The sequence below is a fragment of the Nelumbo lutea genome, chromosome 5 (genome assembly GCF_056320005.1).
Source record: "Nelumbo lutea isolate HS-2025 chromosome 5, American lotus-T2T, whole genome shotgun sequence".
Taxonomy (NCBI): Eukaryota; Viridiplantae; Streptophyta; class Magnoliopsida; order Proteales; family Nelumbonaceae; genus Nelumbo; species Nelumbo lutea.
This window is the reverse complement of record NC_142688.1, coordinates 32824177-32936288: the sequence shown is the minus strand read 5'-3', so window position 1 is coordinate 32936288 and position 112112 is coordinate 32824177. Positions and strand designations below refer to the sequence as shown.

The 112112-nt window shown below is 37.6% G+C and overlaps 6 protein-coding genes, 1 long non-coding RNA gene and 2 pseudogenes across 14 annotated transcripts; 5 read left to right on the top strand and 4 right to left on the bottom strand.

Moving 5' to 3' along the window:
• Positions 1-12197: 12197 nt before the first annotated feature.
• LOC148851536 (peroxidase 12-like) lies at positions 12198-13903 on the top strand. Its single transcript, XM_088945052.1, has 3 exons — positions 12198-12572; positions 12750-12944; positions 13087-13903. The coding sequence occupies exons 1-3, from the start codon at positions 12270-12272 to the stop codon at positions 13705-13707; spliced, it is 1119 nt and encodes a 372-aa protein (XP_088801178.1). The 5' UTR covers positions 12198-12269; the 3' UTR covers positions 13708-13903.
• A 2614-nt stretch (positions 13904-16517) lies between these two features.
• On the top strand, positions 16518-20180 carry LOC148851535 (peroxidase 12-like). The gene is made up of 3 exons (XM_088946518.1): positions 16518-17288; positions 18393-18587; positions 19390-20180. The coding sequence occupies exons 1-3, from the start codon at positions 17004-17006 to the stop codon at positions 20014-20016; spliced, it is 1107 nt and encodes a 368-aa protein (XP_088802644.1). The 5' UTR covers positions 16518-17003; the 3' UTR covers positions 20017-20180.
• A 1717-nt stretch (positions 20181-21897) lies between these two features.
• LOC148851534 (kunitz trypsin inhibitor 5-like) lies at positions 21898-22836 on the top strand. Its single transcript, XM_088947528.1, has one exon. The coding sequence runs from the start codon at positions 21931-21933 to the stop codon at positions 22648-22650; it is 720 nt and encodes a 239-aa protein (XP_088803654.1). The 5' UTR covers positions 21898-21930; the 3' UTR covers positions 22651-22836.
• A 2340-nt stretch (positions 22837-25176) lies between these two features.
• Positions 25177-26186, top strand: LOC148851533 (kunitz trypsin inhibitor 5-like; annotated as a pseudogene).
• Positions 26187-31022: 4836 nt separating this feature from the next.
• LOC148851532 (uncharacterized) lies at positions 31023-31845 on the bottom strand. Its single transcript, XR_016098646.1, has 2 exons — positions 31682-31845; positions 31023-31593 (listed from the first exon to the last, which is right to left on the bottom strand). It is a non-coding gene; the product is annotated as an uncharacterized LOC148851532 (long non-coding RNA).
• Positions 31846-39265: 7420 nt separating this feature from the next.
• LOC148851531 (crossover junction endonuclease EME1B-like) lies at positions 39266-69450 on the top strand. 6 transcript variants are annotated; one of them, XR_016098767.1, is made up of 13 exons: positions 39266-39681; positions 39912-40067; positions 40375-40445; positions 41598-41783; positions 41865-42018; positions 42138-42247; positions 43195-43370; positions 44433-44496; positions 44575-44693; positions 46176-46265; positions 62820-62962; positions 68298-68412; positions 68900-69355. XR_016098767.1 is itself a non-coding variant. In XM_088942909.1 (12 exons), the coding sequence occupies exons 1-12, from the start codon at positions 39396-39398 to the stop codon at positions 69083-69085; spliced, it is 1695 nt and encodes a 564-aa protein (XP_088799035.1). In that variant the 5' UTR covers positions 39266-39395; the 3' UTR covers positions 69086-69450. The 6 variants fall into 6 exon arrangements, 3 of the variants coding, with proteins under 3 accessions (XP_088799035.1, XP_088799034.1, XP_088799036.1); XR_016098769.1 differs by lacking the exon at positions 68900-69355 and having other exon boundaries at positions 62820-62942; positions 68298-68415; XR_016098768.1 differs by lacking the exon at positions 68900-69355 and having other exon boundaries at positions 62820-62932.
• A 10116-nt stretch (positions 69451-79566) lies between these two features.
• Positions 79567-86497, bottom strand: LOC148851530 (TSL-kinase interacting protein 1-like). 3 transcript variants are annotated; one of them, XM_088942736.1, is made up of 8 exons: positions 86101-86497; positions 82851-82993; positions 82324-82535; positions 81963-82204; positions 81699-81846; positions 81138-81539; positions 80255-80374; positions 79567-80150 (listed from the first exon to the last, which is right to left on the bottom strand). In XM_088942736.1, exons 2-8 carry the CDS (start codon positions 82978-82980, stop codon positions 79995-79997), a joined length of 1410 nt encoding a protein of 469 aa, XP_088798862.1. In that variant the 5' UTR covers positions 82981-82993; positions 86101-86497; the 3' UTR covers positions 79567-79994. The 3 variants fall into 3 exon arrangements, with proteins under 3 accessions (XP_088798862.1, XP_088798863.1, XP_088798861.1); XM_088942737.1 differs by having other exon boundaries at positions 82851-83065; positions 86101-86298; XM_088942735.1 differs by lacking the exon at positions 86101-86497 and adding an exon at positions 85749-85865.
• Positions 86498-97809: 11312 nt separating this feature from the next.
• Positions 97810-101683, bottom strand: LOC148851529 (putative pentatricopeptide repeat-containing protein At5g09950 pseudogene; annotated as a pseudogene).
• Positions 101684-105153: 3470 nt separating this feature from the next.
• Positions 105154-110782, bottom strand: LOC148851528 (light-harvesting complex-like protein OHP2, chloroplastic). Its single transcript, XM_088947631.1, has 2 exons — positions 110094-110782; positions 105154-105459 (listed from the first exon to the last, which is right to left on the bottom strand). Exons 1-2 carry the CDS (start codon positions 110546-110548, stop codon positions 105345-105347), a joined length of 570 nt encoding a protein of 189 aa, XP_088803757.1. The 5' UTR covers positions 110549-110782; the 3' UTR covers positions 105154-105344.
• Between the last annotated feature and the right edge of the window lie 1330 nt (positions 110783-112112).

Here is a 112112-nt window from a genome sequence, read left to right as displayed (position 1 = left end):
TGGTAAAAAATGTGCATACTTAAACTCATGGAAGGGTTAGGATTGAAGAATCTTGAAGACATGAACAAAGCACTATGTGCTAGCCAGAAATGGAGATTAATAAATGACTCTAAGAGTTGGTGGAGCCAAATAATTAAAGCAAAATACTTCACAGGTTTCTCCTAGCTCAAACAAAGCTAAAAGCAAATAGCTCTGCTTGGGGAAGAAGTATGAGTACTATTCACATGGTGGAAGGTAAACATGATAGGTGACCCATGGGCAGAGGGCATTGGTACTCACATGCTGGAAACTAAACAGGAAAATAGGAGCAACAGGAGAGTACTACATTTGAAAGTTTTAGGGCTTATTGAGAGAGGGCAAAGTAACTCAGGTAATTCCCATCTATAACATGTCCACATCCGTCCTCCCAAAAAGCATTAGCATGAAATTAAAGGAAGGGCAAATAAAATTCTGGTGGCATGGGTGAGAAACCAAAAGTAAATCACATGCAGTCTCCTGGTCAAAATTATGTAAACCCAAACACATGGGAGGGATAGGATTGAAGAATCTTGAAGACATGAACAAAGCACTACTTTCTAGCCAGATATGGAGATTAAAAAATGATTCTTTGAGATAGTGGAGCCAAAAAAGTAAAGCAAAACAATTCACAGGTTCCAAGCTCAAACGAAGGCAAAAGCAAATAGCTCTGCTTGGGGAAGAAGGCATTAGTACTAACATGGTGGAAGCTAAACAGGAATATAGAAGCAACAGAAGTAGTGCATTTGAATTTTTCAGAGCTTGTTGTTAATAATGACCAAAACCCAAACCTTCTTTGACACTGAAACAGCCATGGCCATAGTGCAAACAGCAATCAGTAGATGCAGTGATGCATACAAAAAGACAAGCTTATCTGGAAACCTAGTAAATCTGGCAAATTCACACTCAAGTCATCTTAGAAGGATATATTGAAAATGAAATGCCCTCCCAAATTCCAGGTTTTCATGAGGAAACTAAAATGTAATGGACTACCTACTCGAGAGTCGAGAGAAACTCAGAACTGGAGAGTGGAGGCATCATTCAACACAATGAACACAGTTCTTGTATCTTGTGTACTAGTGAAGAAGACACAGGAACATATATTTATGCACTGCCCTTTTTCCTGAGCTATTTGGCTTCATATGGAAATTGGATTCAATCCAGAATATTACAAAACTGATCCAATGAACTGGACTGTAATGAAATGCTAGCATTTGCAGGCACTTGTGATCGTGGAGAAATAGTAAACTCTTTCAGAAAAAAGAATCCCACCATCTTCAAACACTTATGGTTGCTGAGAATGAATATGAATAATGGCAAGCTACAGAACATGGATGGATTATACAACCCTGTCACTCAAGCACTGTAGAATTCTAAATTCCACTTAACCCTACACAATTCAAAATGATAAATACCCCATTCTAAAACACCAATGCCCGTGCATTTGCTGAACAGTCATTTTCCGAGAAATCTATGATGCCTGAAAAACATGATACTGAAATGACTTTAACCAATCAAAGCCCCTATGATTTTATATGAAAATCCACTGGATTGGTTACCACTTTAACGATGCCAGTTGATTAGTTACAAGTTTTTTTTTTTCAGTATCCTTATTAAAACCATCTTTTCCAACGTCATCATGCACATATAAAGAAAGAAATAAATTATTTAGAGACAGCCACTACTGATGCAAACTTTTGGCCACTATAGAATGTGGGTCTTCTTATTTATTTCTTCTCCCTTTCTTTTTTCTTCTCTCTTTTTCTGTTTTTTTTTTTTTCAGACCCTTTACCTTAAAAGGTTTATCCTCCACATGGGCCACATCTCTTTATTGGACTTTATAATAATAAACAGTTTTTTAGAGGAAACTTCATAATAATAATAATAAATAAGAAGGCAACACTGTGGGATTTATGTCATTGAAGAGCCCTCTTCAGGTTTATAATGATTTAAAATTGAAAGAGTAGGTGACTGACTTCTACATACATGCGCATTCCATTTTGAAGCCTGGACAAAGTGTTGGAAGATTATGGACTCAACTTTCTGATAAGTGATTATGTACTCAAACTTACATCATCATTTTAGTAGTGGCTTAGAATAATTGGGCCTTGTTAGACAAATATCAATAATTAGCAGAACACGGAACCCACCAAAAAAATCTGCCTCTTTCCCTGATATTCTGGTAGGTGGTTTAGTTTATTTTTAGACTCCATTTGGAAGGGCTATAAATATAAATATGTAGAGCGCAAAACCTTATATTTTGTATGGATTTGTATTGTACATATTAGTATTCCTTCTAAGTTGAGCCAAAGGCTCCATTTGGAAGAAGTATAAATGTAAATACGTAAAGCGCAAAACCTTATATTTTGTATATTTTTATACTGTACATATTTGTATTTGTACTCCTTCTAAACTGATCCTTAAGTAATATAACAATGACACAAATTATGGTCCAGAGTCCTTTTCGACTCGAACGGTTGGCCCGTTTTAACAAAAAATTTAAAAAAATAAAAAACAGTCAAAACTGTTCGAACGGTTTGAACGATTAACCGCCTAAATCAGCGGTTTGCTGACCAAAATCAATGATTTTTTGAGAAATCCTGACTTTGGAGATGAACAGAACCGGTCACCTGACCGGTTCCTAGTCTTTCTAGCCCGACCATCCGATCTGATTCAATTTTAAAAACCATGGTATAGATCTCTTGCTCAGGTTCACCCATATAACATCACAATCACATATGAAAAACATCTCATCCTCTTATATACACGGCAGGTGTTACTAATAGACGGAGCACGGGGGTAGTGTGTTGTGGATAGAATTTTTGTGGACAGGATACCCAGAGGAGGAATCTGCCCTGATCTAAATTACCATGTGGGCGGCTTTGGGTGTACCCGTTTGTGGGCCAAATATTTTCATGATAAATAACCAAGAGAAACTAGCTAGGCAACTTGTTCGAAAGTTCCAATATTTAACTATTCTTTCCTACTTTATGCTTTCGAGGGTTGATGGGGCATTATCTTATTCGGGCAGAAAATGTGAACTTAATAAATGCGTATAGACAAAGGTAAATAAAAGAGAGAGAAGTCACGGTCTTCTTTGGAATGGTACAATTGAAAAAGAAAAAGGGTAAATCCACCTTATCCAATCTACCTGTTCCCATATTCATTAATAGCAGGGACCAATATTGGGTAGTGAATTTTTTTTTTTTTTTTTGGATAAACAATTATCTGGAATACACGCCTGAATCAGTGGTCATCAGTAGTAACCATTTTATTTAATTCACCCTATCTAGACATGATAATTTGATGGACTAAAAGAATAAACACGGCCAACCCTAAAGATCAGGTAATAGATTATTAAGATTGGGCATAGCCATGTGCATGGATTCACTTTGTATTACCATCACCGTTATCATAAATAATTACTTTGGTCATGGCTAATCTTACCAAACAAATACGGACGGGAGGGGGAAAAAGATAACAATTTTGCCACGTGGAAGGAGTCCACTTTTCTTCCTTTGAAAAAGAAGGTTTTGTATCTGACACACCTAATAAGCTATGAACTGTTTATTAACGCAAAAGGGAAAGATTCGATCCATTATCAATTTAATTAACAAAGAAGTGTCACTACAATCAGCCCTAAGATCAAAGGGAATAAAGTGAGGCGGCCCAATCCAAGATTCAGACCAGCCCACAGATAAAGGCATATTTAGTAACTTTATGGGCTGGGGAATTCCCTGATCTGTGGTAACTGAGACAAAATAGCACGACAATCTGTAATTAGAGTGTGATTGCCCCAAGAAGAAGAAGAGGATGGGTCCAAGAGGAGACTGACAGGGACAAAGCATCACCTTCGATGATAAGATGGTGAAAGTTGAGATCGCGATTAGAGACATATAAGAGTTGATCAAGCAAAGAAGGTGGTGAGGGATAAAATGACCCTCCAATCACGAACTGCCACGTGGTGGTCTAAACCATTTTACGACACCTCGACATTACATTTGTCATGACTTCACTTAAATGCTCATCAACAGATGGGTTCATGCAGTCTGAATGAACTCCAACCGAGTCCCAATCTCTTATCTATATTTATTGGGATCACACATGGAGAATATCTCATCCTCTGTATAGTATTATACATGGAGAGATATTTTCAATTCACGGGAAATAGTGTATTACAGGCAGAACTCTTGTGGGTAGAAAATCACTCCAATCTCTCTGAAGAGCTCCCCAGCAGATTGGTCTACGGGTCTGGAGACCATGTCCGCTACTACTATTCTAAACATTGACCTACCTCTCCGACCTAGGCAGCCCAGGACCTAAGGGCTCATGCCGACCTCAAGTTGACTCTGACCTATACAACACATCCCTCTTCATCCATTCGCACCTCTTAGTGCCCCCAAAATGTGTGCGAACACGACGCCCACCTATACGAAAAGCCCAGTTACTTCCACTTCGCAGGGAACCGGATAAAGGCCACCACAATGTCGTGCGGGTGTGCTCCGTAAGCAACAAACGAATAAGTCTTATCATTCCCAAACATGTTGGCCATACTACAACCGAGCCTCAAACTCTATATAAGGGTGAACCCTCATCGGCCTCATCCTTAGAAGTACGCTCACTCTTTTGCATAGCTCTCTGCTCTAATTTCCTGCTTTTTGGTTTTCATCCATCTCATTAGTTCGGTGTTAACATGACCATTAGAGTCCCCTACCTGGATCATCGATCTTCGAGATGTTATTACCAATAGGGATTCAGCACAAATTGATCTACCTAAAGCATCCAAGGTTCAAAGTGTTAATACATCCGATGCACATGAACTTGTATATCAAGTGATTTTTTTTTTCCCAAAAGTGATTAGGGGTTCAGTCTTAAACCTGTCTACTTTACCCCTGAAAAAAACAAAAAAAAAAAAAAAAACAAACTCTTCCCCTCAACAAGCTCCCAATAGAATATGATGCGTCTACCATAAACATAGTTTTAGAGAAGCAAATTAAGCATGAAAGTCAATGATATTGGAGATTGCATGAATTCTCTAGAAAGAATTAAAATTGAGGATTTGTGGTGCCTTTGTTACTTTTTTGTCTTCCTTGCACCCAAAAAAAGACAAGTTGGCAATGCTCTACTTTCAACCATTGATAACAATGTCATGTCACCCATGTTATATCGAGAGAGCACTTGTCAAAAGAAGCATTCTCTCATTTTCAAAAAAGAGATGAAAATTTCAATGTAGAAATTCAAAACATATCACACTTGGCCCCGACTAATATTGTCTTAAAAAATTTAGTGTGTACTAAGAATTCTTAACCATCTAATTTCCGATTTCTTTTGAAGCTATATAGTTCATATTTTGGACAATGTCTTTAGCCCAATTTGGAAGGAGTATAAATATAAATATGTAGAATGCAAAACTTTGTATTTTGTATTATTTTATATATATTTGTACTCTACATATTTACATTTATACCCCTTCCAAATTAACCTTGTAGTACAACCAGTTTGGACTGTTCCTCAATCTCCATAAATAAGTAACACTAACACGACATACAGCAGTTGAGGAGACTAGCTCCTTCCTTTCTTGCAACATATCTATTTGCAGTTATTATTTACACCCCTATCTGATGCAAAATTATCTCTTTTCGTTTCATTTACATTCATAGAATATGTAAATTTTGCATCTTTCCTCCCACTTTCATTTTTTTTTCTGTTATAAAATGGGGACCATATCAATTTTCTTTCCTCTTAAACGAACAAGATAAAGTACAAGTTTGGAAAAGTAAACCAGAATTTGCACTAGTCAGCCCTTTTGTACTCCCATTAATAAGTGCCATGCAAATGAAATTTGTGTTGCAAACAGAAGGGACCCCTACAAATTAGATAATCAGCAGCTATTCAATTAAAAGTGCAAGTATAAATAATTTATTTGATTAAGTTAACAATTCAAACTATTTACAGCTTTAATTAAATAAATTAACAATGCTTACGCTTCAATCTATTTACAATTCAACCCTGGTTCAACTCTTTCTGGTCCCCATTACACATACGATTTATATTTTAGAACATGAAGGGTTTTTAACTCTGGTTCAACCCATGTATTTGGTATCATTTTTAAAACATTATTTAGGCTCAGTTTAGAAAGAATAACAGTACAGATACTTACAAAATAATATAAAATACAAGGTTTTGCACTCTACAAATTTGTATTTATACTCCTTTCAAATGGAATCTTGGGCTATGTTTGGTTTGAAGGAAAATATAGGAAAAGGAAGGGAGAGGAAGAGAAATATGTACAAACCTTAGTTCAGAACGCAAAAGGCGTAAGCTTCCTTAAGATGAAGGGGTTAGGAGGAGGATGAAGAGGGCGGGGGGTTCTCATTTTTTTAATAAAAATCTTTTATATTAAGAAGAATAGGGGGGATTTTCCTTTCATTTTCTTTTGTTTCCTTTTTTTATTTTTTCTATCTTTTTATATCAGATGTCTATGAGGCGCATACCACTTCTTATGAAAAAAGCGCAAGAGATGTACGCCTTAGAAGTGTTAGCGCCTTGGCATACACCTCAGGGCATTTTGGGAGGCCTCCAAACATACACCTTCCATGCCTTTTAAAACACTGTTTCTACCCTACCTAGTGGGGTATTCTTCCCAAGAAAAAGGGTTTTTCCCTTAAAAAATGCATTTTGATGGCTGAGATGGGTTTTAGATTTCACAACCTACATAGATATGGGTAGCATATTGTTGGAAGGTGATGTGACCATTTTCGGCCACGTACCAATGTTTTGTGATGTAAAATTTTTTGGCAAAGTACCCCGTTATTCGACCCGATGGTGGCATGCCTTAGTGACTAGCTACTTGGTGGCGAACTCCCTGGTGGCGAACTGTCTGTGGGCGAACTGCCTTGGTGGCGAACTGCCTGGGGGCGAACTGCCTTGGTGGCGAACTGCCTGGGGGCGAACTGCCTTGGTGGCGAATTGCCTGGGGGCAAACTGCCTGGGGGCGAACTGCCTTCGTGGCGAACTGCCTGGGGGCGAACTGCTTGGTGGTGAACTCCCTGGTGGCGAACTGCCTGGGGGCGAACTGCCTTGGTGGCGAACTACCTGGGGGCGAACTGCTTGGGGGCGAACTGCCTTGGTGGCGAACTGCCTAGGGGCGAACTGCCTGGGGGCGAACTGCCTGGTGGCGAACTCCCTGGTGGCGAACTGCCTGGGGGCGAACTCCCTGGTGGCGAACTGCCTGGGGACGAACTGCCTGGGGACGAACTGCCTGGGGGCGAACTGCCTGACGAACTCCCTACTAGGCGGTCGATGCCTTAGAGAATGTTGGAGCTCCCTGGTGCGGCGCAATCCGACTGCCCTCAGCATGAGGTGGTCTTCTTTCCTTTGTAGGCTGCGGGAGATGAGGGACCTGCGAGAACTCCATCTTTTCCTCCTCCTTGTAGGTGGCGAGAGTTGAGGGACCTCCGAGAACTCCATCTCTTCCTCCTCCTTGTAGGTGGGGGGAGCTGAGGGACTTCCGAGAACTGCATCTTTTCCTCCTCTTCGTAGGTGGCGAGAGCTGAAGGACCTACGAGAACTGAATCAGAGGTCCCGGGGGTACTTTCCTGGTGGGGGCTCTCCGATGCTTAAGTTAGCACTCTTATTGTAGAGAGCTTTGAAGATAATATGAGAGAGCTAGAGAGTAGGGTTACTTCCCTTTCTTTTTCATCCCCTTCCCCTTTGGGGGGTGAGGTCTTTATATACCGGAGTCCTCGCGGGTTAGGTGGGTGAAAAGCCTCCAAACGGTAAGACTCGTTGCATCCTGTCAGAACTGGGGTACGATGGTGAACTCCTCGGGGTCGTCAGGCTGGCGCTTGTGTCAGGCGGCTAGGTCGGCGCCTGGGCCAGGTTGTCAAAGGGGTGCCTGCGTCAGTCAACGGGTCAGTGTCTAGGCCAGGTCGTCAGGTCGGTGCCTGCGTCAATCAGCGGGTCAGTGTCTAGGCAAGGTCATCAGGTCGGTGCCTGTGTCAGTCGGCGGATCAGTGTCTAGCTCAGGTCGTCAAGCTGGCGCCTATGTCAGTCAGCGGGTCAGTGTCTAGATCAGGTCATCAAGCTGGCGCCTTGGCCGGATCATGCACTAGGCTAGTCTAGGTCGGCCAGGTCGCGTAAGCCGTGCGCAGGTCACGCAGGCGCGCGCCAAGCTGGCCAGATTGGTGCTCGGGTGGGCCACCAACTTCGTAAGTTTGTTGGCTAGGTGTTTTCCTAGTTGTCACGAGGTGCCACATGTCACAATTTTACTGGAGGGCCAAAACAGCCCTCATCAATAGCCCCCCACTCCCGTGCTGATAGTAACTCAGCGAATGGAGTAGATTTCTTTTGGCCCATAAGTCGATGAGCTAGTAAGTGTTGATCCAATTACTAGTATGGCCCAAAGGCTTTGGGAGCGACTCGTAGTCTATTCTTTTTTGACTTTGCCCGTGCCGGAGAGGCGACCGGGTCTTAAGCAGTAATGTGGCCCGTAGGCTTTTGGGAGCAACTCGTAGTCTACTCTTTTTTGACTTTTGCCCGTGCCGGAGAGGTGACCCGGTCTTAAGCAGTAATGTGGCCCGTAGGATTTTGGGAGTGACTCGTAGTCTACTCTTTTTTGACTTTTGCCCGTGCCGGAGAGGCGACCGGGTCTTAAGCAGTAATGTGGCCCGTAGGCTTTTGGGAGCGACTCGTAGTCTACTCTTTTTTGACTTTGCCCGTGCCGGAGAGGCGACCGGGTCTTAAGCAGTAATGTGGCCCGTAGGCTTTTGAGAGCGACTCGAAGTCTACTCTTTTTTGACTTTTGCCCATGCCGGAGAGGCGACCGGGTCTTAAGCAATAATGTGGGCCGTAGGCTTTTGGGAGCGACTCGTAGTCTGCTCTTTTTTTACTTTTGCCCGTGCCGGAGAGGCGACCGGGTCTTAAGCAGTAATGTGGCTCGTAAGCTTTTGGGAATGACTCGTAGTCTACTCTTTTTTGACTTTTGCCCGTGCCGGAGAGGCGACCGTGTCTTAAGCAGTAATGTGGCCCGTAGGCTTTTGGGAGCAACTCGTAGTCTACTCTTTTTTTACTTTTGCCCGTGCCGGAGAGGCGACCGGGTCTTAAGCAGTAATGTGGCCCGTTGGCTTTTGGGAGTGACTCGTAGTCTACTCTTTTTTTACTTTTGCCCGTGCCGAAGAGGCAATCGGGTCTTAAGTAGTGAGGTGGCCCGGAGGCTTGGCCTGCATCAGCTTCGTAATGTTGGTCACCTACTCCTACAAGAAGCTACTAGGGGCTCGACCTTCGGGGGCAACACCACTAACTTTAGGTTGCCAGCTCACACGGGAGCCTTGGAAGGCTCGACCAGTAAGGGCGCCTATGTAGTCAGTTGGCCGCCAACTCCCGCAGAAGCCACGAAGAGCTCATCTTGGTAGGGGGACCTTGCGAAGAGGACTGATGTGGCATTATCTGAATTGAAAGTAAGGTTGGTAGAGCTACTTAGTCCGTTAGCTCCCTGCATAGTCTCTGAGTTCATAAAAAATGTAAACTATAAAGCGATAGCTTCAATTTCTAAAAGGTGAGGACTTTAGTTTTGGCAAGATGAGAACTTAGCTTTTTGTAGCGGGTTCCCATAGACGACGCCAATTGATGTGACCGTTTTCGGCCACGTACCAATGTTTTGTGATGTAAAATTTTTTGGCAAAGTACCTCGTTATTCGACCCGGTGTTGGCGTGCCTTAGGGACGAGTTACTTGGTGGCGAACTCCCTGGTGGCGAACTGCCTGGGGGCAAACTGCCTTGGTGGCGAACTGCCTGGTGGCGAACTCCCTGGTGGCGAACTGCCTGGGGGCGAACTGCCTTGGTGGCGAACTGCCTAGGGGCGAACTGCTTGGGGGCGAACTCCCTGGTGGCGAACTGCCTGGGGGTGAATTGCCTGGTGGCGAACTCCCTGGTGGCGAACTGCCTTGGGGCGAACTGCCTGACGAACTCCCTACTAGGCGGTCGATGCCTTAGAGAATGTTGGAGCTCCCTGGTGCGGCGCAATCCGACTACCCTCAGCATGAGGTGGTCTTCTTTCCTTTGTAGGCTGCGGGAGATGAGGGACCTGTGATAACTTCATCTTTTCCTCCTCTTTGTAGGTGGCAGGAGCTGAGGGACCTCCGAGAATTCCATCTTTTCCTCCTCCTTGTAGGTGGCGGGAGTTGAGGGACCTCCGAGAACTCCATCTCTTCCTCCTCCTTGTAGGTGGGGGGAGCTGAGGGACTTCCGAGAACTACATCTTTTCCTCCTCTTCATAGGCGGCGGGAGCTGAAGGACCTGCGAGAACTGAACCAGAGGTCCCGGGGGTACTTTCCCGGTGGGGGCTCTCCGATGCTTAAGTTAGCACTCTTATTGTAGAGAGCTTTGAAGATAATATGAGAGAGCTAGAGAGTAGGGTTACTTCCCTTTCTTTTTTATCCCCTTCCCCTTTGGGGGGTGAGGTCTTTATATACCGGAGTCCTCGCGGGTTAGGTGGGTGAAAAGCCTCCAAACGGTAAGACTCGTCGCATCCTGTCAGAACCGGGGTATGGTGGTGAACTCCTCGAGGTCGTCAGGCTGGCGCTTGTGTCAGGCGGCCAGGTCGGTGCCTGGGCCGGGTTGTTAGAGGGGTGCCTGCTTCAGTCAGTGGGTCAGTGTCTAAGCCAGGTTGTCAGGTCGGCGCCTGTGTCAGTCGGCGGGTCAGTGTCTAGATCAGGTCGTCAAGCTGGCTCCTGTGTCAGTCGACGGGTCAGTGTCTAGATCAGGTCGTCAAGCTGGCGCCTTGGCCGGATCATGCGTTAGGCTGGTCCAGGTCGGCCAAGTCGCGCAGGCCGCACGCGCGCCGTGCAGTTCGCGCAGGCCACGCGTAGGTCGCACAGGCGCGCAGGCCGCACGCGCGCCGTGCAATTCGCGCAGGCCGCGTGCAGGTCGTGCCAGGCCGGCCAGACTGGTGCCCGGGTGGGCCACCAACTTCGTAAGTTTGTTGGCTGGGTGTTTTCCTAATTGTCACGAGGTGCCACGTGTCACAATTTTACTGGAGGGACAAATCTGCCCTCATCATAAGGCATATATATGAACATATGTACTGGGTGTTGAATGTAATAATATTTTGAATTTTATGTGAAGGATAATTGATATTTTATGTGTTTTTACATGTTTAGTTACAAGGAGGGTAGGGTCAATGAAGGTTATGCATTTTTATGTGCGGGGAGTATTTGGATTTTGAAAATTCAAATTGCCACTGATTTTGAAAAGGGTATATATTGGGTGGTACACGGAGGCGGGTAAATATAGAATTTACAAAAACTCACCCTTTGCCATCCCTAACATTCTATGATATTCAATGAGGTCTTGAGAGTGTCTTTGGTTTGATAGGAGAGAAAAATAGAAAGCATTAATAGCGAATTTTGCAAAACATTTTTACTTTCCCTAAAGTTTCTGTTTCTATCTAATATAGTTTTCTGTCAAACATTCGTTTCTATGCAAGGTTGATAAACCTCGGCTTAAAACATTGTTTCTGCTATTTAAAGAGGTCTTTAAGGTTTCATTTGTTTATTTTTTGTTCCATTTGTTTATTTTTACCATGAAATTATAAGCTCTTAAAATTTCTCTCTCTCTTATACGGGTGGACTGTTTCTTTTTCTTTTTCATTACATAGGAAAATGTTAAATGTATAGTCCCAGACTCCCTGATAGCTTTTTTTTTTTTTTTTTGGTTTTATCTACATTAAAAGATTTACTTCATTTCCACCCTCCCATGTTTCAACTCGGCCAGAGTCCAGAGATTTATTCCCAGTTGGTATGCTGCAACTTGGATTAATGGGCCTACCAAACAGATATTTGGGAAGGGAGCAATCCCCTTGGAGTCTTAGAGACAAGTAGACAGTGGTTTCTTTTGTTCTCCCGAGAACAGCACCGTGTGGTGACCAAACTCCACAGCCAGAGGCTGAAGTTCATTAGTAATGGATTATGCAGTTAATGTTAATCGTGAGCTGATTTACCACAAATCACAAATCGCTTTCCGGCTTTTTATCTATTTCTCTGGATGATAGATAATACCAACGACACGAGAAATTGCTTTTTTGGTAGGTGTTGAGCAAGATACAATGAATGGGAAATGTTAATTCGCCACGTGGCTACTTTTGCTCGTCATATGCGGCACAAATCTCTATGCTCTTTTACGCCGACGGTCTTCACTGTCCAGATAATAAATCCAGTTATTTTAGTTCAGAGGCGTTTCTGTCTGTTTGCCTATAAATGAGCTCTCACTCTTCTGTGTCTGGCACACTCTCAGCCAGAGCAGCAGCCATGGCCATCTGTTCATCCTCTTGCTTCGTCTCCTTGCTGTTGATCTCGTCTCTCTTGTTGGGTTCTTATAGCTTAGTCTCTGAAGCACAGGAGACTCCGCCCTTGGTGAAGGGACTCTCTTGGACTTTCTACAAATCGAGCTGCCCCAAGCTGGAAAGCATTATCAGAAGCGAGCTCAAGAAGGTCTTCAAGAAGGACATTGGCCAAGCTGCAGGCTTGCTCCGCCTTCACTTCCATGACTGCTTTGTTCAGGTAACATGCCAACTGCGAACAAATCGCCATTAATACCGAATTTCCATCTATTCAGTCGCTCTTCTTCTTCATCTGCGCATGTTAATTGTTTACAGAGAAGAACCCAGATGGAGAAATAACTATAATTTTTCTTCTTCTCGCTCTAATGGCTGATTAATTAACTTTACTATCTTACAGGGATGCGATGGTTCGGTGTTGCTCGACGGTTCAGCCAGTGGCCCGAGCGAGAAGGACGCACCACCCAACTTAAGTCTACGCGCCGAGGCTTTTGAGATCATCAACAAGCTCCGCACCCTGGTCCACGAGAAGTGCGGACGCATCGTCTCCTGTGCCGACATCACCGCTATTGCTGCCCGTGACGCTGTTTTCCTGGTACAGCAAAGCAAAGCCCCTCTCATCTCTCTGGCTGACTGGCTCATCTTTTTCCTCTATTCTTCCCGCTACCTTGCACACCCCCCCCCTCTCCCTCTCTCTCCTCTCAGCCATGCTAAACTAACTTGTTCTCTATTTGCAGTCTGGGGGTCCAGATTACAAAGTTCCATTAGGCAGGCGCGACGGGCTCAGCTTCGCTACAAGGGACGAAACGCTGGCTAACCTTCCAGCTCCCAGTAGCAATACCAGCGTCATTCTAACGTCATTGGCCACCAAGAACCTCAACGCCACCGACGTCGTCGCGCTCTCCGGCGGCCACACCATCGGTATTGGCCACTGCACATCGTTCACCGATCGCTTGTATCCCAGCCAAGACTCCACCATGAACAAGTTCTTCGCCAATCAACTCAAGCTCACTTGTCCTACGGCCACGACGGACAACACGACCGATTTGGACATCCGAACTCCGAATGTGTTCGACAACAAGTACTACGTGGATCTCATGAACCGGCAGGGGCTGTTCACCTCCGACCAGGATTTGTACACCGACTCGAGGACTCGATCCATCGTTACTAGCTTTGCACTGAACCAGACCCTGTTCTTCGAGAAATTTGTGTACGCGATGCTTAAAATGGGTCAACTGACTGTGTTGACGGGGACCCAAGGAGAGATCCGTGCCAATTGTTCGGCTCGCAACTCCGCTAGCACGTATCTATCATCTATCACCGACGAGGAACAAGGCGGGAGGAGCGCAGCGTTCTGAGCTTCTTTGTTTCTTGTGTGTTGATCCCGCGAGGTTGACGTACTGATGCTACATGTTTCGCTTGTAGTCTGTTGGTTATGGCTCAAGTTTTAATGAATAGAGCAATAAAAGGAAATTAACAGAGTATGGACTATATCCCTCCGAGACCCAAGCAATTGGAACTTGGAAGAGAGAGTCCGGACTCTTCAACCACCCACTTCGGAGTTGGTATGGCTTTTCTAGCAAGTTCTATAATTGGAGCAAATTACATGTCCCGAGTTAATGAGCTTGGGCTCCACTGGATTGACGAGTTAATGAGTTCTGGACAATGATCAGCCCACCTAGAGCCCTAGACTCATCTACTTGTCTTATTAGGCATTGATGTGGGAAAGGGAAATATTCAACCCATTTCGGGGTTGTCCTCGGTTTTCCCTTTGCCTTTAATAATGGCAAGTGGAGAAGTGTTGTGAATTGGATACCAATCCGCTTCTAATACTGCATATTGCTAACTAAGTATGCAACTGGGGCGAGATCGTATTGGGCTTTTGTCAAATTTGAATGGGCCAGGCCTGAAGTCCCAAGCCCAAACCAGTATAAAATGCTATTTCCGGCAACCCGAGTTGCATCTTCAAGCTCTAGAGAAGTCCCAAGCCCATTTGACATTTTGAACCAGGCCATTAATTAATTCACGCAAAATATAGGTTAGATGTTGGTTCAAGATGTCCTCAACCAATTTCTAACACACTTCAAGCTCTAGAGAAGACAGATACTCTGCCATTGAGAAGCGAAGAGGCCCCTAACGGATAACAAAATTGCGTCTAGACTCTTAGATGAGATTGCTTAACATATTAAATCATCCTTTTCCAATTTCCACCATATGAACCTAGTTGAGGCTTGTCAACATGTCAATAGATTAGATTTGATCTGATCCAATCCAAATCTAATAGTGACGGACAATTTTAGAATTTATCCAAGTGTCAATTGTATCGGATTTGGATTAGGTCCAATCCAATCCGGTGAATACTTTGGACCATTTTGGACCGGTTTGATTTAATGTATGAATTGTCTAATATGTTCAAATTGGTTTTAATTTTAATTGATTCCAATTCAAACCTAGTCCATTGACACCTATAAGACATTGGTTTGACCTAAGCCAATTCCATATAAATCTATTAGAGATGAATCAGATCCAATCCAATCCAATAAATACTTTGGGCCATTGATCCAATTCAATGTCTTATTGGTTCGTCCAATTCATTCAAATTGATTTTGATTTGGAACGGTCCAATCCAAAACCGATTCATTGACATCTCTAACTCCCCCTTTCTTCCCATCGTGCATGCGACAGTCAACGTGAGAAGGAAATCAGTACAAAATGGAAACAGCATTCACCCCAAGTTCCCCAAAGGTTGTTTTGTCCAAAAACAAATAAATAAGTAAATTACGGAATTACCCACTTAAAGGATAATAAATATATTATTTTTAGCTAGGGCCTAGGCCAAGAAATGCTTCACAATAAACATGCTAATCCAGCAATTAATTCCATCCAAATTCCAAATTCGTGGAGTCCATCTCTTTGGTTTGGTGAGACTTGAGAGAATAACCCATTCATCGTTGTTCCACGGATTGCCGAATCAACTTCTTATTCAAATTGTATTTTTTCTTTTTCTGTTCATATGATAATTATTTATTAATTATGACTCAAGAGTGATGCCATATATCCGATTTGTTTTAGACTACCCCTTGGCATATCCAAAACATACTTCACTACTTATGTATTAAAAAGAACATATCACTAAGTTTTTTGATTTAAGCATTGGAAACCATGAGAATGGAGCATTTTGCATATTTACAATAGTTGGGTAAGTTAGGTTGGAGTTGGCCAAGCTGTGGGGATCTAAGACGACACACAAGGGAGAGCTTGCTAATCGTCTCAAACAGTACACTACCAAGAGCATCAATACCTCAACCGTTAAAACGGCTTATCGTGTCGCACGCCTCGGAATTACTCAAATAGGTAATAACCCCCGTGGAGATCTCGCAACCGACACATTATCCTACCTCACAAAGCGGAAACGGCTCCGCAAATAGCTTAGGCCTGTTACAAGAGGGCTCTAACCCCTTTGTACCTATAAAAGGCACTCACTTCTACCTGAAAATGTACACACAAGCAAACATTCTCAAGTTCTCGTAGAACTCTCAAACACTTTTTGACTTAAGCATCGAAGTGCCCTCCTCGGAAAAAAGACATCCGGACACTCTAGTTCTCTTCTTCTTACAACATACATCAGCTCGGCTGTAAACATCCATACACAAGGGAACTTCTAGATTGCACGACATCAATTATTATTATTATTGTTGTTATTATTTAGACACCACATGTAGGATACACATGGATTAGCCTGAATCCCTTAATGTAAAAACATGGGATTTGATCAATGTTCTTAATGTACGGTTGGATGAGATCGGCTTCCATCAGAGCAAAAATATACCCACACTGTTCTAGCAACCTTTTCCCAACCTTGCATTAAACATATCTCCTCATGAATAATTATATAAGTACCAAAATATTCTCAATATAAAGCAGTAAAAGTTGCTCGAATGAGCGAAGCCGAATTGGAAAAATCCCGGCCCATGCAAAGTGGAAACACTCCCCCTAAAGAGGGTTTTAACTTTTATGATATAAAACTGTTGTATTTGATGAATTCAACAAAATAGTATTTTGGTATGATAAAAATCATAAAATCGAAATACCTATGGCGATTGTGTGGTGGTAAAATGGCTATCCTCATATGCTAGGTTTGATTTAAAGTCAAAGGAAGGGAAAGGTAGGGATCCTCATCTCTCTCCCATCGTTTCTCAGCCTTTAGAGTTTTGACTGGGTAAAAGGAATCCAACGCCCAAGGCTCCACCCTCCCGCGTCGTAACCGCTCCAAAGGTTCAGCAGGTTGAAAATATAAAACTCCACCAACTGCAGAAACGTCATACTCTACGGGAGCGTGTGACGACCACATTACCGATGGAATTCTTGATGGTTAATATTCACACTTCACAGTTCACAAACTATGCTAATAGAAAAATCACCCTTCACCGACACAGTGACGGACGACTTTGAACTTTCAAAAGTCTGAATTCTGAAAGATGCAAAAATATCAAATACATCGGTATCCTTCCGGTGCACGCTAGCCCCAGCTGCCATGAAATTTAATTCAAAGGTACAGAGTACAGTCTGCTGCCTATAAATACGGCTGTCTCTTCCTTCATTCCTGGTTGGACAAACTCTATCTCTCTCTCTCTCTCAAAACATCAAAGCAACCATGGCTGCAGCTTCTCTGCATTCTTTTTTGGTCTCGGCGATCCTGATCTCGTCTCTTTTGCTGGGTTCTTATTGTTGGGCGTCTCAGGCGCATAATTATGGTTATGGGCATGAACAAGTACATCCAACGGTTCCCTTGGTGAAGGGACTCTCCTGGAGTTTCTATAAATCGAGCTGTCCCAACTTGGAAACCGTCATCAGAAACCATCTCAAGAATATCTTCGAGGATGATATTGGACAGGCTGCAGGCTTGCTTCGTCTTCACTTCCATGACTGTTTTGTTCAGGTTAGTTTTCTAACATGCGCCTTAGGCCTTTCTTTCTTTTGTTTTTTTGTTTATTTTATTTATTTATTGAGAGAGCCGGGGAGGGATATTTGGTGAAGACACTAACTAAAATTAGCGAACAAAATAAGGATCTGTTTGGTTGGTGGTTAGCATTGGAATTAGAATTGGAATCATCTATTCTCAATGCCTATTAATTTGCTTCAGATAGGAATCGGAATTAGATTCCCATTGTTGCTATTTAATTTAATCAAATTGCAATTAAAATTGGCCAATTTTTTCAATTTTGTCTCTATTCACAATGATAATGACAATAAGAAGAAGAAGAAAGAAGATGAATTCCAAGCTCTATTCAAAAATGGGGGATGATCATCTAGTGACCCGTCTTATCTCATTGAAAACGGGTATAAAAAATTACACGTGATGTGCCTATATCAAATTAAATCAACCGTGCTGTCTCCCTATCAAATTGATCCATTGAGCTTATATTTTGTTTGTTTTTTTTTTCCTTTTCCCGTCCCTAACGCCTAATATTACCAAAAAAACATTATTTACGACCTCTCAATATTATCGAAAAAGCATTATCTATCACCACTTGCAAAACAATTCAACCACACTCCAGTGAAGCCAACATGTCACTATTTGAAATAAAAATCCCTTCCCATATGGTTGTGATGAGATCGGATCTTCCGAGTTTATATGTTATCATTCATAAGAGAGAGATTCTCAATGTACAATTGTAGTGTCTTATGTGATAAGCCCAATTTCCGTAAATGTGGGATTGAATCGAAATCCCTCTGAAACGAATTCGGATAAGGTTTCAACGACCGATCATAACAGCCGGTCGTGCATTGAGAACGTCAAGAAGAGATCCACAGTTCCCAGGATTGTTGTGACCAGTTGTTGTTCTGTCAGAACCAGCTAGAGGACTTATTTACCACCCTTTATATTTCGACTGTTAGGTTATGTTTGATTTGAAGGAAAATATGGAAAGATAGAGAAACTTTTACAAATCTTAAGTTTTTCTATGTTTCTTTTCTTTTCCCTACCTTTTCTTTCAAATCAAACATAACCTTAGGTGCTAATCCTTGGAAATTTAACGTTTAGGGATGTGATGGTTCGGTGTTGCTGGACGGTTCAGCCAGTGGTCCGAGCGAACAGCAGGCCCCACCCAACTTGAGCCTGCGGGCCCGGGCATTTCAGATCATCAACGAACTCCGTAAGCTCGTTCACAAGGAGTGTGGTCGCATCGTCTCCTGTGCCGATATCACCGCTCTTGCTGCCCGTGATTCCGTTTACCTGGTAACTACCCTCTCTCTCTCTCTATTAAGGGTGCAATTTGGGTGATGGGTACCCTCAACCCAACCGTATTAATTCAGCCTAAAATTTTACATGCATTGGATTTACATTTTTTTGTCCTCGGGCTGGGTTTGGGCCTAGTCCTAGGTAATCCATACATTATAAAGGTGTAAGGTGGGACGAGTCGGGCTAGCATGACACGACGCATAAGCAATTCATGCAAAGTGTGGGCTGTGCCATATTGGCCCACAGGCTATTACGGGCTGTGTTGTTCTTCCCAGTCAAGAGTTTGAGGGTTGGCCTAATATGGCCCATAGCCCAGGCCCATGCATGTCATGTCATGTTCTGCCGTGGATTGGGCTAGCCCATGCATTTAGAACCTTAGGCTTAATAAGACCCATGCATGATTATGTCATATCGGCCCATGGACCTAAAACCTCAAGTCCAGCATGATCCGCATGATCGTAACAGACAGTAAACCTGATTTATACATCTACATAAGTTCAATGACCAACCAAATCTATCTCGAACTGAACCCAAATGTATCAAATTACAATGTAAAATATGAACTGGCTTAGATTAGAAAATTCAGACTTGATCTCAAACTCAATTCAGACTTAAGCCTTAGGGTTGGACTTCTATTGACCATAAATCCGGACCAACCGACCTTACTTTAACACCTACTCTTGATGACCTAAGTCAGTGACATCATGAAATCACACCAACGGCTCTGATCACGTCCATTCACTTATATTGAAATTACCGTAATGCCCTTGTCTAATAGATTTTTTTTTAAGGATCGCAGTCTGGGGGCCCCGATTACAAAGTACCCTTGGGTAGGCGTGACGGACTCAATTTTGCCACAACCAACGCAACACTGGATAACCTTCCACCTCCCTCCAGCAATGCCAGCTCCCTTCTAGAAAACCTAGCCACCAAGAACCTCGACGCCACCGACGTCGTCGCACTCTCCGGCGGCCACACCATCGGTATCGGCCACTGCTCATCGTTCACCCCTCGCCTGTACCCTACCCAAGATTCCACCATGGATGAGACCTTCGCCGACCGCCTGAAGGGCATTTGTCCCACCAACGAGACCGTGAACACAACTGAACTGGACATTCGAACTCCGAACCTGTTCGACAACAAGTACTACGTCGATCTCATAAACCGGCAAGGGCTGTTCACGTCGGACCAGGACTTGTACACCGACTCCAGGACTCGGCCCATCGTCACCAGCTTCGCAGAGGACCAGAGCCTGTTCTTTGAGAAGTTCGTGAACGCCATGACTAAGATGGGGCAGCTGAGCGTGTTGACAGGGACGCAAGGAGAGATTCGTGCGAATTGCTCGGTGCGCAACTCTGATAACACCAAATTTTCATCCCTGATCGAGGATGTGGTAGAAGAAGATTACCATAGCGCAGAGCTATAAGGATCGATCGATGCTTCATATTGTATTATATATGAACTGATGAATTCGTGGGAGGAGACATGGAAGTTGTTGTGTAGTTTCTCGGTATTGGTCTTGACTGATCTAGTTTTATCTTGTATGTGTTGAATAATTAAAAAAAAAAAAAAAAAACCGTTTATATTTCACAGCTTCTATATTGATTTTGGTCAGTTAAGTTCTTTTCGTTTGGGTGAAAAGATTTCTGAGACCTGGTTTCATGTGTTTCTGACTTTCTGTTAGTGCATCCGTGTTGAGGAAAACCCCTTTCAATCGTGTACAGTGTACTGGATCAAACCATTTCATAACATATTGGAGCCCAACCCAATTACAGTCCAAACAAAGCCCAAGTCCATTACGTCTAATTCTTGTGTTAAGAGCCCATTTGGGAGGGATTTTGCGTTGGAATGGAAGTGATTCAACCACCAACCCATGTTCCAGAGAACCCACCTGGACAGGCCGTGTTTCTGATGTCCAGAACAGATTTTCACCGAATACAACTTCTGGTGCTCCCGTGTGGGGCCCAACTCGAAATGCCAGTAGTGACGCTCTGCAAGCCCTCGCATGTAGGGGTGTCAGTGGGCCGGTTTTGGGTTGGATGGATGGATTAATAAGGCATTTAATTTAGGCTGAACAGATCAATATGATATATTGGATTGGACTTGATTCATATATAATGAATTTATATTGGATTGAGCCAATATCTCATCCAAGAAAATAACTTAGGTGTCAGTTACAACCAATCTAAATTAACAGAGAATTTGAACAGATTGGACAGTTTCTGGATTGGTCCAAAATATTTATTGAACTGGATTAGACCAGATCCATTTGTAATGGACTCACATTGGATTGTATCTGGTCTATGTCTCATTTATTGGAATGGAATCAAAGGAAATGTCAAGGATTAGCATGTGCTATTTGGATCTCAATCTGACAGCATTACAGGCCAACCTATCAATCCTTTTGATGCTTTCACACCTACAGAGAGAACCATAACAAGTAAAGAACCGGTTAGGTATAATTCGAAGAGCTGGATTATTTTAGTATATATATATATATTATTTTATGTCATTTTTACAAACAACCAATGAACCAATGGATAAAGAAAGAGAGAGTTGTTTGTTTATAGTCTAGCCATGTGGCATCACTATCTCCTTTACTAGATTCCCACTCCAATCCCTTCTATTCTCTCCATCACTTTCCCATAAAAGATGCATTATTTTCATATCATTAATAATTTAATATTTTTATAAAGTTAATAACAAATTTGTGTAATAAAAATATATATTATAATTTGATGGATTATTAAATTTAATGAATAAATAACATTTTTTACCTTTAAAAAAATATCTGAATGTTTTCTAAATTATACAAATTTAAAAAATTACATATTCCAATAAATAAATATTTCAAACAACAAAATGTTAAAAATATCTAAATGATTATATAAAAAAAATATTTAATATTATGTAAAAATTTAAAACTAATAAAAATTAAATAACAAAAATATTAAATATTCTAGATATTTAAATAAATAAATATTTTAAATAATGAAATATTTAACATAAATAAATTTTAAATATTTAAAATAACAAATTTATGTAATAAATTTAATGTGAGCTTAGAAAATGCGGACTAATCACTTCTCAGACTTTTCCATCTCTAGTTCTATAGGGAGAGACATAATGAAGAGTCTTATTTTAACGGGGATAACAAGTGCTCTCTTTGCAATTAATAAATTTGTTTATCAATCTACGCATCCATGGCACTTGTCTTATAAATTGGTTTATTTTAGTAGAGCTTATAAAAAAATAATCATTTTATTAAAAACAAAAAACACAATTATAGTAGAGATTAGACTATCCCAGTGAGTTACCCAACAATATCTTCACTCTGGCTATGGGGATTACGTTCTTGATTTCATCTCTCTTGATTGTGCTATCATCAGTTATCCAATCTGATGCCAAAGCATCATCTCATGAGTCTCATCACCAATCGGTGTTGGATACAAAAGGCAATGAGATCCAAGCAGGACAATCCTACTACATTGTCTCAACCATCCGAGGTGGTGGAGGTGGTGTGTCACTCGATAGAAGAGAGAGGTCTCGCTCATCGGTTGTGAGGCAACATGGTTCCGAAATGCACTTTGGCACGCCTGTATCATTCTCTCCAGCATTAGCTTCAATGGAAGGAAGAATTGTCTCACTTCCCAAAGAGCGAACCATTGGGAGGATGCTTCTCGAAGTGGGAATCCCGTCATCATCTGGGGCAAAAACTATCCTTGAGTCGACAGATGTGAACATTAGATTCTCGGAGATGCCTGTAGTTTGGCAAGTTCAAGAATCACAGGGATCATCTTCGCCAAGCACGAGAAGGTACGTTACAATTGGCGGACAACCAGGACACCCTGGTTCCTCAACTGTGAGAAACTGGTTCAAGATCGAGCGGATTAGCAACAATAGCCCAGAGTACCGCATTGCATATTGCCCTAGCGTGTGCAAGTCATGTGAGGTTGTGTGTGGGAATGTGGGCATATCATCAGAGAGTGGGAAAAGATGGCTTTCCATGTCTAAGCATAGAGAGTGCCCATTTGTGTTTGTCAAGGCTAGGCAAAGCTAAGTGCATTGCATGGAAAATGATGAATTCAATAAGGGGTTATATCCTCTCTAAAATGCACTATGATTCATAGCAACACACAATTTTGTTTGCTTTTGTGTTTTTTTGGGATATTTTCTTTTCAAAAATTGATCAAGTATTTTTGAAAAATAAGGAATGAATGAACGAGAGACTCTTCTTTGACTTTTATTTATTTATTTCTATTTTATTATTTTGTTCATTGCAATGCAATATTGGTAACTTAATTTGGACCTACTAAAAAAAAGAAACCTGTGGGACATGGTTTTATTGAATAATTAACTAGAGGGACAAACCGCTTTTTTTGTGGTATGAGTATGAATCATATGTCTTACCCTTATATGTAGTCAAAACTTGTTGCATAACTAAGGGTCTAGTTTAGCTCATATTTGTGAATTCTTCAATGGACTCAAACCTCAATCTTCTCCACCCCTCCCTCCTCCCCCTCATATTGGAGGTCTAGTTTAAACAATTCAAACCTAATTTATATGAGGAAATTTGTCTTTTTTCTCCTCTTTTTAAATTTTAGATTTTATTCTATTTCATGTCATTTTTACAAATAACCAATAGATAAAGAAACAAAGAGTTGCTTTTTTAATGTCTATCCATGTTTTATCATTATCCCCTTTACTAGAGTCCCACTCCAATTCCCTTCTATTCTATTCTCTACTTTCTTGTAAAAAAAAAGACATTGTTTTAATAAATTGTTTCTCCAAAAAAATACACCCATTACTCTCTGTAAATTATATTTAATCTGTATTTATCCTCCCTCCCACTTTCATATTAATACCTATATAAAGAAAGTTTGAATTAAAAAATATAAGAATTTTTCAAATGTTATAACAAAACTATGTAAATAACCTTAAAATATTTATTAAAAACATAAAACATAATTATAATAGATTTAATAATATGTGGTTTATTAATATTTTTATATTTATATGAAATTCATAACGAAATTGTGTAATAACAATATAAATTATAATTTTATGGATTATTAAATTTAGTAAATAAATAATATTTAAAACATTTAAAAAATTATTGAAATGTTATTTAAATAATAAAAATAAAAAACAAATATATAAATAACTAAATATTTTGAATAAATTTGTTAAAAGTAGCTAAAAGATTATATAACAATATATTTAATATTATGTAACAACTTTAAAATAAATAAAATTTAAATAACAAACATTTTAAATATTTTAAATATTTAAATAACGAAATATTAAACATAAATAAATTTTATATAATTAAAATAACGAAATCATGTCATAAATTTAAAAATATAAAAGTAATTATAATAGATTTCATAATATTCGAAGCAATAATCAGTTTATACTTTACAAAATTAATACCAATATATTAATAATTTTACAACAATTAATTTTATAAATACTAATTATTTATATTTTATGGATTATTCGATTCGCTAAATAATTCATATTTTAAAATTTCAGTGATCAAGATATTTAAATAAATAAATAAATAACTTTTAATGATTTTAAATGTCAAGAAACTTAATAACTAAATCATATTTTAAATAAGAAAAAAATACAATAAATAATTTAAAGGTATTGAAGCTTCCAAATAACAAAAAAAAAAGTAATAATTTTCAAAACATATATTTTTGTTAAATATTAAAAAATATAATAATAATTAAAATTGTTATTATACTAATAATAAAATAATTACTTCACTTATGTCAATTAATAATTCTAGAAAATAATTTTCAGAAAATTGAATATTTATTAATAATAGTTTTAAAATCTTTATCTATATCTATTATATATTTATATATACAAAAATTAATATTTGTTATATTTTCAACAACTATATATTGTATTTGTTTGAAAAATATATTTACAATATGTATGTATAAATCTATTTTCATTTTATTATATAACAGTAAATTTTCAATAATTATTAGAGATTAAACTACTCTCATTTAGCTTTTTGAAATTTAATTTATTGTACTCATTGGATTTATTATATTTTTGTTATAAATTTATTTTCAGTAATTATGTAATTTCATTATAATTTATTGATTAATATTTGTTAGAAATTAAAGTATTATGGAGATTACACTATTTATTGATAAATTTAAAATATTTTTAGTATTTATTGTATATTTGTTATTATTTTATGTATTGTATTTTTATTAGTTATGTATTGTATTTTTATTAGTTATGTATTGTATTTTCAGTAATTATTTGTTGTATTTTCATTATAAATTTATTTTCAGTAATTATTTATTTTTGCTATAAGTTCCCAATAATTATTGGAGAATAAACTACCATTATTTAATAGAGATTAGACTATTAATTAGCTTAAATAAATTATTATTATTATATTTGTATTATAAAAATTATTATAAATAGTGTATAAAAAATACTTTTTAATTATCTAAAAGTTTAAAATATAAAAAAAAATTATCTACTCTTATGTGTTTCTATTGTTTCAATTTCACTTAACAAAGAATTCATATTGACTACATCCTACTAAATGATAATGCCACTTGTTTTGTGGTACATGAATATCTCATATATCAGAATTGGATAAATTCAACCAAAGCTAAAATAAAAGCATGTGTGTTATATAATTGAGATTTTAGTATCACTTAACACTTTCTCCTATAAAAATTCCATTGCTTAGGAGGGAATTCAACGAATTGTTGTGACAAAAGAAAACAGCCTAGCTATAAAAGAGAGGGTTCCTCTCTTCCTCTCTCAAATCTCAATAACTCTCAGATAACCTCCTAATAGCCCAGTGAGGTACCAAACAATATCTTCACTCCGGCTATTGGGACTACGTTCTTGATTTCATCTCTCTTGATTGTGCTATCATCAATTATCCAAAATGAGGCCATAGCATCATCTCATGAGTCTCATCACCAATCAGTGTTGGATACAGATGGCAATGAGATCAAAGCATGACAACCCTACTACATTGTCTCAGCCATCCGAGGTGGTGGAGGCAGTGTGTCACTCGATAGAAGAGAGAGGTCTCACTCATCAGTTGTGAGGCAACATGGTTCTGAAATGCACTTTGGCACGCCTGTATCGTTCTCTCCAGCATCAGCTTCAATGGAAAGAAGAATTGTCTCACTCCCCAAATAGCGAGCCATTGGGAGGATGCTTCTCGGAGTGGGTATCCCATCATCATCTAGGGCAAGAACTATCCTCGAGTCAATAGATGTGAACATCAAATTCTCGGATATTCCTGTAGTTTGGTAGGTTCAAGAATCACAAGGATCATCTTTGTCAAGCACGAGAAGGTACGTTACAATTGGTGGACAACAGGGACACCCTGATTCCTCAACTATGAGAAATTGGTTCAAGATCGAACAGATTAGCAACAATAGCCCAGAGTACCACATTGCACATTGCCCTAGTGTGTGCGAGTCATGTGAGGTTGTGTGTGGGAATGTGGGCATATCATCAAAGAGTGGGAAAAGATGGCTTTCCATGTCTGATCATAGAGAGTTTCCATTTGTGTTTGTCAAGGCCCAACAAAACTAACTGCATGGCATGAAAAATGATGAATTCAATAAGGGGCTACATCATCTCTAAATTGCACTATGATTCATAGCAACACACAAATTTTGTTTGCTTTTGTGTTTTTTTGGGATTTTTTTTTTCAAAAATTGATCAAGTATTTATAAAAAATAAGGAATGAATGAATGAGAGACTCTTCTTTGACTTTTATTTATTTATTTCTATTTTATTATTTTGTTCATTGCAATGCAATATTGGTAGATTAATTTGGACCTGCTAAAAAAAAAGAAACCTGTGGGACATGGTTTTATTGATTAATTAACTAGAGGGACAAACCAAGGTCTAGTTTAGCTCATATTTGTGAATTCTTCATGGACTAAAACCTCAATCTCCCGCCCCCCACCCAAAAATAAAAGCCTAAATCCAAGTTGAAACTTAAAATTGTTAAAATTAGTTCATCAATATGTGGAGACATGGAGTTAGGATATGTTGTAACAAGGTAAATGTGTTTTTGCACACTGAGAGCATGACAACCCAGCGATACATTGGAAACATTTCCCCATGAATGCAAAACATCTATATCTATATATTAAAACGGAATGCAGCAAGTTGGCACTTTCTTGTGCTTTGGTTATTTTGGCCAAGACACTTTACTATGCTCTCCTCTTGATAATGTTTTACCCTAATTCAATGGTTATGAGAGTTGTTGTATGCCATTCGGTGTTGGGTTAGTATAATGTAGACTTGTTTGGGAATTAACATCAAATAATATTAGTTATTGAATAATAATAATAATAATAATAATAATAATAATAATAATAATAATAATAATAATAATAATAATAATATGATTAGATATATAAATTTGGATTAAAAATTTTAAATAGTGTAAATAATAAAATAGCTTAATACTTAATTAATTTAAAACTTATAAAAATTAAATGTATAATTAATTAATATAAATATATTAATAATTAAGTTAGTTAACATTTCATCTACAACTTAAGCAAATTAAAATTATAATTAAGTATCATAAAACTCAATTCAACTTTAAAATGTTAGTAATTCAAAATTAATTATTAATGATAAAAAATCCATTTAAATACCACTATAATAATTAATGTATATGTTTAAAGAAATAGATGAAAAAACTCATATCTTTCCATTCATTTGGTCATCCCTGAACAATTTACAATTCTACATGGGAACCTACATACTGATGAGGGACACATGAATTTGTCAATTCCCTAATTATTAAGGAAATGGTAATTAATGGCCTCATAGTAGGAATTTGTCAATTCCCTATCTATCTATCTATCTATTTACACACACACACACACACATACACATACATTAAAACAAAGCGGTCAAGAAATTTTCTCCTTTTTTTGAATTTATTATTTTTTTATTCCATGTCATTTTTGAAACAACCAATGAGATGCATTTTCCCAATAACCTAAATAATCACTTCTTATAAACTATCTCCCCCACTTTCTCCAAAATTATCTCTAATTCCTATTTATCTTCTAAGTTATCTCTAATTCCTATTTATCTTCAAAATTATCTCTAATTTAATAGAGAGTTTCTCTCCTAAATTATCTCTAATTCCTATTTATCCTCTCCCCTACTTTTTTTTTTATCTATGTCTATCTAAAGAAAGTTTGGATAAAAAAAAATTAAGAATTATTTAAATATTATAATAAAATTATATAATAACTTTAAAATATTTATTAAAAACACAAAAAATAATTTTATATTTTTACAAAGTATATCACGAAATTATGTACTAACAATTTAAATTATGTTGTTCTGGATTATCAACTTAAATGTTTTTAAAATATTTAATAGTATGTAATAGCTTTAAATAAATAAAATGCAAATAACAAAAATAAATAAATATTTAATTAACTAAATATTTATCATAACTAGATTTTAAATAGTTAAATAACGAATTTATGTAATAAATTAAAAAATCTTCAAAATAAAAAAATAATTATAACATAATATTGAAATTAATAATAATTTGATATATTACAAAATTATGTAATAATAGTATGAATTATGATTTTATGGATAATTAAATTCAATAAATAATTAATATTTCAAAATTTAAATATTTTACATATTATTTAAGTATTTAAATAACTAAATATTTTAAATAGAAAAATATTTAACATAACTAGATTTTAAATAGTTAAAATAAAGAAATCATGTAATAAATTAAAAAAAAAAACCTGAAAAGTATAAAAATAATTATAACATAATTTTGAAATTAATAATAATTTAATATTTTTACATAATTTTGTAAATAACTAATTTCTCTCATATCAAATAATAATACGAGAAAATAACTTTCAAAAAAATTAATAGTTATTAATAATAATTTTAAAGTCTTAATCTGTATTGATTATATAATTGTATATACTAAAATTAATATTATGGTATTTCAGTAATTATTTATTATTTTTTTGTGATAAATGTGTTTTCAATGATTATGTATAAATTTATTCTGTTTTGTTATTTAATAGAAAATTTTCAATAATTCTTGGAGTTTAAACTATTATTATTGAAATTTTGAAATTTAATATATTGTACTTATTGTATTTTATTAGAGGTTAAACTATTATTTGAGATTATACTATTTATTGAATAAGTTAATATATTTTTAGTACCTATTGTATTTTTTCATTATCATTATATTTTCAATAATTGTTTATTTTCATTATAAATTTTCAATAATTATTGGAGATTAAACTATTGTTATTTATCAGAGATGAGACTATTCATTTAGCTGAAATTATGTGTTCATTAGTTGGCTCGGTTCAGTCGTATGCTTTTTAGCCAACCAAATTGACTTAGTCTGGTTGGGGTGTTGGTCAATTGAAACCGACTAACCTTTTGTGAAAATTGACCAACTCAAGTTGTATCGGCTTGGGTCGATTTTTTGGTTTAGTCAGTCGATTCAAAAGATTTAAACTTAAAAATTATAGTGCAATTATTAAAAAATAAATTTAAAAATTAGATTTATGATATAAAAAAATTTAGACTAAGAAATATGGGAAATTTCTCACTTTTCCCTATTAGAAATTATATTTAAAATATAAAGTATTATATATCCATGGTTAGGTCACTCGATTTTGATCAGTTTACAAATGGTCAAAGTGAAACTGAACTAACTTGGTCGAATTGGGAAATTTTTAATCAAAGCCGACCTAAAATACTAGAAAACTGACCAACTTAGGTCAAGTTAATCGGGTTGGTCAGTTTCATCAATTTGATGAATAAGCCTAACTGAAATTAATTATTGTTATTTTTATATTATAAAAAATTTATTAAAAGTAGTATATAAAATATGAATAATTATTAATTATTCAAAGTTTTGAAAATATAAAACAATTGTATACTCTTATGTGGTTCTATTATGGTCATTTACTATAACACACCTTATAGTTTGACATATTTACTTAAACCTACCTTATAGTTTTCATTTTACTAAAACTTCCCATATATTTTACAAATTATTTACTTAATCATCATTTCATTAAGGAGTGTTTGTTTTGTCATTAGGCCCATGATTTTTTATTTCAAAAATACCCTTAACACTTTTTTTTTGCACAAAAAACAAAATTGACCAAATATAGCCAATAGAATGATTGTCTGTGTTTTATTAAGGGCAAAATTGATATTCTTATTTTTATTTTTATTTTCTTTTGATTAAATTTATTTAAATGAACATTAGGGTCAACATTGTCATTTTCCAATATCATCTAATGAAAGATTGATTAAATCCATCACAAATTATAAGTGATGTTTTAGTAAAATACTAACTATAGAGTACACTTTAGTAAATCCATGAAACTATAAGAATTATTTTAGTAAATTACCCTTTCTATCATTTAGCTTTCGTTTAATAAATCCCGTGCATGGCACGGGTCCCCGCTAGTTAGAGTTTATAAGCTGACTTTCTAACTTGAATTAAGAAATCAAACAACACGATTTGACAGCAAGAGTGACACTTTATTTGGAATTGAAATTTATTTATTCCTTTTTCAAGTGGTACGTTGGCCATTTGTTTGAATTATTATTCCTCTTTTGGAATCATCTTAATCTATTTAGACCATTCACTAGGACTATTGTTATCATCTCAACTAATCAACCAAATAACTCCTATCCTATTACCTAACATCTCTGGTTTGCAAACCATATCCTATTCTCATCCACATGTGTCCTTATTGAAAAAAATGCTCTACCATAGCCCCATTCTATCACAGGCAAATGGTTTGGGTGGCTAGCGTTTAAATTGGGTACGACCCATTTGGTGACGACTGAAGTGATTCCATGGAGCATTATTTGGGATAGAAATTTCAATCTGATTCGTTGACTTAATTTGTTTCAAAGACAATATCTATATATGAACCCCTTCAAGTTGAAAGCGATGCTCAAGGGTTTATAGGTCACCCAACAAGGAGTTTGCAAAATCAGTTCAGTACTTACTCAAACCAGACTGGATTTACATTTAAGAATGCTTCAGTGAATCAAACATACTGAGTTGTACACTGATGGACAAACAGAGAGAGATTGCTCATATGTACAGGGTAGCTAGAGAATTACTCATGAGTTGTATATGGTCCAACAAGTTTGTGTGTGGTTGTGAATAATGTTCTTAATTATGAAACCACATGTTCTTTAAGATTAAAATGGCAGAAAGAAAAAAAAAATGAGAGAAAACAGATTTCATTTCTACTTACTCTAAGGAAATAAAATTCTCAATATTAACTGATATTTCACAAAATTAAATGTTCATCACAATCATCACAACAGATGCTTAATTACTTATAGAAATTCCTCAGAATTAAATGGAAAGAATCTCGGCTTCCATTAGAGCTTCCCACTAGGAACAAGACACACACTCTCTCTATCACCACATTGGATGATTCTTTAGAGCAAATCCTCTCCAGAAAGATATATATTCAAGTGTGAATTCTGTAAAGAATAAATAGAAGTGAATTTCCGTAATGTGTCACACAAACCAATCACACACGTTGTTGCAGTAAATTAATTACAGGTAACCTGTATAAACTTTCTGTCGGAAAGCCACTAATTTTCTATCACCATTCCTCCATACACTAATCTCTATATATCTTATTAATTAGATCTCTCTGATTACTATCATCTCCTCACACAGTTCTTCTTAGAAAGGGGGGAAGGCTTTAATTACTTGTTGGATTACTTGATGAGAGAAGGAGAAACAATTAGTTATGAATGGGTGGGTTCTTTCGAGCTGGGGTGTAATCCATTACCACCAAGTCTGCAGCTCCTTCCAAATACTCTTCATTGGCCATATATTCATCGCTCTGAGTCTTTCCTGTACCCACCGCCGGACGAGGAGTATGGCCGACGTCACTACTACCACCCTTCGGCATACTTCTAGCTGCATCAACCAACCAAAACCGATTAACTCAGAACGGAATTGAACTAAGTTTGACGGATAATCTGAACTCATAGAGACTAGTTATTACCTCCTACGACTGTGATAGAGATGAAGAAGAAGAAGAAGAAGAGAAGGAGGATAACAAGCAGAAGAGCACTACGTTTGCATGGCACCACAGGCGTCATATCTCTTGAGGGAGAGTGCTGTGGAGACTAGAGGAGGTTTGTTAGAGGACTAGTCGATCCTGTTGTCTATGAGCTCACGGTCATACCTTCTTATATAGATAGAGCGAGAAGTAGGTAGATGGATTTGTGGTGCGACATTTATCTTGTAGCAATTTTACGTGATTACACTACTTGTGTCAAGATTTGTTGAAATGCTTAGTCATAACTTCCTCTCACGTAGGAGGAGCGCTCAGTGTTGGCTGCATAGAGAGAGAGAGAGATCTGGAAGTAGCTACTCTGTTGTGGGGTTGGCACGCAGTGAGTAGATGACTTTGCCACTTGTCACGATTACTGAGGTGGGCTCCTGTAGGTCCCACTTATTAGTTCATTTCTCCCATTGGATCAGCACATCAGATCTCTTAAAACATGATCAATCTGCCAATCGCCTGTTTGTTGTGTGAAAATGTATTAGGTGAGAGAAATTCAACCCCTTTGGAACAAACCATAGAATATTAGTTGGGTCCTCCAGGGTAATCCTGTAAGAATCGGGTTAGCTACATGAAAGAGTGGTGTAATTGCTCATGGTGGTTTTTTGGGTTGACGGATCGGTTCAAGAACTGCTCCACCCAACAAAAAAAAAATCCGCGAATAAACCGAGCCAAGTTGGGCCGTGGGCATGGCCCAAGAGTTAGAATGATGTCGTGGAAGGAAACAACGAGTTAAGAAGGGACCGTGATGGCCGACAGCGATGGGGCCAGGACTCTGGGCCGCAAAAGGCGATGGGGCCAGGACTCTGGGCCGCAAAAGGCGATGGACGACTCTGCTACGTGAAGCCACGTGGGACACGTTATGTGCTGCACCAAATTCTTAGGCCCACGGGCCCATCTTGTCCCTCAATGAGTGTATAAACTAAACTCGTCATTTCGTACAAAGTAAGACTTTTTAAGATTTAATTATCTGTCCTGTAGAGGGAGTTAAGGACAAAAATATAAATGTAAATGAAGACAAAAGGCGATGCCTCTTTTAAAGACAATGAAACCATGTTGGGGTGTGGGTAGTGTCTGAAATAAAGCCCAACTTGCTCAGATGGACAAGGGACCCAACCAAGTTGGTCCAATGGTCCTGGGCCTCAATTTCTAGCTTTTCCCTTCTTTGGGTGGTTCAGCCCTTTGTTTATCTACCTTACATTTCCAGAACACCCACATTATGATGTAAATTGTATGGATTTTTAATGGACCTGATTTCGGACTGTCGTGTCGATTATCGCATCAAAGCCGACACATGTCCACCTTTATTCACATGACACCGGCGTGAACTTGTATTTGATTGCATGATCAATCACATGATGATGATAATGATGATGATGATGATTTAGACTATTAAGAGAAGGCTTGGATGATGATGATATAATAGAGATTAGGAATAATATAGGGTGATTTGAGGTCTTAATCTCCCACTTGTGTTTTTGTTTCTTCTCTGTGAGGGGAGAGCACAAGTCTATGTATCACTGTCTGCTCCCCTAAATTAAGGACCCCGACATGGGATAGATAAAGAAGCAACATCTCACATGTATATGTTGGAAATCTGCACAGCCTGCTAGAGACAGAAATGCTCTTTCCCCCCTCAGTCCTTTCTCACATATGAATCTTGGTAATGGAATGACCACCCATCTGCACATTTGCAGTCTACAGATGGTGACAAACTCCATTAATGCAATCCCTAACGCGTAGCAAATGGGTTCACCAGGTTGATTGAATCACAGTTGAATAATTGAAAAGCCTGGTTAAAGAGGGACTCAGGGAAGGAAATACCCTGTCCAGATTCTCCACCATCCACCAGAGGTAATTGCATTATACATGGGATAGTTTACTATAGCCTATAGGAGTGAAGTTGATTTGTCCTGGTTGGGGAAGGGGGGGAGATTCAATATTCACTATCCTTGTCCTACTCTTCTCACCTTACCACGTGTCTAATGTACCAGATATTGGGACCCACCATTAAATGGATTCAACCTTGGAAATTGCCTATACCAGAAATAACTGTACATGTTTTCTTCTGTTCACTTGAATGTTGAATATGAACTGATTTATTGATCAAATGGTTGAAATTTATCAGGTATTGCTGATTTTGGTTATACTCTCATGTTGAATCAATCCAATTGTGCTTTACATTGTATTTTGTTTAGAATCAATTATTTATTGAGTTTGGTCTGTAATCAAATACCACTTTTTTTTATGCAAACTGAGTACCTAATTTACATAGGAAATTTTGAAGAGTTTTTTTTTTTTTTTTAACATGTCAAACACACCATAATTTTCCATTTAAACTCAAAACACACTAGATTGAATGGTCCTTGATCATATGATCTATTGGGTGTGTTTGGGAACCACATGAAAAGAGAAAAAAAGGCGTTTTTTTAACATTGAAATGGGTGTCAAAACAGACTATATAAAGAAAGCTTATGGGCTTAAACATGGGATTAGCTGTGAAGAAAGTAAAGTTACTTAAGTGCCTGTTCATTGCTTCATGTGTTTTCAGAGGCAACCAAAGCGTTCAATTTCATTTTTGAATTCTAGCTTTAACATTGAATCCATTCTTTTCTTTTCCCATGATTGCAATTTTGCTTTTCCAAAAATTATGCCCAAAAGCTTTCTCCTTTTATGTATGTTATAATTTGAAAACCTTGTGTATGCTATTTAATTATTTATTATCTAGTAATATTTATTTTATTATTCATTAAAATATTTTATAACTCATTATTTTAATTAATTAATTATGGAATACATATTGTTAATTATTGATTATTAATTTATATAATTAATTAATGTTTATTTTTAAAAAATATATTAATAATTATTTAAGAAATATTACTTATCATCATCATCATCATCATTATATAGAGGTAAATTGTTTAATTGATTTGTTAAAAGTAAAACAATGTATCTCACATGTAGGATTAAAATAGTTAATTGTCACTTGTTAGAACTAAACATTCAAATTTCATAACATTCTTTTCATCATTTAGACTTCAGACTTGTAGAATTTCCACTTGGTTAAGTCTTTCCATGGCCATGGCCGTAATGTTAAGGTAGGATTGGAAAACCATAATTTTGTTGGTGGAGCCCTTGTGACACCTACTCTAAGTTGGGATTCTTGGAGGATGTCTATAAAGTGTGAATTAGAGGCTAAAATTGTCATTTATGCTAAAATAAGCATTTGTGTGGTAAGTTGTTCACCAAACATCCACACCCTAATAAGTACTTTAAATACCCAATAAGTGGTTTGGCAAATGAGTCACCAAACAATATTAAGTGGTTCAAAATTTCAAATAAGAACTTTACAACAAGTTCTTATTTCTCAAAGCACTTAATCACCAAACATAGCCTTAAGCCGAGTTTAAGAGTGCTTATTCTAATAAGCACTTATGAGAGTTCAGTGATAAAACACTTATTTTAAACACAAGTAGTACAAATATTTTTAAAATGGTGTGGTGGGCCAAGATAGGCCAGAAAGGAAATAAGCATTTAACAATATGCCCAAAATTTAGGCCAAGTTTGAGAGTGCTTAAAAATATGTGCTTGTTTGAATAAGCACTTATTTTAGGCCAGAACCACACCATTAAGCACTTATTGGTGTTTGGGAAATAAGCCCAAAATAAGTACTTATTAGATATGCCCAAAATTCCAGTTTTTTTAAGTGTTTATACAATAAGCACCGATTCAATTTTTTTCTCCCATGATTGTCCCTGGTTAATTTTTAGAATACCACTTATACCCTTTCAATGTCAAAAACGTTGGGCACGCAAATGCAACTAATATAACCCATCTATCATTGGTAACCAGCTCCCACATCCGATACCACCCCTTTTCATTCAAAGTTCTAGAACTCCATCCAGATTTTTTTTTTTTTTTTTTTGGCTTCTTCGGTATAAATTTAGAGCATTTCCCACCACATCCTTTTCATTCTACCCTATATGTTATTTGAGTATCGACGAGACCTAGTCCAACTTCGTGTCCATCCAACTTCCAAGCACCCTTCTTTCTGTTTTACTCTTCTTCTATTGCATGTTTTAGTTGTTGGTGACCTCGTTTATGGATTGGTTCTTGGGGATGAATTCTGATCAATCTTCGACACAATGCCCTCAGTGTCGATAAGAATTCTTCTATTACCAATATATGGAATGCTTACAGGAGGCTTGCGATGGTATAAACCAAGTAGAGAGAGTGTGCCCACCACCCAATGGTAGAGAGAGAGACCACCACCCACATGAATCTAACTTAAAATGAGATCAGAATGGGACAAAGTGTGCCCTCCATTGCTATTTCTTGTTGAATTGTATAAAAGGATAAAAATGGAATTCTCTTATGCTTCTTAAATAACTATACATGTCTGTTTTTTTTTTTGATAATCCACAACGTGTCTAAGGTAGCGTTTGATAAATCTAAAATCTGAAAAGTTAAAAAATATTGTCTAAAATCTGAAAAGAAGCATAGGTGATTTTTTTACTTTTTAAAGGTTCTGAATCCATAAGTTTGTTTGTTTTGGATCAACCCTTTACCATATGAAATTCATTTATTTTACTATTTTACCCCTATAATATACTATTTGGAAATGTTGACTTCAATTGGCATTATCTCATGAAAAAATCATTTTCAACTTCAAAATAATATTGAAACAATACAAATAATAAATAATAAATTAATAATTAAAAATTACTAATTAATAAATAAAATGATTAAAATTAAAAATAATAATTAATGACTATAAAAATATTAAAATAGTTAATAATTAATAATTTACACAAATAAAAATTAAAATAAATTTTAAAAATTAATGGAATAATTAAAAATTACTAGTTAATAACAACAATTAATGTTTAATAAAAATACTAAAATAATTAATAATTAGTAAAACAATTTATAATTAATTAATATTATTATTAATCACCCTCTTGAGAGAGAACCACCGCCGCTGCAAGTCGTAGAGGCGGTGGCGGGAAGACAAGAGAGAGAGAGAGAGAGAGAGAGAGAGAGAGAGAATGGGGTATGGGTATTTTTTTAGTTTAAGCCACGTTTAAAACATGTCTAAGCGCGCTAAGTGACAGGCCTAAGTCTTAAAATTCAAATATAAAAAAAAATCAGATCATATTTCAAATGCAATACCAAATAAGCATTGCATCTGAAAAACATATATTTCAGACTTCATATGTCTGAAAAGTGTTATGAAACGCCACCTAAGTAGACGTCTATAAATCACAAAACTTAATGAGTTGTAATTGAAATTGCATGGAGTATTTATTTGGACAAATTTAACTACTCTATACACTTGGAGTTACATGTTGATTTGTAGATGAATTACAAATTACTTGGAATCTCTAAGAAGTGGCAATAGATCTTTAAGGCTTTTGGACTTTTTCTTAACTTAAATAAAAACCCCTCTTGAAATACTATTTTTCGTTCCATTATATTATCTCTCATTAAGTCTCATATTTAAGGTTAACTTCCATTATCTCTCGTTGAATCATATGTTTAATGTATTTTTTGTTTCTTGTCATTAAATTTCACTAATTAAATTCATGAATAACAATTTTAATAGTATAAAAACTTATGTATTCAATCAACTTGAAAAAAAGGGTTTTAGGTATCATCATAAAAATAATTTATATGAATAATATAAATGGAATATAAAATTTAAAATTGCCTTAGCAATGAAACCATTATCATGTTTGTTAAATGATGGAAATGGAATACAAAATTTATGAAAAAATAAAATTAATGTCTATTCCATCACCTTACCAAACAAATCAAATGATTCTATTGTTTGATTAGCTAGGTCACCATGTTGTTGGCCAAGTCAATGATTTTTTATGAATAAACAATTTGGTGGAAAATGAACCTAAAATCCTGGTTAAGTAACTATTCAAATAGTCTGATCAATCTCTTAGAAAGTAATGGTTCAAATAGCACAATGATTAAATTGAAAATACTGATATATGCTATAGAGTAAGAAAAATTGATACAAGTCTTTAAGTTGAAAGGCAATAAATCACCAATGTGTATAGAATTATTGTTGTTATTATCATTTGAATTGCCACGTGCAAAGCATATGCACATTTACCTGTGTGTGTATTTATATATATATATATATATAAATAATATAAGCTTGAAAATTTGTCCAAGCTAAATGTGATCACCCCTAGAGAAGAGTTGGGGAAAGAAGGGAAATGTGGAAAGCTTATACAACAAGGTAGGGGAGGCAAGGAAACCTATACAATAATTTGGATTTTGTCTTCACAAAATTTGTTCTCACGTTGTCATTCCAATGCACAATTGTTGTAAGGACGGTGTGAGAGCAAATTTTGTGAGGATAAAATTCGGATCTCCATATACAAGATTTGTATTGGTTACCTTACCTTTCTCTTCCTTTCACTACCTTTTCTTTTAAGCCAAACACAGCGTTACAAGATAACCTATGGAAACATACCATTGCTGATTTTTAGTGTCTTGTTAAGTTGTTAATCATGAGACGACCAAGAGGAATATGGGTGGTGTTTAGAGAGAGACTGAGAGTCAATTGGATTGGATCTGGTCTAATCCGATCTAGTTCAATGTGAGTCCATTATAAATGGACCAGGTCCAATCCAATCCAATGAATATTTTGGACCAGTCCAATTTATCCAAATTTATTTTAATTTAGATTAATTCTAACCTAAACCTGGTCCACTGACACCTATATTCTTATCTTCTATCAATGGACTAAATATTGACTCAATATAATCAAATCCAATATAAATTCATTATGGATGGACCAGGTCCAATCCAATCCAATAAATACTTTGGATCATTATGTCTGGGCTGGTCCAATTCAGTATGTCTTATTGATCTGTCCAATCTGCCCAAATTGATTTTTGTTTGGATGGGGTCCATTTTTATTGGCATTCTAGGGAATAGGTAACCAGCAACTAGTTGTGCAAGTTAGGTAGGCTGGGTAATGTTTAAGCTCAACCTAGGCCCAACCCTAAGAATTGGGCCTATGGCCAGAGCCCGACCAAGGCCTGAGGTCAAGCTTGAATTGTTCAATCCGGGCTTGGTCTAAATCGAAATTTGATACACTCGGGTTCGGCTCAAGCCTAGGCCGGACTTGGGTTCATCAATCACCCCACTTTAAAATTTAATATAAATGTTATCTCTGTCTCTCTCCCCTATATAATATTATTTATCAAAAGAAATATGCATATATGTATTTGTATATGCATTACTGTATGTACATGGGTGAACCAGGCTCAGGCTAGGATAAAGTAGGATTGGGCTTGGGCTATCTAAGGGCTAGGCCCGGGCCCGGCCCGCAAAATAGAAAAGGCCCAACTTTTGGGCCCAAGCCCACACGAGATCCTAAAGTTCAATCCCAATCCGTTGAAAATTGCAGGCTGGGTCGGTTCGGGATTTGGTTGGACCCGCCCGCATCGCTACCAGCAGTTTTGGTGGTGTTTTGTGGCAAAAGCGTGTCCCGGCTCCTGAGCTTCTATCGTAGAGCCCAGGTCGTTCCCCGCGCGGAACCCAAGTTCAAAGAGAAAGCCTTGGAGAGAGAAAGGGCGGGACTGTACTGTAGAGTAGTCTCTCTCTCTCTGGTTCTGGAGAAATGGCTCACCAGCCCATCCCAGTGGAAATTTCCGACGAGGATAACGAGCCTATCTCTCCTGTACGATTCCTCAACAAGAAACAGAGAAGAGACAATAATGCAAGCTTGCCCACCGTTCTCGTTATCGACGACGATCCCACCCCTCATAAACCAAATCATACTGCCACACCCTCGTTTGTCCCCGAAACCCCAATGTCCAATCCTGGCAACTCCGAGGTTTCCATCGTCAAGTTCACTGCTGGTCTCTCCGATCCCAAAACCAGGTTCTCGGATGAGAAGTTTTCTGGTAGGTGTTCGGTCTGAATGCATCGGTATCTTTTATTTAATTCACTGTAATTTGGGTGATTATCGTTTGTTGTTTGTGTTCTTCGATGTTCTGTAGGTTTATTTGTTCTTTTAGCTTTGACTTGAAGTGACTGGATGAGCATGAAATGTTCTTCATCATTTTTGCTACCCGTGACGGGTTGAGAAAGTTGATAATTGGGAGTGGTTTGGCTTTGTTTATACTTTTGGCAGGAATTAGCGGTTTGATATATTTGGAGTCCGATAGCGAGTCCGGAAGTGGCTGTGAGAGAGAAAGTTTGAAAGAGAGTGAAATCATGGATATACGTTTTGATGTAGCAAGGCGTCCAGAAATGAACTCCACATTCTTGGAACCTCCATGTTCCCTTGGTAATTATATTTTACTATTTTTCTCCCACATAATATTAACTGTTTGTTCCTTTTATTTGGATGATAGGGCGGGCATCTAGGGATATTGGGTGTTGGAGATTAATAACTCTTGTTACTAGACATTTTTTTTTTAATTAAGATTAAAAGTTATATTTTCAATGTTACACCTGAATTATTTTAAGTTTTAACTATGTAGCAAACTAACACTTTTCGTTGTAAGGTTTATAAATTTGGAAAAAAGAATTGCCTTTTGCAGTAAGATATATTCGTTCATCATTTTTATGGAAGTAACAAACTATGCTACCAGGGAATGCCAATTTAGTACAAGTTAATGGGGAAAATCCACGCAACTATGATCTTGAAGGTACTGTTTGTCAGGTAGTTTGTTATATCTCTCTAGTAAATTTGGTGTTAGATGAGTTGTCAACATTACTTACTCAAACGATCAAACACTTTTCATTTGCATGTACTTTAAAGTATGGTATCTCTCCTTAATTTATGCCTTATGAATGTATATGTTGAGCTTACATGTGTCTCATTGATGCGATTAGATCACAGAGTAAAGGGTATCTTATTGTATTTCTTTAGTTATCAAACATCATTTACATATTGAGAAATAGGCATTTGATTCTACTGTTTAAGAATTTTAAAAGCATCAATATGTTCAGGACATTTAAACACTGTAATTCTTAAGAACTTAATACAGGATTCTTTGAAGAATATAGATGCTTCCTCTCAAATTTATAAACATAATTGCCAATAAAAAATGGAACATGGATTCAATGGAAATTATCAATGACCTTGAATGGTTTTTCTTCTAATTGTTATCAAGCTTAGATGAGTGATTTGTGATTGAATTTTTACTCCATACAGTGGATCACATTAAACTTTTCCTTGTCATGCAATTTATTAGGAAAAAAAAAGGTCTGGAATGTGGAAGTCTGACTTGTTTGCAGATGCAAATAAGTGGATCTCAGATGATTCAGAAAACTAAGACGTGGGGGTGTCTTAATACTGAAATAGAGTGCAAGTATTCCTGAATCATCAACATCCATTTGACTAGAAATTGAGTACTCTCTCTTGAATGGTTATCAACACGCCAATTCCATTTGTAATTTCTATGATTTTTTGTGTGAAAAAAAACGATAGCTGCACATATCATATTCTTTTATGGTGACTTATGGTATTCTATTTATTTTCCTTTTTCTCCTTACTTGTTATCTGTCTTGAAGTTCCATTACCTAAGGGTAAATATATTTTCAGTATAAGTATGTAGATGAACAACTTTTCAAACTCAGGAATTTAAATTTAATACTTTTGCTCATTCTCCAATGGGCATTGAGCTTGTACGTCACACTTTTCCTGTATGAGTATGGCAGGACTGAAAGTTGAACTCTTCTTGAAAATCTTGACATTTTGTCCTTCTATTGCTTTATTGCATCTGAATGAAATGAATGGTGTATATCTCAGGAAATGGAATCACCCCCTTCAACCCTGCAAATGATAATGACTTCAAAACATTCCATGTAGGTAGATGTTGATCATAACAAGGAAAATGGTTTGCCAGAACAAGCACTTAATGCAACAAAGCAGAAAAAGAGAAACTGTGGAACTAATACAGAGAAAAAAAATCAAAAGGAAGAAGCAATGGCCAAGAAAAGGCAAATGAAAGAAGAAAGGAATCGCTTAATTGAAGAAAGGAAACTAAAGAGGGAGGTCAGTTCCTTCGGTATAGCTTTGTTTTGGGACTATTAGTTTATGTAAGATGCATTGACCTAATTAAGATTCCATATTCAGCAAGAGAAGTTGCAAAAAGAAGCTCTAAAAGCTGAAGCAGCACAAAGGAAAAAAATGGAAAAAGAAAAGCAGAAGTGGGAGAAAGGGAAGCTTGCGGTAAAATCTATTGTAGCCAAAATTGACGCTAAAGTAGTTGAACTGGGGTCTGTTGGAGGTATGCCACATATTTTCCTATTTGTTATTCTTCTTAGAAACAGATAGTTCATCTGAATATATGCATGCCATTTGTCCACAAATCTAGTATTGTTTACATGTATTACTTTCTTCATTCAGGACATCTCCTTACTAGGTTATCTGAAAAAGGTCTCACTTTCCATATAACCAAGAACCCAATTGAAAGATCAATTTTATGGATAATGGATGTTCCTGAACAAATTGCAGAGGTAACATAAAGCTTAAATTTTATTAGCAGGGTGATAATGGGTTTCCAGGCCTTTCTCTTCTGTTTAGTTTCTAAACCTGATTGTCTGAATTATTAGTGTATCCTTGATATTCTGTAGATATGTATTTTTAAGGGCAGGAATAACAGAAACTGGTTGTTATAGATTCAGTATGCAGCAATTAATTTGGTTGGCAGTTTCTGTAAATAGGGCTATGTGGTAATTGGGTTTGGGGTCAACTTTGGTTGACTTGGATCTTATTTGATCAGGTGATTGTGAACTAAATGCTATTGCTTTTTAGTTCAGGTGAGTGGCTGACATGGTTGACTTTTGTATAGTCATCAATTCAATTCTGGAGAAGAATATTTGCTTGGCACTTAATGCCAATATCCACATGTCATAATGTGAAAACACAGTTTATCCTGGTGTCAATTGAGAGTATGATAGTGCAATGATTCAATCAAGAATTCAAGGAGCCTAGATCTTATGATTTACTTTTGTGGGTGGGTGGGAGGAGTCCAACATGCTCTTAAGCAACAATTACATTGACAAAGTTGACTGAAAAAAGGATCTAAAATAGTTCAAAAAATTTGCAAGATATTCTGAACCTTAGATACACATTGACATTCCAGAGTTTTGACTTTTGAAAGTTTAAGAAATGGCTTATGAATGTGCCTCTTGTGCATGACATGAAATCAGGATTCTCTTGCTCATGTTTTTGATTGAGTGTCTTGTATCACCTGGATTAATATATTGTCTCAGAATGACTTCCAGTAAGTGTTTCTGGATTGCAAATGCTACTGGACTTTTCTTCTGTTGAGTTTGATCCTATTTATGTGTTTCCTGTTTTGCTTGGAAACCTCATTGAAGTTCTGATGCATCTCGGGCTCAAATTATATTATTTGGAACATTCTTTTGCAGGAGATGTTAATTTTGTTAATTTGTTGCAGCTTTCATCCAAGGGATCAAAAGTTCCATACGTTTTACTTGTTTATGAGGCTGAAGAATTCTGTAATATGGTCATCAATCAATCCTTCCTGGATCATGTTTCTAGAGTTCAAAATCTTTACCCATCTTACACAGTCTGCTACCTCACAAACAAGTTAATGGCCTATATCAATAAGAGGTATAACCATTGGAGAGGTACCCCTCAGGAGTTAAAACATCTTTATATTTTTATTTTTGTAATGTTTGCTGTTATTTAATTTGCACCACTCTAAGTGCTTGTGTGCTTTATCCAACATGATATCATCATGGCCTTGGATGATCTACTCTCTCATAAATAATTGAAAGACAGATAGGTTGTGTAAGCTCTGTATTTGACCCAATTAATAAAATTCTCTTTCTCTCTCTCCCCCCCCCCCCCTTTTGTAATGTTTGCTGTTATTTTATTTGCGTTGCTGTAAATACTTCTGTGCTTTAATGTAACATGATATCATGACAACCTTGGATGATAGGGAGGGAGGAAGGGAGAGAATATTACTAATTGGAGGGATGATGTGACAGATCAAAACTGTCCATGGGGTAGGGGACTGACCCTTATTGGTAAGGTGTTATCCTCTAGTTGACATCAATCCATACACTACCTTTCCCTTTGTGGCTTTTACAACAAATATTATCTGTTCATAGTTTTAATCTTCTAATACAAGTGCTACCCAAGAAGAGGGCTTATTGTGGACATATTACTGCTACTTTGGGCTGAAATTTGCCTCATGAATAGAGTTGTCTTGACAAACATGTGGTCCATTTTTGGCTTCTAACTGAATTGTCATATATGATATAAATTAAGCAATGTAGTTCATGCATATATGTGTTAATGGTGTTTATGATTTCAATGGGTGGCCTGCTTCATACACGTCCTTATGTTAATGTGTTTAGAGCTGGAAAACATGATATTGGACCATTCAATTTATTATTGAGAAGCTCTAGCCCTAACTTGGATCAAATTGAGAATGCATGTATCAACTTCAATGATAGTGTTCCATCATGCATTATTTTTATCTTTATTTTTGTGTTGAATAACTTGACAGTTTATATATATATATATATCTGTTTGTAAACTTGTCTGAACATTTTTAGATTCTAGTTTGTTTATCTTATGTATGTTGGTCTGCATTTAATTTGGTTTGGTAATAAACTATACCACTGCTGCAATAATTAGAACCCTGGAGTTTTGACATTGACTTAGGGAACAGAGCCAATACAAGAATCCTTCAAATGATAGTTGCTGGAAACGCCCACCAGTTGAAGAGGTTGAATGTCCAAAAATTTTGAAGATTTCAACTTTCCATCTTTTTTGTAGATTTATCTGAAATATGTCTATTTTCCAGGTGCTGTCAAAATTAACTACACACTTTGATAGGGTACATTCCAGGCAATGCATAGATGAAGCTGAGATAGCTGAACATGTTGTTGGTTTGACATGTAGCCTTGCCAATTGCCAATTTAGGTGTGTACTTAGATTTTCTGACCTTGTATCTTAAATAGGAGCTATTCTTGTCAATGATCTTTTCTAATTATCATTGCCTTTTGTGAAAGCTTGTTTTCTGTGTTTCAATTTCTTGTCTCTTTTACAAGAAAATCTTGTGAAGAGTTACCATTATTCTGTCTCATCATTTACTGTCATATGCTGAAATTTTGAAGCATTACTAATGCATAAATATCATAATTAAATAAACTCCCTTACTGTCATTGTTTTGATTCTTTAAAGAGTAGCACCTCTTTCATTTTCATTAGAATAGGAAAACCAATTATAGAAATTAGAATGTGTATTAATTGAATGGTTCTTTCTCCAAAACCAATTATCTTAAGATTACCATTCCATGCACTTCTTTCCCTTCTTTTCTGGGATTTAATTGTTTCATTTACTTAACATTCGTGAACAAGCGGAATGATATTTTGTTTGTAACTTGACATGCTAGCATTTAATTCAAGTTTTGAACTTAAAAAATTAATGTGAACACTACTAAGAACTGACCAATTGGGTGAACCTTATTAGGCCTTGGTGTGATTGTGATACATGTAGACAAGGTGGGCATGTAAATGTTACACTTGGAAGCAAGGATTACTTTGGAAGAGGGAAACAAGGATTAAATTTTGTAATCATGAGGATGGACAAGTATGATTTATATGTTTGTAAAATAACATTGATATCGAAATTAGTAATATTCACATATTGTTCATTCAAGTATTTATTATCTAAAAATATACAATTTTTTGATATTATCTCTCTAATGTAGGATCATCTAAAAATATACCAAGAACAGAAATTGCAGAATTGCTGCTATCATACCTGCACTTAAAGAACACATAATGATTCATATACTAATTCTGAATACAACTAAACTATGATGACAAATAAAGTACTAGGCTGGACCCACAAACAACCTGTAAAATGACCTACTATCTAAAATACAAAAATACCTATTTTCCAAAAAAAAAGTCCAGTTTTAAGTTTCTCGTTCCTGCATCACTCTATTTCCTCTCTTTCTGAAAGACATAACTACTAACACAAGCACATAGGTTCAGCCTAATTATATCCACATGTTGAGAGCAAGTAGCACAGACTAGTGCCAAAGGAAGAAAATCCCAAACATCTCACCTTGTGAGGAACTACTCGACAACAAAAACAGTTATATAATAACTTGGCTAGTTCTTTGTCAGGGTAACTCAAAGTCCAGTACCACCTTGAAGAGTGAAGAAGCAAGGAATTAGACCAGATTGACAGAGCTGTAGTAGAATAGCTGGTTGTAATAGGCTTATCTTTTAATGAACCCAAACCACTATGACTTACCAGAAATGAAAATGAATTTCATATAAACTATTCTGTGAAATTATTTCTGTGTTTTGCTTTCTGGTTTGCTTTTGTGTATTGCATCTGTGATGATAAACTTTTTGAATTGAATTTTTTCCATCTGATGTTTAATTTCAGAAAGAAGTTGACACGCCTATCAGTAAATGCTAATGGAGCCCTTATCCCCAAGGATTTCATTGATAGGAACTTAATAAAAAATAATGTGTGGTGAGTTATTCTTTTCATACTGATAATGAGATTGCCTATGAAAAAAGTACTTGGTTTCAATATCAATAAAAAAGTACTTAGTTTCAAAGTTTTATTGTATTAAAATGTCAAAATTTCATGTATTCATTGTGAGCTATTTATTTCATACCAGTCATAAGATTATCTATGACAGTGCTGCTTGGTTTTATATGCTCTATTCTGTTAATTGCTTTTCTTGTTAATGTCAAACCTAATAACTTTATCAATCACGTGTACTTCTCTTCTTTGATAACTGAATGTTCAGAAAATTCATATTCATCCACTACCACTTATATTGTTGTTGTTATTGTAGTTATTTATTGGTTCATCCTGTCAAATATTATGTATAATGTTTACATTGTGATGTGGTGCTGGCAAAAAACTCCAAAATTCAGGCAACTAGTTTGCTTTATGGTAACTAATTTGGTGCAGTTTTCTGTAAAATTACCTCAAAGAAGATAGAGCATCCCTAATTTGAATTAAAGCAATAGCCCCCTTAAAATCTTGATTAATCCATGCATTGAGACGTAAGAAACTGCTACCCTGGTACTTTGCATTTTTTAGCTAATCCCATACAGTTAGGACAATGCTTTGTTGAGTTGATTCGAGGTTATACTTCACATGTTTCTCCTACTTATATTGAAACAGCATGATACTGTCATTGCTGTAGCCTCCTACTTATATTGGAATGGCATGATACTGTCATTGCTGTAGCCTCCTACTTATATTGGAATGACATGATACTGGCATTGCTATAGCCACACCGCACACTGCATATGTAATTCTGAACTACATGTTTGTTGATAGCATGGTACTTTTGGTTGTTTTTCTTTTTCCCCTCTTGAACACTAAACAATTTGAATACATGGTTTTCCTAAATTGGCAAGTGCTTACTTCTGGGCTGCAGGGCCTGTAAAATAATCTGGGACAATATAACTTGCCACATCTCCCATAATTTAAGTTCAGACTCACCAATAAATTGGATCTGCCGTGAAGATGAAGTAGGCAAATTATTGTCTTGCAACATGTATAATTGCTTGTTATTCTATACATCTGGATAGAGAAACAGGACTCTTTGCTCAAGGGTAGTCTATTGTGCTTATTATTCATGTAGGCAATCTTTGTAGCAAATCTTACTATTTGAGAAACTAAAAATATGAAAATTTTCTTATATTTAGTGTAGTAAAGCACAGTGGTAGTGATACATAGCCTAACAACTAAAACTGAAGGAGTAGAGTTAGCATCTCATGGCACACTCGTATTTCTGTAGTTGAGATGTTGAGATGTGTGGTGTACCACTATCTCCTCTATTTTTATTGTGAAAAAGCAAAAAAGTAAGATAGTGTATTTATATAACCATGCAAAAAGGAGATACATCAGCCCATGTATAATGAGAACCTGTACATTGGGAATATACAAAAGGAGTATTCAGCCAAAAAAGGTCCAACTTGTAAAAAAAGAATTAAGGCCTTGTTTGTTTTTCGGGAAACCACTTACTGTGCTTACCTGGGCAAATGTTTCCTGGGAAACACTTACCCAGGTAAGTGCACTTACCAGTGTTCTTTTGTTTCCCAGGTAATGTTAAACAATGACTGTTTTGTCCATGAAAGTGTCATTGTTGAAGGGGCAATGTTGTCTCATCATATGTTAGCAATTTTCCCCATGGGCAGGATAGTTATTTATCCAAGTGGGTGGAGGATAATACTTACCCAGCTAACTGCTGCATTCAGGATTTGTTCTTTTCTGTGGGACCCACTAATACCAAAAAATGGACATTGATAAATTGGTCAACTCTCATGCTGACCAACTTACCTGCCCCTGTTTACTGAAAAACGAATGAGGCCTAAGTTGGGATGCCCTCAAAAATTCTTTGTACACCCAACCAAGAACACAACAAGCCTGTAAGGTTATTTTTAATTTCCTCCAAGTCAGTGAATTTGTTGCCAAAAATCTGATGATTTCTTTCCTTCCAAATTAACCAGGCGATAGCAGCTGGAGAAGTATTCGATAGAAGCTTGCCCCTTCTATTTAATCCTTTAACTGTCCATCCTTACAGAAGCTGTAATAGTGAATCCAGGAAGCAGAAATGAAGGCCAATGCAGGAAGTTGCCATTATCCATACCTGGCAAGAGTACTTGTATTGGATGAAGAAATGATTTGAAGACTCTGGGACTTCGTGGCATAAAGAAGAGAGAGCATCAGATGGGGGCAACCCTCTCTTATTAATGTGTCCATTGTCAGACACCCTTCATGAGTGGCTGTCTAAACAAGAAATATCTTTGATGGAATGTGGGTGCACCAAATTCTGGCCCAAGGAAAAGCATTTTTCCTACATAGGAGATTAAGTGAATGGTTTCACTGAGAACTCGCATGATTTCTCCCAAGACCAAATCCTGTCGTCATCCAGACTATATTAGGTTTTATGCCCTGAATGAGATTTAGAAGGTCAAGGGTGGGCCCCAAATTATATCTTCATTCACTAGGCAAAGCACTCTTCAACTGTAGCACTGGCATCCTTATCTTGGGGAGTTTTTCTCTCAGTGTAAATTCCCCATACCATTTGTCTTTCTAGAAGCTGATTTGATTGCCTTTCCCTGTAACTGGTTCCTTTCTGGAACTCAAGGAGAACTTTTTGGATGTTGCTCCAGACTGCACACACCATTGGGGAGAAGCCAGGCCTAGAGTCCCACCTGTGTCTTGTCAGTTAGTATTTTTCTGCTATAATCATTTTCCATAAGCTTCATCTTTCCCTGTAGAACCTCCAACACCATTTGCCAAGAAGAGACTTGTTGATTTTTCTGATATTCCTGACACCAAGGCCTTCATATTTTGTAAGTCGGCACATAGTATTCCAGTTCACTAAGTGAAACTTAATCTGTTTCTCCATCCAGCCCACAGGAATGCCCTCATTTTCTTCTCTAAATGCTTTGCAACACCGGTGGAAACTTGAAAGAAAGATAGGTAGTAGATTGGGAGGGAGGACATAACACTTCTAATCAAGGTAAGTTTTCCACCTTTTGATAAATATTTTGATTTTCACATAGTATCAAACCTTTCCATGATTGCTTTCCATATTCTCTTAGAACTACTTTTTGCACCGAGGGGTAAGCCAGTATTGGTGGTTGCTTATTTCCCAGTTTTGCAGCCCAAAATGCCAGCTAATTGGTCAGCCATGTTCTCTTCCCGTGTCAGCATTATTTCACTTTTTGGTAAATTAATTTTAAGCCCTGAAACCATTTCAAACCACCTTAATAAATAACCCAGATGGACCAGTTGATCTGCTGAAGCATCACAAAAGAAAATGGTGTCATTTGCAAATTGAAACAAAAGGATTTGCTTCATATTATCACAAGCCTTAAAATCAATTTTTAGAGAACCAGACCGTACATAGAACCGGAAAGGGAAGAGGTTCATGGGTCAAATGTTCAACCATGGTCAAACTGGAGGTCGAACTGTGATGATGTGGCATATACATGTATATACCACGGGACACATAAATACTATAAATAATGTATTGTACAAATAGTGTTCTATTTGAGTATGGTGGATATATGGTTAGTTCTTTAATTTTTAAAGTAATTGACCAGGGTTCAAAACTCCTAAATCACATTTTCTTTTACATGTGCATTAATGCAATATGTAGTTATGTAAAGGATTCATAAATAACACAAACAATGAAGTGGATTAATCATTAATGGTAACGACTAACAAAACAATAAAAAAGGTCAGGGTTCAAATCTTGATATTTTCAGTTTGAAAATTCCACATATTTGAGACCCAAATGGTTTTAGGAAACTGGGATTGGTTCACTGGTTCTCCGGTTAAACTGGCTGGTCAGCTGGTTTTGGGTGGTTTTCTACCTATTCCAGTTTCCTAAACACTGCTCAAAACCTTGAATGTACCCTCCTTGGCTCCTTCAATTGCCCATGTCTGAGCCTACTCAAGGCCTCCATGACTATATTGAAGAGTGTTACAACTTGAGAAAAAGGTGAGAAAAGAAAAGCAAAAGAAGGGAAAAAGGTAGAGAGAGAGGTCTTGTGCAGTAGAAAGCGAGGAAAGAAAGTGAGAGAGAAAAGAGGTCTTTAGGAAGAAGATACGGATCCAACTCTTCCCCTCTATCGACCTGAATGGTTATTCCACTATTTAGAATGTGTAAACTTACAAAAATGCCCCTGTCAAGTGATTCTTCACAGGGGAAATACAATGCTTTACCAAAAGACAAAACTGCTCTCTATAGCCATACATTTCAAAAAAGAGAAATGGAGACAGTGAGTCTCCTTGTCTAAGACCCATTGAACTTTTAAATTTCGCACAAGATGGAGTCGGTGTGGTGACACATACATTGATCCAGTTGCTCCACTTGGATGTAAAATTCATTCTGGCCAATATATGGTCAAGGAAGCTCCAAGTAATGGTCAAAAGCCTTTTCAGCCTTAAAGATTATCCCACTTTTACCTTCCCTTTTTCTTGACTTGAGTCAACCAACTCATTAGCAATAAGAACCTCATCTAGTATTTTCCTCCCTTCCATAAAAGCTTCCCCCCCCCCCCTTCAATCTTGAAGCCAAAATCTTGACAATGATTGTTCCCACTTCCCAACAAGCTGATAGGTCTGAAGCCTTTGAGTTCACACGTATCTTCTTTCTGAGATACTAGGGTGATGAAGGTTGAATTAAGGCATCTTTGAATGGAAGCATTGGCATGAAATTCTTCAGAAACTTTCATCGGATTCTGTTTTAGAAAGCTCCAACTCAATCATTGTGAGACCATCCGAGCCCAGTGCTAGTGCTTTATCCCCCTCCATTTGAAAAATGAAAGATTTCTCCAAATCTGCTGCATCCTCATCTAAAGTTCTGTTGACAATCAGTCCATCTTGGCCCAGTGGTTTATCCCCCTCCATTTGAAAAATGACTTCCCTAAATTCCTTTTCAATGAAAGGTTTTTCCAGATCTGTGGCATCCTCATCTAGAATTCTGTTAACAATCAGTCCATCCATCCTCAGCCTTCTTTTCCACAGCTCCTTGTAGATATTTGTATAATCCACAATGGCTTCTTTGATCCTATCCTCGTATACTATTTACATGTTTACTTGGTCCAACCTACAGGCTAACCTGATCTGTTCTAAACTTGATAGATTCCTTTTCACACTGGATTGGGAGGATCATTGGGGAGATTTGGCGTCAAAAGCTCTACCTAGAGTTACTTCCGATCATTGGCCTATTTCTCTATCTGAGGAGAATATGAGAGGGCTGGGTCCAACTCCATTTTGTTTTGAGAATATGTGGCTTTGTCACAAGCACCAGGACTGGATGGGTTTACAATGGCTTTCTATCATGACTGTTGGGATGTTGTAAAAGAGAATTTATTGAGGGTCTTCAATGAATTTTTTGGGAGAGGGGTACTTAATCCTGGGCTGAATTCAACTTCTATTGCTTTGATCCTAGAGAAAGCAGAGGCAACCACCCAAAAGAATTCAGACCCATCAGCTTGGTTAATAGCTTATACAAAATCATTGCAAAGGTGCTGTCTTGAAGAATCAGATTTGTGCTTCCCTTTATCATCTCCCCAAATCAAGGAGCTTTTGTAAAAGACAGATAAATTATTGATCAAATTTTAATTGTGAATGAAAGTGTTGAGGATTTCAAAAGAAATGGGAAAAATGGTATAGTATGTAAACTGGATTTGGAGAAGGCCTACGATTTGGTGGATTGGTCCTTTTTGGTGGAAGTCATGAAAAACTTTGGATTTGGGGAGAAATGGTATAAATAGATTTGAGGCTGCTTGAGGACTTTCCACTACTTAATTCCAGTGAATGGGACTGTAGTTGATCACTTTCCAGCCATTAGAGGGATCAGGCAAGGTGACCCTCTATCCCCCTTTCTTTTTACCTTGGTAGCTGATGTATTGGGGAGATTAATCCAAAAAGCAGATTCTAGGGACTTGGTGAGAGGTTGGAGAGTGGGAAGGGATAGAGTGCCTATCACACATTTGCAATTTGCTGATGATATGATTCTATTTTGTGAAGGAGGTGATCTTAGTTGGGTAGGGAATCTGAAGTTAGCGGTCTAAGTCTTTGAGCAAATGCCAAATTTGAAGATCAGTTTTGATAAGAGTTGTGTAGTAGGAGTGAATATGGATGCTAGGGAGATGTCAGATTGTGCAGCCATCTTGGGTTGTGAAGTGTCAAATTGACCCATGAATTACTTGGGCCTTCCTTTGGGAGATAATCTGAGAAATGGCAATTTCTGGAACCCAGTGATGGAGAGAGTCACAAAGAGATTAGCTCCTTGGAAGAGGAACTACCTTTCTTTGAGAGGGAGGATAACCCTAATCAAGTCGACCTTGACCAACTTACCTATTTATTTTCTATTAGTATTCAAAATGCTAGTGGGGGTTTCCAAAAGCCTAGAGAAAATAGTTAGAGATTTTGTTATGGGAACCGGGGGAGGAAAGAAAGGGAAAAAGGTCAACTGGAAAACTGTAACTAAGGGCTTGAACTTTGGAGGATTAAGAATTGGCAATTTCTAGAAAAGAAATGTGGCTCTACTAGGGAAGTGGTTGTGGAGGCTACCAATAGAGAACATAGATTATGGGCCAAAGTGATTTTGAGTATTCATGGGTTGACGGTTGAAGGTTGGGATGTGGGAGTGTTGGCTTGAGCTATTAGTGCTTCTCCTTGGAAGTCAATGCATGCCATCCTACCTTCCTTTTATCAAGTATAACCTTTGCTCTGGGAACACTTGTGGGTGGGAGACTTACCCTTGAAAGATTGCTTTCCCTCTCTTTGCTTTGTCTAATTACAAGAATAAACTAGTGTTAAGTGGTGTGGTAAGGCTGAGTGTGGTGGTCTCCTTGAAGGATGAAGGAAGGCTAGGAACGAGGGTAGGCTACAAACTTCTATCGACAGAGTCGTGTGTTCGCTATGATTCATGCCTCCTTTTATAGGGAGAGATCCCGAGGTCCGAAAGGAAAGGAGCCAAAAGGGACTTGACTCCCATTTGATAGGGGATCTTTGATTCGGTGTCGGCTGCCCAGGGGACACTGCTAAGGGTTTGCCATGTGTCTCATGAGATTTCTCCAAGACGAGGTTTCCTTTTCGTTTGAGGATTCTCATAATACACGCATACTACTTCTTTTTGCGGGTCTCCTATATTAATGTGGTGTGGGTGACGTCAGGGCTGGTTTGATGTGTCCTACTTAATAGTATTCTCATTTGTCGCTGGTCTGTGATGGCTTTTAACTCATTGCAGGTTTGTGATGACTTTGAGCTCATCGCAGGTCCTCATTGGCTTGTGTGTTGCCGTGGGTATTTCTGTGGCTTTGTTTTCATATCTTCATTGCCATCGCAGTCTTGGTGAACATGTACTTACAACCAGTTTCCACCTTCCTTTCTTCTCATGCTGAGGGTCTTGAGCTTGATTGGGATTTGGGTTTCAGAAGGGGAACCAAGGACTCAGATCTAAACAATCTTTTGTCTCTTCTTCATTTCTTACAAGGATTCTGCTTGGACCCTTCAAAGTCAGATTCACGCATTTGGATCCCTTCTTCTTCTGGTATTTTTTCCTGTGCTTCCTTCTTTAAAGCTTTAATAGTGCCTATTGATAGTGTTGGGCAAACCTTTCCAGTTAAAGCAGTATGGGGTAAACTGATTCCACCTAGGGTTGGGACTTTTTGTTAGGAAGCCTTCTTGGGAAGGATTAACACTGATGATCTCCTTCAAAGGAAGAACCCTTTTTGGTGCTGATCTCCTTCAAAGGAAGGATTAACACTTCCGGCACCTTGTGTCTTGGGCTTGCAGGTTCAGCCGTTCACTTTGAAGGTTTACCATGTCCACCTCCCAATCATTGAAATCTCTCCTAAAAGCTGGTGACCAGGTAACCACATTATTTTCCACCACATTAGAGTCACCTATTAATGCTGATCTATCTGCAGCCACTGTAAATAGAGCCAGGAAGACGTCTTTTAGGGCATCATCCCCACACCAAGGATCCATCCAAAAGCCTTTTTGGTCAGATGGATTTCTCTGCCAGATGTTCAAAGCCTTTTTGGTCCTACTACTGGTTTCTGTTCAAAGCCTTTTAGGGCATCTATCTGCAGTATGTTGGGTAGTTTGGGAGGAAAGAAATTAAAGAACATTTGTTGATAAGGAAAGGTCTAGAGAGGTAATAATTGAAGTAATTGCGACAAGGGTAATACAATGGGTGAAGTCTCTGAAGTTATTTGAAGACATATCCACGTCAGCTCTGTTGAACAATTGTGTTGAAGATTAATTAGTTTTATGTTTTTCTGAGTAGATGTTTTATGTTAGTTGTTAGATAGGAGGTGGGGACCACATTAGTTATGCAAGTCTAAATTTTATTATGTTTTTGAGTGTTATATATGCTGTTTTATGTTTTGCCGCCCTATAAGGGCATAGTTGTCTTTGTACTGTTCTATTATTTTTAGTATAAATAATAAGTGAAGGGGGCAGCCAGATTATTGCTCTCTTTTCTTTTCAACTTCTCTTCTCTTCTTCTCCTTCTCTCTTCCTTCTCTCTTCAAGAAACTACTTTTCTTTCATATTTTTTAAGTCAGCAGATTTGTACTTGGTATCAGAGCATCGACTAGGGTTTCTTGAAGCATTCTCATGCAGCCCTAGATCAGCCGATTGCGTGAAGTAGTAAAGGGCTGATTGATTTGCTATAGATTGCCCAGTTCTTGGATTTTTTGGTGGGATCTAGTCATCAGGAAGGTGATCTATTGTTTGGCATCAAAATCGAGAAGAACTGGAGTACGGGGAAGAGTCCTAGAAAAGTTGGACTCTTTGTTTTTGATCTGATCTTGGGAGCCCAGGTATTGTTAGTTTTCTTTTGATTTTCTAAAGAGGATGGTTTGGTTTCTAGAATTTTCTGAGCCTCTTGGAGTGATCGATTCACTTTTCTCTCTGTTGGGAGGTGTGGGGAGGAAAGAGATTTCATTTTTTTTTATCAATAACAAATTCATTAACTCATCATTAAAATAATTACAAAGAGGAAGAGAAACACTCTTATCTTCAAAATACAACTTAAGCCTTCAAAAGAAAAGAAAAGGAAAGGAAGAAACAATAAAGTTACAATTTATCCCAAAACATTGAGTCCCTTTCTACCCCTTGTTTAGCTAATTCATCAGCTAAAGAATTAGCTGATCTTTTAACCCAATTCATCTTCACTTCCATCTCCCGCACCAGCCACTTAAATTTTCTCCTCTCATTGCTGTAATTCCACAAACCACTGTTATCTTTATTCAACCACCTTATCACTACCTCTGAGTCCCCTTCAATTATAAGCTTTCTAATATTCATCTCCTTAGCTTTCTAGATTCCTTCCATAACTACAGAGATCTCAGCTCTAAGAGAGTCACCCACTCCAATTGGGCCTGAGAACAAGGCAGAAATGACCCCATTCTCATCCCTAAAGACACCCCCAATCCTTGACTATCTGGGTTTCCCCCTACTACTCCCATCAAAGTTTAATTTTATGAATCCAACAGGTGGTGGGGTCCAGGGTACACTCATTACTAATTTGGCCTCTGTACAGTTTGCAATCTCACCCCACTTCCTCAACATGTCATCCACTGTGTAATCTGTAAATAGCTCTAAGGATTTCAGCCATTGGACAGCCCTAATATGGATTAGAGCCCTTAGTTCTTTAGCCCTCTCTTCATTTTTGAGGAGAGAGATTTCTCTCCAGCTAGGGTTTTCTTCTTCCGGAAGGGTTGGTTTCTGTGTGTGTGATATTAAATTTGTTTTAAGGTCTCCAATCTATTTTTTTCTTATTGTTGAATTGTTTGAAGTAAGATGGTGAGTTGGAATATCAAGATGAAATCTACCGGTACTGTGGGATTGGGTGTTGGAGGTAGTAGTGATATTTTTTGGTCTGGGATCATTACTACAGTAAAACTCAATTGTACAAATTATTTGGAGTGGGCACAATCAACTAAGATGTCTATTGGTGCCCGTGGAAAATTAGGGTATCTCATTGGGGAGGAGAAGAAACTTGATACAGACTCTTCCCGATGGATGCAGGAGAATTACATGGTAATGTCCTGGCTGTGTAATTCTATGTTACCTCATATTGCAAAAAAATTTCCTATGGGCTAATACTGCTAAAGAAATTTGGGATGGAGTGACTGAAACCTATTCTAAGAAGCAAAATGAAGACAAAGCCTATCAAGAAATCAAGTGATAAGTATGAAACAAGGAGAAAAACCTCTTGTTGTGTACTTCTCTATGCTGAAAACCCTATGGTAGGAAATAAATGACTTAGAAATTGTGGTATGGGAAAGTGTAAATGATGCAACAACTTATCACAGACTGGTAGAGAGGAATAGGGTTTTTGAGTTCTTGGCAGGGCTGAACCCTGAATTTGACATTGCTAGGCAGCATATTCTTTCTAGGGAGGGTGTGACACTCTCTCAGACCTATGCCTTTGTCTCTGGAGAGGAGAGTAGGAGGAATCTAATGTTGAGACAGCTTGGGATTGACCAGTTGGCTATGGTTGGTACAACAAAACCTAAGCCGAATGAAGACAGGTGGAGTACTGAGACTAGAAGGGAAGATAAGAAGGACTTGGTGTGTGATTATTGCAAGAAGCCTAAGCATACCAGGGACACTTGTTAGAAGCTTCATCCAAATCTTATGCTTGCTTGGATAAGAAACAAGAAGGGAAATGCAAATGTAACCACTATAGGAGTCTCTTTAGCCCCTCTTTCCCAAATTGATTGGGAATTCATTGCAATAGCAGCAGTGAGAACAGAATTGGAGAGATTTGGACAGCTTATGAGCAAGAAAGATTTATGTTATGTAGGAGAGAAGAGTGAAAGAAGAGAGAAAAGAGAGAGAAGAAGAGAGAAGAGAGAAGAGAGAAGAGAGAACTGAGAGCTCAAAAGATCGTTGCTGGCGGTGCAACCTTTTAATATATATATATACTAGGGCGACAACAACTAAAATAAAAAGGAGCAAAAGTACAATAGTACCCCTGCGGTACTATACATAAGAAAAATAACAGTTGTTAATACTCCCCCTCAAGTTGGGACATTGATGTCAATCATGCCCAACTTGTCACATAAATCATGATGTCTTGAGTGGTGTAGTCCTTTTGTAAAGACGTCTGCAAGTTGATCCTCAGAGCTGACATAGGGAGTACACACTTACCCTGTGATAACTTTCTCTCTGATAAAATGCTTGTCGACTTCGATGTGTTTAGTTCTATAATGTAGCATAGGGTTAGCAGCAATATTTATGGCTGCTTTGTTATCACAGAATAGGGTCATAGGTCTGTCCACTGGAAAACCCAACTCACTCAACAAATTCTTTATCCACATAATTTCAGCCACTCCATGAGCCATTGCTCGATATTCAGCTTCACCACTAGATCTAGCCACCACACTTTGCTTTTTGCTTCTCTAGGTAACTAGATTTCCTCCTATGAAGGTACAATAGCCACTAGTTGACTTTCTATCATTTAGGGATTCTGTCCAATCTGCATTAGTATACACTTCAACTTTCAAATGTCCGTGCCTTTGAAACAACAAGTCAGCACCTGGAAACCTTTTAAGGTATCAGAGGATTCTTTCTACCGCTTCAAGATGAGTGGTCATAGGGGCATGCATGAACTAGCTAAGGACACCAACTGCATAAGCAATGTCTGGACAGGTCATAGAAAGATATAACAATCTCCCTATAAGTCTCTGAAACTGTTTCACATCCTTGATAGGTTCACCTTGGCTGTCACCTAATTTATGGTTAGGATCAATGGGGGAGTCAACTGGCTTCACTCCCATTTTTCTTGTATCCTGGAGTAAATTTAGGACATACTTTCTTTGGGAAATGAAGATACCCCTTTTTGAGCGAGCAACTTCAATTCCTAGAAGTATCTTAGAGGACCTAGATCCTTTACTTCAAACTGTGTGGCAAGAAAACTCTTCAACTTTTGGATTTCATCATTCCAGTTGCCAGTGATAATTACGTCATCAACATATACTATCAAAGCAACAATTTTACCTTCTCTTTTCACAAACAATGTGTGATCAGATTGACATTGCTTGTATCCTCTCTGCTGAACCGCTGCACGGAATCTACTGAACTAGGCTCTCGGTGATTGTTTCAGCCCGTATAAAGACTTCTTCAACCTGCACACCTTTTGTTCATTGCCTTGAGTCTGAAAACCATATCATGTAAACTTCCTCTTCAAGGTCACCATTCAAGAATGCATTCTTGATATCAAGCTGATGTAGATCCCAGTCAAGATTAGCAGCAAAAGAGAATAGAACTCTAATGGAGTTCATCTTGGCAACGGGTGCAAAAGTTTCTGCATAATCAACTCCGTACACTTGTGTAAACCCCTTTGCCACTAAACGAGCTTTATACCTCTCCATCGTGCCATCAGCCCTATGTTTGACTATGAACACCCATTTATGACTGTGAACACCCATCTTGGCAACGGGTGCAAAAGTTCCCATGTGCCATTTTTATGAAGGGCATTAATTTCTTCCTTCATAGCATTTGTCCATTCAGGTACTGAAAGAGCTTCTGCCACATTCTTAGGGATAGGGACACTGTCAATGGATGTGAGAAAGGCTCGAAAGGAGGGTGAAATGTTTTCATAGGAAACAAAGTGGGAAATGGGGTGTTTAGTGGTGCACGATCTAACACCTTTCCTGTGAGCAATAGGAAGGTCAAGGTCATTAGCAATAGAGGTATCAATTGCAATGGGGTCAGGAACATCAATGGGAACCAAAATACCTGAGTGAGTATGATCCGCCCCCGTAGAGTTTAATGGCATTGGAGGTACAATTTTTTTATTATCCACAACTCTTGAATTTGGTTGGCCTTTGTGACGACTGAAGAAGACATGAAAATGAGGAGGATCAGGAAGAGGAGGAAGCTGAACCAGTTTCTCCTCATTCTTACTCTCCCCCTAGGGAGAAACAGGGAAAAAAGGCTCACTCTTAAAGAAAGAGACATCCATAAAAACATAGAATTTTCGAGAAACAGGATCAAAACAACAGTATCCCTTCTGAGTGAAGGAGTACCCCAAGAATATGCAAGGAATAGCACGATGATCCAATTTCCCACAAGTGGGGGACAAATTTTGGACAATGCAACGACAACCAAACACACGAGGAGGAATGGGAAGAAGGGGGGCCTTAGGAAAGAGAAGCTGATGTGGGGCTTTGCACTCTAACCAACGAGAGGGCATACGGTTGATGAGGTAGGTAGCACAAAGGACAACCTCAAGCCAAAAGCGTTTTGGGACATTCATATGGAGTAGTAAACCCCGGGCCACTTCAAGGAGGTGACGGTTCCTTCTTTCAACAACACCATTTTGTTGTGGTGTTCGAGCACAAGAGCTACTATGAAGTGAACCACGTGATGCAAAAAATTCCGTGAGATCACTATGAAAATACTCTTTGGCATTATTTGACTGAAAATTTTGGATTTCAGTTTGAATTGGGTGAAGACCATCCGCTGAAAATCTTGGACAATTTTTGGTACTTCATCCCTGGTCCGCATGGGATATACCCATGTATATCTAGAATAATCATCGATAATGGTAATAAAATATTTGTAGCCACTCTCAGATGGTAAAGTAATAGGGTCCCCCACACATCAGAATGAACAATGTTAAAAGGAAATTCAAATTTATTATTTTTTGAAAGAAAATGAGTTCTACACTGCTTACTCAATTGACAAGTTTGACAAGAGAAATCTGAAGCGGACATTGACTTAAACAATTCTGGAAACACCACTTTCAAATACTCAAAAGATAAATGACCAAGACGACAATGCCATAAATAAATTTGACTCTTACAGGACCGACTCTTAGACTCTGTAACTTGAAGACCAGCCTTATTCTCTAGCATGCAAAGTCCATCAACCATACATTCTTTACCAATCGTCTTCCCTGAGACCAGATTCTGGATCACACAGTAAGAAGGGAAAAGGTCACTGAGCAGTTTAAGGAATTAGTAATGCTACTAATAAAGAACAAATTAATGGGAAATTTCGGAACATGTAAAACATCAGAGAGGGTAAGGCCGAGAGGGAGGGAAATGGTTCCTTGACCAGCTATGGTAGTATATGATCCATCAGCTAGTCTCACCTTGTCTCTTCTAGAAAGAAGGTGATAGGTTTGAAAGTAGGAGGACGTACCAGTCATGTGTTTTGACGCTCCAGAATCAATGATCCAGGGAGTGTTAGGGTTATGAGAAGCAACATGGAAAGCTGTGGAAGAGTTACTTGGTGTAGACGCAAATGAAGTTGAGGGAGGAGCATCCATTTGACGAATTGCTCTACCATGGAGCTCTAAATGGTCACAGAAGGAAATTATAATATCCTCCCTTGGGTCAGATCTAGATGAATGTGTCTGAGTCACAGTATGAATGGGGGGCTGATTCTCTTGAGTAGCCATGTTTGCTATAGTGTGTTTTCTTGTACCTTGCTGTCCTGACTTTTTATTCATATTTGAACTTTGCTTCTTATTCAAATCTTGAGCCCATTTCGGCTTCCCATGAAGATCCCAACATGTATTTCAGGTGTGTCGGGGTTTCTGGCAATGAGTACACCACAATTTGTCCTTGTCATCCATCTTTTTCTGAAGATCTCCCTTCCTAGAAGCATTTCCCCCATCGGTAGTAACACTCCCTTTCGCTATCAACACAACTGCATCTCCTCCAGAACTGTTCATCAAATTCCTTCTGCTTTCTTTTGATTGTACAAGAGCATAAACTTCCTGAACTGATGGAAGATTCTTGCTACCTAGGATCTGGACTTTGATAGATTCATATGTAGGGTTCAAACCATGTAGGAAAGCAAACACCCTCTGCTGGGAGACGAGTTTTTTGTACAGTTTTGCATCTTCATCACACTTCCAATCCACACTCTGATAATTGATCTAACTCCTTCCAGACAGAGGTCAAGTCTGAGTAGTACACAAATAGACACCTCTCCCCCTGTTTACAAGTAGACGATTCTGCCTGTAGTTGGTAGATTTTTGCATAGTGTCGCAATTCCGAATATGTTGATTTGGCTTGTTCCCAGATCTCATTTTCCGTTTCAGCCCACATGAAATTCCTTCTTATTTGAGGTTGCATAGAAACTAAAAGCCAAGACATGACCATACTGTTTTCTTGGTTCCATTTCTCATATTCAACACTCCCAGAATGTGGTTCTTTGATTCTCCCATTAGTATAACCTATCTTTCCCCTTGCAGTGATGTACAACTTGATCCCTCTTGACCACTTTAAATAATTTAAACCATCAAGAGGGATAACAGCCATGGGAAAGGATAGGTCCACACCCCCACTCATTCCATTTATCATTGAGGAAACATCGGATGTAGCAGAATCTTCACCACTCATGATTTCAGATTCAAAAACAACTCTTAAATGGGGTACACAACCTTAAAGTATTGTTATAGGTGCTGTTATAGCACTAATAGGTCATCCCTTGACTTACAAGTTCAACACAAGTGTTGTCACAGTGCATACAGGTCATCTCTTGACATACGCATCAACAGAACTACTGTTACAGCAAGTACTGGTCATTTTCTGACCTTCAGTTCACCATAAAAGCTGCTGTTGCAGCACACAGGAGGTACTGGTCACTTTATGACCCACAATTCACCATAAAAGCTACTGTTGCAACACACAAAAAATGTCCTCACGACCTACAGTTTCACAGGGATCAGTCGACCCCACAAAAAAGGAAAGAAAGAGGTGTTGATCACCTCACATCCATTCGGCAAACCTAGTACAGGTTCTGCCCTGGCACACGACCAGAAATAAAAGGTAAAAGAGAGAGAGAAAGGTTACTTCAATGTGTGAGATCTTCAATTAGCCGAACAACAGATGAGGGCGACAGATCTAGAAATCTGGTGCGAAGAAAAAAAGACTATTCGCTCGACTTCTCCTTTCAGATCTGGTAGTCCGCTCTGATACCATGTTATGCAGGAGAGAAGAGTGAAAGAAGAGAGAAAAGAGAGCTCAAAAGATCGCTGCTAGTGGTGCAGCCTTTTAACATATATACTAGGGCGACAACAACTAAAATAAAAAGGAGCAAAAGTACAATAGTACCTCAGCAGTACTATACATAGGAAAAATAACAACTGTTAACAATTCACCTAGGTCTAGCCTTCCAGATGGACAGCAGAATGCAAGAGCTAACTACATCACTTCCTTTGCACATACAGGTAGTTCATATGCAACTACAAATCTTTCATCCACTTCAGGTAAGGAGGGACCTACCTGGATTATAGACTCAGGAGCATCTGAGCACATGACTAATGTCCCTACCCTTTTCAATTCCTATCAATTGTGCTTTGGTAGAGACAGAGTCTCTATAGCAGATGGTTCACATATGCCCATTATTGGGAAGGGGACAGTTAGAGTAACCAATGATATAACTCTGTCTTCTGTTTTACGTGTCCCTAGACTTCATACCAACCTATTGTCTGTTAGTTCTTTGGCAAAAAAATTGAATTGTTTCGTGACTTTTCTTCCTGGTAATTGTGTTTTGCAGGATCTGGAGTCAAAGAAAATGATTGGGAGTGGTCGTGAGGTGAATGAAGTCTACCTTCTAGATGAGATTCCGAGACATTAGGGCCATCATGTTAGCAGCAGCAGCAGTAGTGGGTCAGAGTCGGTAAACCATATTATGCTTTGGTACAATCGCTTGGGACATCTTTCTTTTAGTTCTTTGAAATGTCTTTTTCCAAAGTTGTTTGAGTCTGTTCAGTTATTTACTTTGGAGTGTGAGAGTTGTCAGCTAGGAAAGCATTGTAGACAGTCTTTTAAACCAAGTAATAAAAGAAGTACTTTTGCTTTTAATATTGTTCACACTGATGTATGGGAGCCATATCATATCCCTTCCATGGGAGGATTCCGTTACTTTCTCTTGTTTGTGGATGATTATACACAATATTCTTGGATATATTTGATGAGGTCACATGATGAAGTTCCTAACTTGGTATGACAGTTCCACCAGATGGTTCTCACACAATTTGGAGTGAGAACTAAGGCTTTTAGATCAGATAATGCCAGAGAGTACTTTGAGAAGGACCTGACCACGTATCTCTTAGAACATGGTGTAGTTAATCAGAGTAGTTGTGCATATACACCACAACAAAATGGAGTTGCTGGGAGGAAAAACAGACACATTGTGGAGGTGTCAAGGAGTCTTATGGTGTGCGCTTCAGTTCCTGTGCAGTTCTAGGGAGATGCAGTTCTTACAGCTGTGCATTTGATTAACCGTGTTCCTTCACGGACTTTGGGGTTTAAGGTGTCATTTAGTCTTCTTTTTCTAGATGGGGAGATATTTCACATACCTCTGAGGGTTTTTGGTTGTATTTCCTTTGTTCACATTTTTGGCTCTCATCCCAAGAAATTGGATCCTAAGGCCAAGAAATGTGTTTTTCTTGGGTATGCTCAAAACCAAAAGGGGTATTGCTGTTATGACACAGTGACGAGAAGCAAATTTGTCACTATGGATGTTACCTTCTTTGAACCCACATTCTTCTCGAGTGGTTCTCCTCAGGGGGAGAGTTTTGGGGAGGAGAACTCACAATCTATTCCTCTTCCTATTTCTTTGGTGCCTCCATCAGTTCAGCTAGCACCTGCACCTCCAGTTTCATTACCTGAGCCACTACGAGCAACCTCACAGAAATATCAGTGCTGGTAGATGATGGTTGACCCCACACATCCTCAACCCACACCACTCTCTGTTAGTCCTTCTTAAGTTCCAGATTCGGCAAATACAGTTCCAATTATTCCTCTTGAGCAGGTTATGTTTTCTGGTGATATTCCTGTCCCTAACACCATTGTTGCAGCTGATTCCACTGACCTTGATCTTCCCATTGCACTTCGTAAGGGGAAGAGAAAGTGTACAACCCACTGTATTTCACACCATCTTTCCTACAATGTCTTATCACCCTCCTACCGTGCTTTTCTTTCTTCCCTGGATTCTGTGTCTATACCCAGGAATGTTATTGAGGCTCTCTCCAAACCTGAGTAGAAAACAATCATGCAAGATGAGATGGATGCTTTGGTTAAAAACCGAACTTGGGAAATAGTTGATCTCCCCTAGACAAGGAGACAGTCGGATGTAAATTGGTATTCATAGTGAAGTATAAGGCCAATGGCAAGATAGAGAGGTACAAGGCAAGGTTGGTAGCAAAAGGGTATACTCAGACCTATGGTGTTGATTATCTAGAAACCTTTGCACCAGTAGCTAAGATGAGTTCAGTTCATATCCTTTTATCTCTAGCAGCCACCTATTCATGGCCCTTGTTTTAGCTTGATGTCAAAAATGCTTTTCTCAATGGTGATTTACAAGAGGTATATATGGACATTCCAGCAGGCATTTATGAAAATGTTGGTAAAGGAAAGGTGTGCAGACTCAGAAATGGATTGAAACAGTCACCTAGGGCTTGGTTTGACAGGTTCAGAGGGGCACTCATCCGTTTTGGATACACACAGACAGTCTGATCACACCCTCTTTGTGAATATGAGAGATTTTTTGTGTCAATTTTGATTATGTATGTGGATGATATAGTGGTGACAGGAAATGATTTGGAGGAGATTGATGATCTCAAAAAATCATTGTAGCAAGAATTTGAGATCAAAGATCTTGGTGAGCTCAAATACTTTTTGGGGATTGAAGTTGCAAGATCCAAGCATGGGATTTTCATTTCACAGAGAAAGTATGTACTTGACCTACTGCGGGAGATTGGGAAGCTGAGAACCAAACCAACAGACACTCTTATTGATCCAAATCACAGAATTAATGGTGTGGATGGTGAGTTGGTAAAGGATGTGGGGAGATATCAAAGAATGGTTGGCCGACTGTTGTATGTGTATGACACGACCAAATATTTCTTATGTTGTCAGTGTTGTGAGTTAGTACATGCATGCACCTCGGGTTCAGCATTGGGAAGCTATTGAGAGAATACTTGCATATCTGAAAAAGCACCCCTGCAGAGGCATTCTTTTATCAAATCATGAGAATCTGAAGCTAGAATCCTATATAGATGTAGACTGGGCAGGATGCTTAGATGATAGGAGGTCTACATCAGGAGTGTGTACCTTTGTAGGTGGAAACTTGATCTCCTGGAAGAGTAAGAAGCAAGTGGTTGTGGCGAGGTCAAGCGCAGAGGCTAAGTATAGATCCATGGCTCATGCTGTCTCATAACTTCTTTGGGTTAGATCTCTTTTGAGTGAGATTGGGGTGAAAGTAGAGGAACCTATGATGTTATACTGTGACAATCAGGTTGCAATCAATATTGCCCACAATCCAATTCAGCATGATAGGACAAAACACATTGAAGTTGATAGACACTTTATAAGAGAAAGAGTAACAATCAGAGAAGTTTGTTTGCCTTATGTCTCTTCAGAGTTGCAGTTGGCTGATGTTCTCACTAAAGGGGTGGCAAAGGACAAGCTTGAACATGATCTATGCAAGTTGGGAATGTGTGACATTTACTCCCAACTTGAGGGGGAGTGTTGAAGATTAATCAGTTTTATGATGTTTTTCTGAGTAGATGTTTTATGTTAGTTGTTAGATAGGAGGTGGGGGCCATAGTAGTTATGTGAGTCCAACTTTTATTATGTTTTTGAGTGTTATATATGTTGTTTTATGTTTTTCCACCCTATAAAAGCATAGTTGTCTTTGTACTGTTCTATTATTTTTAGTATAAATAATAAGTGAAGGGAGTGGCCAGATTATTGCTCTCTTTTCTTTTCATCTTCTCTTCTTCTCCTTCTCTCTTCAAGAAATTATTTTTCTTTCATATTTTTTAATTCAGCAGATTTCTACTAATTGGAAGGAAGTGGCCTGTTCAGCTCCTGACAAGACTGTCCGACAACCATTGTGGACTCGCCCAGTTCTCGGCTTTATAAAGCTGAACTTCGATAGTAGCAGTGAAGGGAACCCTGGCCCCAGGCATTGGAGGGGTATTTAGGAATGAGGTGGGTATGATTATTGCTATGTTTTCAGGCCCAGTTGGGGAAGGAGACTCACTTCGAGCTGAAGTTTTGGCAGTCTTGGAAGGTGCCAAAAAGCCTAAGGAGCTTAACTTAAGGAAGTTTATTGAGGGAGGCTCGAAGTTAGTAATAGAATGGCTACAGGAGTGTAGCATGTGGAGCTACCTGAATGAAAAAAGAGTATAGTGGTTGACTCTGGATATGACAGTAATATTACAATGGGTAAAGAGGTGTGCTAATTCTTTCGCAGATGCACTAGCCAAACAAGGGGTGGGAAGAAATCAGTTGTTCTGGGCCAATTTGTAATCTTTCGTTTTCATTGGGGGAGTTAAGAGAGTTTATCTCCCCCTACAATTGTACTTTTCTTCATCTTTCATTAATGAAATGATTCTGTTATTGATAAAAAATTAAAAAATAAAACTAGCAAAGTGTATTATACTAACAGAACCGTCGTTAAGGTAGAACTTATTTGTTGCATAACATGCTTATCACCACTTGGATATACCAAAAATTGCAAGATACTACCTTTTCTTATTTGTATAGCCATATAGGACTTCCAAGTACAAGATGGTAATTTGGATAACTACTCACTAGAACTTGAATAGCAGTCCATAACCAAAGTTGTCATTTTAAGAATGCATGCAATTCTTATGCGGCTGACCTTTGTTACAGTTGTCTGGTTGTATTCTGTTTTGTACTGCTCGTTATTTGGACTTTAATTGATGAAATTTCTGTTCTTACCAAGAAAGAAAAAATAGATTAATAAATACTTGAAAATGTATGCCATTTATGAGAAAAGTTGAGAGCAAGTCTCTGTTGAGGTTCATGTAGGAAATGCAGTGTTTAAAAACAAATCCTTCTGACTTAAAGGAGTAATGTGGTAGGGTAACAAACTAACAATCTGTGTGCATACCAAAAACAAGTCATTTATGGATATAATATAGAGATATATGCAGATCCAGTATATTCCCTTAATCCCTTTTCCTCTTCACAATGATTAAGTTCCAATGATTATTTCTCTTTTAGTGTAATGCATATGCATTTTAAACCTCTTAGCGGGGAATCTGATTTGCTGAATGCTTTAGCTGTTTAGTGGGCTGTGGACCAATGGTAAACGCCCCATGCCAGTGATAAAACACATGGGGCCCACAGTGAGGGGTTTAATATTTGTGGGTCCCATGTATTTTATGACTGGTGTGGAGCATTATTATTGGTTCTTTGTGGGTTTCATGTATTTTATGACTGGTGTGGGGCATTATTATTGGTTCCACAGCCTTCTGAGCAGCTATTGCATTCAGCTAAACCTATCTCCTTAGTGGGTAAGGATCAAGATAGAAACAATATTTCCAGGCCATCTAGCAACTGAAAGGATGATCTCAAAAATAGAAGGAAAATATTACACCTCATATACGTCTTGACTTCGTTGAGATGCTGGCACAGAGAAGGAATAAAGAGAGGAAAAAGACAGAAGGGTGGGTATGGGTAGATTCTCACTACACGATCCTGACAATTGCATTAGGGGTCTTACCAACATGAAGTCTAAAATGTACTTTTTTTTCTCGAAGAGATTGTGCATTGTCTTTAAGAATAAGCTATTTGAGGTTTTCTATTTAGAAACATCAAATTCTGAAGCAAGCTATTTGAGGTTTCTAAGTAGAAAACTAGCTATTCCTATATAGGACCATGTACTCTCTTCCAGAGAAAATAAAAAATACTTTTAACTCCTCTATAACATGATGAGAGAAGAGGCTGTCACCTTGATAGTGAAATTTTATCATCTGTCTGGTTGGTGAGGCCCCAATTCAATGGTCAGAATCATGTAGTGAGAATCTACATACAATCTATTCTATCTGACATGAGACAAATAAAATTTTCTTGTGCCTCAATAATAGCATGCTTATAAAGCACTATCATTGTACAGGAGCATCCTCACCATATGCATTTGTAATCCTTTTTCTTGTTGTATAGATTCATGTTACGTTGGAATAGCATTTATATGCCTGACATGCATTTGTCTCAGGTTGAAAGCGTTGGTAGCTATTCCAAAAGTACAACCAAGATTTGCAATTGCCATTTGGAAGAAATATCCAACCATGAAGTCCCTTCTTAGTGTTTATATGGATCCAAGTAAATCGGTAAGTGTTTTTCCCCATACTGCACGTCTTTTGTATCAATGATTTACCCTTCACTGATTTGTATATTTCTTGGCCCCATAATATGGTCTATTCACTTAATATACTACCCGTCCTGGAAAGGGGCGATGCTGGAACTATAAATAGAAGGCCTTACCTTGTTTACTCAGTAAAAAAGAGCAAAAACTAGGAGGTTTATACTTTATAGAGAACAGGTGGTCAAGGTTTTTGATAGTTAACAAGTTCAAAATTGTGCACTTATATGCGTTTCTGGCCTCAACCCGTCATAAAGGTCCTCCCAAAAGAAAGGAAACAGTAAAGACTTCAAACACATGGGTGGGAGACTAAATGTTATAGAACATTGCAAATTACTTTGTATCAATAAGAAAAAGAACTTTTCTGGTTGAGAATAAAAAATGCTGTCTGGTCCCAAAGTCAAAATTGATATCTGGTAACAAACATTTTGCTCAAACTCCCCTCACAATGACAGGTACATGAAAAGGAATTCCTTCTCAAGGACATAACAACAGAAGGGCCGCTTGGAAATGAAGATAGGAGACTGGGTGAGGTATGTTCCAAGAGAGTTTACAGAATACTCATGGCTCAAAGTGGAAGCATCAAAACCGATGATGTGGAGGATGGTGCCGACTTCTTTGGGTGCTCATCATCTCGATGAGACAAGGTACATGATTCTCATTGTTAATGTGGCGTGGGTAGAAGCTGACCCCTCCATTCTGGTGTTGTCTCACATCATTGATGTGATGTTTTTCGTAAATTTGTAATATATTTTTGGAAATCATGAAGCCAAATTGTTCGGTGAACGAAGCAGTCCATTATAGATAGAACGCTACATCTACCGCCTCTGGGAATTTCAAGCAGCATTTCCCCTACTAGTCAGGTTACCAATTTCAATTTCAATACATCCTTAATCCCTTTATTCTGTAGATTCTGTCAGCTTAACAGAAATCGCCCATCCAACGCAGTCCCGTACTTGAGGCTCAAAATTTTATAATTGAAATGATTTCAAATTTGATTTGTTAATATTTGAGTTCTGATTGAATCGTGTCCAAAAGAGCAATGATTCGATTAGAGTATCACATCTAAAAAAAATAATGTAAGAATGAAGTCGATGTTATCTATCATGAATAGAAACTTTATAGAATTTGAGCCTATGGCTCTTTATTTAACATAAAACACTCAAACCAACTCTACTAAGCTAATGCATACGTATTAATTTTGTCTAGCTCTTCAATCAGCTACTATCAATGTTGAATTAGAATTTAGAATATCATCTTCAAATAATACAAGTACAGAACCATCTGGTTGAACTATGGGTGGCATCAGCATTTTGGTAAGGATCCAATAGTTATATTTATATCTTATGATCGAGGGTGGTGATTGGGATGGGGTAATCCATAAGTTTCATTCTTTATATCCAAGTTGGTTAGGAAGTGCTTCCTAAAGGGTGGAGGGTCACTTGCAAATTGTGGACTGAGGTAAAGATTAAGATATGAGACTAAATCGGCTTCACTTCTGCGGCCCAGGTGCTTCCTAAAAGTTCTCAATGATGCCCTCTTAAAAGTATCGGTGTTGTGGTTTCTCCATTATGGAATAAATATGATGAGAAGCCATTGGCCTCAACTGAATTGCCCTTCAACTAGTCTAGCAGGAATATTGTGATAGCTTGGTTGGTACACGTACATCCTCTAGATTTGAGAAACACGGCATTGTTTTTGGGTCACCCAAATTGCCCTGAGGATGCACATTTCCAGTGAGAGAAATGACTTCGGTCTCACTTTTGTGCATGTTTCTAGCAACATCTATTGTTCTGGAATGTGGATCATTATCTATAAAATGAGCATTGTTTAACAAGTAAACCTTTGGAAGGCCCCAAGACCCGCAATTGCAACACAAGATATGAGAACAGCCCATAAAAATAATACGGGCCAAAGGTCATCTGCCCATGATAGTTCTTTCTTAACCGAAATCCATTTCTTAAGTTAAACAAAAAAAAAAAAAAATCAATAAGGACCCAAATCACAATTACAAGACATTTTTCCATCAAGCCCAAGAGAAGGTTTCTACACGGTCGGCCCAGAACATTTTTCTGGGAAATATCTAAAGCACGGCAGCAGTTATGATTATATGATATTCCCCTGACTGTTGCCTAAAAGGCACCAAGGCCCCACAAATGTGCCAATTTAGTAGGGTTTAAGTAAAGCCAAAGATGACTCTTCATCTTCCTAGAAGAAAAGGGGGAACCCCACTTAGGGGCTCAGGCTCTCCTTAGTCATTACACGATTAGACATGGTTAGCCTGTTAGGCTCACAGTTAAAGCATTGTTTAAACAAGAACTCGGCGGCCCAAATAAATGGGCTTATCCTTCTACAGACAAAAATAAAAGGCCCGTCTGTCCTACCAACTTGCCACCCAATTGACGTGGGCCTCCACCACCATGTGAATCCATTTAAGCCTCCATTAATGGCATCTCTCTTACTAGGTCCCACCATTTAGCCCCCATGATGCCACGGTGGGAGATGAGAAAAGGGTAAAAGCCCATATCACATGGGTCTGTTTCTGTTCCTCCCCCAGTTTTAGGTTACATCGCTTTCCCCCTCCCCTTAATGCTTCTCCTTCAGCTTTTTTATATCCAAAATGAGTTCAATCAACACCTTTGATTTGTTTGAAGTGCACATCTCGAGGTATCATTATGCTTGATCAAGTGGCATCAACATGCAAGGATACCAAACTAAAGTACACCTTGTTTTGCATGGAATCCAAGCCCATCATCTCTCCTTTGTATAAATATATTGACAAGGGGAGAAGGATATCATCTGTTCCTCACTACCTCCTTCCTCTCACTACTTCTCTGAGGCTCTGAAAATATCAATCCCAATAGCTCTTGAGTATGGAGAGGTGCAGGTCATTCCCAGATTATTCATGCTCTTACTCGGGCGGCGGGTTCGGGTTGAAGGAGAGATCCAATTCATACAGCTTCAATGGGCCGAGTGGTAGGGGTAATGGGTTCTCAACCTCAAGCGATCCGGAGCTTAAGAGGAAGAAACGGGTGGCAGCATATAACGTGTTCACCACTGAAGCCAAGCTCAAATCATCTGTAAGGAACAGCTTCAAATGGATCAAGAGCAAGTTCACCGATATCCGTTATGGTATGTAGATAGAAACCCTAAACCGGATGCTTACCCGGGTCTTCTTCCTGGTCGTCCATGTTCTTCTGCAGCACCAAAGCAGGAGCACCAGCACCAGCTTCCTTCATGGGTTTGTTTGATGATCATGGTAATCAAATGGGTTTGCTTGATTGGATTAATGTACGTTGTGTTGCATGGAGAACATATGAGATCAAGCAAAGATGTATGATATGAAATGTTCAATTTTGGAGATTTGCACCAACTGATCATCAAAGTATATGTTCATAAATTCATATTCCTCGTTCGATTATGAACTCCTTCATCTAGACCATCGAATTGGTGGGCCAGTTACCCATAAATGAGTAGTTAGACGTACAAAGCTTGTCTGGTATTTTGGGCTGTGCTTGAGTCAATGGATTGTTCAAATGTAAGGTGTGGATGTAATGAGAGTTGTGATTTTTCGTTTTTCAGTTCATCAAATAGACTTTCTGGGTGCAAGTAAGCTTCGTTATCATCCTCAACTCTCGTTTGTAAGCTCTAAGATGTTTGTTTGTTTGTTTCTTTTTTTTTTTTTTCAAGTTTGCACCCAGAACCAGAAATAGATTTGTGGGTTTGATCCACCTGTGAATATTTATATATGAAATCTGCCTTCACATTTAGGAGCTCTTTTCACCACCAATTTGAGTCAAATGAGACATAAAAGGCCGTTTGCAGTGCAATATTTACACTGATGCAAAAGCATATAGGAGTGCAAATAATTTGAGTATAAACTCTGATTAATTTTCGTTTCTTTTTTTTTTTTTTACCTTATTTCATTTTATTGCACTGCATATAAAGTAAAATAAAACCTGGAAAAGCATACGCAAACCAGAATTTGCATTCTTCTCAATTGTACTCGCATGCATTGCATTTGTACTAATGTAAATGAAATTATGAGTCCGGATTTCCTATCCACGATGACTCTATCCACACCTATCCACATGAGATCGCAGATATATATGGGAACATTTCATGCTTTTACATATTATTATGCATAGTGAGATGTTTCCAATGAACGGAGGTAGTGTTTTGTGTATAGGTGTGGGTAGAGTTCTTGTGGGTAGGTGTTATTATAATTTCACACAAAAAAATATCTCATGCTCTTACATGTTATTATGCATGAAGAGAAATTCTCATGGAGGTAGTATTTTGTGGATAGGTGTGAATAGAGTTATTGTCAGTTGAAAATCTGGAGTCTAAAACTACACTACAAACAAATGGAGAAAGAAACAAAAATGGGGCATAGATGTTTAGATTTGCACTAGTGCAGATAAAATTACACCGAAAAAAAAAAAAAAAACAGAAAAAGCAACAAAAATGGGGCGTAGATATTTAGATTTGTATTAGTGCAAATTACACCGCCAACAAACAAAGCAAACAACAAAGGTGGGGCATAGACATTTAAGTAGATTCCAATCTGAGAATATAATTTCCGTGTGGGTGGGCCAGAAGATGCCTTTGTTGCAGATAATGCATATAGAAAATGAAAAGGAAAAAAAGGGGAGAATTGGTGAAAAATCTAGTTCAAAGGTTGGGTTTAGTGGGGTTAGGAAGGTTTGTGGTGAGGATTTGAACCCAGTTTATGGCACCAATACCCAGTGATTTGTATAGGTTGAACCCAAACTCAACTGGAACAGCAATGGTGAGATAATAGTGAAGTAGAATGTTTCCTTCTCAGTCCACATCGAGAAGGTGAAACACTATGTTTGCAGTTTCAGGACAGCGTAGACATGACCTAATTTTTGTGGCCCTACTCAATTAAATTGCCACTACTCCCTGCAAGCTTTGCAGGCAGCAGTCATTAACAGAGCAGATATGGGTCTGTCTCTTGTCTCTTTTGGCTGCATCTGAAAGTCCATATTTTAAATTGGGTCCCACCTAGTTTTCAGTTTGCTTCCGCAAGTAAACTGAGCACCTGTAGCTTTCTGAGCCAATATTGATGATATCTGGGAGTATGGGTGCTGATCATTCTGTACGTAACGCTTAGCCATGTTTAGTCCAAATACATTGTATCAATAATCAACGTGAGCGTGACCCTATCCTATCTTGATCAATTGACATGTCTAGAGTGGAAAGAAACCTGTAGAACTGCAAAGGTGTGAAAAAAAAATGATTTAATTTGACTTGAGAAAAATAGGGAAGAGTTTCATTCTTAATTCTGTCCCAAAATTCATGATCATTGAAACTTTAAATCCCAAAATCCATGATTATTGAAACTGGCCTCTCGAAACTTGTCTATCCACTCATTTTTCTTAAAGGTTTTAAAAACCGATCGGAACTGAAATTGTTCTGGGCACCGGTTTCTGGATTGATGGTTTGAACGGATGACATGCTCTGACAAAAATAAAAAGTAAAAATAATTTTAAAAGCCAAAATCATTGAACGGGTCAAATGGTTGACAGTTCAACTATTCAAATAAATGGGTTGTTGATCAATTCAATAATTTTTGGCTAAGAACCAGTTTTAAAACAAAAAGAAACCAATTGCCTGAATAATTTCCGAACCAAACAATTTGACTATCATCAATGGTGGTTCGAAAAATATTGTTTTTCTTAACTGGATTACATGACTAGGTGAAACAGAACAATGTCCATGACTAGCGAAATAATAATCAGTTTTGATAAAAGTGGAAAGAATAATGTTATGCAATCTAAACATATGGTTTGTATACAGATTTGGGAAATATATTCATTTTTTTTTCATTCAAGGCCTTCTTACCCATGGTTCAAATACCATCTAGTAAGAGATTAAGTTATGTAGTTTGAGAAAAGTTTTACTTCAGTAAGGAGAGGGAAGTATAAAAATGATTAATAGAATTCAATGTCATTTCACACCAATTAGTAATGCAATCTAAATTATCAATTTTTATTCACTGATGTTTCATGTGGCTTCTTCTTAATTAGGGCTCATTTGGTGTGTCTTTTTGGAAAGACTTTTTTGGTAGTTTTGACAGTTAAAAGACGTATTGACCTTTTGAATGAAGATTTGAGCAGTCCGAAGCACGTTTAGTAGATGTACATTTTTTCGTGTCTTTTTGTACGAGAATAAAACCCGAAAAACTTCATTTGGAGCTTCCCAAAATGGGCTTTCGCAATTTTTCGGTGTTCCGATTTTTGGTGGTTAAATCTTTCGTGAGCCAAACAGAAATTGACCAAAATCCAGTTTGTCTGACTTATAAAAAGCCAAAAAACCACGCGAAAAGATCACCAAACGGACCGTTAATTTATTGGTAAATGACTTGATTGCTCCAATTTGCTATCTTGGGAGTTGGGATACATTCTATTCCCTTTTCAGTCTATTAACCCCACCTTTCACTATATAAATTTGATAACCCGAACCCTGGTTTCACTGAAATTGATTAATTACATAGCTCGTGCAACATAAATTCTTTACATCCTTTTGTTTTATCACCACATACTCACAGATGTAGTTTTCTGAATTATATTCTTTTTTATCACTATTAATTTTCCGACAAAGAAAATAATCGCTGGCTACTCCACAATAAGACTTCAAGTTGTGAAAAGAAAAAATAAGAACTTTTTTTTTTTATTATTTGTTACAGCAATAGCACTGACCCGGATATCCTCAAACATCTAGCAAACAAAAGAACAAAGCTAAGTAATGGCCCCCTTGTACAATACTGCAAGCATCAGAAAACCAATGTGTACAAGTAAAAGGTTCAATAAATCATTCAATTATTCCGGGAATGATTTATTGAACCAATAATGTAGAATTATTGTGGACCAATAATGTAGAATTTGTTAATAGTAAATTTTTATTTCTTTCTTTTTCCAACTTTAATTTTTTTTTAGCTTCCATTGTTGTTATTTAATACAGTTTCTAGCCTTCAATGTTTTTTTCTGATTTTGGGAATAAATTCTGCCTTTTTCCTATGGTTTGTGTGGTTCCTCTATTTCTCTATGGTTGCTTGATATTTATGCCCTTTTCATATAGTGTATTCAATGCAAAGAATCGCCAAACAAGGGAATAAAACAGAAGTAGAACCATGGCAACAAGATAAATAGCGGAGGAATCTGGAAGCAATCAATCTGATTTTGTGAAAGATGTCATAAATTAATGGAGCTATTTAATCCTTAGAATAACATGTAGGAATTATTCTATCGTTTACTTGTGTTTAAAATAGTAAACCTTGGCATTATATCAGGGTGGTTGCTTTTATTTCTTATATAGGTTTATATTACTAACAATAATCTTATAGCAAGAATAGGGGCACAAAACCATAAAAACCTATTCAAATCTTTATGTCTCTCATCTATTGTGTAGATCGATTGATTGTTCATGCTTTTTCTTTTTTAATTTTATCTATTATTTACATTTTATAATGAAGACTTATAGTACTTTGACTTTTGATGATGGCATTATATCTAATTAGTTGTATGATGTTGGTTATAGAGTTTATATCTTGTATTTAAATCCATCATATTTTTAGTTTTATCAATCTGATACTTCAATCCTCCACAAGTTTTGAGGATAAATCAAGTACAAACATTTTTTAAATAAACGAAAGCCATACTAAACATCCCCATAGTAAGATTAAAATTAAAGCAAGTCCTATCTGATGGAGACTCAACTTCTATTAGGGAGTTATGAGGACACTGATACACAACCCAAATCAGAATACTTGGAGGAAACAAGTGACACTCAAAATAGAATGTAGGGAGAAGTAACCACAGAATAGCAGGATTTACTTGCTAAACTTTTGTTGGAAGAGATAATAACTAGGTCCTTTATGTATATTGAAAAGTTTCTGCTAATAGAGAGTTTTGTTTTCCTTGGATTTTGTGCTTTTACCTATTCAGCTAATTTTGTCATGGTTGCAGGTGCCATGGTTTGTAATGGGTTCAATTCTACAAGCCATTCTTCTTTGCCAAGATTAAGGGTGGAAGATTTCAATTATACAAAGTTACAAACATTTTAAGTTGATTCTAATGGAAGGGAATATAGCATTTATTCATTCAATTATTATAGGACAAATACCAACACATTGTGATTTTGATTTTTTATTTCTCTTGCCTTATTTGAATATAAAGCATTTATTTTCTAGCTCTTGACAAAATCAATTCTAAGTATATATTTTGAATATAAAGCATAAGGAGATCATTACCCTGTCAGTAGCCCCTGCAAACCCGCTAGTTTCTCTTATTTTATCACCTATTGAAGCCATTTCTAGATTTCTTCATGTAGCTTCATTTCATACTCTGTCCTTCCTAGTTTTACTACATTCGTTAAGTATTTACATGTTTGCCACATTCAGTTTTGGAACACTCACTAATTATTGACATGCAACACTCACTAATTATTCAGTCATTCATAATTCAAAATAGACAAAAGAAAAAAAAAAAAAGTATTGAGAACAAGTGAACATAAACCGGTGATTATAAGTTGATGATATGATATGCATTCCAAACTAGTGCTCCTCTGTTGCCTAGCTTCATCTTAGTGCCTTAACAGCTATTCCAACTCACTGAGGTCCTTTTCCATAGTTTAATCATTCAAAGCATACAGGTGATGGGGCTTGATTTGGAACATAGAAGAGGAGGCTTATTGTTTTTGGTAGCATTAGGATGACAGTCAGTTCTTGATTGTTCGATTGACAAGGCTCACCAATCAATTGGGCGAGGATTACAAATACAAATATGTACAGCGCAATGTGCAAATACAAGGTTTTGCATTCAACATATTTGTATTTGCAATTTTCTCAAACTGAAGCAGTGAAGTTCTGTTTCGGAAAAGCCCAAATAGAATGCAAATATTAGGGATGATCATGAAAAAACGAAAAACCAAATCAAACCAATAAAACTGAACTGAAAATTCCAGTTAACCGAACCAATTGGTTTGGTATCCTTGAAAGAAAAATGACAATGAGTTGAACCGACTGACATACATACATATATAATATTGTTAATATATTATTTATTATTTATAGTAAAATATTTTATATTTATTATATATAATATTATGAAAATAAAAAAACCAAAAAGCCGATGGTTAATCAATTGGCTTCGGTTTGGTTTTGGTTATTGGTTTTTCAAAAACCAGTACTATTGATTCGTTTAAAAAAAAAAAACTCCCATAGTTCAGTTAACTGAATCATGGGCATCAATAGCAAATACAAATATGTAGAAGAAATTATGGTCCATGCAAATGCAAAGTTGGTTTAACATTGATCGACTTTGAGTGCAAATTGGAGGTAAATCTTTGCTCTCATTTTGAATGCAAATATGTCACTAAACTAGCATTTGCAATCTTCCCAAACGAAGCCTTTTTTGGAATACAAAGTGGAAGAGGTATTGGCTGTACTGTTATCTGCTTTGGCTGGATATGTCTTCTTCCATCCTTGCATGACGCAGTATACATCAATGGCATAGTATTAGCTAAAACAAAAGTGTTTTTTCCACTGGAAATTTAAATTTCTGATAATAGTTAAATCGGCGGTGGCACATCTACCTGAGAGTCCAAAGAATATTGGAAGTATATTCATCTAATATGAAACTGTACTGATTCCCTCTAAGCTCTAACTTGTGATGTGGATGAGAGTTGTCAATTATTTTGGTTTACTAGAACAGTCGTTTAGGAGCTAGCAGATCAGATGACAAGACAGACAATTGATCAGCCATTTGTTAAATATGCTGTAGCCTGTAGACAAATAGTAGCTTCTAATTGGTGAATATATGGTGACACAGATCATTCCTGTATTGTTAGGACCAAACTATTTGTCATCTACGTTAGGTGATTTATATATTTTATTTTATACATAATTATATATTAAAAATGAAAACATAGTTATTATTTGAAAAAATAGAATTATTATATAAAATACTGAATAAATAAAATTTCCCCACAAAATTAATGGAAAACAGAAAATTATAATTATAAAAACTGAACTGAATAATTTAAGATTTAATTTCTCAAAAAAATTTAATAAAAATTGAAAATGAAAAATAATTTATTTTATCTACCTTAAATGATTTATTTGTTTTATTTTACAACTATATGTAGAATAAAAGCATTATATGTTAAAAATGAAAACATATTTATTATTTAAAAAAGAATTGTTATTTAAATAAAAATACTAAATTAATTAATATTCTCAAAAATTAATAAAAATTGAAAGAGTGATAATTATTGTATGATGTTTGAATGTTCTAGAGTCCCATTATTGTTAATGTTTCTCTTCATATAAAATATTAAAGTATGCATTTCTCGTGTTTATATCTTATTCATAGATAACCTAGCTTTTGGTTTAGTATTTTTAATATATTCATGTAATTTGTATGCATTTTCTTAGCGTTTCCATATCTTTCATTTTTTTCCAACTTTCCATGTATTTCCAAAGCATATCCATATCTGTGTCCGGATCTAACTTATCCGATACAATATCCAATACCAATACTTTGATCCTTGATTAACACCATGGTTCAAAGTATCGATACGATACACCCGATATGGGGCATACCGTATCATATTTTTTGAAAAAGATACAGTCCGAAACACCTATTTCCAAGTGTTTCAGACCCCCAATTTTTTTTAATAATAAAAAATATGCTAAAAGCTTCCCAAAAAACCAAAATGCAAAAGAAAAAACTAAAAAAAAATAAAATTTCAGCTGTTTCTAAGTACCGATACAATACGACCGAAAGTCGTATCGTATGGATACTTTGAACCATGATTAACACTCTGTTTGGAAAGAGTACAGATACAAATATGTAGAGTGCAAAACCTTATACTTTGCATTATTTTATATTCCTAAATTTTGTATTTACATTGTACATTTGTATTTGTACTCTTTCCAAACTAATGGACAAATGTAACGCTAGTTTAAACAGCTATCATTGGTTGATTAAATAGAAACATTAACAGCAGATCAGGGCTCATATTTACATATGCACTTGCTTGTGAATTCATGTCAGCAGATTTAAAAGAACAGGTTTTAGTCCCATATCACAATGTATGCTAAAGAAGACACGTCTTTATTTACATTTTAGAAGTAAAAAGAGATACATGTCAATACATATATCCACATATGACACATTAGACACATTTTCTATTGTGCCAAACTGTGCTTGCTTCAAGTATATACCATTTTCTATTGTGCCAAACTGTGTTTGCTTCAAGTATATACCATCGAAAAAGCATTACCACAAATCTTCACCATAACCATTAAATTACACAGTTACACTGCCTGTTGCCTGAAGAATTACTGCATTTCTAGGCAACAGTGAAGAGTAAATCTGTTGAAAAAATTATGATTTTTCCTAGAGTTGCCACTGTACTGCCTGCAAAGGTCTAATCATGCTATGCATTCTGTTAAAACCTAACATATCATCAGTGTCAATGATTTTTCATCAGAAAGCTTGTGTTGTCTCTATTTCTTTTTCCTCAAGTAGGAGGAACTTTTTCATCCCTTAGAAAGAACGAACGGCTTTGAAATGCATCAAGACTGCTAGATAACAAACTGCTGAAGTTGATACTATCTCCGCTGATGATTTGCCGAGATGATGATAAGCTCAGATCCGGGGACCACAAAGAATCACTCTGCATCAGGTTATTAAAGGAAACAATCAAGTTACCTGTCTATACAATATCAACTAACCACTAAAATTATTGAATAAGGGAATCTAAAGAAAAAGTTCAAATACCCAATTGATGTCTGGCATCCCAAGGCTGTTTTCACCATTATCTGCTCCTTGCCTTTGGAGCAGTAAATCTGCTTTAGGTTCTTCAGTCTGATCATGTGTGCTTCCAGTTTGTGCTCCCTCCTGCAAATAAATTTTTTTTATCAATAACAGAGATTTCATTAATTGATTAATTGTTAAGAAAACATCTAACGGGAAAATTAGGAATATGGGAACAAACTCTGAGGAATGTCTACAATCAGAATAATGTTTACTATTTCTTCTTGTGCAACAAGAACAAACCATGAGATGCCAAAGAATGTCTATCAACATAGTGTTTAGTCATGGTATGCAGGTACCAAAACAGGGTGCACTGTGAACAAATTCCAGATTAGGATATTTCATAGGTGAAACTGAACTGATCATTTTAACCATCCAAGAAATCATCTCAATTTAAATGGCAAGAAAGAATATCTAGCATCCCAAGGACTGAAACATCAGATAGCTAGGGTCATCCACTGGGTTGACATGCCCTTCTTATAATCTACTAGGTTACCAAAGGATTGGTGAGTCCTGTCCTCCCCATCTCTACCGAATATGAACCATCCATTTAATCTATATTTTGGACAATAAGGTATAAAGATCTGGTATCTGTCCAACATCTACCAACACTAGAAACAAATGCATTTTAACCATAACAAAATAAACAAACAAAAATTGAATAGCCAAAATTCAAATACAACTCCCGGGATTAATGGTGCTTGAATCTGTATGACAAATTGACAATTTAATGCAATAGAGTTTTTTGGTAGTAGTGCAGTTGGTTGGAAGCTAGCAAATTGATCTTACACAATTATTTCATAGTTGTAATAATAGTAACAAAAACAAATGGAATCAGAGAGCACACCTCAACCAAAGTGGGAAATTTGAATGGCTTGAGACTTGCAACCTGACTACAAGCTCCACTTCTAGATGCGGCCACAAACTCTTTTCCTGATGAACATAATTTTTGAAATGGAAATGCATGGCAAGTTTCTTCTGCATCAAAGATCGATGAGTGTGACACATGAGAAGATGGTGTTGAGCCTTGAGATCGACCATATATATGAGCAGCTATAGCAGCATCAAATGAATCAGAGCTGAATGGAAGCTGCTGCAAAGATGAACCCCCAATTGGCATTGGATCACATCGATTAACGTTCCCCTGTAGAGAGGCTTCAGACAGCAAACCCCCCATGCTTATGTTAGTTAAGCTATCAGCCCAACCTAGCGATGATGGTGTAGCAGTGTTGCTTGCTCGCAGATTATCCTACATATAGCAGAATAAATATAAATCAGAACAAGTAGTAAACATGTACATTACAAAACAGTAATTAAGTAGAACTGTTCTATCCAATGGAATACGCCTATCAAGAGTTGCATTTAGCAGATGAGAAGCAGGGATTGGCCTCAGATTCGAGCTAGTTACCTCAAGTGGTTGTTTATCTCCATTCATACACTCCATATTTTCACTGAAACTTTTATGTATGTCTCCAAATTGTGAACTACCCCCAATGTTGTTAGATGTAGGAGACTTATTATGAGGTTTAGATTCTAGATCAGAGAACCAGCCATACCTGATTGAAAGAAATGTCCAAGTGAGAAAGTTAAGTTGGATAGATCTTTTTTTATCAATAGTTAAGTTGGGTAAATCTTTAAGTTTAACCCCAGAATAAACCTCATATAATGATACCTTAAACGAAAAATCAGAGGTTTGCCGATGGCTTCATATACATCTGTTGCACTGATAGCACTGTCTTTCAGTGTCCATCTTCTGTGACCAGCTAAATTTTCCAGCCGAACATTGTATGGTAAAAGCATAAGCTCCCCCACAGCAACGCTTGAACTGCCCCACTTGTTATGGAGATGATTCAGCACTGAGCCTAGCTTCTTGCGAGCTCTTAGAGTGAGCTCCAAGTGTGGATTATGACCATCCTGCAATAGTGCATAAGAAATTAAGAATGACAAAGTTTTGCCTTCATAAACTTACCATGTAATAGATAATGAAAAGAAACTTTCTAAATGATCAAATGCTTTAGATTTCTTAATTTTACCTTCTCCAGTCCTGTGCGAGTGCCTTCATCAATGGGGAAAAGTTGTAGCCTGATCTTTGCAGAAGGTTGTAGTGTCTGTCCAAGCTCAGTCTCAACTGTAGTCACTATATTTGAGTTGCCTGTTTCCTTCACTGGAAGCTGTTGACAAATAGTTTGGGCTGAGGAAGGTACAAGGTGCTCATCCTTTTTAGTCAAATTAGCATCACTTTTCCCTAGAAAATGAAAAGACCATGCAAAATTAGGTAGTAAAGACGGAACAATGAAAGACATATATTGATGTATTCACCTTGATATTTGATAAGCAAGCTTAAGAATCTTAATTTATACGTAAGATGCACCCAAAGTTGAGCTAATCCATGGAAAAGATGTTACACAAGCTTTTTAAATGACTCTTTCAATTGAGAAAACCAATATTCTGATTTCTGACTGTGCTGAGAAGAAAGTTATACACCAAAGAGAAAATTGCAAGGAAATTCTTCCAAATTGAAGAAAGGACTGAATAATAGAACTTGGATGGCACATATTACCTGTTGCTTTTTTCTGCCGTCCACCAATTTTCTTCACAGATGCTTTGGTTCTGGTGCAACTAAGTCCTGCATCTGCCTTGCTCTTTACAGAAACCTCGCCTGTATTCTTTTGCTGCCTAGCAGTTTTCATATCAGAGCTCAGCCTAGTGGAACATAAAGCCACTGATCAGTATCTTCTTCCCCTTCAAGACACACACTGCTTCAAACCCCAGCCTCTAAAATCAAGGGGGCATGAAATTTGAGAATCAGCATGTCAGGTACATTAGGAAAGGGGAAAAAAAGAAATGAAAAGAAAAAGGAGAAAACTCTGCCATTAAAAAAAAATCCCATTTTTACTATTCTTATCAAATTCTACTTTATTATTTTTAGAATTTATATGAGGGTGGGGTAAGGCTGTGTATCCCTCCCCAGACACTGCATTGGCAGGAACCCCGTGCACTGGGCTGCCATGAACTTCATATAGATTTCTGATGGAAGAATTCAGTGAAGAGGAATTGTTCAATTCATCATCATCATTGTCATCAATTCCTTATCCCAATTATATGGGGTCAGCTACATGAATCCAGTTTTGTGAATCAGTTCTATTTAAAGCTATATCCACTGTTAAATTACTAATGCTTAAATCATTTATTACTACTTCTAGTCATGTCCTTTTTTGGTCTACCCCTAGCTCGTCTAGCTCCTTCAACTTGTAACAAATCACTTCTTCTAACTGGTGTTGCTGATGGTAATTGTTCAAGTCTAATAGAGAAGTCATGAGAATATCATTTATTAGTAACATTACAGTAGGAAACTGTGATATGGGTTGCTTCATCCAAACCCAGCATGGTCAAGAGTCATAAAGAACATATCCCAACACAGCATCTATGTAACTTTGATGATTGCCATCCCTAATATAAACAGCAGGTATGGCTTGTAAAGCATTATTTCAAGAAATTTGTGTTATACTGTTGTCTATCATTTCATTATGAAGAAGCTTTTTTTAATAATGCCAATCATTGCTGAAATCATAGGCTGCAGTAATTTTGCCTAGTGGAATATGTTCTGTATCATTTTATGAACTTTTACCTGTATTCTTTTGCTGCCTAGCAGTTTTCATGGCAGAGTTCAGCCTAGTGGAATATAAAACCACTGATTAATATCTTCTTCCCCTCAAGAAATAGGGCTGTTCATAAGAAGATCCAAACCGACCAACCCGGTCTGACCCAACCCGAGTCGGCCAGATTTTCTTTAGTGTCAATCGGTTTTGGGTTACTAAAAAGCATAAATCGATGGCCGGTTCGGCTTCGGTTTCCACACATGAAAACCGAACCCGAACCAACTTAGTTCCTAGTCAGTACTTAGTAGTTAGTGCCTAACTTAGTTTCTACTTTCTAGTTACTGATAGTTTCTACCTTATAGTTACTTATAGTTTCTACCTTCTAGTTACTTATAGTTACTTCTAGTCTTCTCTTTAGGAATGCCATTAATGGAAAGCATTGCAAGACAAGGAATGCCATTAATAGCTTCTTGCATTTTTTTGGAAGGTTTAAAGAAAGGATCCCATTCTCTAAGGTCCTTTACACCAAATAGGTAATTACAACTAGGTGTCCTTTTTACTTAGATTAGAAGCCTTCTTAAAAATTCCAAATTCCAGTCTTCTTTTTCTAACAAAATTTGACTCTCTTTTCTTGGTAACTTCTAACTTGGTCCGCCCTTACTCCTTTAGCCTCTCAACTCAAGCACTCAAACCGACTCAAACCAACCAGGTTAGTTTTGCCTAACACAGGGTCGGTTTTGGTTTCGGTTTCATTTTCAGACAACCCGACCAGCTCGGGTCGGTTGGAAAAACAGCAGTAAACCGACCCAACCCGACCGGCGAACAGCCCTATCAAGAAACACTGTGCTTCAAATCCCAACTTCTAACGTGACCTCACTCCTAAGTTCTAACAAAGTAGCAAAACCGTTGTGAAATGTGGAAAAGCCCCTTAAAAGGAGTAGCAGATGCTTTCAATGCTAAGATAAAGTTCTAGTAAATTTGTCCTCAGTGATAAGTAGTTGTGACCAAATTGATGTTGTTGACTGGTGCACAGACCCAACAAAAGGCAATTAACTGTACAAAATACTTAGATAAGGTGCCATGCTATCACAAAATTGTATAGACAATGGAATTATCTCTACCAATGAAGCAAAATGAAGACTTATTTAGTATACACCTTAACAACTAACAAGCAACCCGGGCTTCAACCCAGAAAGTTCTGATCAATACTGGGACACTAGCACCCATGAAAATTGATGAGTTAATAGATTCAAATTGTTCACCAAATTCAAGTTCTCCAATACACGCACAATCACACACTTTGTGTAGAACAAAGAAGAGAAATATCTAATTCCCAACCCTTCCCTAATTTATTTTCTTTTGATTCTATAAAACTTACATCAACAGAACTCCCCTAAGGTTCTGATATTTTAAAAAATTGACTTGAAGAAAAACTGAACACCGGTAACCACATTTCCCTATAATCTAAAATTGCAAATCCTAAACAGACAGCAATCTTAATGTAACGGCCCCATTACCGATTCATACCTTAATCATGTTTTCATCATAAAAGTCGAATCACATTTCAGTACCATAATTTTAGTCACATTTAGAAGCTAATTTCTTTTTCCTTCTACCCCCCCCCCCAAAAAAAAAAAAAAAAAAATCAACGAAAAGAAAAACTCTCTAAAATAAAGTAACAAATTAAGGCTTCTACATCCACTTTCAATTCCTCTTCGATATTCCATTTTTTTGGACGACGCCGCGACGAGACTGAACGAATAGCCCAAGATTGACACTTCTAAATACACCACCACAACTTAATGAAAACCCTAAAAATTTCCTTAGATGAGGGTTTCAGGGAAAAAGAAAATATTTACCTAACACGTACATTCAATCTTCTAGTAACCAGAGCAAACCGCCAACCTCTATGTTGCATCCGTTCACATCTATGTTAAAGCCCATTTGTATTTACAGGTTTTCACTTCATTTCACAACCGATACTAGTTTTAGTGTCTTCATAACCAAATTCGACCTTACAAAATTGCAGAAGAATCCATTTTTACTTCTTATATATTGTATATAAAAATCTCATTCAACCAACGTGATCTTAAAGGCCAAAACCTTGCTACTTACAATCAAATAATTCAAGATGTACCAAATTGGAATAAGTTGCATTCGAGATCGATTAAGCGGGATCCTAGAAAACAGTTAGAGAAAATGATTGCATACCTCTCTCGATCTTAGCGGTTCAGAGGATCAGAAAAATAAAAAAAATCTCAAACTCCCACAATCCCTCGCTTCCAAGTTACAATTTCCAAAGACGAATGGATGGCCAGAAGAAAGTGAAAGGCAAAGAGAAGCCACAAAGGATATGTTTGGAGAATTTGCTGCGCTCCTCCCGGCCCTGGTTCACTCTTACATTTTAAATAAGGCGGCTTCCAACAAAATTTTCCCAAAAACAAATTTGCCGCCTCTTTGTAAGACCTGTGCTAACATCAGGGGGAGTGAGCGCCACACGACAGCCTAAAATCACAAAATAAGAAGACGTAACAGCCCTTAAAAGGATTTTGTCGTGCTGTCTCGCTCACTCCCGTGGCGCAAGCAACGTAACGCTTCCAGGTTGTGTACTGTATTTGGTTTGAAATAAAATATAGAGACACCTTTAAAAGACCTTTCCCTCCCTATTATTGATAGGGCAGTTTCTTTACTACTGATCGGGGTTTCGGGTGCGTTTGGGAAAACTTGAAATTCTGGGGAAGGGGATGGTATTTGTCCATCTGCCCCAGTTATATTATACAATATAATATATATTAATATATTATACTATATTATTATAAGGAAATTGTTTAAAATTCACTATTCAATCACTTTTTAGCACTAGTGATTAAGTACATGCATTGCACGTGAGAAATTTTTCTTCAGATTAATTATTTGAATTTTAGATATATCATAGTTAAGATAGAAATTAAAAATTAACAAAAGTAATAATATGATTAAAGATAAACTTAAATGCTTATACCAAATAACAATTATTATTATTATTATTATATTTTGTGTTCTATTTCTATCTTAAATAAAAATAACTTTTATTTTAACAATTATTTTTATTTAATATGATGAATATAACATTAGAAATGTTCTCAAATGTTCTTGACAAAATTCTTTACATTTTCTTTTTTTTGTGTTCTATGTTTTATTAACTATTTATTATTCAATTATGACATCATGGGTTTCTTAGAAAAGTTGGATCATTGACCCACCATCTAGATAAGAAAATAACTTTGTTTTCAAATTAGTTTTAAATTAGGGAAAATTATAGTTAGCTAGCTATACAATTAAAATTAAGCTACAGGTTAGTCTAGAAATCAACAAAACTCTGAAAATGGACTCTACTTTTCAAATTATAAAAAAACAAAAAGAAAAGCTTGCCATGTCATTTGAGGCTTATGTGGCTATTGCCAACATGGGGCTCTTGATCCATGTTGGACATAACAAAAAGCTTATATTGAATTTGCTCTTGAATGCTAGGTGACTGGAAAATAAGAAAATGGTTTTTTGTCTCTCTCTCTCTCTCTCTCTCTCTCTCTCTCTCTCTCTCTCTCTAACCACACACAATCGGTTTTCTCTCACAGAGTCGTCTCGCTCTGCTCAATGACTATGTGATTTGAAAATAAATAAAAATGTTTTTCAGTTTTTGTATTTGTGTTTTTTCTATTAATTTCTCTCATTCTTTCTCTACCTATCATTCTCTCCCAATCTTTCTTTTTCTCTTTCTCGGTTAATATCTCCTTCACTTGTAATTTATATCATTTCCCCTCAGTTTCTCTCACACCCATTCTCTTGTTCTTTTTTTATTTATTTTCTTATACACTTATATGGTATTAATCGAACTGTATAAAAGAACATGAGACCAAACTTGGTATAGTTCAAAATTCATTACACCAATTTCATAAAAGTTCATAAGAAACTACTAGCTATGAAATTTACACCAACTTGATTGTACATGTGGTTGGTCCCTTTAGTTATTTTATACGGTTTGATTAATATTATAAAAGTTTGTAAGAAAAAAAAAACACAAGAAAGGTAGCGGGAGAAAGATTGAGGGAGAAGAAGATGTTAACCAAGATGGAGAATGAGAAAGAAGAATGTGTGTGTGTGTGTGTGTGTGTGTGTGTGTGTGTGTGAGAGAGAGAGAGAGAGAGAGAGAGGGGGGGTAGGTTTTGATTTGGCTACATACTAAAGCTGAGAGAGTGAGCGATTGAGAGATGATTGCGAGAGTGAGAGATAATTGAGGGAGATCGAGAGACCAAGAGAACAGGAGAGAATTTGAAAACCTATTTTTGGAATAGGCTTTTTTTTGTGTGTCCAACATGGATTAAGAGTCCCATGTGGTCAACAACCACATAAGGCTCTGATGACATGGAATGGGTTTTTATAATTTGTAATGTAGAGTCAGTTGTCAAAGTTTTGTTGGTTTTTGGACCAACCTACAACCTAATTTTAAATGTATAACTAGCTTTGACTATAATTTTTCCTTTAAATTATATATTTCATTTACATTATATAAATAATTTTTACCTATCACACTTAATTTTTGTTTGTCCATGATATCATTTGACCCAAACCACTAACCCACCACCCAAAAAGAAAAATAGTTTGATTTCTAGGTTGACATTAAATTTTGTTTTACATTTCCATCATTGAAAAAAAAAACTTATGTATAATACTTATTTTTGTTCAATATAATGAATGCATAATATTAGAGATGTACCCAATATTTTATTTTTTATAAATATTATTTATTAATCCATTTGACTCCAAATAATTGAATTTCTTGCCCACCACTAGGAGGGAAGAAAATGGTTTTGTTTTCAAGTAACTTTTCAAAACATTTATTTTTATACTATTAAAAATAATATTATGGATTTAATTACAAGAATTTCATGATGAGAAAATATATCTTAAATATAGGATTTAATGAGTCAGAATAGGAAAATATTTTTATTTTCAAATGGTTTTAAATTTTACATTCAACTTCCATCATCAATAAAAAACGTTTCTTATTTATCATACTTATTATCATTTATTTGTGGCAACATGGATTAACCCATTTGACCCAAAACGGTTTAATTTCTTACCACCTCCTAGATGAAAACTCTATTTTTTCTAGGTAGATTTAAAAGTATAAGCTTTTATGTTATTGGAATTATTAATTTATTAAGTATGGATTTAATTAATAAAACTCAATGATGAGAATAAACAAAAATAACTTAAATATAAGATTCATTGAAAATGAATGCAAGTTAATAAATTAAATATTTGATTTATTAGAGGGAATTGAATGCATTGAATATCATAAAATTACCTCTTTTCAACTCATTTAATATCAATAACTGATCGCCTTATTTGCAGTCACTTTTTATCAATAAATTTAAATGTAGAGGGCTAAATTTTGTCCTAAAAAAATTTCAGAAATATTCTTAAGGCCATTCGTGCTTTTTAAAGTAGTATAGATTTCTCTTAAGCTCACTACAACTTTTCAAAACATCCGAGCCCCATGTCAAAGAGTTTTTATTTTCCAAAACTCACCTTCCATCATATTACAGTTAAGGATCATTAACAAAATTCGTCCATGTAAGCAAATAAATAATATATATGACCAAAATACCCCTAAATGATGAATGAATTAATTTTTGGCGATTTTATTGATGGCATGAACTAGATGAATTAGAAGCAGCTGTGCTTGCAAGGGTTTCTTGTATCTAGATATGGAAATTTGACTCGTACCCATGGGCCCCACCTTGCCCCACCCTGATCGTGGCCGGTTTTTTACCATTGATCGGGGTTTGGGTCGGGTTCAGGAGAAAACTGAAACTCTGGGATTGGGGAGAGGACCCTGCCCCAACCCCGACCCTGACCACACCCCAACTATATTATATAACATTATATATATGTGGTATATTATATTACATAGTATAAAATAGTTCTAGGTAGGTTTAAAAAATAATTAATAAGTATAGAAGTAAGAATCACCGAGACAGGGCAGGGCAAAGTTGGGGATCCGTAGGGAATGGGGATGGGATTAGGATTTTTAGCTCTGTCAGTATTCGGGGTGAATAAGGGGCTAGGAATTTGAATTTGGGGTTCAGTACAAGGTAGGAAAAACCCGACCCTGCCCTACCTCGTTGCCATTCCTACTTCTATCTCACTACTCCCAATCCCTCTGTAAACGATCAACCCACTAGGTTGCCTTACCCGCCCTGAATTCGGGGTTGCTTCATTGCATGCCATGTTAGTCGGGGTTAAATTTGGTTGTTGGGGGCCAATATCCTTTCTTGTTGAGAGAGTTTTTGGGTTGGACACGTTCACAACAGTTCACCAATTCACGAGCATGCTTTTATTTTTACTGAAAATAAATCAATGGACAATTATTAATTACCCACTCTCATGGTAACATGACCAACCTAGAAACTCTCTCAATAGGAAGGGTTGTTGGCCCCCAACATCTAAAGTTTTTCCATGTTAGTCAGGGGTGAGAAGGTGATGCAACTTCTAGAGAGTGGGTTGAAGGCCAATGAATATGAGCGGTTGAGGAGGAACTTCAATGAGTAGGGGTGATCATGGGCTGGGCTAGGTTTTGCACTTATGATAAAAGGCTATAGCTTAGGCCCAGGTCCGGACCGACCAGGGGTTCCGAGCCTGTAACATAAGCCCTAGCCTATGTCTACATGGGCCCGGGCTAGGCCGGGCCTGATTCCAGACCAATGCCTTTCATATATAAAATATTACATGTCTATAATATTTTTATATTAAATGACATAACATGCATATAAACTTTTATTTTATGTATTATATAATATGAAATATTAAATATAATATAAATTATGCATGTCATGTTATAATATTTATATATAAAATATATAATATAATGTAAAATAACATGTATACATGTGTATACATTATACACAAAATGTGTAATTTAAATATATGTGGGTCAGGTCGTGCTTAAAGTATTAAGCCCAAACCCGATCCTAAAATTTGTGGGCCTGGGCCCGGATCGAGCTGAAATGATCACCCCTATACTGGATGCTTTGGTTCGGTATTCAAGAGCATATTGATTTGGTATCAGGTATGATCCTTCAAATAGTATTTATGGTATGGATTTTTATGTCGTTCTAGAATGCCCGAGATATTGTGTTGCTCGCCAAGTTTGCATCAAGAGGAAGAAACACAGGAAGAAAATGAGAACGAGATAAAAGTGCTGTATGAATGGGAGTTTCAGAAAGAACAATGTAAATCCAGGACGATGTCGAATTGCAAGGCTCCAAGAGCTTTTCAGGGGCCAGGGCTGGGTTCAATTGTTTCCTTCCTTGCCGATGCTCATGTACATCGATTAACGAAAGGGAAAAGGCAGAAAAGACAAGGACTTCCCCAGCTTCGAATCCAACAAATTCTTGTGGGACTATTTTTGCGCAATGGTTGCTAGCCTTAAAGGAGGGTAACGAGAAGTGGAAAGAGGAGTTGATAATTGGAGAAGAAGAGAAGAGAAGAATCTAAAGATGGTCCATGTGATTAACATTGAAGAGAAAAGGAGAAGCAAAAGAGGTAGGTGGCAAGGAAGAAGAGGGGAGAGTGAGCATTTGCGTTCTGCCCAAAAATGCTTTACTGTTTATGAGATGCATATTTGATACAGAGGCTAGTGATACAAAGATGATGACGAAGTTACTGACACAGGTTGATGATGCGCATTTCGGAAGCTCCCAGCTGGGTGGCAACTTGGATGCCGAGCTGATGGATTCCTTGCTAAGAGGCGATTCATATGTCGAGTTGGGGAATTTCCTCATCGGGAAATGACTCAGATGCCAAGCTGACTAGGCCGTTCAGGTGCCAAGCTGAATAAACCGGCAAGTTGTATATACTTCCAAAGAGCTTTGCAAGGAGGCAATGTGAGAGTGTCCCGGGTTTCTTTACCCAGGGTGGGCACTCCGATGCTTAAGTCAATGAATCAGAGATTTTATGAGAGAATTGAAAGTAAAAAGGGCTGCGAGATATGAGTTGCGCATCTTACTTCATTTTTTTCTTCTTCTGTCAGGTTGGAGGCTAGGCCTTTATATAGGTGTTGCTTAGTGTGAGCTTCATGCATCGCATTTGAGTTCTCCGAGAGGTCGTGCCCACCCGGTCCGAAGTCCACGGAGGTAGTCGTATACATAGACTAGCCTTCGCGCTTTGCTCGATCTCATCCAAAACATTCGGTACGAGGGCCAACTTTTGAGAGACCTAGTAATGATGGGTCGTGCATGCAGAATTGGTTGGCGAGCACGTCTCGCAGGTCGCCACCTGGACCTTAATCAGGTCGGCAAGCCCTCGAGAGTGGTCGCTCCTGGCATTGAGGTTACTTCGGCCAGTGACGAGGTGCTACAAATTGACCCTGGACGAGGTGCTTCTAGCCTGCCTAATTTGTGGTCGAGGTCGCCAGGTCAGGGCAAAGACAAACCACGATATGGAACTCCAAATCATCACTTAGGTGGTGTTTGCATGTCATCCAACTGTTATAAGATGCCATGTGTCATGATGTCATTAGAGGGCCAAATCCACCCTCATCAATTACCCCCCACTCCCGAGATGAGAGTAGCTCGACAAAAGGAGTAGATTGTTCCTTTTGGCCCATAATGATTGATTCAATAAGCTCGTAGTCGCAAGCATCGATACAATTTGCTCCTTAGGTCAGAAGCGTCCAAGTGTTTGCAGCCTTACACAGGACCTTGCCATCTTGATTGTTAGGACATGAGAGAGAATTCATCCGCTCAAGGAGAGGTGGAGTAGGTACCCCAAGGACATTTACCTTATTAGGGATGCAACCATCAAGGGGTTCTGCAATCCGATTAAGTACCTCAAGAGCAAAGCTCATCATGGTGTCTTCAAGAGGGGGTTCTAACTATGTGACTACCTCGTCAGGTCGCTCCACTCAGGTAGACTTCGAGCAATGTCCTTAAAGCCTGTTTCTCGACAAAGTAGCCAGTGAGGTCGATGTGGAGCCTAAAACCGAGGTAAAGGTCGACTGTGAAGAGATCGACGATTTTGCAACGATGTTGAAAATGAACTAGTCTTCCCTTCGTTTTTATTTTTGGTGGCTGACATCCTTTGAGATCAATTCAAGTGTGCTTCCAAGCTAAATAAACGGGTGGGCCGAGCTTTTGAGGTCAATCTTCCTGTTGCCGTTGAGGTGGACAATCATTCTGTTGTAGCTTTAAAGGTGGTTGCTTCTATGTTGTCATTTGGGATTGGGTTCTCTTGGTAGGTGTTTGCGAGATCATGGCATACATGTATTGCACTTGCTCCTGAAACCATTGGTTACCTAATCCTACTGGAGTCATGGGAGGCTCACCTAGAGGGGGTGTCTCTGTTGTCCACGGGCCACCTACTCTCATGGGAACTACGAAGGGTTTGACCTGCGAGGCCAGTTCCACATCCAGTTCACTTCCAACTCTCATAAGAGCCATATAGAGCTCGAACAGTAGCGAAGCTTCACAGTTCGGTCTGGGAGACAATCTGGGCTAGATAACTGAAGCTTGCCCAGGCTAGTTGTTCATGTTTTGCTCCCCTTGTATGTTATCGTTGGCTTTGGCTAGTAGTTTGGTGCCATAGCTACACTATATCAGTCTGCTAGTCGTCTACTCATACTGAAGCCATAGGGAGCTCGACTTGTGGGGGAAGCTCTACTAACTATAGGTCACCAGCTCGCCTGGGAGCCTTAGAAGGCTCAACATGCAAGGGCGTCCGTGCAGTCCGTTGGCTGCCTACTACCGCGGGAGCTACAAAGGGCTCGACCTGTAGAGGCGACCTCGCAAAATAGAGCTGATGAGGCCTTGTTCGGGCTAATTGTTGTTGAGAATGAATTGAGGTTGATGGGGCTTCTTCATAGTCTGTTGGCTGTCAACTCTCGCAGGAACCACGAAGGGCTCGACCTATAGGGGCAGCCTCACTTCGAGGTTACTATAGTCGGATTGCTAGTTGTCGAGGTCATCCTGTTGCTATTTATGAATGCACATAACCGCTCTTCCCGTGTCCACATCTGGAGATCCATGCTTCATCTCATAAAACTATCACACTTCAATCCTGGTGGGACTGTTGATGGCTCTACCACGGGTAGAAGGGCGTTCACATGAGGTGGCAGCGTGTTTATTTGGGGTACTAGGAGTGCTGAGTCCGATGTGGTTGCTACTGATTGTCACAGGGGGGTTCTCAAGGTTCATCAAGGATGCTCTTGCCCTAGAGTAATTGATTCTTGTTCTTGATGTTGGTACTACTCAAAAATGTCATTGATTTGATAAAATCAGGAATTAGAAGGTGAAAACATAGCAATCCAGAATTGAGAAGTCAACATTTTAAAGGTGAGAACTTAGCCTTTTGTTCTGATTCCCGCAGATGGTGCCAATTGAGAATAAACATTTCGGTAGCTCCCAGCAGGGTGGTAGCTTGGATGCTAAGCTGGTGGCTTCCTTGCTAAGAGGTGATTCAAATGTCGAGTTGGGGAATTTCCTCGCTGAGAAATGACTCGAATGCCGAGCTGACTAGGCCGATCTAACTGGGTCGTTTAGGTGCCGAGCTGAATAAACCGACGAGTTTTATATCCTTCCAAAGAGCCCTGTTCAGAGTGTCTCGGGTCTCTTTACCTGGGATGGGCACTCCGATGCTTAAGTTAATGAATCGGAGAACCTACGAGAGAGCAGAAAGTAAAAAGGTTAGAGGGCTACGAGAGTTGAGTTGCACATCTTACTTCTTCTTTTTTTTCTTCTGTTAGGTTGGAGGTTAGGCCTTTATATAGGCATTGCTTGGCGTCTCTGAGAGGTTGTGCCCAATTGGTCCAAAGTCCACGGAGGTAGTTGTAGACGTAGACCAGTCTTCGTGCTTTGTTCAGTCTCCTCCGGAATATTCGGTACATGGGCCAACTTCCGAGAGGCCCGGTAGTGACGGGTAGTGCATGCAGAATTGGTCGGCGAGCATGTCTTGTAGGTCGCCACCTGAACCTCAATTAGGTTGGCAAGCCCTCGAGAGAGGTCGCTTCTCGTGTCGAGGTCACTTCGGCCGGTGACGAGGTGCTACGGGTTGGCCCTAGACGAGGTGCTTCTATCCGGCCTAAGTTGTGGTCGAGGTCACCAGGTTGGCGACAAAGGCAAGCCGCCAAGTTAGGACGAAGACGAACCACAATTTGGGACTCCAAATCATTGCTTAGGTGGTATTTGCATGTCATCCAACTGTTTTAAGATGCCATGTATCATGATGTCATTGGAGGGTCAAATCCGCCCTCATCACGGGTTAAATTTAAAAATGGTAATCTATTAATACCTGTTAATTTGTTCAACATCAATTTAATGATTGGAACGTTGAAAAGTTATGGAGAATTTAAGAGAAATTCTGAAAAGTGATGGTGAGTTTTAGACAATTTTCGATTATTATATTGTTATTATACTATATTTTATTATAATATAAAATAGTTTTAGATAGGTTTCAAAAAAAAATTATAAGTATACAAGTATGAATGACAAGGGCGGGATGAGGCAAATTCGGGTATCTCCATTCCCTACAGGGGTAGGGGTGGGTTTAGAATTTCTTGTCCTATCGAGGTTTGGGGTGGGGCATTTCAGTTCAGGGTTAGGGACTCGACCCCTGCCTTACCCTATTGCCGTTCCTACTTTTATGGTTGCAAATGGTATGTGGTTACAAGTATAGTCCAAATTTGATTCAATTATAATTAGATCAAATATGAAGACATCCCTATCCCATCCAATATAATATAATTCGATTCAATCTAAATATATATGCTCACATATACTTAAAATTTATAATATATGTATTTTTGAAGTTGGTCTGAGTGTTGTATTTATAGATGGCAATTTGACCTGTCCCCGTGGGCCCTGTTTGACCACTAATTGGGGTTTGGGGTAAACCCAAAACTCTAGAGGTTGAGGATGGGGAATACATATAAATTGTTAATATATGCTAATATATATTATATTATATAGTCTAGGAAGGTTTCAAATTTTTTAAATTTATAACTATACAAGTAAGAATGATCAAGGTGGGATGGGGCAAAGTCCCGCAAGGATGGGGATGGGGTTAAGAATTTTAGCTTCACCAGGTTCAGGGCAAGAATGGGGTGGGGAATTTCAATTCGGGGTCAGGTACAGGGAAGGCAAAACCTAGCCCCACCCTGTCCCGTTGCCATTCCTAGTTGTGTTTTCACTAAATTATCATATATGCAAGTTGTATACAAATAATTTTCAATTCATTTTGTTCATAAAATATATATTTTATTAATAATATATAATATTTTAATCATTTTTAGTCTAATTTATTTATACCATTTAATATCTGATTGTAATCCGAATTCAATTTGAATCTGCTAGATATCTGAAGGATATGATTTGTATATGCAAGTTGTATACAAATAATTTTCAATTCATTTTGTTCATAAAATATATATTTTATTAATAATATATAATATTTTAATCATTTTTAGTCTAATTTATTTATACCATTTAATATCTGATTGTAATCCGAATTCAATTTGAATCTGCAAGATATCTGAAGGATATGATCTGATCAAATTTAAAAATAAACGAATCAAATTTGGATGTCCCTATATCCGATCCAATTCAATTCATTTGCAGTCCTACTTCCTTTCCCTTTCCCTTTCCCTTTCTTTTCTTCCAAACCAAACACAGCTTAACCATAAAACATTAAAAAACTATAAAGTATAAAGTCAAAACCCTCCACCTCACGTTACGGATAAAGTCAAATTTTATTACTTTTACAGTGCTACTTCGGCAATAATTTTTAAATGAAAAAAAATCATTAAGACACAAGGGACTATGAGAGTAGGAATAGGCTGATCATTTTGAGCCCAGCCCAGAAAAATGGGCCTGGGCCCAATAAAGATATCACCAACTCTAGTTCCCCTAAAGATGTTATCAAATGAAAGCTTGATTCTGGAAACTAATGGTGGATGCAATGGCATTGCAATGCAGGTTCTGAATGAGAAGAATGAAGACTTTTCTAGCAAATGCCTGCTAAGGTCATCGAGGGGAAACGCTTCTTCTGAATTCCTTGGTAACTAAACTGAATGAACTTCCTGTACTTTATCTTTGACACTAATGTACTTACTAAATATGGAACAACTTAGTTGTTTTACCCCATCTGCTCAGCTGAGCTAACCAATCAAAGATTCTTTCTTGAAATCAACAAAAAAAAGTAAAATATTTATAGCGTCTCTTTATGGGCTTAACGGTTTAACTAGCTAGGTTGACCATTCAGTTTCAATGATCTGGATTTTTATTTATTTATTTATTTATTTATTTATTTATTTATTTTTTTTGGGGGGGGGGGTGTAAACAGGAGCTTCCATTAACACAGATGTAAGCTACAACCAGGAAACGACAACGAGACAAACCAACAACAAAACCAAAAGAGAGGAAAAAGAAAAAAGAGGAAACAAACACCTAACTACCAGAGACACAGAAGCTAACATCAGACTTCAAAACTTCAGAAAGCCAGAGAGGGGCTGCATCAAACTTCCGGAAACTACCCTTCAAACCACGAAAACAAAGAGTTATGTTGCAATGAGCAATTTGCAAATAAGGCAGTTATGCAAGATTTCTTCCCCCTGGATTATGGGTGAAAACAAGATGTTTGATAGGAAGCATTGATGGTGTAACTGCATCATATGATTAAACAGTATGAAGTTGCCACGATTAATTCATGACCTAATGACTTTTAGAAACCAGTATATTGCCAATAAAACCCATCCAACATCAAGACCCAAGTTCAAGTGCATCAAATGGCTAGAGCTCTTGCACAAATGACAAAATCGTACCATGTACAAAGGAAGCAGAAGCTTAGAGTGCGAAGAAATATTAGAATAGATACAATAGACAGCCATAACAAAATTTGTTTTAGATTAGGCAACAAAAATGTCTGACAGCCAGATAATTTACTGTACAACAAAGCCAAAATCTTCATCTCTTACATCAAAATCCATTGAAAAATAAAATGGGGATGACAGAAACTGTAATTCTACGACTTGTCTTTCACCTGTTTTATCTTCAAATGGAATGGCTTTAGTTCAAAACTCAATTTACTGGGTTTACGCAAAAATAATGTCAATGCCCATTCAATCAACTAATCAATTACCAGTAGTCCCCGCATGAACACTTTCCATCACTAAAATGATGAAACCTGTTGGAGTCCCATAAAACTATTTGGCGCCCAACAATCTTGGATATGTATCAGAAGGCAGAGTGACAATCAACACAGACACAAAGGTTCTTCATGATCCTAATAGGCAATGCTGATGTCCAGATAAGAACAAAGGCAACTGCAAGTTTCTCACTGTGACAGCTAAGCAGTTCTTCTTTGTTCTCTACTTCAAGATCATGCATGGCATATTTTGTCTGAGGCACATAACCGGCATTTCTCATTTTACTGTTCAATTCCTGCAACTTTGCATAAATCTCCTCTGAACCTGGGTGAGATTTATCTCTAGCTACAAAAACATGAACCCCATCCTTCATGGTCACCCAACTACACCCAGCTTCCTTCTTCACTGCTGCCTCCCTCATTGCAGCCCGAGCCTCTGCAACATCTTCCCACTTGCCACCAGAAGCATACATGTTACGAAGGAGGACATAATTCACAGCATTTTGAGGTTCCAATGCCAAAAGATTCTCTGCAGCCCACCTCCCCAGATCTGTTTTACCACCATTTGTGCGACAGCAAGCCCCTAGAACAGTTCTCCAAATAAGAACATTGGGGCTCACTGGCATGCTTTCAATGGATTCCTTTGCCTTATTGAGCTCTCCAGCTCTGCTAAGGAGAACCACCATGCAAGAGAAATGTTCCATCCTTGGGGTCAGACCATATTTCTTGCTCATGGACTCAAAATGCTCAAAAGCTTTGTTAACTAACCCCACATGGCTACAAGCTGACAAGTGACAAGACACCAATAAAAGTAACATGATCTGGTGGTTTTCCTTCCTGCAGCATCTTATCAAACAGCTCTAGTGCCTTCACGCCATGCCCATGCCTTGCATAACCTGATATCATTGAATTCCAAGAAAACTCATTTCTCGCGGGCATCACCCCGAAGACCCTTGAGGCATAGTCTATTCTTCCGCATTTAGAGTACATATCAATAAGTGCACTCTCAACTACAACATCAGATTCCAGGCAAGCCCTTATCCATCGAGCATGAATTTCCATGCCACGCTCTAATGCTGCAACAGAGCACATGCACTGAGAACTGTTGCAAAAGTGAAACCATCCAGTCTCTGTCCCTTCTGCATCATAAACTAAACCAAATCCATGGCCTTTGTCAAGAGCCCATTATGTATATATCCAGAAATCTGGAGTTCCAGGAAACTCTCTCTCCTATCTGACATTTTTGAAAATATTTTCTCACAATCATCCATTTCCGCACACTTCCCATAGCAAAAGAGAAGTGCATTCTCTATGGTGCTATCATCTGCAATACAATGCTTTAGCACTAAGGAATGAATTTGACGCCCCAGCTCATGAATTGAAAGTGTTGTTATTGCTGCAAGAACATTTAGGAAGGTCACTCTGTTTGGGCTCCAACCAGCTCGCATCATATCCAAGAAATGCTCTATAGCATGGCGAACATAATCTTCTGTATCGGCTAATGACCCAATGATGGAATTCCATGAAACTTGATCATACTCTGTCATAAGAGAAAACACTTTCCGGCAACCAGTGAGATGGCTGGCTTCTGCATACAAGGCAAGAAGCGAATTTGAGACTGGGGCATCCAAATCAATACCTAATTTGATTCCTTCACAGTGAATTTGTGCCCCCAGTATGATGTTCCCAAGCTTGCACATGAACTCAAAGCGCTAATTAATGTAAAATTTGAAGGCATGAATCCACTTCTCTTCATTCCTTGAAAGCTCATCACTGCCTCTTTGAAACGTCCATTTTGGTCAAGACCAGAGATCATGGAGTTCCACGACACCAGATCTTTAACACTCATGAAATTGAAAACCTTGCAGGCATCGCCAGTGGCAGCATATTTAGCATACATGTTCACCAGCCCATTCTCAATGGCAACCTTTACGTCATTGAGGCCTGTTCTGAGTACAAACGCATGAACCTCTCTACCCTTCCTTTTCCCTTCTTCTGACACCTTAAACTCAGCACAAGCACCAAGAAGAACTACATAAGAATCACAGTTTATCCCCAGCAGGTCTTTTGTCTCAATGAAAACCTGGGTTGCTGCTTCTCCTCTTTTCTGCCTCACCAAACCCCATTCATGGAAGTCACATTTCTCTCACTCATTTTTTCAAAAATCTTTCTAGCTTCATCAAGTAAACCAACCCTCGAAAATCCACTAACCAAAGCGCCACCTAGAATCCAGATTTTACGGCTCGGGCAAACATCTGCTCAAGTAAACACAAACTACAATCACTGGAAGTTAAATGAGCCGCAGTTATGAGGCTACCGAAAGTATATTCAATAGGTTTAGAACTGAACCCAGAATCCTCCAACTGCCTTTCTGCGAAGAGCTCAAAGGCAGAAAAGGCATATCCCCTTTGAGAATAAACAGGAATAATGGAATTCCAAGATATTGAATTTTTTATCTGTATTTCATAAAAAACTCTGCGAGCATATACTACTGATTCCAATCAGCAACTACAATACATTGAAATCATGGCATTTGAAACTACAACGTCCAACATGTACGGGGTTTTAGAAATTACAGCATGGACTTGCATTCCAAACCGAAGCCTACCAGGCCCAGAATCCTGACAAACTCTGCGAGCATATGCTTCATCAGGCATGTGCCGATGGATATAGCCAGAAATCAATCAAGTCCACGTAACCGCATTTTTCTCCCGCATTTCACCAAACAACCGGTGGACCGATGTCACATTACTCGTTCGAACATATAGATTAGTGAGTGTATTAAACAGGAATATATTACCGACAAACCCATTCTTGATGATTTGAGAATGGAGTCGTTCAGCATCTTCAGAATTAGAAGAACCTTCACACTTACGAATTAGGCACTCGTATTTTTCAGAATACGAAAACGAATCACAAAACGGTTCTTCACTTGGAACTGGTGAAGAGATCGGAATTCGAAAGCGTAATCGAGACTTTTTGTACCGGTCAATCAACTTCTGCAGTGGGATCAGCGAAGACGGTGAGGTTTCAAAACTGATTATGGATTTTCAAATTTACAAGGTTTTCTGCTGGAACAGATGAAGAAGTCGAAAGGCTAAGATTGTTAGCGTTCAGATTTGGTTTTAATCTGTAAGAAACCTGCAAATCATAGTAAGGTAAGCAGAGAGGATTTGCTCATGGTTGCCGCGCCTTTTTCAAATTGGATTGGTCGGCCGTTGATGAGTTCAACCAGACTCAGCCTTCGGATCCGGATGTAATCAGAATGAGTGATAATAGCTGTGTGACACAGTGGGGATGTGTTGTGGGACGTTGTGGGGGCAGATTTGAACTCGACTTCCATTCAGACGTTTTTGTTGCCTTACGCAAAAATTATCTATTATGTTATTATTTTTGTCAAAATAATTAAAAAGAAAAACCTTTGAAAGCCGAGAGGTGGGAGAACCCAAAACGGCAGAAGGTTGGAGAACTCATCGGAGAACACCACTATCTGTGAGTCATTCAGCAACTGATCAGCTACCTCCTTGAGTAACCAGTTATCTGTAGGAGGTTGTTCCGATTCAGTCAGTAGGCGATGAGAACCCTGTCGAGAGAAAGGTGAGCACAATGGGTCCATTTTTCTTGTTTGAATGCTTTCGACAATGTTTGTTCTTTGTCACCAATTAGAACTCCGGCTATGGTTATATCCTTTGTCTTCCATGGGCGGGAATTCCATAACCGACAATGGTGAAGTTGAACAAAAGGCACTGACGGGTAGTCTGTATTGGCTGGATATTCTCAACAGATTGAAAAGGGGCTGAATCGGGCCTTTGGAAACCCAAATGGGAAAACTGAAATTGGGGTGGTATTTCCAGTTGTGGCACATTGAATTCGTGGGAGAAGTCCTCAAGTCCATACAGATGTGATTGAAAGTAAGGACTGTTAAAATCAGGGAATGGTCTCTGGCTCAACGTGAGCAAACGATTATCGCATTGTAGAATCTTCTCATAGTGCTTCTCAAGAGTTCCTTCAAGGAATTGGAGAAAGTGCCTCCTGAATATTGGTGCTTGGCCTCCAGTAAAATCCAAAGCATGCTTTCGGGGCTGAGGATTTGCTTCCTTGAAAAAGAGTGGGGGACGGTTCAACTCAATTTCTAGAACCCCAGGCTGTTTCTCGCGAAAGATTGCTCTGATCGCAGAAATCTCTGCCCATTGGATCTCAATCTTGTTCTTCAGCCCATTTTCCAACACTTACCACACCGGTTTTCGTTTTCCATAGCAACATTTCGCTATCATGTCACCCTCGTTTTCGACTTTCTTTCCCAATTGCCAATTCTGAAAGGATGCTGGGAAATTTGAAGCCCCATTTGGTGCGTCTTTCTGTGCGGCAAAAGATAGGGCGTCAAAAAGACGTGGAAAAGCCTATTTTAGGCTCATTTCGGGATTAATCTTGTGCGAAAGACTCAAAACAACACATGTCTGTCAAACGATCTTCGAACTACCCAGATGTCAAAAGTTCAATACATCAGATCTACGAGAAAATCTTCTGTCAAACGGACTTTCATTTTTTTGGATAACAAATTGATCTGTAATCGTCCTTGTATCCTTGGAGCATATGATTATATTCAAGTGGTAGTGGATAGAGCAGAATCGCACTTTGCTGATACACTTTCTCTGTAGAGGTTCTTTTTTTCTGATTAACTGCCATTGTTACAAGGTCTAATAATGATGCAGTCTTACTCGGTCTCACCCCAAGAGGGCTAACTTGGTGAGAGACATTTGACAGGTCAAGTGATCCACGCTGTTGCTGATTGTATTCCGTTAGCTTAATACGCTTCGGGTCAGTTCCTGAGGGTTTAAACCCATCAACAGCATCGCTTGTATCAACAATGTTTTTATTAAAGCCATCTATAGCAAAAAACCCACCAACCCCATGTTCTTTGTCGCTCCAGAAAAATATCCCTTGAGACCCAGTTATCCGTACCATGATTTACTCTACATCCAAACCAAAACTCAGTTATTATCTTTATCCACTCGATGAAATTTTATCTGTTCTAATCTACTATGACAATGATGACCCAAAAATCTGAAAGATGATGACGCTTTCCTTTTTAATTGTTTTATATTTTTAATTATTTTGATAAAAATAATAAAATAATAAATAATTCATGTCTAATGGAACAAAAACGTTTGGATGAAAGGTGCATTAACTGAGACAGGTGTCACACAGCTATTGGCTGCTCACTTATTGTATTTATCTAATGTGCCTACTACATCCGGACCCTCAGCCTTTTTGGCTAGTCACCTTGGTTCGATTCTCTCCCAAAATTTGCAGGCTTAACTGGTTGTAGCGGAGACTTGGAATGGATCGTGGAGGTCCGCCTTCACCCGGATTGGGGGTTATGGCTTATGGGCATGGGTGATGAGCTATTCCCGCTTTGTTGCCCCATAAAAAAATACAGGAAGGTGTTAGTCCAATCCAACTCCTCATTGATTCTCTAGGGATCAAGCTGTCATGGACCAAATCAATTCACCCAACTAGCCAACTTTCATTTTCCTATGATTTTTTTATTTGGATTAGGGATGCAAGTTAGACGGAGTGGGGTTGGGTTTATGTGATCAATCCAGGCCCAACCCTAAGATTTGGGCCACACTGTAATTTGATGCACTCAGATTGGATTTAGGCCTAGGTTGATCTCAAGTTACTTAATGAACCCAATCTAAAATTTAACATTTATACATATATATATATATATATATATATATATATATATATAAGCTGGGGTTGGGATAAGGTTGAACTGGGTCCAGATTAGCTAGGGCGAGACTTGGGCCCAACCCACCCAAACCTAACCCAAGGACCAAAAATCTAAGCCCAGCCCATGTAAAAATTTGGGCTGGGCCAGTCTAGGCTCGGATTGAGCCCGCCCTTGCACCCCTACTTTAGGTACGGCAACGTAAAAAGAAAAGTGGTTACTCTCGCACTTAGAACCTACATTCTCACCCTTCTCAGATTGAGACTTTACCATTACACAAAAAATGAGTAATGTGATTCAATTAATTGAATTTGAGAATCAAAGCGCTGTAATGATAACAAAAGTTGTTTGATGAACTCGAATAAAATTAATCCTCATTGTGGGGGAGAGGAAAATAAATAGATTAGATTTTTTGCATGGTGATCTGGACGTGAAGCCAAGGCAACAGGCATTGGCATAATGAAGGTATCATTTGGCATTATATAATAAAGGTTATCGGCAAGGCTTGGGCTTGCTTTTGTCAAAATCTGAATGAGACCGACCCAAAGCCCAAGTCCAATACTTAGGTCCGAAACCCAGCCCGTAAATAGGCCTAATTATGTAATTCTCAAAAGAGTAATGTTAGCTAAATTAGGTGCGTGATTCATGGAAAATTACACTTGTAATTCCAAGTTTGAAGTTTCCTTTTGGTGACAAAACCAAGAAAGCATGAAGAAAAGAGTGCAAATTGAAAAGAACACGAGTTAACATGGTTCAGCATTATTGGTATTTTTGTGCCTCCCAATGATTTCCCAATTATGGTACCACTGAGAAAGTAAAGGGTAAAATATTAACAGGGTGATATGCATAGATGGATTTTGCATACTGTTTGGGTTTAGGGGGGTTTACAAACTTCAGGAGAAAGCAGTCTTCTTACTGTAATCGTTCATGACCATTACATGAAGACAAGCTACTAAAGATGCCAATAGATTACAGAGATAACTTCAAGATTACCCATTGGGGAAACCATCATCATCAAATATGATAATGTGCTAGTGATTGACAGGATATAACAGCATTTCGGTGGGCAGTATGTGTGGGGAAAAAAGAAAAAAACTAAAAGGTGCATTTCTTGATAGACTGTGAACTTATCTACCTGAGACTAGTCAACTGTGAAAAGGTTTTCATTCTACTTAAGCATTTCAGCCGATGGCAAGATAAGCCCATAAAATTGAGAAAACTCAGAATATCTCAAGATTTATGCTACTAAAAATATATATTCTCAGAGACCAACTAAGAAGGCCTCACATTAAAGTAGTAGCAGAGAAAACGTAAAATAAAAACCCAAATAAAAAGTCAAAGGACCCTGACAGTTGGATGACAAAAGTAGGGGAGCTTATTCTTACAGTTAAAATGAATAGTGAAGATACAATACAATTTATGATGGTGTCTTCAGAAGAGAATGATAGAGTAATTCATTCAGAAGTTACAGGAGAAACATTGGATATGACTACAACAATTACACAAAGATGGAGATGATGGTGATGAAGACCAATCAGCAGAATCATTCCAGGTCTACTATCCCAAAATTTGAGAGAAGGATCTTTACTTGATCAACAAAGTCTGAACCAGTTGCATACTCTGTTAGAAGCCCAACAGCAAAACCAAACATTGCCCATCTGCACAAGGACCATTCAGTAAACAGAAACCAATTTCATTTGAATCCCAAATCAAGTCCAAGCATGATGGTGAAAATCAATACATAGGAAATGAAAAAAAAAAGATAAGAAGAGGAAGAAAATCCTTGCTTTCTAAGATCATGTTGGATAAAAATTACAGTCTTTGTATAATTTAAGGAGGGTACTGCACAAAGAAAGGTGGACTGAATTGTTGAATTTGAGCATTTATGAAGGAGAGTTAAGAGTTCATAACCCAATATGGTTAAGAAATCAATAATTAATACCACTTACCAGTTATAACATTTTAGGATCCTAAATGACCTAAAATTGAAAAGAGATCAAGAAAAAATTTTCAGAGTAAATAATTATACCCAGAGAGCAGCTAAATCGAAGAAAGTCATCAATTGTTGTCTTTTTTTCTCAATAATATTCTTTCAGCCAGAGAAGTAGAAAAGTCTTCTTGTTTTTCATTGAGATTCTGACAAAACTGATTAATTGGAATCCTTCAGCAACCAAAAGAAAATTTAGAAAAGAAAACTTATCTGAGATTAAATAGTGAAGTTTCCAGACATGACTAACAGACTAGCTAACTTCTCCTCTATACAATCCTCTGAAAGCATTCTGTCCCCCTAGCACATTAGATTACCAAATTCACAAGCTTCAAAAGGAGGATATAGAATCTATTTCAAATTATGGTGTTTAAAACTCAAAAGTTTGACATAGTGTAGCAGAGGAATATTGATGAGATCTCTGCTGTTTTCTGGACCGCTAGAGCTAAGCTTATTCCATATCCTTGTTGAAGCTTTCAGTCAATATTCATTTGCAAAACATCCAATTATTCTCCCAATTGCAGAAGAGTTCATTTGGATATTTATTTCAGTAAGTTCCTTGAAGTTGATCAGCAAATTGATAGAAGTCAGCTTAAGCCCTAATAGATTGTACAAAAAACATCAGAATGTCAACCACCTTTATTCATTAATTTATTGCTAGATGCTTTAGAGGTTATTATTTTCACTCATCCATTGATGGGATCTGTCAAAGGTAGTGTGATTGATTTCCTTTTGGTTGGCCAAAGGGAACGCTTAGGGGAACTAGTAAGTGTGCATGTGCTTTACACATGGCAACTTTTTATTATTATGATGACGATCGTAAATAATATGTTTCCAAAGTTTTTAACCATTTTTTATATTTCTATGTCTATAAAAATTATTCTTATTTGTCACACTTATTTTTGTTTAATATGATGAGTATATGATATTAGAGATGTGTCCAAATGTACTTAAACATACCTTGAATTAAAAAAAAAAAGACTTAAATATACCTTGTGACTTTTTACCTTTCATTTTCTTTCAAAATTTCAAAATATACCCTGAATTTTTCAAACTTATGTGGGTGGTGGGCTACTAGCGTACCAGACTGCCTCTAATCAGATGGTTCAGAGTCATATGATGGTTCAAAATATACCCTAAAATTTTCAAACTCATCAGGCATGTGCCTTTTGTTACAGGTCTTGTAAAGTTCAGAAAAAATAATGCACTAATCAGATGGTTCAGAGTCATCTAATCATGAAAATTTCCCTACTGGAGGGCTCCACCTAGGTGGGACGCATATGATGCCTGGTTGGTCCTGAATATAATATCTGCATTGGGAAAAGGTGTGAGTTATTGATGATGGGCACTCGGAATTTCCTACTCACTTTTCCTACCCACTTTCTACCTGCTGTGAATTGGAGCCACACATCTCTAATGATGGGGCCCAGCAACCACAGCAACTCTTGCATGAGTCCTGAAAAAAAAATACAAAAGAAAAAGAAAATCTCTTGCATGGGTCCTGTCTGTTTAGAACAAAGACGGAGGAGCCATTTCATTTTTTCCCTCCTCCCCACTTCAAACTTTTTTACTAAACCCCAAGGCTTGGTGTAATAACATTTCCGTTGAATCTCTCTCTAGAGTCTCTCCCCCAATCCCAAAAATTTGTTTCCAAGTTGAACTTTCCCAATCTACTTCCTAACTTCTCCCTTATTTCTACCCTTGTGTGTATTAACTGAACCAGTCTTTTTACTGCTCAAAAGGGTAAAATTGGATTTTAAAAATTTTAAATGACCCTACATGTACCATTTCATTGATGGAGGTATGTTTAAGTCCAGGTCATCCCACAAGGTATATTTTAAGTCTTTTTGAAAAACTCAGGGTATGTTTCAAGTCAGTTTATGAAAGCTCTAGGTATGTTTAAGTCTTTTACCTTTTTTTTTTGTATTTTTATACTTTTGTGTGTTTTCATCTTTTTTAATTATTATTATTATTATTATTATTATTATTAAATTATGACATCTAGGGTTGACACATTTGACCCAAAAGATTGAATTATTGACCATAGTTGTCAAGGCGACTAGGCGCTTTTTATTGCTCGCCTCGCCTAAACGCCAATCAATTTTACATCAAACCTTATACTATACTATAATATTTTTATATTTTTATCTCATAATATTAGAATAGGCCTGCTACGCCGTAATATCATTTTTGTTACTTCATAAATCAATATGCATTTGTGAGCTTTTTATATTAGGATTCAAATGATACAGAGCTCCTTACCAAAAAAAGTAGTAAAAAACTGAAGTTCAGTGGAGTTCGAAGACTTCAAGATTTTTCAAGCAATAAAGAACTGGAAGTTCAAAGATTTTGAAGACTTTGAACTTTCGAAGACTTAAAAGAGTGAAGACTTAAAGCAACAAGTAACACAAGTCGAACACAGGTAATGTTCAACTTCTTCTTCTTCCTCCAGAACAGAAATAGAGATCAGCGCCTTCTTTTTCCGGGATAAGAAATATCTCTCCTTAAATTTCTGATTCTTTTCCTTTCCTTTTTGGAACAAAAACAGGGGCTCCTCTCCTTAAAATTTCTGTTCTCCATTTGATTTTTTTCTCTGTTTTTTGAAACGGGCATCATTTTCATGTTTTTTTTTTGCATTTTTTTTAAACAATAACAGGGGCTTCATCCCTTCTCCTTCATATTGTTTATCATTTTTTCACTCCCTTTTTGGAGACAAAAAAAAGCAGCTCCACCCTTTTTTCCTTATTTGTTGATTTTTTTTCTTCTTTTTCTATGACAAAAACAGAGCAGCCCCTTCTTTTACTTGGTGATGGTTATTTCCAAGACACCATCCTTGAAACAGTAGGAAGAAAATGGTTATTTCTGAGATATTACAGAAGAAAAGGTTTGAGACACAGGACTAGAAACAGTATGAAAAATACGTTTAGTTTTGAGACACTAGGCGACACGCCGACACCGAGGCGGGCACCTAGGCGACTAAGCGCTCCCTTGTCGCCTGGGTTTGCCTTGGCACCTTGAAACCTATGTTGTTGGCTTGCCATCAAACAAGAAAATAACTCCAATTTTGGGTTGGTTTTTAATTTGTATTTTATTTCTATATTCAATAAAAACAACTATTCTTTGTCACATTTATTTTCTTTAATATGGTTAATTAATAAGAATTCAATGAAAGAGTGGAAGTTAATACATAAATATAAAACTTAATGAAAGGGAATTGAATGAGGAGAAATATAATAGTTCAAATCACATTTTGTGCTCTCACAATTAGAGAGGGACCAAATTCAAAAATAGGGGTATTTTAGCCAAACAAAAGTTCCACAATATCGTTCACACTTTTAATAGAGTGAAAGAAATACAATAAAACAACCCTTTTTTTGCCCTTTGGGAATCTTTAAAGAAACAGAGTGAAAGAACTTCTAAAAAGAATTGCCTGCAATAACACTATCTGCAGGGTGATCAGTAGATTGTTGGTTTAGTTGATTTCTATTTCTAAAGCCTATTCATTGCTTAAGAGGATAAACCTTGAACCAGTCTTAGAATTATGTCTTGAAGGCGGGTATAATGGTTATGTGCAAAAAACTGTTGGCATTCTCTATGTGGTGCATATTTAAAGCTTAATTTGTGACATAAAGCTTTCTATGACAACCTAAATTACCACCTCACTGGACATTGGTGGTCTGTTTAGAAACTCAAAGAGAACACTTCCAAAGTATATTCAAGTTCCATTTGTTACAGAAGAAGAAATTATGACATAGATCCAAATGTTACTCTCTTGGTTTTTAATGGTAGAATGAGATCCCATATGCAAAATCACTAGGTCCCCAATAAAGAAATCAGTTATTGGCATGCTTCATGCATTTCAGTCACATTTGTCAAATTTTAATGACTTAATTGTACTTTTGTTCCAATGCAAATACGAATGATTTAGATGGCACATTGTCAAAGAGCTAATACTGGTAGGTTGGGAATTCTCTTCCTCGAATTTTCCTTACAACGTCAACATTTGATCTATTGTTTTATTCCCTGAAACTCGTTTAGTTATCCAAGGAGACACGAATAATTATAGGGGTCATCTGAGACAGAGAAGAAAACCCCAAATAAAAGAACCCACCTAAAGCAACATTCAATGATTGAATTCCCAGTCCGCCCCCCTTCCCATGTTGCATCCATTATAATTCAAACCCAAAGAAGAATGTTTTGAAAAGAGAAAGAAAAAAGATATATCAATCCAATTACAAACCGCAATTAGAATATAAGGAAGATGAGTAAACCAAGAGGTAAACTTGAACCACAAAATGAAGTTACCTCCCATTTGCTATTTCATTCTTGCTGATGAACCCAAAGAAGGGTCCCTGGTTTGCTTCTTCAAGCTTCTTCTGCCGAAAGTACTCCTGAAGTTCCTTAGCCATCTGTCTCTGGAACTCCATAGTAATTACGTTCGGGTCCGATGCCTGCGGCACCCCAGCCACCGAAACCGGCTTGGAAGGAGCCGAAGATGAGGCAGGAGACGGGGATGGAGGTGGAGGTGGAGATGGAGGGGAGGGTTTGAGAGGAGGAGAGGGTGGTCGCAAAGAAGGAGCGACGGGTCTTCGAAAAGGTCCTTCAGCGTTGGAACTCCTTATAGTAACGGAAGGTTTAGTGGCTGAAAACCTGAACGAGGAAGACGAAGAAGAGGATGAAGAACAAGTTGTTGGCGTTGAAGAAGAACAAGAGGAGCTTGAGATTTTGATGCAAGGGATTGAACATGAAGCCACAGACATTTTCGTTTAGTTATTGCTCTCCCTTCTCTCTCTCTCTCTCTCTCTCTCTCTCTCTAATTCGTATTTTTTGCTCAGCTTTTCTTCTGTTCTGTTATTGGAAGAGAACTAGAGGAGAAGACGACGAGGATGATGGGGCAGCGTTACCAGAGAGCCCATCTAAAGAAGTGGATAAGATACGGCCAAGTTTTCCAAGGAGAATGCTAAGCTTTCTTTGGATTTTAATGGGAAAATTTCAGTCTAGTACCCTGAATTTGGGGTAGTTTTACTGTCGTACCCAAACTTTTGAAAACTATCAATTTAATACTTAGCGTTATTAATCGTCAGTTAACTGATGCATCAGATGTGATTTAAATTTCTGAAATTTCAAAATTTACCGAAGAAGCAAAAGAGAAATAAAAAACTACTTCCTTCCTCTAACATAAAAATTTATTAAGGCTCCAACAATAAATTGGTGAAATTAAACTGTTCATCATCTTCTTAGTCAACAAAATAAAACAAAGTCAAAGAGAGAGAATAGCAAGGGAGACGAATGTAGAGAGACTCCTTAGGACCGCATGATGTGTTAATGTATCACGATTTGTTGTTATTTTCCCTAAAAACAAACGACACAAAACACTTGAATCTGCATTTCAGGCTATGTCACCCCCCCCCCTTCCTGCTTATGATGTTCCCCACTAGATGACGGTGGTTTTTCTGTAAGGTCTTTGGACCACTTACCGTTAAGGCGTTAAAGAGGTGGAAATCTGGAATGCAGAAGCCTTCGTCCCCACCTCCAGTGTGGATGATATTCATCTACTGGGATCAGCGGAGACAGAGAGAGAGGACAGATATTGATTTTGGAAATAGCGAATACGAGGTGATCCATTAATTGTTTTTAGCATCCAAAGTTGCGTTTTTGTTTGTAATCTTCTCTAGTGTTATGGTTTTAAAAATCGATTCACCAGATTTTGGGCTGATGGTTTGATCGTTCGGTTTGAATAGATGATTTATTCTCACAAAAATATTAAAAATAAAAAATGATCAAAACTCGTTGAATGGGTGAATAGATCGACTGTTCAATCGCCTGGATCAACAAATCATTGACTGATTTAATGGCTTTTAGCTAAAGACCGGGTTTGAAGTAAAACAGAATCGATTGTTTAGAATTCTTGGGCCAAACGGTCCAACCGTTCGAATCAACTACAGTTCGAAAACCATGTGTTTTAGATATCAGTTACACGGGTTAGTTGCAGCTGTTTTTTTGTCCGAAATCAAGGATTCGCATCAAGTTATGCAGAAAAATAAAAACAGCAAGATAAAATGAATTAGACTTTTCAAAACGTGTCATTTGTATCATTTTCACAAAGGGCATTGTAAAGGAAATTAGATAACGTTAAAAGGGCATTTATGTCATTTCATATGCCATTTTTGTACTTATTTTGCAAGCGCGATATGACAAGATGACCTCGCTGGTGTGTATGATCTACTAACAGAAAACCTCGCAGGAAGAGAATCACGTTATCCTACCAACATTATCTTACTAAATCAAACCTCACACCCAACGTTCAAAATTTCATTATGTATC

Bases quoted from the DNA above. Each gene is read 5' to 3' on its own strand.
- LOC148851536 (XM_088945052.1), top strand. From the start codon at position 12,270: ATGAGCTCTCACTCTTCTGTGTCTGGCACACTCTCAGCCAGAGCAGCA. The intron at 12,573-12,749 runs GTAACATGCCAA...ACTATCTTACAG, and splicing joins TCCATGACTGCTTTGTTCAG to GGATGCGATGGTTCGGTGTT. The intron at 12,945-13,086 runs GTACAGCAAAGC...CTCTATTTGCAG, and splicing joins CCCGTGACGCTGTTTTCCTG to TCTGGGGGTCCAGATTACAA.
- LOC148851535 (XM_088946518.1), top strand. From the start codon at position 17,004: ATGGCTGCAGCTTCTCTGCATTCTTTTTTGGTCTCGGCGATCCTGATC. The intron at 17,289-18,392 runs GTTAGTTTTCTA...TTTAACGTTTAG, and splicing joins TCCATGACTGTTTTGTTCAG to GGATGTGATGGTTCGGTGTT. The intron at 18,588-19,389 runs GTAACTACCCTC...TAAGGATCGCAG, and splicing joins CCCGTGATTCCGTTTACCTG to TCTGGGGGCCCCGATTACAA.
- LOC148851534 (XM_088947528.1), top strand. From the start codon at position 21,931: ATGGGGATTACGTTCTTGATTTCATCTCTCTTGATTGTGCTATCATCA.
- LOC148851531 (XM_088942908.1), top strand. From the start codon at position 39,396: ATGGCTCACCAGCCCATCCCAGTGGAAATTTCCGACGAGGATAACGAG. The intron at 42,248-43,194 runs GTAACATAAAGC...AATTTGTTGCAG, and splicing joins TTCCTGAACAAATTGCAGAG to CTTTCATCCAAGGGATCAAA. The intron at 44,497-44,574 runs GTTGAATGTCCA...TCTATTTTCCAG, and splicing joins AACGCCCACCAGTTGAAGAG to GTGCTGTCAAAATTAACTAC.
- LOC148851530 (XM_088942735.1), bottom strand. From the start codon at position 85,807: ATGCAACATAGAGGTTGGCGGTTTGCTCTGGTTACTAGAAGATTGAAT. The intron at 82,994-85,748 runs GTAAATATTTTC...ATGTTCCACTAG, and splicing joins AGATTGAATGTACGTGTTAG to GCTGAGCTCTGATATGAAAA. The intron at 81,540-81,698 runs GTAACTAGCTCG...TGCTATATGTAG, and splicing joins GAGATAAACAACCACTTGAG to GATAATCTGCGAGCAAGCAA.
- LOC148851528 (XM_088947631.1), bottom strand. From the start codon at position 110,548: ATGTCTGTGGCTTCATGTTCAATCCCTTGCATCAAAATCTCAAGCTCC. The intron at 105,460-110,093 runs GTAACTTCATTT...GTCCTTGTGCAG, and splicing joins AATGAAATAGCAAATGGGAG to ATGGGCAATGTTTGGTTTTG.